The sequence below is a fragment of the Spea bombifrons genome, chromosome 10 (assembly GCF_027358695.1).
Source record: "Spea bombifrons isolate aSpeBom1 chromosome 10, aSpeBom1.2.pri, whole genome shotgun sequence".
NCBI lineage: Eukaryota > Metazoa > Chordata > Amphibia > Anura > Pelobatidae > Spea > Spea bombifrons.
This window is the reverse complement of record NC_071096.1, coordinates 38,098,025-38,242,203: the sequence shown is the minus strand read 5'-3', so window position 1 is coordinate 38,242,203 and position 144,179 is coordinate 38,098,025. Positions and strand designations below refer to the sequence as shown.

At 42.4% G+C, this 144,179-nt stretch overlaps 7 protein-coding genes and 1 long non-coding RNA gene across 10 annotated transcripts in view; 6 read left to right on the top strand and 2 right to left on the bottom strand.

Moving 5' to 3' along the window:
• Positions 1-11,280: 11,280 nt before the first annotated feature.
• Positions 11,281-21,626, top strand: LOC128466990 (uncharacterized). The gene is made up of 3 exons (XR_008345659.1): positions 11,281-11,345; positions 14,696-14,848; positions 21,526-21,626. It is a non-coding gene; the product is annotated as an uncharacterized LOC128466990 (long non-coding RNA).
• Positions 21,627-51,129: 29,503 nt separating this feature from the next.
• On the top strand, positions 51,130-73,911 carry VSTM2B (V-set and transmembrane domain containing 2B). Of its 2 annotated transcripts, XM_053449113.1 has the most exons (6): positions 51,130-51,475; positions 53,165-53,335; positions 54,090-54,274; positions 55,374-55,406; positions 57,987-58,362; positions 73,145-73,911. In XM_053449113.1, the coding sequence occupies exons 2-6, from the start codon at positions 53,254-53,256 to the stop codon at positions 73,231-73,233; spliced, it is 765 nt and encodes a 254-aa protein (XP_053305088.1). In that variant the 5' UTR covers positions 51,130-51,475; positions 53,165-53,253; the 3' UTR covers positions 73,234-73,911. The 2 variants fall into 2 exon arrangements, with proteins under 2 accessions (XP_053305088.1, XP_053305089.1); XM_053449114.1 differs by lacking the exon at positions 51,130-51,475 and having other exon boundaries at positions 52,705-53,335.
• A 13,616-nt stretch (positions 73,912-87,527) lies between these two features.
• Positions 87,528-91,833, top strand: POP4 (POP4 homolog, ribonuclease P/MRP subunit). The gene is made up of 7 exons (XM_053448655.1): positions 87,528-87,602; positions 89,235-89,287; positions 89,372-89,592; positions 89,814-89,891; positions 90,256-90,317; positions 90,417-90,518; positions 90,883-91,833. The coding sequence occupies exons 1-7, from the start codon at positions 87,596-87,598 to the stop codon at positions 91,017-91,019; spliced, it is 660 nt and encodes a 219-aa protein (XP_053304630.1). The 5' UTR covers positions 87,528-87,595; the 3' UTR covers positions 91,020-91,833.
• A 3,128-nt stretch (positions 91,834-94,961) lies between these two features.
• On the top strand, positions 94,962-98,263 carry PLEKHF1 (pleckstrin homology and FYVE domain containing 1). Its single transcript, XM_053448929.1, has 2 exons — positions 94,962-95,154; positions 97,392-98,263. The coding sequence occupies exon 2, from the start codon at positions 97,395-97,397 to the stop codon at positions 98,205-98,207; it is 813 nt and encodes a 270-aa protein (XP_053304904.1). The 5' UTR covers positions 94,962-95,154; positions 97,392-97,394; the 3' UTR covers positions 98,208-98,263.
• A 4,642-nt stretch (positions 98,264-102,905) lies between these two features.
• C10H19orf12 (chromosome 10 C19orf12 homolog) lies at positions 102,906-104,615 on the bottom strand. Its single transcript, XM_053448517.1, has 3 exons — positions 104,540-104,615; positions 103,785-103,952; positions 102,906-103,355 (listed from the first exon to the last, which is right to left on the bottom strand). Exons 2-3 carry the CDS (start codon positions 103,942-103,944, stop codon positions 103,090-103,092), a joined length of 426 nt encoding a protein of 141 aa, XP_053304492.1. The 5' UTR covers positions 103,945-103,952; positions 104,540-104,615; the 3' UTR covers positions 102,906-103,089.
• A 2,456-nt stretch (positions 104,616-107,071) lies between these two features.
• On the bottom strand, positions 107,072-109,328 carry LOC128467450 (uncharacterized protein F13E9.13, mitochondrial-like). Its single transcript, XM_053449097.1, has 6 exons — positions 109,256-109,328; positions 109,099-109,181; positions 108,713-108,893; positions 107,929-108,079; positions 107,676-107,803; positions 107,072-107,516 (listed from the first exon to the last, which is right to left on the bottom strand). The coding sequence occupies exons 1-6, from the start codon at positions 109,326-109,328 to the stop codon at positions 107,326-107,328; spliced, it is 807 nt and encodes a 268-aa protein (XP_053305072.1). The 3' UTR covers positions 107,072-107,325.
• Positions 109,329-111,235: 1,907 nt separating this feature from the next.
• On the top strand, positions 111,236-114,734 carry CCNE1 (cyclin E1). Of its 2 annotated transcripts, none has more exons than XM_053448640.1 (11): positions 111,236-111,285; positions 111,403-111,487; positions 111,565-111,633; positions 111,980-112,128; positions 112,379-112,514; positions 112,696-112,842; positions 112,991-113,086; positions 113,370-113,504; positions 113,585-113,696; positions 113,844-114,001; positions 114,252-114,734. In XM_053448640.1, the coding sequence occupies exons 1-11, from the start codon at positions 111,272-111,274 to the stop codon at positions 114,369-114,371; spliced, it is 1,221 nt and encodes a 406-aa protein (XP_053304615.1). In that variant the 5' UTR covers positions 111,236-111,271; the 3' UTR covers positions 114,372-114,734. The 2 variants fall into 2 exon arrangements, with proteins under 2 accessions (XP_053304615.1, XP_053304616.1); XM_053448641.1 differs by having other exon boundaries at positions 111,272-111,285; positions 111,406-111,487.
• Positions 114,735-134,464: 19,730 nt separating this feature from the next.
• Positions 134,465-144,179, top strand: part of URI1 (URI1 prefoldin like chaperone) — a 20,720-nt gene continuing 11,005 nt past the window's right edge. The window contains exons 1-4 of the mRNA XM_053449246.1: positions 134,465-134,642; positions 141,907-141,941; positions 142,644-142,722; positions 142,931-143,066. Coding sequence (XP_053305221.1) covers positions 134,568-134,642; positions 141,907-141,941; positions 142,644-142,722; positions 142,931-143,066 — 325 coding nt within the window. The 5' untranslated portion in view covers positions 134,465-134,567. The remainder of the gene's footprint in view (positions 134,643-141,906; positions 141,942-142,643; positions 142,723-142,930; positions 143,067-144,179) is intronic.

Here is a 144,179-nt window from a genome sequence, read left to right as displayed (position 1 = left end):
TTGCATCATACCAACTGTGCTTGGTTTAAATGTATCTTTTGTAGACAAAAAAAGTTTCACACTGTCTCAGATATCTGGAGAATCCAGCTGGCCCTGTACGGTGGATTTTACTTGACTGGACAACTGTAAATTAATCCATTTGTATGAAAAAAAGCTAATTTGTTTAAGAGTGACTATTACTCATCCAGGTGCTGATACAATGTTTTCATGTATTTGTAGTTGTTATACAAAACAAAAAAGTAACTGTAAAATCCATACATTTTCTGTTTGAAATAAGCAAATAAAACTTTGCAAATGGAAACAAATCTCCTTTCAAACTAAATGCAGAATTTAGTGTTACTGATTTCTGGTATGATACCTGGGAATTTACTAAAATCCAGTGATTGTCATGGGGTTACACTGACCCACAACAAAAACTCTTATAAATGCAAACATTCCAATAAATCTACGGAGTAATTGTTTTTTTGTAGACATAGTAAGCACTCTGAGGAATCTATACCAAAGTTACGGAGTTTAAACCCTGCACTATGTGTTCCTCTTTGCCAGAAAAGCAGGAGTTTGTCAAACCATTACATCAAGGGACAAACTTTTCAGTATAAGCTTTGGCCAGCATAACCCTCGCAGTATTGGAGCCATGGAAACAAATCTTTTGTAATAATTTTACTCTGCTCCAGCAGAATCCCCCGAGCATCTCTACACCAGATCAAAGGTGTCCTCAAACACAGTCCACTAATATGGACTCAGATTGTTGCAGACAGTATTGTTAAGTCAGTTTAATAGGTTTTATGCCCATAGGGCTTTCTATACTTTTTTTTTGTTAATGAAAATTTCACAAACATGGTGCACCGTCTAAAACAGCTACATTACATCTTCTAAATTTGTCTGCCAGTAATACAAGCAATGTACGACCAAGTAATAATGAGACGTTCATAATTTCCTATTAATGTGTATTGCTGTTGCATAGGAGAGGACACAGCAGGAGATGTGCGCCTACTGTCTTTAATCAGAGGATCTTGAATTTGTGTAAATATATTAATTTCAAAATACATTTGGCTACAATCATTGTTTTTAGTATTTGTAAAAACAGTTCCATATAATTGTGCCGTCAGTTGGCATCACAGACCCAAAAGCTCTGGTTTCAGCTGAAATCTGCCTATTGCAAGCATTTTAAAGTGTGCGCCAACTTGGAAGCTAAAAGCTGGTTATATAGCCAAATCCAGAACTGATTAAATAACAATTTAATCTGTTTAAAGAGAGCGCTGTATAACACATACTGCATTCAAACACAAGTATAAAAAGAGCAAACAGAAATAGAAATAGTACGGCATACAACAAAGCGTGTAAGATTATTTGGACACATGTTTCAGTTGTGATGAGCACAGATGCTCTAATATCACTCAGGAGAAATACGACTCCCCACATTTTTCCCATTTTGAACATGACTGACTGGAAGAGACTGTATAATAAATGAGGTAGCTGGGCATCCTTTTCTTTTATGTAAATATTATCGCTCGTTCTGTTACTGACTTGGCATACTAAACGCATGTAAAATTAAGCATGAAGACTGCAGTTGCAGCCTATATACAACTTATTTTACCAAAGTTTGCACACCTTTAATGAGATTTTATTTTGTTTGCCCGCTTACACACTTCTTTATGTCGACGCGAGTATTGTGGAACTTTGAACAATACACCTTTCGACCAAGGTCAAGACTCTTGGAAGTTACAGGTTTAAGAGAGACGGGGAATCATATTCAGGTTAATGGGCACACCTGATAAAGAATCATTTAAATCATTTGATAAATGTATACAACATGCCTTACAGTGAATGCAGGTTTTAGCCACTCCCGTGCAGAGAATGTAACATAATTGATTTAATAATGAAAGAATATTTATTAAGAATATTTATTAACATTGCTAGATAAATTTTAATTGATCAAATATCGTCTGAGAGTGACAGCTACAGAAATAGGTTTGGGAGTTTTAGGAATGTGGAGTGCGCGGATTTAATCCAGATTTACAGTCAGTACTGAAATCAGTCTGAAATAAGCAATTTGTTTTCAACAGACCGGCCATCAACTTGGTACAGAGACTTGTCAAAGTATCAGGCGTGGATAAAATAGATTCCAAGTTTTCCAGTCACCCCAATCTACTAAAAAGATTGCCAGTCATTTAATTCTATGTGTGTTGAGAGGCAGACTGCTGACTGCTTCATACCCCTCTCTTCGATCTCATTATGTAAGTATGACTTTTACTTTCACCTGTGTCTTACTCACTTTATGTGGTTAATACGGCTTCTGATATTCCTTTTGCAGCCTGAGCGCTTGGCAGACAGATTGGTGGAATGTACTAAGCTGTGATAATGAGACTGTTCAATGCAATACAATCAGACTTCACTGCACAATACTTTACAATAAAGCAACCAACTAAATATTACTATGCAGAATATCACTCATTTGACAGTATATTTTAGAGACAGCAGAGTGGGGACAGAAACATTTATCTGAAGTGCAACTCTTCATAAAAACTTTCTTTATGTAGATTAGCAACTTTTTCTTTCTCTTAAAAATGATGATATAAAATTCAGTATCTCCCTCCCATCTGCAGTACAGCGTGGTCACTGCAGACCTCCAGAATATCCAGGGAGCAATTAATAAGACTTTCACAATCATTATTTTCTTATACATGATAGATGGGAAGATGAGAAGTGATGTGTTGAAAGTTAAATGACAATCTGGCATTTCTCACAATAAAATTGTCTGCATTGTACAGAAATCAATACCCAGTATTGCACAGAGCTGGATGCCAGTCATTCTCAGAGGCTGTAAACAATACATTATTTTTTATTAAACCCAGGCCTCGGGCACTAAAATTAATGTCTGCAAAAAGAGATGATTCCTATATACAGGAAAAAGGTGTTATTTACAATACTGATCTAATCTGACCCCATAGCAAACATCAGCTGATATTTTGGAGGTGGTGTGCATTTGAAAGTTTGTTCAGTCAGGTTAGTACCTTCAAAAACATTGTCCTCCGGTGAATCCTTAACACACTGAAGATGTGGGGAGTATGTTTTAATACCCTTAGATTTTTTTTTTCTTAAAAATTGGCATATGTGAACATTTTAAGCACTGGACTAGTTGTCCTCAGCCACTGCTGCGTTTTTAAGGTCCCTTAAAAAGACTGGGCTAAACACTTATGCTTTGAATAAGGCCTGTAATGCATCAAAAAAGGAAAACATAATTTCCCAACATACCCTTCACAGCAGTAATCCACTAGTTAATATGGGTTTATAGACTCATTGCCTACAAACACAACTTTATGTTATAGGGTATGGACATTAAAAACCAACTGTTCACATGTATGCTTTAGGTACCAATATTTTAAAATATGACTGTGGAGATTGGTTCCTCACATGCACATACCCATCACGAGTGCCACATGCGATTACTATATGATGATGATTATATATATAATTATGTGGACGAGGACGTGGCAAACCATTAAGCAGCATGGTAAAAGGTGGGTTAGCGACGTGACCAGTGTAGTTCTATGCAGGGCTTTGTACAATCTTGCCAGCAGGAAAGAGAAATGCAGATTGCCTTGCATTTATGTGCATGCATGTTATTAGTTCACACATTAACATGAAATGTTTAGAAGTGTAATTTTATTTTACCAGCCCCTCAGCATACGCCAGAAGGGTACAATAAAGCATGGGGCTCTTTCTATTGTTTTTTTTATAACAGATACGGTAATAAAAATATGATGCAGCATGCTGCTGTTCTTTCAAAGATGCATAACCAAGGCACTGATCATGTATTTCGTACCATCTTAGAAGAGCTCGTAGTTCTCACTACATAATCGAATAGTGTTATAACAGTTCACTGGCGTGTAATGGCGAGAAACTGCCGCTCATTTCCCTGGTGGTTATAAATATTGTTGGTCTACCCCCATGTGCCTCACACACAATTAAGCAGGGCATCTAGTTACCCTCCATAACTGCCTGTAATGGATAATAACAAATCATGCTCATAACCAGCTGAAAAGAGGAACCAGAAACACATAGGCAAATTAACTACAACACATCAGACAAAAGATCCAGGGCATAATAAAGCAATTCTATTAACATCTGGCATAATGCACATGAAAAAGAGGCCTTTTTTTATTTATTTTTTATTAAGTGTTGGTCGTGCCTGTCAGAAAGTGTTCGGGAAGATATTACCAACCTCACCATCGTCAGAAAGGTTAAGAAAGAAGAAAGTTATATTTCTATCTCTCAATCCTCAAACCTCAAAAGTCCCTAAGTACAAATAAAATGGTGCAAAGAGTGATTGAAGATCATGAGTGCAGTCAGGATTGAACAAAAATCAATCAGCAGATGTAAGCCTGAGAGTCTTTCTTCTGCCATAATGATTAACCCTTGGGCATTTTGAAATAAGATAAAAGCTCATATCACACCATCACACCTTCTGATGTGGCACTGACCTTTAGACTACACAACTAAAATACAGAGTAGAAATCCTTTATGTTGTACAGGTTATGAGGTATCTATCAAGAACTTACCCTTGAAGACATATTTTTGTTTTTCTTTTCAATGTACTTTATAGTTCAAAATATAGAGTAACAAAACAATAATCCCATGACCCCTAGGGATAGTTTCCGCACAAAGTTAAATAGTTTCCATTTGGGTGAAGCTCTAAAATGGAACAGGCAGAACTAAGTCTATGCATACCTCTAATCTTGTCATCTTCTGTTACATGGGTCAGATCTGTTTGTTACCAACTCCTGAGCTGCTTTGTACTATGATGTCATATTGTTGGTCATCATAGCTTTGCTTTATCTATGTTCAGGAAAAAGAAACATTTGTGTGAACACAAGTGGTCTAGTCATGAATATCTCATTAGCAAGTGTTCCTAAAAGCACAATAAAGTAACACAATGCACATGGTATAGAGCAGGTTATTTATAAAAAGTAATTCTAGTTGAAAGTGGTAAGAGCAGCTATTGGAATGTTCCTGTTGAGTGCTCTAGTTTTACAACCTTGCACAAAAACTGTTCTTTATACAGAATCCAACATTATTTAAGCGTTTCTTGGACTATTCATATGGATACAGCACCATCAAAAGACGGGCTTCACAGTCTAATGGAAATCAAACTACTTACGTCTCTACCCGGAAGGATACTTTTGTGTTACTCAAGTGAAAGCACAACTGACTGAGTTAAACATCATTTTTTCTAGTTTGTTTAAATTACATCCGTGTCGAAAATTATTGCAAGGGTACCCAGAGGCAAACCAACGCAGATATGTCATGTGTTTTTAACTTAACATTTTCTTTGTTTACAAGAAATAATACAGCTGTCAGATTTAGTTATAACATTATTTTGACTTTGGGAATGTCCTTGGCTTAAAAAACAAAAAGCATCTTTTGTTGAGCATGTCAGTGTAATGTATAAATACGTAAGGGCCACGTTAAAACCAGTTAGATGACTGATGTTGATTGGAAGTCATTACTATTATTATTAATGACTAAGAAAAAAGAGCTGCTTTGTGCTAAAGGATGGCAACTAGTCTGAATGGAGTATGGTTTTCTTTAAATATAGAGTTTTTAAACAAATCTTTTTGCTGTGATTTAGGAAATAAAGGTCAAAGCAGCATTACATTCCAGGAAGAAGTGCTCCAATGCACCAGCTACTGTGACCCATGGTAATTTTACCTTTTGGATATATTTAGGTACAACACAAAACCTGCCTTCAAAGTAACATTTGCTATGCATGTAATAACAGGAATTTATATTCAATGTCTCCTTTAGTAAAACACTGCATAGTACTTTATGCTTTGAGTCAGAAGTGTTAGGAAAACATGGTGATTATAAGTAATGTGTTTAAACAATTCATTTCAACACCTTTTCTATTACTGTTTATTGTCTCAGCTTCCACATCACCTCTCTGTAAAATATACAGAGACTGGAAAGGCCGTACCAGCTTCTCCATTTCCTTTTCCTGACAGCAACATAACATGGAAAATTGCAATTATACAATAAAATCATTTACCTTTACTTATTTCTTGGCCTTAATTTTCAAACGAAATTCTTTTTCCTCCACTAAAAGAAGAATGAAGTCATTATACATTTAAAATATTTATGTAACCATAAGATTTCATCACAGTATACTACTCTACATGTTCAATTAAAAAAGGTAGAAAACACTGTATCAAGATCCAGCTTATAAATGATGGGCCTGGGAAAAAAGTTACTGGTCTACCCCAGTAAAGCAGCTGTTGTGGGCCTCGTTCCCTAAGCTTGGTTTAAACCAATAGAAGAATTCTAATTAGATTACTGCCTTGAAACCAGGACAGGTTTTCTATTTACTCGGAAAGACAACAGTAGTATCTTCCTCTCTAGCAGTCTCTAGTAAGAGCCCTGCCTGTGGTGCATCATCTATTATTATATGAAATAAATATCACCTTACCTTCAATATGTATTACGCTGACATCAGGCCTGGCTGTCATTATATTATTTCGCCCTCTTCTGGACTCCATCTCATTGATAGAGTCGTCAGTCTTTCACCTTTCAATACGGCTCCTGTGATAAAAATCAATAGTTTCCATTAAAACACAGTTTTTAGTCAGAAACTCTTAACACTTGGGTCACTGAAGGATATTTTATACTCTTCCAGGTTATAGCTTTTGTAACATAAATGACAGCATATTAGATTCTGCAATTAGGAATTTTTCCGATATCTGGAAATGTTCCCGTAAAAAAAGAAAATCCACAATAATAACTAATCCACATGATCAAAGTTTCTAGCGGAAACTCATCCTCCAAATAACAAACCAAGGATCCGTTGAAGAGCGTTTCATTGTAGCCGTATATATGTACTCAGCTATATAAAATGTCGCTCTGCAAAGTACAGACACGTATCTAGGTGACATATGCACAATGACATCAATTTAACCTATGTCTGTAGATGAGTGTGAAATAATGCTACTACTACCCCCTTAATTTTAAGTGGAAGGGGTTTCCATCACCTTTACCCAGCATAATTTATGTAAACCTATGTACGTACAGCATACTTTTTCATCAAAGTGGCAACATGCGGAACATAAACGTTTAACTCCGTCATCAAAACGGATTCTGGACATCTTTCTTCTGCCGCTGTGTATTATTTTACGTACCCTTAATTGAAATATGGAATAGGTTTCCTCCCAAGACTCTAAAGCAGATACTTATAAAAATTAAAATCAAATTAATTTGTCTACATTAATCTCTGTAATGAGTGTCTAGAAGGCACTGAGCTGAACATTCAGAATGCACTTTACATATTATTAAGGACAGGAAAGAGAACCAAACATTCAGCTCATCCTTCGCTCGTGACAAATGTTTAGAGGGGAAGTAAACTACAGTCTGACAAAACAGATACTCGTTAGCATAAACATGTCAAATAAATCACTGCTTCTATTTTAAGTCTGTGGGTTTGTCAAGTTTAAGAAAAATATTAAGAGCATAAACCCCTTAATGAATCAACATTATCCAGAACAAAAACACAATGGTGGATATACTAAAGCATTCTTCTGCAATTGTATCCGTCATTCTTATTTAGATGGTTCTAAAGAGGATTTATTTATCATTTTTTATTTGCAATGATGAAGGCTGCTGGGAAGTAATAATTCCAGACCTGGAATTTGTGGATTTTTGTTATCCATAAATATTGAGTTTATCCGATTGTAATAACATGTAAACCAACTGAGCAACAACTCAGGTCCAATATAAACTTAATATATAGGCGTCAAGAAGCTTACCTTATGTACTGAGGTTCTGTCAGCACCCGCGGTACCGTGTAGGCCAGGGCTGTCCAACCTGCGGCCCTCCAGCTGCTGCAGGACTACATCTCCCATACTCCTCAGCCAGCTTCTTAGCTGAAAGAGCATTATGGGAGATGTAGTCCTGCAGCAGCTGGAGGGTCGCAGGTTGGACACCCCTGGTGTAGGCGCTTTCCTGATTGCTGCATCAACTATGAAGCAAGTATCCAGAAGAACAGAGGAGCCCTACACACAAGAGTGCCTTAAACACAGCAACACGATATATGATCAGTGCCCCAATAATGCACACAGATTGTCACAGGGCAAGAGTGAACAGGGCATGCCACTGGCCCCTAAACATCCCACTATAGAGCACTCAGTGCTTTCACTGAGCCGTTAGGGGGGTATCAGCAGCCCTGGGGGTATTAAGCACTCACCAGTAACTGGATCATAGCTGGACACTTGCCTGCAACTCTCTGTATCCTCTCCCTCTGGAACAGAACACAGACACACAGGGTCAGTATGCAGCCTATGCTTTATTTTTTTTATGTACACACTGTCACACGCTGACCAACACTCATTGGCTGACACACACTCAGGGAAGGGACACTCACTGTCTGACACACATTCAGGGAAGGGACACTCACTGACACACACCCAGGGGAAAGACACTCACTGACTGACACACACTCAGGGGGACACTCATTGACTGACACACTCAGGGGAGGGACACTCACTGGCTGACTAACACACACTCAGGGAAGGGACACTCACTGGCTGACACACACTCGGGAGGGACACTGACTGGCTGACACACTCAGGGCAGGGACACTCACTGGCAGACACACACACCCAAGGGAGGCCCACTCACACTCGGGGAAGGGTCACCTGCTGACTGACCCACACTGACTTACACATTCAGGAGGTACACTCACTGACTGAAAGAATGACTGACACACACTCAGAGTAGGGACACTGACATACTCAGATTGCGATATTCTGCTCTTCTGAGCGCACTCTCTGTGTAGTTTTACATATATGTGTGTGTTTGGGACCAGAGAAATGTTTGCATTGTTTTGTTTTATAAGGATAGTTATTTATTTATTTTCTTTCTTGTTTCGTTGTTTCACAGGTCTGGTTTATTGTACACTGGACATACTGACTGACACAATCAGTGGGGGGGCACTTACTGACTGAAATACTCAGGGTAAGGACGCTGGTTCAATGACATACTCAGGGGAAAAGGCATTCCTGAACTGAAAAAATTGACTAACACTCAGGGGAGGACACTTACTGACACAGTGAGTGAGAATGACATTCAGTCACTGACTGACACACACTTTGGAAGGTCACTCACTGACGGAAAGAATAATTGACACACTCACGGTAGGGACACTCACGGACTGAAATAATGACTGAAGCACTCAGGAGATTTTTTGACGGAGAAACTGACTAACACAGCGAGCGACGTACTCAGGAGAATGACTTTAACTGACTGAGTGGTACACGCTTAGGGGAGGGACACTCACTGAGTGACTGACACACTCGGGGAAGGAACACTCAAGGACACTGCGACACACTTGAGAGCGTGAGACTCACCGACACAAACAATGGCGGGAATCCAGGAAAGTCTCTTAGAGTGTGCGCACTTCCGGTGCCCTTGGCCCCGCCCTCTGGCCGCTAGTGCCGCCAGATCCGAGTGGGCGCTTCTGGGTGACTGGACGCCGGGTGCTGGAGTGATGGGAAGTTTGCCTTACCGCTGGTCTGGGTCGCTGCACCGTAAGTGGGGTGAAACATGCCCGTAAATGCTGTAGCCTCACATTAAACGACCCCAGAGTGGGCTACGGTCTGTTAATACATTCCCCCAGAGTGGGGTGCAGTCCGACATTAAATGCCCTCAGAGTGGGGTGCAGTCCGACATTAAATGCCCTCAGAGTGGGGTGCAGTCCGACATTAAATGCCCTCAGAGTGGGGTGCAGTCCGACATTAAATGCCCTCAGAGTGGGGTGCAGTCCGACATTAAATGCCCTCAGAGTGGGGTGCAGTCTGACATTAAATGCCCTCAGAGTGGGGTGCAGTCCGACATTAAATGCCCTCAGAGTGGGGTGCAGTCCGACATTAAATGCCCTCAGAGTGGGGTGCAGTCTGACATTAAATGCCCTCAGAGTGGGGTGCAGTCTGACAATAAATGCCCTCAGAGTGGGGTGCAGTCCGACATTGAATGCCCCCAGAGGAGGCTGCTCTGTGGCATTAATAATGGGAGGCAGTCTGGCAAATACCTCCAGAGTGGCAGATAGTATGTGACAATAAAACCAAAACAATCATTAATAATTTACAATAAACATTTGGGTTTTGTGTTGTTATTGTACAAAATGGAAATTGTATCATGCTGCAGTGAATGACCTTATGTGTACACAAATACATTGTATCTATCTATCTATCTATCTATCTATCTATCTATCTATATTATCACCCTGGCAGCCAGCTATAGATATAGGGCAACTCTTCCTACTTTGCACTATCCTCATTTTCATATGCAAAGCCCATTGAGTCAGTATTTTACTTTTTTCACCCCGTCCTAGAGAATGCCATGCAATAAGCCGCGCAGCAAAGAGCTGAATAGATCTGAGGAAACATTACGGTCGGCCATAGGTGCCTCCAAAAAAACCCTCAAGAGCCACTTCTTCCCCATTAATCCCTTCCTCCCATATTCCTTTAGCTCACTTTCCTAGCCCCTCTCCTGCAATACTTATACTAGCGCAGCGGCACTAGTTAACCTATTGTATCATACACCTCAACTCCCTCTAGATTGTAAGCTTCTGTGCACAGGGCCTCCGTCACCTGTTGTCCTGTTTTGTTATATACTACTTATGTCCTGTCTATCCATTGTACAGCGCAAGGGGATATGATGGTGCTATATGAAATGATAATCTAGCATATTAGTTAATTATGTGTATCTTGGACCCATAGAGGAAGACCCTTTTCTAGAGAAACAGGACAGGTTGGGGTGGGACAACCCCTTATTTAAGTGGTTATCCTTGTAAAACAGCCCCCACAGTTATTAGAATGAATCCTTCTCGTGTAATAGCCGCCTGTCAATGAAGAAACTTCACGGCGAGGTATTTAAAAAAAAAAGTACTATGCAGCTAAAAGCTTTGAATTCCCAGTAACATAGTCAGCAGTCAGCGACGTGAAATGAAGTGATAGGAGACAGGCCTGGAATCTGGAAATCAGCTGAGCAGCATGCGCGGCACTAAATAACACCGTTACCCCTGGTCTGATACTCACTGCCAATTGCCCTACCTTACTGGGGCTTTACATCGTCTGCAAAAATAACTATTTTAACCCCTATAGAAGAAAAAAAAAGTCAATAAGCACGCTGTTTTTGAGGAGAGAAATCTTTAATGTATTATTTTCTTTTCTCAGGCGATGATGACTTCCGTATTTCATAGAAATGCACCCAGAAGACACCCTGATGAAGAGAGCGATGTGTCAACTGACGAAGACCCTCTTTTACAGCAAGATCTTGGTGACCAAAGCAGAATAAACGTAAGTGGCCTTTTTTTTTTTTAATCAAACCCTACCATTAGGGGTTTAGTAGTTTTCCGGCTAAAATTGTTGAGACCCCCCCAGTCCTAAAACGACCAGCACCACTTTTTTAATCAGTTATTAGTCATCTGAACCCATTCCAGATGTTCGGAGGATTTGTCTAATTTGGAAAGAACACGCTCTGGCGTCGTCTGAGCAACTCTCGCTAAAGTGATGTCTGAAAATAGCAGACTGTGAATCTACTCAATAAGTAGATGCATCAGTAACTCTGCAAAGTGAATTAGCACAGATCCAAGATAATTCCATTTGACAGAAAAGGTCTATGGATAGCCTTAACCTTGTCGTTTTGCCCATAATGTAATCTACAATAAACGTAATTGTTGTTATATGCCACGAAAGTGGTTTATCAAAGGCCCTTGTATAGGGTTTAAAAGGAATCTCATACACAGAGGACGTTTGTAGTTTTCAAAGTAGATGCTGACCCCTTTTGAATTAAAGTCCCCAGTTTTATAGCTGCACCCAGATTATTATCGCTTGGGTTAAACAATCATTAGACGGGTGAGGTTATTTTATACATTCACATAACACTATACACATTCACCTATCTTTTAAATATGGAATTGCATTTTGTAGTGTGAAAGGGACCCTTATTAGCTGTTTAAACTGCTTCTGTATCACCGCCTATATTAAATATAACCATGCAAAATCATATCCCTACACAAAGCCTATGGCTTGTGTCCTTAACGTATGGCATGTCCACGTGTAAATGTATGAATATTAAGCCTCTTTATTTATTGGTGAAACTTGCTGTTCTTTTGGTCCCCACTTGTCTGTTTAACTTGTATCGGATTAGTGGTCTGGTGATGAGAAGCGTCTGAGAGTAAAGCATCAGATCACCGGCTGTGGAAAGGGACTCTTTATTTTTGCCTCCTTTGTATAATTTATTGGTGTTGTAAGTGTGAAGAAAAGTAATTGCAATTTTCACATTGTGTCACAGATGTCATCAGAATAGGGAGGCGGTGATCTCTAGCACGACACAGTCAAAAGCAATCTATAAAAAAAAAGTTATTTTTACATTTTTATGTGCCTGCAACAAAATTCATAATAATTGAGTGTGGTAACGTATCTGACTCCCTTCCTTTTTTTTTATTGTACTTTTGTACTTTTTGTACTTGATACTAATGGTTACACTATAGTTACAGTGATGCATTTATATTAATATGCAACATTGATGCATTCTCAGCCACCTTCAGAGAATAGAAATATATCTTTCATGGTTTCACAGGTTTTTCTAGCACACTATGTAAATTTGTCATCCCTTCTATGCTTTGTGTGTTTTGACTATAAATTGTGTTTTGTTTTTTTGTTTAGTTTTTTTACTTTATAGTGGAGTATCCTTATTTCATTCACAGACTGTTTCTCTCTATCCAATTCCTTTGATCCAATATAAAAGCTTGACACGGAATCTTTAACCGAGATCTAAAATAGAATTCTACAGTAATTCCTGGCTCCAGACTCCAATAGATGTCCCGCAAAGGCATTTGCTCTTTAATAAACAGCACTGCTAGGCTCAAAAACCTTAGGGGAACAATGCTGTGTCTTTTTTTCAAGGATCAGATGGAAAGAGCGATCAGTGATCGGCTCTCACCCCATATATACCTTATTTTAGGGACAGATTCTGATGTTCAACCGTTTTTGTCCTTGGATCGTGCCAGTATGTTTCAACGCATTATGAGTAATTTATAAAGAAGAATTCTGGTCCAATTTATGGAAATTGTCCTTGTCACTGTTGCAACCAATGAATTTTCCAATCGACAGGAACATTATCTTTGTTGCTATGGCGATAAGACCACATGCCACACTTTACACTAGAGTAGCTCTTAAAAAAATAACTCCCATTGTTTTCTTTTTCATTCTTGTGAAATGACATGGTAAGATGTTTTAGAGGCTCGGATTCATAGGAGTCCATGCTGGGCTCCCGAAACACTCTACATGCAACATTTTATTGTAGTTTTCTAAACAGAAGATGAGGATTAAACTGGGAAAGCTGGACTATAACGAGTGAATTTACCAAGCAATTAAAGTGGATTGATAAAGACGTGCATATCTGTCTCCAAAATTTTTAACTTTCCTAAAAAATGTGTACGTTTCCTCTTTTTTGTGCAGTTTCGGGAAATGCAAAAGTATAGATGAGAAGCCCGGAGAGTTTTTCAGTTACCAGTTTTGGAACAGTAATTGACAACGAGAAACAAAATGCATTATGCAAAGTAATCATAATCACATAACAGTCAGAGGCGTTATTAATACTTATTTTTGGTGCAGGTGCCTTCATATTATGCATAACAAATCCTTTGAAATAATTATTTTGTCACATCTTCAATGATCTTACCTTTTCAAAGTCAATCCCAAAGAAACTTTTGCAGAACCCATTGTAATAAATATACCAAACATTCTTATTGGAATTTGCATGTCCTGGTTAAATGTTGCCAGGGCAAATAAAGTATTTTTTTATGTAAAAGGTTTCCACAGTTTTGTGTAAGTATAAATAATCTAAAACAATTTGAAACAGATGTGTTAATCTTGTGCGTGTGTAAAAGCAGCTTTGATTGCTTTCTGTCCGCGGTGTCAGGAAGTGGTAGGATTTCCTTTCTAACGTTTTTATAAATTTCTAAAAACCAGTAGTGCTTTAATCTTCATGTCCATTATAAGAACCGAAATTACCGTTCCTACTTATTCGTGTGATTTAGGCTTCTTCAAGTACATGACTCAGGTTACCAGCCGAGTCCTTGAAGACCACAATCCAGTTAAATGTCTTCTCTTTTTGACCGTTTTCCATAGGGCAGATTTTATTATAGCCCCTAAAACCAGTGGCGTTGGCAGGGGGGGGCAGAAGGGAGTGAGAATGGGTAGATAATTGCCCCCCCCCTTACTTTGGTCCCTGTTACCCCATGTGGGCCCCTAAATATGATAACTGGAGAAGCCACTGCCTAAAACTCTTTATGTTTCTGGCAGCTGGAGTTAGTGAAGGTATAGGCACTGAAAGGCATGAGTTATCTGTTAAAAAGTAATAATAGTAATAGAGTTTCTATAAGTTGAACTATATAGGGGGATACCAAAGACCAATCTGGCTGGGCGGATTGCACTGTGGTCGCAGGAATTCTTTTTATTTTCAGGAGGCACATGGGCAGTACTGTTGTTTTATGAATGCAAGCCACAATATACCTACAAAATGTTATCCTGCGGCATCCAAGCGAAGGCTTTTAGAAGATAATAACTTGCGGTGTAAATAAAATATTAATGGGAAAAATATGCATCAACCTAATTTTGCTGTCATTTGTTCAACGTTTCAGGTAATAAGGAATATTAATACCTACGCAAGGACCAAGACTTTAGCTCAAGGTTTTCTGGACATGGCTCTCTTCACCGCAAACGCCTCACAAATGAAACATCTTCTGGAGCAGGGAACCGACACGCCGTTTTACTATTTCCTTTTCACTCTGCTGGTATGTACTATTTTCCCTTAAACAGTCTGAGATGTCATTTAATTAAACATTCATGTCATGCTATATAGCTGGTACCCGTTTGAAGCCTGTAATAGATACCACCTACAGGCTCTCTCTTAACATATAAGGTCTTCACACCTTATGTATTTAGTAATATCTAAATAGTGTATTGTTTTTAAATTCCAGAAAAAGCTGTGCGTTCAGCCTCATACCTACATGTAAATTCATTTTTTTCACTGTTTGCACAGTTTATACATGTTTCTCACTGATAATTATGGGATTCGGTGGGAGAGAAAGCGTTCATTTTTCAGAGAGTGATTCCGTGGATAGCATTTATACCGATACATTTTTTTGCACAATTTCCTCTTACCGCGTATCCCGCCCCCTATAAAACGCCAGTTATTTTCTTTCTAAAATACAGCTTTTCATCGATACAGCATTTTAACCTTTATCTGTCATGTTTTGAACTTGCCGTTTTGTAACAGGCTGCTTTGTAAAAAAAAAAAAAAAAAAAAAAAGCCGCATGAATTGGTAGCATACCAATTATATGCACGTGAACGAAAAAGATTGTTTGTATTATAACCAGCATTTTTGGCTTCTGCAATTTTAGCTTTTTGTTATTTTTATTACTCGTTTTTTTTCTGCATAAGCACTGAATTTATGTACCATAATAAAATAGGTAGCTGACCATTAGTAAAAACATAGGTTAAAATGCTATTGGAAATGTTATTATTACTCGTTTTAGCTTGTTGCACCTGTGGCCGCGGATCCAGACTATGTGGCCGCGTGGATTTTCAGAAAACATGTGAAATACACATCTTTTTATTTTTTATTTTAGCTTTTATCCTATAGCTTGGTGGTGTAGCCTGCCATAAGCTTTTTATAATTTATATGATATGAATCACATTGAATTAAGACATATATATACATACATACATATATAGGATACATACAATTAAAAAAATTATACAGTGTAGAAATATAAAAACATAAAACAAATCTTGTACTATGCCAAGCCATAAAATGTAGTACATTTAAACTTATCTCTGCATCATGAAACCGTTTAATTAATCTTTTTCACCATTGGACACACACACGCATATATATATATATATATATATATATATATATATATATATATATATATATATATATATATATATATATATATATATATATATATATATATATATATATATATATATATATATAAATAAATAAAAAATGTACCCGCTATATAAACATACGCACAGATCCACTCTAGAAATTTGCTTGGGCATAAAAATGACACGGGTTACCGTGAAGGGTTTTAAATCACTTACAGTTCACTCTATAATTAGACAATGGTTGATTGCCATTTTTACACATGTATTCATAATGCTGAGCCAATTATGGAGGCTTAGTTGAAAGACATAAGTACATTTGAATAATCTAGTCATTGTTCCCCATGGGCATGAATTAGCAGCTAAATATTTCTGCATTCTTTCAACGCGGCTATCCGTGCAAATACAAAATGCATAATTGTGTGAGCTAAACACCAATGTAAATCAAGATAAAAGAGTCGAATTCCTGAGAGGGCACGCTACGTTTGCCGGTGAAAAATTGTTGTCGCACCATAATCAGTACTCGCGCAACAATTTAAAAACCTGTGGCCGTTGCGTGGGGCATGGAGTCCATCAACTAAATTCTGTAAAATAAAGTGACTTTTATTTTATTCTTTTGACCATATCCTCCTCGACAACAGACAGCGGATGAATGCCATGGAACAACACCATTGCACTGTCCAAGATGAATACTGTAATGGCAAACTAGCTCTTCTCGTAATAACCGTTCATAATATTGTTTATCCAGGGCTGGCTGCTTGGTGTTCTTCATCGCCTTCATTCGGTTTGTCAAGGTGGGGACACCTAACACACTAAACAACACTGGGAGTACTGTAGGGTGTTATAATAGCCTTGCACTATAACTCATTAAAGCTTATTTTGCTCAGAAGAAGTTATCTATCTGTATAAGCAATGCCCCCATCCCACGACATAAGCTAAACCTCTATAGCATAACCCCGTATATTTCTTGCATTTTACTGAATGGGTAAACAGTGTCTGTAAGTTTCCACCACAGAGTAATTATAACGAATCCACACTTATATCTTTATGACAGTAACTCCGCTGTAATTGTTCTGTCTGGTTTCATCTTTCTCACTTTGTAATAAAGATGAGGATGTCGCCCTCCTCTCTCACAGAGAGCACCTAGCAGTTCGGCTAAACATTCTCATTTCATCTGTAAGCCGAAGAAAATGTGCTAATAACCTCCAGACTATTAGCGGATTAATTAACAGCGCATATTTTATGAAAGCACATTTAAACAAAAAAAAAAAACAACAAAATCCGCAGAATTAAAGTTAGTTACCGAAAGTCCATATCAGTGGAGATGCAGTAGATACATTGAAGGATATTTTTGGGGTGTGTGTGTTGCGGCTAAGTGTCGAGCGTGAGTTTGCCACACCGGGAACAATGATAAAAGGATGTGGAAACATTTGTGCGGCTTCGTGGGGTACAGTACTTATGCCCAATGCACGGTATAGTATTACTTAGTGTCTTTTAGGCTGTGAGTAACAATGATATTGAAGGTCCTCTTAATGGTAGGCTTTAGCTTTTAATAGTTTATATCAGGAGCATTTGAATCCAATTAAACTGTTGCTTTCCTTTACTTTTCATACCAGCTGAGAGTATTCAGACCTCGCGCTGGATCCATAGATAGTCTCTCCCGCACCTTGAACCCGTTGAATACAAGTTCACCAAACTGATAACCTCATGATAGATATTAAAAAGGTCTATGATCATTAAGTACAATATTATTCCAAAAATAAAAAATGTTCATGGACATTAAATGGGAAGAGGTTTTTTTTTCCCTTTATGATATAAAAATGTATTTTATTGCGCTAGTTTACTACAAAATCAATTATCCCGGCATACTCTAGAAATCTCAATGAAATTAAAAAGGGCACACTGGCACGGTGCTAATGTAATTAGCAATAAATAGGCCCGCATTAATGACAGTAAATATTATACTTACATACTGTAATGACTCTAGATGGGACATTAAAATCTGTTACTCAGTTTTGTGAAGAATTATAAGACGGGGCCCTTGCATTCATTAACATGCTGCCAAAACCTCCCAGAGATAAATTGCCATTTTATTGCCATAAAAAAGCAAGTTATAATGTTACCAAATTGGAATTTTAAATAATTAAAAATGGAGAACCGTCCGATTCGGCTTAGGAACACGAGAGAACATGTAAGGGTTTGAGGCCGCATGTATCCTGTTTGATTTTGAAGGAACACAGGAATAAATCCCGCTGGTTTTTCGGAGACACCGACTTTGTCCCTAGGACGGCATCCAATGCCGGGTGAGGAATGGAAGATATGTTTAATGCGCAGACTCCCTGTTTCAGGAGCGGCGTTGTAATCGCCTCCTCTGTACAAGTACAATCAGTGTTTCCGGTAGAGTCTTAAAGGTAGACCGGCAGGAGACTGACGTCTCTTCGAGCAAACTTTCCCAATTACACAAGGAAGTAGCAATGACAATTAGCAAAAATGTATCCGTTTGCAATATTACTAGTGATAAAAATCACATTTCTCGTTTTCATAGGATGTAGGCTCCGTTAACACTTTGCTTTTGAGCTTTGCCAGGGGTGTTATAGTCAATTGGATTTTCAAGGGAAGGAGGACATTCTCAAAAACCGCAAGAGCCGCTTTTCCCATCAGTTCAGCATCTTTATATAAGGAAATCTTCCTTAACGGCAGCGTTAGAGACCATGGAATGAATGGTCAGTGCGGCGATGCTCCGCAGCACCCTTGTCCCGGCTACATTTAAATAATTATATGTGACAAATGGCCAGCGATCTCTAAGGAGCTCTTGCAACAAGCGGTGTAGAACAGAGCTCTTCCAACCCCATGTTTCTTTTGGCTGAAGGATACAAATAACTTTGACAGCCCCCCCCGAGGACCCCCCGGCTCCCCATATCTCGTTCCTCCCATTCTATGTTCTGCATTCTCTCTCTCGGAGCGATGAAGATAAAGCTGTATTAGAAATTCATCCAGTATCCTCCACATTCAGTAACTGCCTATGATATTTGATTTCCCTCTGTCAAATTTAATATGTACCATAGCCTCTAATAACAGATGGCAGGCCATCCCTGTCACGCGTTAATGCTTTGTGGTATCATTTGTTTTTCCTCTTGTGCTATTTAGTCTTTAAGCCATATGTATTTGGAGCTGCGCTGCCACATTGATTTAGTGTACGCAACTAATTTTCTTGTCTATACGCATTTCTACTAAGTGCAGCAAAAAGGCATTATGAAGGAGACTGTGTGTATACTTTACATAAAAATGAGTACCCTGTCCTACAGCTGGATTTAGCTGTTATCCGACTGTCCTTTCTTGTCACAACGTTCAGTACAATCCTGGCAGCTAGAAGTGAAAACGTTAACTATCAACATCAATATAAGGATTTAATCAAGTCAAGTATAAAACCGTGTATAGAACTTGTTTTGCCATGATGTACATTCTATATGTCACAGCTATAGGTAAGACCAGCTCTCATCGTAATACTGACTGTTAAAGGAAAGGTTTACATTAAGCCCGTGTCAAAAATTAAAAATATGCAATTTGTAAGTCAAAAAATACAATAAAATAAAAATATATTTCGGTGAATGAAAACATATATTAAACAATTAGGGCACTTAATTGAATATAATTTGTGTAACTTTCATTAAGAATTCTTCAGGCGGATAAGCATTATCTTATTAGCGACTGATCGTTCCCGACGCCGATATGTCCTTTTCCCTTTTAAAACGTTACGACCTTCACTGTCGGTATTTTTGCGAATCGAATGCAATAGAATAACACGTGCCAACAGGGGAACTGATAAATCAATTAGTAATTGTACTAATAAGAACGCTTGAACAAGCCGAAACACTTAGCCCCACACCTGCGACGCCGTTAATAAGCTGGGGATCGTTTGCACCTTTGTAACACTTTTGCACGTGTTTAGTCATGCAAAGCCGGAACCCAATCTGCAACTTTCTTATGCAGCACTTTTTAATTGTTCATAGAAAACTTTTTCATAAAGCTAATCCATGAAATTCTCCCCAAGTCAAAGCCTAGTAAAGAGTGATGCAAACACCTACTGTTCATATAATCGTCTAGTCCATTTCTTCTGATCAGCTGTGTGTAACTGTGCTCGTCTATAGAGGCAATCGCTACTTACAACTGGTTTTGTATACCTTGCTCGTTTTAGTAGAATAAATTAACCCTATATTTCCTATATGTGTCATTTAGGCATTGCCAGTTTCTTCACCATGAAATTATCTTTTATTATCATTTTATTTATTATTTTATTATTATCTTATTTATTTATTATTATCATCTGTTATTATTATCTTATTTATTATTGTTATTTTTATTATGTTTAATAAGATAGAGCCAAAAATGTACGCAGCGCTTTTTCTAAGACTAGAATTGACAGAGTAAGACGAACCAATGCTATTTTATGCAACAAAACCTAGCATTGTGTTCATGGCTTTTTTCTCCCAGCCCCGTAGGACCAGTTGGAAATGTCCAGTATCAGCTGGAATGGTGGTTTCTGCTTATAGGATCAGCTTTGTCTTCACATCATAGAAACACAGGCTATAAATACAGCATGGGTTTATAGAGCAGACTGACTCCATCAGAATCCTCCACCAGTGCTCGTAAATGACCGCTTTACTTCAATGATTTTTAGTAAAATGAAAGGAATTTAATTAATTCAATGTTAACATTACCAGCCATGTGATCGAGATAATCTTTGCGGTAAATGCAGCAAGGACTGGCTCTGTAATTCATTCTGAAACCCCTTTTCTTTTCATTGTTAGGCAGGCAAGTAAACGTTAAAAGGTTAAAGTCATTATTCTGAGACCTCCTGCGCAGAGCGTCAGCTCGCAGGTCCCCCGATCCTGATATGTCTTCTAATCGCCGGTTCAGAATATGTAGGTTTTGGGTCCGTTGTTCTCAAGGCACCCCTAAATATCCGTGCCTTAAAACTTTACCTCCCCAAAGAAAACTAAACCAACAGCGTATATGCGTGACCTGGATGTATAGAGGATAATGTGTCCCCGGAACATGGAATTCATATTGACTCTTTAATATTTCAATACCACTTCATGTCTCCTGTATGTGTCCTTTAACGATTCAATCCAATCATAAAACGCAGCTCTAATAATAAACCGTTGACATGTAATCCCGTTCCCCTGGTTTACCAGAATTCTACAAAAACTCTTTTGGGTGTTTATTCTATCGATAAGCAATATCGCGTGACCTTAATTTTACTTATAGGTGCTTGGAACATAAGGTAGTATTTGGTTAAAACCATTAAAAATGACAGAAGTGAAGAGTTGGCATCAGTCGTAGAGGAGAAATACATATTTAGGAATGGCTGGAAGTAAACTCTTAAGGGTTCTTCTTGAGCACAAGCTGGTTTTCCCTTTCACTTGTGATTGGAAATGGCTGGTTTGACACTCGTTAACCTCACTGTATCAACAAACACAATGCTAGTAATATTTTGGTGTGCATGCCTTAAATAATTGCCGTGTTCCACACAGATCTCTATCACGTCGTGATATCATTTCTGTTCTATTTCAGTGCATTTCAGTGATCCTGCAGCTAATAGTGGCAGCGCTGCTGATCTACAAGGGGTCCAAGAACATAGAGTGTGATGATCCGGAGCGCAAGCTTAGCGACAGGTACACAGAATGGAGGGGGGACTGCAGCGTTTGTGTTTAAAAATGGGTCCAGAAACTGTGCAACTGCGATTGGGACTTGGATGTGGGGAGATAACCTGAAAGTACATTAACATTTATCTTTTAAATTTACATAGTGTCCTAATTATAAATATTTCAGACTTCCCGTAAGTAAATATATGATAAAACATTTACATCATTCAGAAATCCTCATCAGCATCGCTTCCTAGGAATGTTACTGCAAAGTGGTACATTGTTGCCACATGGAAGCAATGAACACACAGAAAGAAACACGTTGCTACAATGTACTTATTACCCTAGAATAACACATTTAACCCGTTTAGTTGGATCTTTTACTGACCGCTTTAAGAGCTCAAAGCTTACTTATCTCTTGGCCTTGTCTCGTGTTCAGGAAATCCTTCTTCCCATTGCATGCTTTTTCAGTAATTTTCTGGCATTGTGTGGCTACTTGATGATGTAATGTTGAAATTTCTCTGGGCTTTGACATTCTAAATCAGTTAATTTATGATTTCCTGCAATGCGGACAGCGAGGTGAGGTAAGCTATCCACCAGGTAAGTCTTTTCTTCTTACACTACTACTTTTTTTTTTTTTTTTTTTTTTTTTTTTTTTACCAAAGACCGATTGAACTTAAAAATGGGCAGACTAGACGGACCAAAATGTTCATATCTAACGTCAAATTCTATGTTTCTATATCCTTTCATATGCCCATGTCAGAAGTAAAAAGTTATTTGCTGCATCGTATTTTTTAGTGCAGGGGTTATGTAAGGCTATTTCTAATCACTCAGAAAAGATCCCAGTTTAATGAGATTACAATCTAACACATTCAATTATTAGATTATTGAAAATACAGACACGGCTGCTGCTCGTGAGGCTCGATAACTATTCACTTCCATCTGAACCGTTTCATGAAGTTTACGGGCTTGTGGATTTTTTTTTTTTTTTTAATATTCTTTATTAAATTTTGTAGACAAGACAATACAATACTAGAAAAATAAAGGACAATAAAACATACAAATATTACATAGAAAATTACTAAAAATTCATCATACATGGGTATTTACAGGGAATAACCCTAAGTAAGTACTATAACATATAGAGTAGATAAAGCTCTTAATCTTACAGTATTTCCAAGTATCTTAACTTTACTACCATACCCATGAATTATAAGAACATATAACAAATTATGTTGATGGAAAAAACAGGAAATAAATAAATAAATGCAGTTTTACTCGTTGGTCGTTAAGAATTAACTTTTTCTCTCTCTGGGGGGAAATTATTTCAGTCAATTTGTCCAGGGGCTAATTATTATAAAAAAAAAAAAAAAAAAAAAAAACTAGATGTTATAAAATCATATTCAAACAGCTTTCCCAGATCTTATGTTTTTTTAATGATGTAGAGTTATTTCTAGACACTCCTAATTCCATTTTTAGTTGAAGTTCTAATTGTCCCTTAAATTTAGTCCATTCAAAATCCGCATTCTGTTTCCATTCTCTAGCAATAATTTTTTTTACTGCCACACAACTGTGGATTGCTAGAGCCATTTTCGATTGGGACATTGTGGGCCAAGCTAAATGTAATAAAACTGATGTAGGAGTGTTAGGAATACTAATGTTAGCTACAGTTTTCAAATATTTTATAACTCTATCCCAGAATGTTATCAATTTTTTACATCCCCACCAAATATGTAAATATGAACCACAGGAATCCTCACAGCGCCAACAGATATTACTTATATTGGGATACATCCGCGCTAGAGTGGTAGGTACATAATACCACCTATTAATAAGTTTATAATGTGCTTCAACAAGAGATAGATCGTGGACCCATTTAGTAAATTTGATAAATGTTGAATGCCAATCTTCTGCTAGTATCAGAGTATTCAAATCTTTCTCCCACTTCAAAATATTGACATTTGATGGTGATGGGGAATCTTTTAAAGTAATACAATTAACACACTTGGCGTATACCTTTTTAGCATCAGGTTTTTGAAAAATTTTAGCAAATTCGTCTTTTAATTCTCCCCCAGAAAAGTCCAGGTGGTTTTTTAGACAATTTTTTATCCTAAAATATTTGAAAATATTTCTATTAGGAAGATTATATTGGAGATTTAAAGTTATAAAAGGCATAATCCTCTCCTCTATTAATAAATCTTCTAAGAAAACAATTCCAGCTTGTTCCCACTCTGTAAGTGTAATATCTTCAATAACGGATTCAAGTATATGTATTTTCAAAGATTTAATTAATTTGTCCTTTAGACCCAACTTTTTCCTTATTACATACCATGCTGGAATTATTTTAGTTAGAATCATATTTTCCGCTTTAGTGATCTTATTTGTTTCAGAGTATTTAATCTGCCATATAATAGAATTCAAATTCTTCCTCCCGCAAACCTCAGATTCAATTTTAAACCATCCTTGATCTAAGTAACTATATGATTGGGTCTTAGCTATATGCAACAGTAGGCTAGCCTCGTAGTATTGTTTGATCAAGGGAAAACCTGTACCTCCCCTCGAAGTTTTAAGGGTTAATATACTTTTACCAATTCTTGGTCTGGTACCTTTCCAAACAAAATTTTGGAAGTTTGTTTGGAGTATTGCTAACCAACTAGGGGGAATAGTGAGTGGTATCATTCGAAAGAGATATATCCATTTAGGTAGAATGTAAGATTTAATGATGTTAATGCGGCCCCACCATGTGAATTCCAAGTGTTTCCACTCTTTTAATAGTTTGTTGGTTTGTTTTAGCAATTGTAAAAAGTTAGTCTCCATAATTGTATTAATTTGTCTAGGAATTTTAATACCTAAATATGTATATTCTTCTCTAGTTTCTATAATTTGGAAATTCTGTTGAATTATCTCTGTTTTTTGTTTATCAATATTGATAAAGTGAGCAACAGTCTTATCCCAGTTTAATTTATAATTGGAGACATAGCTGTATTTATTAACTTCTTGCATAAAAGCTTCCATGGAAACTAGTGGATTTGTCAAGGTAACTATCACATCATCTGCATATAAAGCTATCTTTAGATCACCATTTCTCAAGTGGAGCCCCTTAATGTTTTCGTTTTTCCTAATATTAATGGCAAACGGTTCTAGAGATAATATGTATAAAATTGGGGAAAGAGGACATCCCTGTCTAGTTCCGTTTTTCAACTCAAACCAATTCGAGCATAAGTTAGTTCCTACGACTCTAGCAGTCGGAGAGGAATATAGTGCCATAATTGCACCATGTAGCCAGTCTGTTATTCCGAATGAGATCAGTACTTTACTCATATAGTTCCAACCAACTCTATCGAACGCCTTTTCAGCGTCCAATGAGAGAGTCACCAAAGAGAGATTTTTCTTTTCTGCATAGTCTAGTGTGTCTATTAGGCGTCTGATGTTATTGCTAGAGTCTCTTCCCGGAACGAATCCGATCTGGTCTGCATGGACAATTTCATTAAGCACTTTTTTTAATCTTTCTGCTAAAACAGACGAGTATAATTTAACGTCTACATTAATCAACGATATCGGTCTGTAGTTTATAACTTGCTCTGGGGACTTTCCTTGTTTCAATATAGGTATAATGTTAGCTTGTAGCATTTCGTTGGGGCAAAGACCTGTCTGGGCAATCTCTGCAAAAGTATCTAAAAGATGGTCTGTTATCTCCTCTTTAAAAACTTTATAGAAAAAATTTGTGAACCCGTCAGGTCCCGGAGATTTATATTTTACTAAATTGTCTATAGCTTTAATTAATTCTATTTTCTCTATAGGTCTATTTAAATTAGCCCTATGTTTCTCGGAGAGAGTTGGAATATCGGTTTCACATATATATTTTGTTATATTTTCTTCCGTAGAGTTTTTAGGTAAAGAGTATAATTCCTTATAATAGTTTCGAAAGGCTTCTGCAATATCATCTGGAGATCTATATACATTGTTTCCACTTACTATTTTATCTATTTTATTATTAGCACGATTTCTTTTGAGTTGGTTAGTCATTAATTTATCCGATCTATTATTTTTATGGTAAAAACGAATTCTCATTTTTTCCATATTTTTTAAAGTTCTTTCTAATTCGATTTGATTGATAGATTTACGGATTTCTCCTATTTGTTTGATATATTCATTTGACAGATTTATTTTGTTTAGAGAGGAAAGTTTATACAAAGAAATATATAAATCCGACCTAATTTTGTCCTGTTTAACTTTATTTATTTTTTTAATTTTAATGAAATGTCCTCTAATAACAGCTTTATAAGCATTCCATCTATTTGACAAAGTTGTGTCACCTGGGTTATTTTCTAAGAAAAAAAATTTTGTCATTCTAGAAATAAATTCTATATTATCTTTAGAATACAGTAAGTAGTCATCTAAACGCCAGGAGACTTTACTAGGTCTGGGATATTTGTCTTTCAGTTCTAAAATCAACAGACTGTGGTCAGACCAAATATTATCTTTAATAGAAATATGTTTAGTTAGTGTGATCAAAGAGTGCTCTCCAAAGATCAGATCTATTCTCGAATAGGTTTGATGAACTTTAGAAAAATGGGAATAATCTTTTTCTACAGGATGCATAGTTCTCCAAATATCATAGAGATTTGCTCTCTGAATCATATTAGTAAAGACTTTTGAATTTTTTACTAAATTCCTGTGAGGATTTTTATGAGGCGCAACTTTTTTATCCAATTCTAAATCCTGGATACAATTAAAATCTCCAGCAATCAAAAGAACACCCTGTTTAACCTTCTCAATTTTATCTAATATTTTAGAAAGAGCACCAATTGGCTCTGTGTTGGGGCGATAGATATTTACCAAAGTGTATTTTTCATCGTTTAGTGATCCGACCCAAATCAAAAAACGTCCTTCAGAATCTTGATCAATAAATTTAGTCTCTACTTTTAATCTATACGAAAAAGCTACAGCAACTCCTCTTTTTTTGTTGTTTTCTAAAGATGAATCAAAGACTTTAGGGAAATATTTACCTCCCCATCTAATGTTATCAATTTTTCTCCAGTGGGTTTCTTGGAGTAAAGCTATATCTATTTTCTCCCGTCTCAAAAAATCAAATACACGTTTTCTTTTTATCGGTGAATTGAGACCCTGGACATTGGCTGAAAGACATTTAACCATACTTAAGTAAGATTAAAGAAGAGATCCCCCCAGAGAGACGACCATCGAGCAATCTAAGATTTCCATCATCATGACAACAAAGAAAGGAAAAAACAACATAAGAGAGAGAAGAACATTCTCTCTCTAAAAACATAGAATATAACACATAGTAGAAAGGAACATTGTGGAAATACACAATCTGAACTTTCTCTGAAGCTCCCATAGAGCAACTTAGGCGGGGTGAACTGCCGTCCCCCAAAACAATAGTCCCATATTTGTCTTATTTATAATTTTGATGGGAATTAAAGGGGAGAAAAAGGAAATCAGAGAGAGAGTGAAGATGGAGAAAAAAAAAAATATATATATATATATATAAGTCAAAGTATAATATTCTATTCCAATTCAAAATGATAATTTATCTATAAAAGTTTGAGATACGTGTCATAAAGGAATATATATATATATATTCATTTTGGGGGTTTATCCCGATCTAATCAAAGATAGTTTATCTAAAAAAGTTAAGGTGCCTTATGAAAATTAATTAATTCGAAAGATTAAGAAAATTAAAGTGCTTATCATAATACTTCGTATAAGTGTAGTTTCCCCCCCTTTTTTTTTTTTTTCTTTTTCTTTTTTCTCTCTTTCCTCTTCTCTTTTTTCCAAACAATACTTTATAGTGGTCTATAAACCCGTCTAGGTATGATTAAAGTGCATATAATAACTTATAAACCATCCAAATTGTATCTGCATCCTATGAATAAGATGCGAAATCAAAAAAAAAACAAAAAAAAAAAAACAAATCAATAAGACATAATTTATATATATACTGTATCACCCATTAATGTGTAATATTGTATCACGATCCAAATTATATCTGCATCCTATTAATTATTTTGGAGTGCATTTTGTTGTGCAAATATTATAGTATCCTATATCCATATCAGTCTAAACCATTTTTATAGTTGATAACCCCACACAAGGGAAGAAAAAAAAAAAAAAAAAAAAAAAAAAAAAAATATATATATAATTCATTATGGGGATGAATCACGATCTAAACAAAAATATTTTATCTATAAAGATTTAGATGCAATAAGAAGATTAATTAAGAAGATTAAACAGATTAAAGTGCATATCTTAGTACTTCATATATGTATTTCCTTCCCCCTTTTTCTTTATTTCTTTTTTTTTGGTTTTCTTTTTTCAAAACAATACTTTATAGTAGTATATTAGCCCATCTGAGCATGATTAAAGTACATATAATTAATTATAAACCATCCAAATTATATCTGCATCCTATAAATTGTTCTAAAGTGCGTTAAAAAAAAAAAAAAAAAAAAAAAAAAAAAAAACATTTCGTTATGGGGATATATCCCGATCGAAACAAGAATATTTTGTCTAAGAAGATTAAAGTGCATTAAGAAAATTAATTAAAAAGGTTTAGGAAGGTTAAAGTGCATATCGTAATACTTCATATATATGTTTCTTTCCCCTTTTCCTTTTTTTTTTTTTTTTTTTTTTTTTTTTTTTTTTCTCTTCTCTTTTGGTTTTCCTTTTTCAAACAATACTTTATAATAGTATATAAGCCCATCTGAGCATGATTAAAGTACATATGAAATTATAAACCATCCAAATTATATCTGCATCCTATTAATTATTTTAAGATGTAAAAAAAAAAATTTCATTATGGGGGTATATCTCGATCTAATCAAAAATAGTTTGTCTAAAAAAAATTAAAGTGCATTAAGAGAGTTAGTTAGAAAAATTAACAAAATTAAAGTGCATATCATAATACTTCATATATGTGTTATTAGTATAATAAGCCCATCTGGGCGTAATTAAAATACATATAATTAATTATAAGCCATCCAAATTATATCTGCATCCTATAAATTATTTTAAAGTGCATTATAAGAGAGAAAAAAAAAAAAAAAAAAAAAAATTCGTTATGGAGGTATATCTCGATCTAATCAAAAATAGTTTGTCTAAGAAAATTAAAGTGCATTAAGAAGGTTAGTTAGAAAAATTAACAAGATTAAAGTGCATATCATAATACTTCATATATGTGTTTCCTTCCCCCTTTTTTCTCTTTTCCTAACTATACTTTATAATAGTCTATAAGCCCATCTGGGCGTAATTAAAGTACATATAATTAATTATAAGCCATCCAAATTGTATCTGCATCCTATAAATTATTTTAAAGTGCATTATAAGAGGGAAAAAAAAAAAAAAAAAAAAAAAAAAAAAAAAATTCATTATGGGGGTATATCTCGATCTAATCAAAAATAGTTTGTCTAAGAAAATTAAAGTGCATTAAGAAGGTTAGTTAGAAAAATTAACAAAATTAAAGTGCATATCATAATACTTCATATTTGTGTTTCTTTCCCTTTTTTTTTTTTTTTTTTCTCCTTTCCAAACAATACCTTACAATAGTCTATAAGCCCATCTGGGCGTAATTAAAGTACATATAATTAATTATAAACCATCCAAATTATATCTGCATCCTATAAATTATTTTAAAGTGCATGATAAAAAAAAAAAAAAAAAAAAAAAAAAAAAAAAAAAAAACAATTCATTATGGGGGTATATCTCAATCTAATCGGAAATAGTTTGTCTAAGAAAGTTAAAGTGCATTTAAGAAGATTAATTAAAATACGTTTTGTTATGCAAATATGTCTGATATATTTTATCCAAAAAAAAAAAAAAAAAAAAAAAAAAAAAAAAAAAATTAATGTCCTAAAGTGTTTTTAATCCATTCTTTTAAGGGTTCCACTGTATAAAAGTTAATTGTAGTGCCCTTCCAGAAAATTCGTAAAGACCTTGGGAATCCCCATAGGTATTTCAAATTTTGGTCTCTCAAGGTCTTCAATTCTGTATAGAAGGACTTTCTCCAAAGGCGAGTTGATAACGAGAGATCCGGGAACGCCAAGATCTCTGAAAATCTGGTATCTTTAGAAACTCTTTCTCGCATTGCACGGGTTAATTGTTCCTTAAATTGTAAAGAGGTAAAATTCACAATTAAATCTCTAGGCGTAGATTCTTTAATAGCCTTGGGCTTGGGGACACGATAGTATCCTTCGACTTGTGTAGATAAGGAATCAGAGCTTAGTTGAAGATCTTTAAAGAATTCAAGGAGAAAATCTTTGATTCTATCTTGAGTATATATCTCAGAAATATTTCTGAAGCGTATGTTTAATTTTCTTGAACGGTCCTCCATAGCTGCTATTTTAGCATCTGTTTCCTCTAATCTTCTTTCTGCAGTATTTATTTTGTTTTTTAAAACAATCTGTTGTTCGTCCAGTTGTGCAATCTGTTTCTCCAAAATCTGCATGCTATTTGTCAATGCTGCTATATCCGCTTTTATATCTTTGGAACTAATGTGAATTTCTGATTTAATGTTTTTCATCAGATCTTCCATCGCTTTTTTAAAGAAATTTTGCGTCACAGTTTCATCTTCTTCTTGGAGATCTGTATCAAGTGTTACATCTCCTAAGCATAATGAATCCATTTGCGATTTATCCATTGAGTCTCTAATAGATCTAGGAGAAAAGAAACTTGTAGATCCTTTATCCTTTTTAGGCTCCTTCTTTTCTTTGTTTTTATCTTTAGGTCGATTAGAAGGAGGGGGTTTGGGAGACATTTTGACTTTCCTCTTATTTTACCCCTTATCTACTTCCAAGATCAAACAAGATCAGGCAATGCAAGCGTGCAGTTTTTTTTTTTTTTTTTTTTTTTTTTCTTTTTTCCTTCCCTTCTTTCTTTCCTTTTTTCTTTCTTTCTTCCTTCTCCCTTCTCTCTCTTTTTTTTTTTTTTTTTTTATCTTTTTTTATTATCTTTTTTCTATTTTCTTTTCTACCCTTCCCTTTTATCTTCTTATCCTTTTTTTCTTTTTTCTTTATCCTCGTTCCCCTTTCTTTTCTTGCTTTAAGTACTCTCCACCTCCATGTTGTTTTCCTTTTGAACAGGAACCCTTTATTTATTTTCTTCCTTTACTCCTTCTTCTCCTCTCTCTGTCTGATTTGATTTAGTGTATTATGCTATATATTTGTTCCTCTTTCTCTTCCCTCCTTATTTTCTTTTCCTGTCCTCTCACTCTTTCTTTTGCAGCCTCCTCCTCAGCCCTCTTAACATCTTCCTACTGTGTTTATGTCTTCATTATCTTTTTCTTTATAGCTCTTTCCTTCATATATATATATATGTATAAATATATATTTTTTTTTTTTTTTTTTTTTTTTCCCCCTTTCTCTTCTTTTTTCTCTTCCCCTTTTTTGTTCCTTTCCTTATCCTCCACCTGTTCCCTTTTCTTATTATATATATTTATTTGATCATCCAAAAGTTCGTGGTAGAGGACTCACCCACGTCTCAGAGACGCCTGAAGAAACAGGTAGCGCAGTAGCAGGAACCTCAGGGAGAGACCAAGGGGGAAGACACAGCAACAGCAGCAACGAGCCCCTCAGTCAGCGTTGGCGGGAAGGAGCGAGGACACGCTGGAGTGCCGGGTCTAACCAGGACCGGCTCAGCAAAGAGGCAGAGGCAGAGTGAGAGGAGGATAATTGGCAGGACAGACGCATCTACGATGTCTGCAGCAATTACGGGTATAGTAACCCGTTTTCACGGCGTCTTAATCGGCGTCCTGCCAGGGGCCATCCATCGGAGGGGGAAGCAGTCACCCACGCCTCCTGGAACGTAGCGCGTCACGCGTGCGTTACGTCATCTCGTTCCGCCAGCCGGAAGGTTACACTACTACTTTAATGAGCAATCTTCACTGGTGGGGCAGTATGGGGTATTCGAGTGCCCATTTAAAAACATTTTGGACCCATTTCCGTTATACAAACACTGCCCTTTGTAACAGTTATGTACCAACACAGGACAAGCTTTTTTTTCTTTCTTTCTTTTCTTATTATCATCGGCTTATTTTCTGCTAATAAGGATGTTGCTGTTAGTTGGTTTTCCACATCTCTTCGCAGCAGGGAGCTAATAAGACTGTAGACTGACATTTCCAGCATTCCCCCCTCGCCCCCCGTTGTTACGAGCCGAGAAGGAAAAGTATTAAACAATGTAATTATAAAACTATTTTTTATCTCGTGATTCACACTGAAATTAATGATTTCTATCAATACTGTAACCGTATGCTTTCCCAGGGTTCTGTGTCTAGTTGTTTGATAAATAATAGCGGGGTGTGCCTCCATACAATCTGGGTTCAACCTGAGAGCACTGCCAGAAATATGAATCAATATTATACAGACATTAATGTAATTGAACAAATGCAGCTTGGCATGAAACTGTCCGTTATCTGTCACCGGCATCCTTGCTTTAGGACAGACAAGCTGACGGGGGCCAGCTGGTTACCATGATGCTCTGCTTTGAGTAGATGGGCCAGAATGCCGTCCGCCATACTCGCCCGTTCTCATTGGCTACTGCTGACATTGGATAATATCCTTGGCTAGGAGAAATCACTTAGTACAGCGCTGTGGTAGCCCTATTGTAGAGCTGAGTGGGGCCATACCCAGTATATCCTATACATCCTAATGTCTTAATTCGATGTGCCATATGTTTTACTAAAAATGGCAAATCGAGCATTTTTTCACCCACTTGCATAACTCCTGTTAAGGACTCGTAGAGAATAAAGCAATGGCATCCATTTTTTCTTAGCTTATACTAAAATATTTAGAGCTTTTGAGTTCCGGAGTAGAGGGAAGGCATTGGAACTCCTGGTAATAATTATTTTTAATATTGTTAATCTTTAGATTATTGTATACATCCACTAAGTAATATCAGTCTGCGGAGTAAAATAGTGGAATGGAATCTAAGCAATCTCACAAAGATTGCAACAGACAAGTATATGTTCAGTTGGAAGTAGAAATTTAAGGGGAAAAGGCAAAAAAAAAAAAAGTAATCATTTGTAATTCATTATTTTCATTGCTGTTTCATCTCATTTATTGGGTGCGAACAACGTTATGAGATTAGAACACAGTGGGAAACATATTGACCTTCCTTCCAAGAACGTGAATGCAGGATATTTATATGTGAAGCAACCTTTATAAATATTGCCTTATCTAAACACTGCCTCATTTTACTTTATGGTGTTAACGTGGCCTTTTTCTTTCCTGTTTCCTCCCATTCGTCATGTTAAATAGTCAGACTATTGCGCAATATAAAAAATAAAAAATCAGACCCTAATTCCTTGTAAACAACTAGCTGACTTGGTGTATTTTCCCCCTTTTCTGCGTATTGGCATCTTAATAAGTGGTTTTATTTCCTGGTCATCAGGATGCAGCAACACTACAATTACCTATATATAGAAAATCTAATTACAACCTAGTACCAACCTCATTAACCAATTACCAGCGCCAGCAGCCAATTAAACTATCAATCAGAAAGTCATCTGTGACAAGACTAATGAGCTGACTGACAACAATATCCAGTAATCTGAATCTTCCGAGACCATATTGCCAGACACCTGCTTATTTTAGGAAAGACCAGATGACTAATTTCTGCTATCACGGCGGATCTCCAAATCATTTCGGCCCGCGTGATGATTATTATTTGGCCGCTGGTCTTCTGACATATAAGAGATATACATACGTGCAACTCATTTAAGTTGAATATTCAGCAGCTTTGATACTTCTGCAGGAAAGTACATTTTAGGAACGTTCGAGTAAGTTTCCGGAACATTTATTTTTGGTCCCCGCTGAAACCTGTCTAACAATGTATTCCCTGAAACAAATGGAGCTTCACTACAGTTCTGGGGCAAACCCAGTGTGGAAAAAAGTCCCATGTGTCTCTATGAGGTCCCATTCCGTTGTACAGCGCTACAGAATATGATGTCGCTATATAAATCAATAAATAATAAAATATCTCTAAGGGATTAGGGACGAAACCCTCTATCTATTTGGAATTTTTTAAATATCGGTCTGAATAATGATCACTTCGTAGGACGGCATGACCCAGTTGCTACTCGCCATGAAGAAATGATACTCATGTTTGAATACCTACCTCGTCAAAAAAAGAGAGCGAGAATCAGACAGAAATGTGCCAGAGAAACTCAACTGGAAATTCTTTTGTTTGGTTTCGTACTAGAGGGGCTTCAACGGACGTGCCCAGAGAATTTGCTAATAATGGCTTATTTATTCATTAACGTATGCTGTGGTGTTTCGGCAAACTAAGGGAAAGAAGAAAAGCCCATCACGGCATCAGAAACCTAACGTTAGGACAGATGGTATCCTACATCTGCTAAGAGCTTCAGATAATTAAAGGAAGATTCATTATGTCAGCATATTCATGTACATTGTGGCAAGTGATCCTATATATTCTGCATTATCGCATCCAGACTGCGTGCTCTACAGAAATTATAGCTTAAATGGAATAACCACTGTGACCTCTGGATACAATCTAATCACATCTATTTAAGAATTTGTACAGCGAATCCATAGATCCTATTAAATGGGGCCGGAGGTTTAACCCCTCGTGCGCATTTTACATGTGCACTGAAAGGACGGAGAAATCCCCAAAAGTGATAGCTATTTCTGGCACTTTGGACTGGATTTGCTTTAGAAGCCTATTAGTTTTATGGACTTCTAATCTTTCCATTTCAGCTAGTTTTTCATGGAAAAAAATCCCAGCTTCTTTAAAAATATGGCATTATTGCAAATCAGTCACCTGTACGTCATGTTACGATGTCCTGTTGCGTAGACAGATCTTATAGAAAATATAAGAATGCCGAACATCTTTGGTTCCCGGTCTTCATGAAAAACAAAAACACTTGTTTCCCCGTAAGGCTGTGTTATGTTACTAATAAGTTCTGGCGACTGTCCTTGGATCGCTATAAGCAATTACCAGTCAACATCTTTTATGTGTAGACCTTGAGGTTTTTATGTAAAAATGTCGACCGGGTAAATAAAAGCATGTTCCTGACTATATACAAACGACATGGGCCTTGCAACGCATTGTATTCTGTTTAGGACTTGGACCCCTGAGTAAGACGTGGTTGAAAACCTAGGAAAACGAATTGGCAAATATATACTTTAGGTCTACGATCAAAACAATATTGTCTGACGCAGCTCGTCGGATGTGTCGTGGTCACATTGGGCCAGTATGACCGCGTGCCGGATGGTACAAGAACTGATCATGGGCAACACACTGTGACCGGGTCCTCGTCTATTTGTGTTTTATTGAAAATATGACATAATTTTTTTGTGTTAATCAGCGTGTGACATCACACCTCTCTATGGCCAGAATGCTTTGTCACTATTATAAACAGAAAGCTTCTGCGTTTCATTTCCTAAATCAATAAACACTAGCGGCCAAACCCCTTAGAAAAGGGGATACTCAAATCCAATCTGTTTAGCTTCGGTTTGATCGGCTTTTTAGTAAACCAGGGTAGCCCTAATTCTGGACGCTTTATGGAATCCTTAAAATCTGGATTATCGAGTTCCGTCAGTTTTAATAAGAACGTTGCAGGTGAGGAACCAACTTAAAAAGCTTTAATCAATCATTATTTAAATGCGTTGTTTTGTTGAACGAGCGGATATGGTCACTTTGTTAACACAGAATTAAGCTAAAATCTCAAAAGCAAATCGGCCCCCCAATGCTCCCAGCTGGAGGCAGCGTATTGCCAGACATTAAGAGCCACCAGATTTAGAGATACTTAGAAATATTTGGTCTATTCCTCTTCGCAAAGCCTGCCAAAGAAAAAAAAGAAAAAGATTAGTCTGTCGGAAGATTTGCAACGTGAGAGCAAGGCTTTCCCAGCATTATTTATAGGCAGGCTGGAAAGAGATGTAATCCGGAGTGATACAATATTTGTGTATAAAGGTCTTATCAGGATGCGCCCGGCAATTATACCTTAAATAAAGCATCTGTGCGGGAATGATTGCCAATGTTTAATATAGTATACTGCACCCAATAACACAGCGAGGCAATTATAAAGAGCAACGGAGGGCGAGAGCCACTGCTTCCTTCGTACATAATTTACTTTTCAGCATCTGATGTATATCTCTACGTCCGCCTTAGTCATTGACCCATCAAGGCTTAACTGGGTTTGTAAGGTGAACGCGAGCAGCTGGTAACCACGCGTTAGAAAGTTATGGAGTAGTAAGAAAGGTAGTTGGGCGTCATTCGGCTGGAAGACCCTGATGGCATGCACTCCTTAACTCCCACTCTGGGACCTCTAAGGAGCTTATTGATTGTATGCACAGATCGTGTTTTACTCTTATCTTGTGTTGTATATAACCTTGTCGTTCGATCCTCCTCTCTTGCTTACTTAGTCTTTGACTGAGCTTACAAAAGTTAAAGGGGACTTTGTTCTTAAGTATATGAGTCCCACTTGACTTAGTTTCATCCCTATATATATTACACTCAACCCATCAGATGTGGAGATGTCTCGGTAGTTCACTCGTAGAAAAGGTAGGCACCTAAACCATGTTGCCATCAGTACTGCTGACAGCTGTTTTAGCTGCCACAGTTTAGGGTTAGTAAAATAACAAAAAGGCATTAAAAACATAAAACTGTGAGCAGTAGACCCAGGGGCTTATTAAAGGTTTTTTTCTCAGCCCATGTTTAATAGCTACGAACGGCTTTGTTAACTTTGCACGTTTAATATTTGAGGTCCTCGGATAGAAACCCGTCTCTGGCCTACCTTACAGACTTTGTGAAGCCAACTTAATGGAGACTTTTTCGTTGGACATTTACCTTCCATACGTAGAATTTCTGCACGTCGATTTCTGAGTGTCAGCTTCAGCATTACAAAACAAAGCCATTTGTCTTGCAGACGATACTTTACTAACTTAAACACAATTAGACCATTATTCAAAGCGTGAGAAACACTCTGTCCCGGGGTTGATAGAGCTGCAATTAAGAGTACGTATCCAGTTCTTCCTTTGATCATTTCTCTGCCTTCATTACTCCTTGTAGAGTGCACCTGCTGAATAACATAGTGACTGGGCTAATCCTGCTTATCACTGCTGTCAATGTGTTCATCACCGCCTTTTGGTTCTCCCCTCTTCACTCAACCCCCGAGGACCCAAACTTTCTAACCGCCGAAACTACCGCCGGGTGTTAACAGGATCCATGCTGTGCGAAACCTTTCCGTGAAGACAGAATAGTCCCAGACAACACGAAATGCAATTACGTGGCTAAAGCCAACGAGAGTTCAGGTCAGAGTCGAGAAAGAAGATTACCTTTTTTGTCCCCTCTGGATGTCAAAGGAACGAGCTGTCGAAAAGGAAGCGAGACGTGGAATCTACTAAACTGTAATTTCATTAAATCACCGCAATAAAACGTCTCATTTTCCTAGATAGTTATGTCATGGTTTTTTTTTTTTTTACCTGCTAACAATTAAACGCCGTAAATTGACGGAGCGGAATTCAAAGTAGAAGTTAATATATATTTACGGTGTGTTTAAGCAATTATCATTTAAGTATAGGCTGCAAATATTCAGCTGCACTCTATAAATAAATGGTATGTCTAATTGATTTCTTTTTTATATTAAACTAAAAGTTTTATGTACACAAACGAGGAGGAACGCAGCGTGGCACTTAACTCCGGCGTCTTCAAAGAGCTCCAGGATGATCAAATAACAAGGCCTACAAATTGCAAGCGCGCGGTGTTAGCTGTACATGCGCCAAGCTCATTTTCTCAAAATGATTGTTTCAGGTTGGGCCAAATACTCATTTAATGAGTAAAAATCAAAACTAAATATTGACCATCTGTTCCACAGGTTTAAATATTGTTTTCCTAAGATCTCTTCCTGCATTTGCCAAGACAGTACATGCTTCCGACGGTGCGTCTGCCTTGGCAACATTAGCGCGCCGTAGCCCTGAACGTCCGTAAGTTTACTCCTTTTTTATCCCGGGAGAGTATAAGGATGTGCCAGTTACAGTGTTCAGATGTAGTGTCTGCTAAATATTACAGCCGTTTAACTATTAGTGCGTGGGCTCCCCATCTTCTCTACTAGAGCGTGGGCTCCCCATCTTCTCTACTAGAGCGTGGGCTCCCCATCTTCTCTACTAGAGCGTGGGCTCCCCATCTTCTCTACTAGAGCGTGGGCTCCCCATCTTCTCTACTAGAGCGTGGGCTCCCCATCTTCTCTACTAGAGCGTGGGCTCCCCATCTTCTCTACTAGAGCGTGGGCTCCCCATCTTCTCTACTAGAGCGTGGGCTCCCCATCTTCTCTACTAGAGCGTGGGCTCCCCATCTTCTCTACTAGAGCGTGGGCTCCCCATCTTCTCTACTAGAGCGTGGGCTCCCCATCTTCTCTACTAGGGCAAGGGCTCCCCATCTTCTCTACTAGGGCAAGGGCTCCCCATCTTCTCTACTAGGGCAAGGGCTCCCCATCTTCTCTACTAGGGCAAGGGCTCCCCATCTTCTCTACTAGGGCAAGGGCTCCCCATCTTCTCTACTAAAGCGTGGGCTCCCCATCTTCTCTACTAAAGCGTGGGCTCCCCATCTTCTCTACTAAAGCGTGGGCTCCCCATCTTCTCTACTAGGGCGTGGGCTCCCCATCTTCTCTACTAGGGCGTGGGCTCCCCATCTTCTCTACTAGGGCGTGGGCTCCCCATCTTCTCTACTAGAGCGTGGGCTCCCCATCTTTTCTACTATGGCGTGGGGTCCCCATCTTCTCTACTAGAGTGTGGGCTCCCCATCTTCTCTACTAGTGCGTGGGCTCCCCATCTTCTCTACTAGAGCGTGGGCTCCCCATCTTCTCTACTAGAGCGTGGGCTCCCCATCTTCTCTACTAGAGCGTGGGCTCCCCATCTTCTCTACTAGAGCGTGGGCTCCCCATCTTCTCTACTAGGGCGTGGGCTCCCCATCTTCTCTACTAGGGCGTGGGCTCCCCATCTTCTCTACTAGGGCGTGGGCTCCCCATCTTCTCTACTAGGGCGTGGGCTCCCCATCTTCTCTACTAGGGCGTGGGCTCCCCATCTTCTCTACTAGGGCGTGGGCTCCCCATCTTCTCTACTAGGGCGTGGGCTCCCCATCTTCTCTACTAGGGCGTGGGCTCCCCATCTTCTCTACTAGGGCGTGGGCTCCCCATCTTCTCTACTAGGGCGTGGGCTCCCCATCTTCTCTACTAGGGCGTGGGCTCCCCATCTTCTCTACTAGGGCGTGGGCTCCCCATCTTCTCTACTAGGGCGTGGGCTCCCCATCTTCTCTACTAGGGCGTGGGCTCCCCATCTTCTCTACTAGGGCGTGGGCTCCCCATCTTCTCTACTAGGGCGTGGGCTCCCCATCTTCTCTACTAGGGCGTGGGCTCCCCATCTTCTCTACTAGGGCGCGGGCTCCCCATCTTTTCTACTAGGGCGCGGGCTCCCCATCTTCTCTACTAGGGCGCGGGCTCCCCATCTTCTCTACTAGGGCGCGGGCTCCCCATCTTTTCTACTAGAGCGCGGGCTCCCCATCTTTTCTACCAGAGCGTGGGCTCCCCATCTTTTCTACTAGAGCGCGGGCTCCCCATCTTCTCTACTAGAGCGCGAGCTCCCCTTCTTCTCTACTAGAGCGCGGGCTCCCCTTCTTCTCTACTAGAGCGTGGGCTCCCAGTCTTCTCTACATATGTTAGTTTGCGCAGAGCGGTCTCCAGGCACACCTGTTTGCATCAATACATCCCTCCATCCCCTGGTCAAGTCACGGCCGTCAAGACATGGAGAAGAGTAGAATATACAGGGTACGGTGACATTAATGTCAATATAATGTATTTTTTCCCCCATCATAGATTGCCTTCAAGACTAAAACACACACACATATATAATATTTTGATAATAAATCTTTTGTATGAATACAGAATGTTAAATATTGTATGTTTGGTGGTGTTTGTTCCTCCTCAAACTGTTATATGTGTCGTATGGCTGCTATAAACAGGTAATGTATATGCATAATGCCCGCTGTATGTAACTCCTTCCGCAGTCTAATTAAAATAGACTTATTGTAAGGCGAGCATCCCTGCTAACACAATAAGCGTATCTTTGCCGATAACTCATAGCAGGCTTTAAAACTCAAAGAATTGCGCGAAAAGCTTATTGTGTTGATAATGTCTCTGTGATCGGATTATATATGTCACCAAATACTCTGACCTCTAGCTAAGCAGTATCTCAGCACAACATAGGCTTGAGAAATGATATCTCCGCAAGAGAGAAAAATGAATCGGTCGTCCGCCGAGCCTTCCTGTGAGTTAAATTATACACTAGTGCCGAGCAGCACAGACAGCCAGACGGTGCACACGCGTGCAGCGTTTCCCAGCGGTGATACCAGAGCGGAGATACCAGAGATAATCTCAAATGTATCACAGCTTGGTGGGATCTGGCCTTTAAACCCAAAGACGTTGACGCTTTAAAGACAAGACCCAAAACACCTTGAGTTTCGCATCTGGAGACTGAGTGCATAGATTTTGTTCAGTAATAAAACAGGACTGCAGGAAATCTGTGTGTAGAGATATCTTTAGAAGTCCTAGAGGGGAAAAGTTACTGGCCTGGCTGGTAATGGAAGTCAACCCCAGAACCTTGATAACCCCATCGTTATGGGGTTGCTGATTGAACTTCTTACTGAAAACTGACAGTCAATTATTTGTAAAGCAGGATTATTCATTATTGGTAGTAGCGTTATTCATTAACCCATATTGAGGAGAAACTGCATTTTAACATTGGATTATGTCACATACGTTCCCCTTTATCTGAAAGCCTGGAACGTCCCCGTAGGGGTTATTATCGTAGACTCTGGCCTTTGCCATGTCCGCATCTTGCCCCAGCCAGCATGAATGTAAATGTATCGTTCAGTGGCTACTAGAATAGTAAAACGCAGAGCAAGAATAGCTGCGATGGAAGGCAGTCGCGGCACGCAGATTGTGGAGTCACTGAGCTCACGACTCTGATTACCCGAACCTTTCAAGATCCCAGAACCGATGAGAAATCAAACTCCAGACGGAAAACTTAAGTAGCTTAAAACTTATTTAATTAACATAGACACAATCAATTTGGTCTTAGCAATGTACACAACAAAATGAGTTGATTAAGTGCATGTTAATTAGATCATAAATCGCTGTCAGGCACAGGCGCTCTCCGAGGAGATGTTGGACGGAGAAATGTTACAAGGCTGGGGATTCTAGCAGGTTGTGCCGAGGCTTTATCTTATAGTCAAATATATAAACACGAAGTTACAGGCTCCTCAGCCAATCAGAATCCACGTAGCAGCTCCCTGCGACGCTCTCCATGGTCCTGAAGCTGGGCCTGCATTAAATGCTTTGGTCCTTCGCACTCATAATACCGATTCCTTTATAAGACTAAACAAGACACTCCCAGCTCTTTAAACCAACAATACAATTTATTTTATAGAAAATATACATTTTCCTTTTTTTAACAGAAGAGCTATTACTATCTGGTTACAGAACACACAAGGAGTAAGGAAAAGGGCCATAAAGTCATATGAGGCGGCAGCAAGAACGATAATTTCATATAAAGTGACACCCGCCGTTATTTATTCATGACAGGCTAATAATCCATTTATTGGGTTACATATTTGTCTAATTAGATGCAGATGCAGCTTGGTACATACCGAGTGCAGCGAGGCTTAGAGATTCCTTGCACCGGCATGAACAAGTCAGTATTATCACTACAGATAATAGGTAATTAAGTCTTTATTTCTGGTATGCATAATCATGTTCGCCATGTCCTACACCTACGTTCACACGCTATGGCATTAATATCACTCGGTTACTTTTACATTAGGGCACGTCTACTATACCATCAGCCTTACTCTATAGACAGTTCTCAGTGCGACGGCTCCATCAGGTGCATTTGCCTCCCTTAAACTCAATCAATAATACGTTTTACAGTCTCTTAAATGACATTGCCGTGGCCAGCCCTCTCCCTGACCGTTCATGGTTTATTTTAATGTAATTCTATCCCTTTTCTCGAACTTGTCTAAATATCTTTAACTCCTATTGTCTATGATATTTATTTGTTCTTATTTTTTTTGTCAGTCATATCTTTTCGTATCTTGCGGGAAGTTCCAAAATTGGTACACAGGTTTTTTTAATTCGATTTTTGCTCCGTAAAGTCTAAATCTTACTAACTTTATCACGCTGCTATTAATATCTAAATGAAAAATCATAAACCCGGCGAAACCCGTATGTGCCCTTAACCTGAATCGCATTAAAAACTGGTTTACATAGCGGAGTATGAGAATGTTATTAGGTGGGATTCACTCTGCGGCAGCTGATCCAGGGTCTCTACGCTCACGATACAGATATAATCTCTCTCTCGCTGAGTTGCCTGTCACTCCAGAGATGGCTGTTTTTCTCTCCATCTCAGGCGACGCTTAAAAATCAGTATATCTCCATGGACCACCTATCATATATCTAATCAATCCTGATGCGACAACACGCATCGATAACGCGCAGCTCCGGTTGGATTCGCTAATGGTCTGGCATTGTTACTCAGAGTGGCATTGTGTTGATTTCATCTGAAATGCGGTTGTCTCCCGCATAATGCTCAGCAGCGCTGATATATCTGTTGATAAAGCACTTTGATGATAGAATGACTGGTTATACCTTTCACTGAATTGTGTTTTAGATCTTTCAAGTGATCACGCTGCATTCTTCTGTCTTTTTGCAGCTGAATACAGCTAACAAGCGTTTCTCTGTATCAGGGTTTCCAAGGGCCGCTCTCTTAGTACCCACAAGGGCCCGAGTTCCTATCACAGACGGATCGAGCCTTGTTTCGTTCTGCCGGTCCAGTACCTTGTCTATTTTTTTGTTATTCTAATCGGCATTAATCTGCTCAGAGCTTAATTTGCTGCGTACCCTCCAGGGAGAGAAAGGGGGTTAAACTGCGCTCATCAGCTTGAGCAGAACATCAAAATGAAAACTCCCTTGTGACGCTTTGCTGATTTTTGTTTTAAAACCTATGCTGCTCAGCTGAATCACATTCCAAACTATGTCCCCTGCTGGAATACTTTACATAGAGCTTCGACGTCTTGCAAAAAGACAGCGGAGTGCAAAAACCCACTGAAAATGTAGACGTGATTTCCTTCCCACTGTTAAGTGTATCTAGCTACCGTACAAAATTACAGACCCCCGTGACTAATCTGATGTAAGTTGGATGCCCGCGCAATTTGTTTATGATCCCATCTGGCAGTTGACGTGACGTGTGCCGTTACTGGAAAGCTATTTGCAACCACTTTCAGTGACTACACTTACGTGCGAACTGCTCCGTCCGACACCATCAAGCATCATTTATGTGATTATTTCCTCTCCCGGTCCCCGAGACGTAATACAACAGCCGCTGTTCCCAAGCATCCTCGTGTGTTTCTTCTAAGTGACCTTAGTGGTAGTTTTCTCCGCTTAGTGCAGCAGTGATGGCCGTCAGTAACAGACACGTAGGCTGAATAAGAATACACTCGGACTCCCATGTCATAAAGCGTGAGAGATTCCACTAAGGATTTAGGACTCCAGTGAGTTTCACTCTCTTTCATTCAGGCGTCCCGAGTTTTTTCGCTTGGTTCTACGCAGTTCTCTGTGTGTAGTCTTTTATATTCCGAGGTTTCACCACCTTGGTGAAATCCTTGTCCAGAAACTCCTGGAGTGCAATGATTTTTTTCTTATGCTGAATTAACAAAACTGGCTTCTGGACAGACTTGCTTTACTCGGGATCAAAACCTCTGTTTACCCAATTTTAAGCTAGAAGGCTCATCTTCTTTACTCCATCCTCCACCCTGCGCAGAAACCTCGATTGCATTAAACTTCCTTCAAGAATCAACTTCAAATACTGAGTAGAGCCACAGGCACTTATCACGAAGTATTACAATACACAGTGCTGTACTTTCCCTATAACTTCCCGCCAACTCTCTCCTTGGGCGATGCTCAATAAAATCTTCTTTCAAACCTTCTTGTATGCAACTATGAAAGCTACCTCGCTTATGTGTTGTTTGGGTTTTTTTTTTCTAGTAACGTGTTCTAAACATTAGCAATACATCACAAAAAAATCTAGTTCTACAAAAACCAGTTTGTCACATTTACTTTGCGTATCAAACGTCTCCCAAATAATTGATGCCGAATTGCATTCGGCGTCTAGATTTAATATAAGCAGGTGTAACGTGATGGTTACTCTGATAAAAGAATAATAAAATTACATGTTTTGAAAGGGCATAATTTTTTTTTATTTTCAGGTGAAAGTTTGACTTCCAGGTTGTCTCACGGACCCTTTGTCTATGCGGTACTATGTTACGTGTTCACTGTGAGGGTGTGAGGTGTAAGGCTAATAAGTCATTGTTCATGTTCCACCGCGTATGAAGTGACAGTCCTAGAAAAATAAATGAAAAAGTAACTAAATTACAAAAATCATTTATCACACAAAGGCAGAGCATGCGTGCCCCGCACAGTTCCATTCCTCACCGTAATTATCATTTATACTAACAGGTCTAAACGGCTACAGTCTTTCTGATTACAATGAGCTGACACAGACGGCTATTATTTCAGCTACATCAGTAACTTAATTAGAAATGGCTCCCGTAATCTTCACTTTAGCGCTTCGTTCTGACCTTTAATGGTAGAACTTTAGACAGGTATTAAAATTCATAAAATAGAAAAAAATATTGGAGATGTTACTGTTTAAGAAGGTAGAGTCCTTCCAGAGTGCTTAAAGCCACAAACGCACCAGACCCGTATCTGATTGCACTTAGTAGGTGACGTTGCAATTGATCTTTTAGATGTTCCTGTTGGGAGGAATGTAACAATATCCGAGGTAAATCCAATTGACCTTTAGACTTCTTATTATTGTACATTCTGTCATCTTGAATCCACAGACCCAGTCGTTGCATTACTTCTCTTTTGGCCAACAAACCATTCCTTTACGAACGCAATAGCGATGGCTGAGCCTGCCGCACTTTGGACCTCTGTCATACCTAATCGCTCTCAACGATGTTTTCCGTTTAGTGATGGATAATCGTTGGATCTCCTGACGCTCGCTACATTTTTTATTTTGCTGTGATTGTGGCTGAAGAGGAGAGGTCACAAGCGGAAATTGTATTCATATCGCCGCCGTTGTAATAACCGTATGAATAAACCCAGCAAGCCGTGATGACTCCATTCACCAGCACTGCTATTAAGTCCATACTGCGTTAATATTTTCAAGTTCACTGCATTCCATGCAAAATATTTCAGGCTCGATGTCTTCTCCGGTGAAACTGAAATCTAAACGTCCTATTGTTGTTACTCTCCATGGACCTTTGATCTGCATGCTGTTTAAGGTCTCTATCCCTGCAGATTATAGACACAAGCAGTTTATAGAGCATGCTAAATGAACAATAGACCCATTTCAACACCTTAAATGAAGCGCGTATAGTAAATGGATGTTATTCTCCGGGTGTATGTATGTATCTGTGTGTGTATATGATATGATATATAGATAGATAGATATGGTGTACACATACAAATAACTGTATTATGCCTTTCTTGTTTTCAAGGAGCTAGAGTTATGTTTATTTTTCTTATTTCTGTTTTATAGACCAAAGTGACTGGGGGTTCTTGGAGACAAAGGGGTGGCTTTTGTATGCGTATAACTAAGAAGGTAAATGAAATGAATGAAGCTCTGGTGAGCCCATGTGTGTGCTTTTTTTTTTTTTAGTGTAAGACGGCTTTTTCTCGAAGTCGCAGTACCCATTGAGATGATTTTCAATCTCATTATGCCAAAAACATCACCAATCAACAGCTCCAGGCGGTGTTTACTCCTCTCCTGCCTGAAATTGCTTTGAGACGTCCTCTCGAAAACAGGAAATAGGAAAGTAATTCTGTATATTGAAAGCAGTGCTGGCCCTTTGAACTCATTGCATTCACGACCTCTGCTTCTTCTGAGAAACAAATATTCTACGGCGCTGCCGCCCTGTTTGTTTGATCGGAGAAGGGCTCTCATCACAAGAATAGAGAAATAAGATAAAGCCAGCCGAAGCGATGTTAAATCACTGACATTTTGAATGAAACCAAGCTCTCTGCCGCCTGGCTGATGTTATTTGCTGTATTACGGGGTGATATTTGCTGTATTGAAGATAGGCGGTGATACCCTGCGGGAGCCTCTCCTTCCAGTGACTGGCTGGATGTGACCTCTCTGGACTCCGCGGCGGGGGCATCTATTAGCTCCATAATTACCTGCAAGGAGCTGTTAGCGAGAGTAATGCCTATCAGAGGCTGTAAACGAGCAATTTAACTTTCATTTACTTCATTTGCAGTCTGACAAAAGCAAACTAGCTATGAATGGGTTTGCACAAACTTTTGCCATATTCATCCCAAGCCGATGCACGCTAAGTGGCAGGTGGCAAAATGGATTAATAAAACGTGAAAAGGCTGCCAGCTTGCACCTGTGACCATTAAATAGAAGAGGGCTTGGGGACTGTCGAAAAGGAAACATGTCACTAAATCAGTGTATGTGAAGCCTATTTTTGGGAGGAATGATATTTGCCGCCATTGTTGTCAATAACGTAGGGCCTGGATGCTTTGGTGCGCTGGCTGTACCTAGCGTGTCTGGATTCCCAAGACCTTCCCAGGCTAGGGGATCAGTTTTGCAGACGTTCCATTAAAAGGGTTGTGAAGATCAAGAAACGGTATTCACCCCATTGCTGTTTTCCGCCACAGAAGATAGACACATCCCAAGACATAGTCATGTCCTTTATTTGGATGAAGATGTTATTTCAGGATTAGAAAACATAGCATTCCATAAAGCCATGGCATTTAAAACGCATTGTCTTCTTTAAAACAAGATGCATCGATTTACAAGACGCATGGAAATAAAAACTCAGGCTGACATTTGGATTCCCTGCCTCACATTTTAAAGTATTTTTCCCTAATCAATCAGCCTCTAGACCCGAGACATAGAAACGCACACAGAAATATAGGTTTCACATCGTGACAATCACAGACACTGCTCAGTTCTCTGTCAGAGAGGCCTAGCGCACCGGAGACATGACAAAAGAAACAAAATCAGTAATATTAATGCAAAAAGGCAAAAGCAGTGAGGCTGTTCTGAATCAAAACACTGGAAAAGCACCTTTTTTCTCCTTTTAAAGAAATATTAGGCTTTCTGAAGACGGCGTCACGTCAAGTCCAAAAGTAGGCAAGTCCATGACCTCAAACTTGTACTAGATCATTATTATATGTGTTAGGAGGTATGGCTATGCGTTCCAACATGCCAAGTACCCGAAATAAGCAGAATATTAGCTTTGTTGGGTGAACTAACAATACACACATACATGTGAAGACGAAAAGACACCCAGTCCCCCCAAGAGCCATGTTATTCAGCCTTTATTATATTGTTCCAGGCAAGTCAGTGTCAGAAAACAGGGTGAGCAGATTCTTAGGAGATATAATATTTCCGACGGAGTTGTCCACGCGTTTCCGCACTGTAATTTAAAGAGTCCATCTCCACGCTTCACATGAAGATTGATATTGGAATTATTATGCATCAAATATTCAATGAAATCCAGAAATAGCCGCTGTCGTTTCCCATAGACTGCAACTTACCCATCAGTATACCTCCTTCTCCACCAAACGGGGAGAAACGGAGGCAATAAGGAGCAGGGGTAACTCTAGGCATCTGCTTCATAACATCTCTTGCTGTTTGTGTTATATTAATTTGTATTTTCATTTGTGGATTCATTAATATGTGTAACTGCTCTGGACCTCTCTGGGGCAGCTATCCGGTTGTCTGCTGTCGATTATTTCATTTTTATTTTGTACCCCAGGACAGCTTTGTGACTCTCTGGACATCCAATTTGTCTTGCCCCACCTGGAGTCTCTGTTCATTTTGAAGCCCCGAGGCTTCCTCTTTGGCAGGCGGCTTTCCTTTCCGGAATCACTCGCAGGTAATGCGTTTACCAGATAATCACGGCTCCTAGGACATGGGGGCTTTGCGTTTGCTCCAGAATATGTGTGATGCAGAATCCGCCTGCCTTCTGATACACATCGGAACGTCTATTCCTTATGTGCCTTTATTGCATTAATGTTCACCTCAAGGGTTATTAACGTATCACGAATAAAGTAAGGCCATAGTCTTCGGTGGTCTTATGATTTGCTTTGCAAAGAACCTGACTGTTATGACTACCTTGTGGCGGTTCCCTGTGCCACCCCCTCTAAACAGCTCTACAGTTATACTTGAGTTTGCAGTAAAGGTGAAATGTTGACGGTGCCCCAACTGAATTTATAACGGAAACATTATCAGGTGTGCAAACAGAAGCGGAGTCAGTATGGAACCTGCCGTGCGTGTGTATTCAGCTCGTGAGTTAAATCCATCTTTCTCATTAGACTGACCAGAATCTCCATTAGTATCTCTGCATCATGCACTCTCGGTGTTTAAGGAATTAGAGTATAACTCTGCTGGAAGTCGTTCTGTGCTGTCTTTCCTCTCTCTAATGTGATTAATTCAATTACACCCTTACCAGTTTTATGAATGTAAGTGCACTTACCTATTGCATTAACCTGCCACCCTCTGGCTCACACTCATCCATCTTAATGTCAGCACCGTTCGGGAAACAGTTTTCTTTTGGAATTAATAACAAAATTATTTATCTTCTTGGTAACGTTATTGTGAACATACCTTCTTGCATAGGGAGAATGTTTCCCTCGTTAGCCGGTTTATTTCATGCACTCTCCTCAAGACGATTCTTCACCGTGGATGACATCACTTGGTGACCTCACCGTTCTTACTGACAGCCCTTCATTGCTTTCACGGATCTAATATGCCTGCCCCTTTTATGGTTGAGCCTTGGTTAGTACTGGTGATTTAAGTCTTGCTTTATATTTGCCCAACGAAGGATGCATTAACTCATACCAGTTGCATTCGATGTCGTTAATACATAATAGGAAATGAAATCTAGAATGCTTAAGAATCTTTGGATTTACCCTTTCGGAAAAAATGTTAATCACAAATTAACTTTTTGAATGCATTGAATGGAGATCTGGACGTTTTTGTTTTAATGTGTTACTGGCTAATGACAATATCTGATTGGTTATTGATTCCATAAGAACGGTGAGCAGATACCATGACTTTCTTATGTTTTATGCATGTGGCATATAAATCACGGTAACTCCCTATGGAAAATTTTGAAAAGGGCAACAATTATATATAAAGACATCTTCAAGGTTTGGGAACCAAGCCGTGGTCCAGGATGCTGCCGTTAACATGATCTTCTGAAAGAAACAGTTTACGGTAATTGTCCAAAAAACAAATGTATAAGTCTTACTCAATTTAGGTGCATAACTGTTCTATTCAGAATGGAGCTCGCATTCTTCTCTCATTTCATACAGAACTGAGGACAAACTAAAACAAATAATTAAACCGGAAGCTGGAAAATCTTTTATTCCGTGCCAGCAGAAGCCAGGGCCATCGTCCCATTTCTGAAGCCATAACTGCAGAGATTATCAGGAAACAAACGGTTATCCTGGAATGCAGCGCAGATCTGTGCTCATGTACAGGTTTGCTATTTGTTCTGTGAGTACTGCTTTGATAAACATGGCTTGAAGTAAAATATATTAGGAATAATTTAACATGATGTCTCCTTAATGGAGACTGGTTCTCTTAAGCTGCTGAGCGTCTGAGAGCTGGCTATTGAATTGCAAATCTGTGTTCTCCACCCATCTGTAGCTCAGTGCTTCAAACCTGTATATCATTTCATTTGACCCGCAGTTATTGTCTCGTATTGCAGCAATTATGTTAAGAGGGCCAAGTGCAGGCTGCGTTGGGTAAACTATACATTTTGTGTAAGGTCGGCTGCTGTGTTGTTGGCCGGCCCCCCGCTGTAAGGTGCTCACTATGGTCAGGGACTTGTGATTCCCTGGAGCAGGTATGGAAGCAGGGTTCATCTTCTGTTTTGCGGTGAGAAATGTCACCAGCACATGCCATCCCTGTACCGGGATGAGTCTTGTTTGCTTGAAACATGGCACGTGACTATAAATGTTTATTTTTGGAGTCTGTCCAAGTTCTTAATGTCAGTTGTGCAGGTTTCATGCGGCCATTGCCTCTGTTTTCAGGAAACAGATTATGACATAGTACCGTTTCCACAATAATTTTTTTCCCCACAATAATTGCATTACTCACAACGCTGTTAAAAATCTCATGCGGTGGAAGGAGATGAAACTATTTCTTCTCATTACAATATTTCATCTCCAGCCATCTTTGAGACAAGAAGCAATCTTCCCTAAAACTTCTTGGGAGTACTGCCTCTCCACCGGTCTGCAAAACAGGAAACAGTCTAGCCAACACCTCTCTGGGGGTACTTCCTCTCCAGCTGTCTGCAAACAGGAGACAACCTACCCAACACGTCTCTGGGGGTACTTCCTCTCCAGCTGTCTGCAAACAGGAGACAACCTACCCAACACCTCTCTGGGGGTACTTCCTCTCCAGCTGTCTGCAAACAGGAGACAACCTACCCAACACCTCTCTGGGTGTACTTAATTTCCAGATATATTCAAGAGACGAAACAGTCTACCCAACATGTTCCACAAGTTCTTCTACTAGAGCAGTCTTTGAAACAGGAAACAATCTAGCCAACACTTCTCTGTGTGTACTTTCCTTTCGGCTGTCTCGGAAACAGGAAACAATCTAGCCAACACCCTGCCAAACAGGAAACGATCTACCCAACACCTCTCTCTGGGTATTTATTTCCGCCGGTCTACAAAACTGTCTACGCAACCCCTCTCTGTGGGTACTTTATTTCCAGCTGTATCTGAGAGAGGAAACAGTCTACCCAACACTTCTCCGTTGGTACTTCCTCTCTGTCTGTGCCAGATACAGGAAGCAGCCTAATCCATCACTTCTGCTATGGATCCTTCCTCTCCAGCTGTCTTTGGTACTAGAAAAAAAAAACTCTCTCCAAGTACTTCCCAGTGAATACTTCCTCTCCAGCTGTGTGCAGGATTGGCCGTTGTGTCCCTCTCATCACCCTGTTATGTCCCTGCCAGTACCTCTCATCATGTCTCATCAGCGTGTCTCCTAACACGGTTTCTTTCAGAAGGGGAAGGCAGCGAGGGTGCTGCAAACTTGGAGGCAGCACGCCCTCTCCCTGCGAGAGGCAGACTGAATTCTCTTGCTCGCAGGTCGCTGCGTGGACGGCAGAGCCCCCATCCCTGACTGCTCTGCGCTGTACTCTTGGCCCCTATGCAGAAAAAACTGAATGTCAGGGGGGGGATCATATGTGACCAAAACTAACTGCCCTGTGTAGTAAAATCCCACATCACTGAGAGAGGGCAACTACGCGAACCAGTTAATATGTGGCACTCACACTGGTAGCTATAGCAAGCCTGTTCCATCTCACTGGATAGACGGGGGGGGAATCACTGTGTATAGCCCTGCATATTAACTCTGCAGTAAGGAAAACATCAATGTGTTAGTAATGTGTTATTCTTAGAAGAGAGGATACGTTTGCGGTGTTTGTATCTGCCTGCATCGGGGATGATGTTGTTTCCTGCCCCTGCCTTCCCCTGCATCTCTTGGATCCTCTCGCTTTCAGACACCAATGCTCTCCTGCCTTGTTCTCAGTCTGCGCGGCAGGACTGCGAGGTGAGCTCTGTGCTCTGTCTGCTGCATTCCTAGGTACCTCGGCTGCTTGCTAGCCAGCAGTTTGGGAAGCCCTAATCGACTCTACGTCTCTAAATCCAAGCCCAAGAGATTCCGCTCCCCGACAGCTCCGAGCAGGATGTCAGCCCGGCTCATCCTCGCTTCACATTTAGCTGCTGAGGGACATGGACCCGAGAACAGTCTGTATTAATCTTACAGGTAGGTTCACCTCTGCTTTATCCCAGAAAAATACCTAGAGAGAAACACGAGATGCAGCATAGGGCAGAGGTTTATCGGGTCTCTTACATACGAGTATTTACTGTTTGCAGGAGATGAAACACTGGAAAGAGAAATGATTTGTTTGTTTTTGGAGAGACCAGTCTATTAAATGTCTTTGCAGTAGTGACATGTCGTGGAAAGACCTGGCTTCCTAAACCGAAAGACCCTCGTCCCTCAAAAAACTGCGGTGTTTATTTCCAACATGCCTAATATATGATACAGCTAAGGAGTCCTCCGTCACCGACATTTCATTTTCTCTAACATCTAAGACGCAAAATCCCAAAAGTGCCGGAAATGTTTCTATAAAGCAATGCTTTTGCTCACGTCTCCAGTGCTGAAAGTGTTAAAGCCAGGGTTTCTAAAGGTTGTCGTAAGGAATTTTAATAGTTAAATGCACGGTCTTCGGTGGGGAAAGCTGCAAATTTTAATTGCGTCTTATTTCTTAAGGTACAATAACCTGTTTGAAAGATGCCGTTGATTTGAGCTGATTAGCAGACGGGATCTTGTAATGCTCTTTGTTTTCCCCATACAAACCCATTAGCAGGGTTCACTCAGCTTCAATAAGGCATTTTAATGCCCCTTTTGTTGAGACAAGTGCATTCCCCCCTTACATTGATTTATTACCCCCTGAAGCCTTCCTCTTCCTGCAAACTACATTCTTTCCACTTCCCCCCCCCCCAAAAAAGGGGAGACGAGGGCTGTTCACCTAGCCCCTAACCCCTGCAGCCCGGGGGTGGGAGATAATAGAGCGCTGCTGAGCTGTGCGTGCCAGCAGAACTATGCCTCTCCCAGCATCATAGGGGTTAAGCCAACGTGTCCTGTTACCAGCCCCCTCTGCTTTTAGTGGAGAGAGCAGGGGACATGAATGCTGCATTGATGAGATTTTTGGCTAAAGTGGTTGCTGCTTTGAACTTCCTCTGTGTTTGGTGATGGTGCGCCGTCCGAGCGGTTCCAGGTTTTGGATTTTCTGTTGTTGTTGAGGGGGCTACCTTTAGCACATCGTTCTAACGTGGTTTTTTTTTTTTAATCGAATCATTGAGCAGGGGCAGCAGATGGGGGCATTTTCTCTTCTAGGCTGGTCACTGTTGTGGATTTAGGATCGGGAAAAAAATCCTTGGTTGATTTCCAGATCTGATCTGAGATTCCTGACAGGAGAAGGGAGAAAAGGGGTGATTTGGATAAGATTAAAAAAAAATCCACTCCTAGACTAGACACGAAGGAAAAAAACAGGTCACAAACTGCAAGCAATCGATTGCTTCAGTGATCTGGAGTGACAGGAAGACTCCTCTTGACTCAGTAGATCTTCTGTATCATCAGGCTTAATATTGGGATGGGTCTTGGAAGGAACACCTCAGCCTCCTTGCTTCTGGACACCAACAAATCCTACCCTGCCAGAGGAAGTTGAATACCGCTGTTATCTTATCTGGAGACAGATTTGGGTCAAATAAGATCAGATTCAGTATCGGGTCACATCCGATCCAAGAGGAAACCCGATCAGCCTCCATGTGGATGTTATAACTGGTCTGAAAGTGGGTTCAATTGTGTGGTGTGATTTTAACATTTGAGGGAGGGTGATAATACCTTTTAACTTTGGACCTTTTATTGAAGAAACTTCTATCTGTTCTACAGATCTGCCATGGGATTGGAAATCTCTTAGTTCCGTGCTGGAGATCTAGAGATTTTGTTTTATTGTGTTTGATCTTTTCCCAAAATCTGACATGCATGAGATGGAAAAACAAGGATTATTTAGCGCTCTCTGTTACCTGATGTTGAATTCTCCTCTGTTGTTTACCGTAAATGGTGAGTAAAGACGGTTCTTTGTGTCCTAACCCTGCATGCACAATAACGCAGCCCCTCGGTATATTGAGATATCTAAATTATGTCCCTCAGCCGGTGGGTTTTCTGACGCACATCTGCACCGTTTGTGGGTCACTAACGCTGTGCAGGTGCAGAACTAAGCGTATCTTGGATTGAAGGGCAGGCATTTGCATTACAAACTACGCTTTGGAATAATAAGCATCCCCATTAAAGAGACAAAACATCAGCCCAGCCCTTTTTATACAAGACCTAATTGATGTTTTTGTTTGGGCATGAAACTGCTATAGCCCGTAAATGAAGACTCCAGGAAAGCTATGAGCGAGAGGAAGTATATTGTGTGCTTACCCGTTCCCTTTCTTAACTATATCTATTTAAATATGTCTATACTCAGCATGGCACACACATCATTAGTGGTGTGTGTGTGCCTATACTGGTGCGGTGCACGAATGTTCTTTCATCTCGCTGATCGCCTGCCCCAGTCTTTGCGAAGGGTACAGGGCTTGTAGGGGATGCTGTCATCATCTGTTAACATAGGCAGCAATTGCTTTCTGTGGCGAGATGGAGACAGGGATGCTGAGATATAGTTTATTGCTTCACTTTCTGAACCACTGGAGTCTAATTTAACAAACTGCTGTAAACCCACGAGTAAAAAGAAGATCAGATTACACCCGTCTGATCCTGTCTATTAATCTCTCCTCCTAACCATCCCCTGTAATTCTGTCTTTTTTGCTCCCAGCCACTTTCACTGAAGTCCCCAAGGATGTGACAATAAGGGAGGGAGATGACATAGAAATGCCTTGTGCTTTTCGGGCCAGCGGATTCACCTCTTTCTCATTGGAGATCCAGTGGTGGTACCTAAAAGAGGCAACTAGGGAGATGGCACATGAATTAGCTATCAGTGCCCCTGGGGGCAGGAGCAAGGTAATGACTACACTACGTTTACCCAACCTATGTTGTGTGCAGTAAAAGATTATTGAAACGGCCTCCACATTCTCAAAAGCGCGCGCGTTAATAATACACAAAGACTTATCATTAGGACAATAGGGGTAATTCTTTCTGAAAGAGGGGGGGGGGCTCGTTCTGCAGACTCTAAAATTACCCCGGCAAGCTATCAAGAGTTATGTGCTCATCCCTCTGTCCTAGGAACAATATGTACGAATGATATATATGTTTAGACTGCCTCCCAACTCTGCAAATAGTTATGTAAGTAAGTGAAAGCACATATTGACAGGAAGAATTAGCAAGATGAATGCACGCATCGGAGAGGCACGGCCAAGAAACGCTGCACCGAATGCAAAGCTCAGCTCATCTCCTCGGCTGCAAATGGATTATTTGCTATTTTGCAAATAGAAGTCCGTTGACCCCTTGTTAATGCGTAGGCTTTACTTCCAGCAATTTTAGTCCATATAATTTGATCCGTGATCTGATTAGCATCATCCCTCCAAATAAATTTGGAAATCAGGTTACAGATTCCTGCATCTCTGTATTTTAAGGGATAGCAACCTCAGATTAGGAACGCAGTCCTCGGCATCCGCCAGCTCCCGATAAACACAGACAAATAAAACATTCAACACACAACACTTTCCCTTCTTAATGTAACAGATACAATGTATCAATCAAAATGACAGAAACCACACCTCGTCATTGTTATTACCATTATATACTTTGGGTTAAGTGTCATCCAATACGAGAATGCGAGAATATTCGCAAATATTATATTTAATTATGTGCAACGTGGTACTGGCGATTGAAATCTGATATTGTTTTGGTCTTTTTGCACACATACACCCCAGCCTATACTGGTTGGTATGCTGGAGCGACGCAATGTGCCGTATGTTCCAAATTCATGCTTATATCACAGACTACCACCGTTCCAGCACGCAATGTACAGATTCCACCACGCAGCGATGAGGGTTTATACACACGGCCGAGGCTTTTCCGGAATGTTTGCGTTAAAAGCTGACTTTTAAGTAATTACTAGTAATTAGTACGGTGATAACTGTCTTGTGTTGCTTTTCAGGTCACATCGAATAAGGATGGAACCAAAATCAGTGTAAGTTTACTGCAAAAATAGTGCTTTGTACCAAATAGCAAGATTTCACGGAATTATTAAAGCCTTCAGCGGCTTGGAAACAGAATGTGGTTATTGTCACCTCCTGGCTGTATCTGTGGAATCTGACAGCGGGGATATTGTGTTTAATTATGCAATCATCTGCAGATTTCTTATCTCCCTTAACTATTTACAGGCTGAAAATCAATCACTACATTTAATCAAAGCGTACCACTGTGCTTAACCTCTTCACTGCCACAGTCCGGCCACTCAATGACTCCGGCCCCTATTGGTACCGCACAAAAAAGAGGGTTATTTGTTTTATAACAGAATTGCTTATTATTTTGTATTCGCCAAAGAAAATATTTGAGGAGTTATATCCTTTTTTGGATAATTTACAATTTGGCAATCCGAATTGATGCTAGTCCTGGGCTGCAGAAACAAGGAGTAATTATTTTTATAAAAGACCATTTTTCCATAAGTTTTTTTTTTCTCATTCGTGAAATAAGAATACCCTGTATGTGTGTTGGAGTTTAACTCATCGTCTCCCTGGCAGATCAGTATGTAGCCTCCCTACACATACAGAAGGCTAATGGCACTCGCTGTATGGCGATCACAAAGCTTTAGGAAGCAGATTTAAAGTTTGACAGTAATGAAGCGATGGAAGCAGGTTAACAAAAAGTAATAAGGACACGCAGAGATCCTGCCCGGTGTCCTTTGAGATTTGCATCTGGGGGTATTTGTAGAGAAGGGGTTTCTGTGAATAAGACTTAACAAAACCCAGTAATGAGTCCATTAGCCTGTGAGAATTTTGGGGAAGCTGACCCTGAAAGAGCCATGGCTGGCACACCAGTCCTTTGCATGCCCCTCCATCATGTTGTGGTTGAAGTCATTGATATTCAGCATGCATAGTCTGTGTTTTTCTCGGTATCTCTCTGGAATTCTCCCCATTCCGTCCTTTCCGTCATAACGAGACAGGCTGTGGGATCAGATCTAGGAAGCCTTCCAAACAGTCACTGAGAGCAGGAAAGCTACAGCAATAATAGATATATATGTTATATATACCAGGGCTCCGCCACGCTGGTCTACAGGGGCTGCAAACAGGCCAGGAATTGAGTAGCCCTGTCTGGTAACAAGGAGTTTAATGAATTTTTAATTGACATGCCCATGCTCAAGCTGGGATATCCAAGAATTGTGACCTGTTTGTGACCCTCACGGACTGGATTTGCGACACCCAGTGATATGCCAACCATTTGACCATTTAAAAAAAATTTAAGCAGCCCTATAAGAAGTAATGTACCGAACGCCATGCTGAAGGAGGAGGAAATAAACAAAGCAATTTAGCATTCATTTCACTACAAGGCCCACAGCAAGTCCATCCATCCATATAATCAACATACCAATCATCCCAGTAGTATATAAATTATAAAAGCCCCTTGCATTTATTAACCAAGAGAGCATGAAAGACAGACAGCAATTCAACAGAAGGTCATGATTAGAATACAGCGCAGACTGAAACTGCACGTCAAAAGCGTCTCGGAGAAAGGAGAGACCCTCGCTGCCTGTAACCCCCCCATTCCTGCGTTAGCCAACATGCGATCACTATCATTAGCGCATTGTCCGAGGGCTGCTAATAAGCCCGCCGAGAGGCCAGATCTTATCACAGGCCGTGTTCCTGTCGCTAAAATGACGTATTGATGCAATCCATCTGGAATTAGGATCTTTATACTAGCCCCCTGAGACAGATAACTGGGGTTATTATCTGACATCAGGGGGCTGTTGACAAAGGGAATGGTTTGTAGGAGTGCCCTGTGACGGCAATACCCCATCCTGCCGTGACGTGCAGGTATCCTTATTGACATATAGGTTGGTTAATGTCTAAGTACTAACAAATATGTATCAGGCTTTCCTTAGACCAACGCCAAGCCTTATGTGTTTAAGAAGCTTGGACAGGGTTTGGTCGAAACGCTAATCATTTGTGTAAGGGAACTATAACCCGATGGGGTATTAGCTAAAAATGTTTTATATAGAGCTAGATTGAGATTTCATATACAATGTGTTGTTGTCAGTGTGTGTTGTTGTCAGTGTGTGTGTGTGTGTTTGTTTATATCAAGCCCTTGGGTGCCAATGGTAATCCCACCTTTACCAAGTGGGGGATCTTAACTTCTTAGTAAATATGACACATGATGTGCTGCCAATAAATTGTACGATAGCAGTTCATACAATACGTCTGACAAAGGGATGGTGGTCTTTTTATTAGACTTATTTCTTTTCAAAGTGCCAGTTTTGACATAAACTATCATATTATTATACAAAAAACAAAAACTATCTGCGCTTCTTACCCTAATAAAGTTGGCAACAAATATATAAACATAATATAAATGAGAGGTTTTGGTTATCATATTATTATATTTATTTTACTTGATATTATTTTCATACTTATCATTATCATTATTTTGTCTTTTGTTTAAAAAAAAAAGTTAGTAACTAAAAGTTTGAAACTCAAACTTAAGGTCGAAAAAGGCATTAAAACTCTAAGGGTTTTTGTATTTGGCTTCTTACATAGCTGTGTTGCCGTTTCAGACTGTTCGAGTCCAAGGTAATGACATTTCCCACCGGCTGAGGCTCTCCAACGTCAGAAAGCAGGATGAGGGCATATATGAGTGCCGGGTGTCAGATTATGGAGACGACGAGACTCAGGAACACAAAGCCCAAGCCATGCTCCGGGTCACTTCTCGCTTCAATCCACCTGACATGCAGGCGGCGGAGGCTGTGTCCCATATCCAGAGCAGCGGGCCCCGTAGGAACAGCCCCAGCAACAGGGCCACCCCAGAACCTGGGAACAAGCGCCCCGTCCCCGCAGGAGACAGCCTGGCTCCATCACCAGCCACTGCAGCATCCTCCTCCGCTTCCCCCGCTCCTGGAAAAGCAGCCATTCTGCGGCAGCAGCATGGATCGGGTCAGTAACATGTTGTTTCACAGTGCCATCTGGTGCATCCACAACGGTATTGTATAATGCAAGAAAAAGCACACAAAACATGGGCTTAGAATTACCGGTATAAAAGAAAATAAGAATAAAACAATAGGAATTTTAGAATATTTAAAAAAGAAAATGTTCCAAAATGATGCACTTTATGTGCCGTTAGAAATGTGGACAGGGCTGATATTGTCATTATTATTTTTTATATGTTGAATGTTTATTGTAATTCATCACTGTTGATATGCAAAGGATTTTTCTGCACGAAACACAAGAATATCTCAAGAAACAGCTGCTTCTGGAACAGTACAGCTGAAAAGTCTTGAGACGAGAGGCAATGGCAGTATAGCAGGGATGACCACGAACAAGCCTCCTGGATGGAGTAAAGTTTTTCCCCCCCAAGTCGGTCCCAGCTGTGGTCCCTTTTTGTCTGATTTCGGTACGTTTGCAGCTGGAATGGGTCAGCTCCCAAATGCAGTATATACGGACATCAGATAAACAGGACCCGTTAAAAACAGCAGCTCGCCAATGCCATAAACTAGAGGTGGGACAGACACACTCCTAGCTGCCATCCTCATGGAAGGAATCCTTCCCGCTTGCAGTAAGATTAAGTAAGAATAGATTATTTCGTTGGGATCTGCTGCTTCAGCACGAATGATTTCTGAAAGCATATGAAATGGAATAAGTAGAGTAACTGCATATTGCCTTTATTTGCATATTCTTAGTAGGAGGGTTCACGGGGGACACGTAACACTTCTCCGCATTCATAGTAAGAACGGTGTATAAACACGCATGAAGGAAGAGCTTCAGCTCAGAGTTTTAATGCAGTAATATTAGGAAGTATTTCCGTGTAAGAAGCACAGGGAGCTCGATGAATGCAAAGTTACGGTTCTGACAGGAGTCACGTGCGGAAAGCCACTGCTTTGTTGGTTATTATTGAAATCCTGAGCCCCCTGGGCCATCCTCTTAGTACAAAGTGCGACCAGATGCTACTTAAAATGAAAAATTAATGACACAGAGCAGTCTGCCTCTCATCTCTCAGTGGGAGTCACAGCAGCTAGATCCTCTGCCGTGTGTCACGTATCATCCACGCCAGCATCCAATGCTACCCCTTTGGAGTGGAGGGAGCAAAATCTCCACTGCCTGGGAAGAACGATACAGTGTCAGATATGCCTAGGTGTAAGAACTTACACTATGTGGTTAATAGCCAAAGTATATGTCCCCACATGGCAGACAGTACGCTGCTAGCATCCCTACCCGTCAGACTCATTTACAACTTTATACAGACAGCATAGATTCCTGGACACCGGGATGGGTCTTTCATCTTACAGAACCACAACTAATCTGTGTCTGCATAAATAAGCCAGAAATGAAATGAATTTAGAGCATTAGTTACGTTGGAGAGACGGAGAGATGCTTGTGGTCGATTCCAGGTCTGTGTAAAGAGTCCTAATGCATTGTGTAGTGGTGGCCAAGAAGGTCGTGCCTTTCTCTTAGTCTTAACAGCAGTTCTAAAAGAGTCAATGAAAAGTTTTTCAGTGATTTCTGTCTGTCTTTACATTTTTTTTTCTCGATGCTGCATAATTTGAGCCGGACAATCATATAATTCATTTATACCATCTCCAACAAAGAATGATTGAGGTTCTTTGGTATCCTAATAGACCCGTGTCCATACCAAGGGAGCTGGAGACCTCTCTCTCCCTGGGGGTCTTGGTTTTAAAAAAAAATATATATATTTTTACTAAATGTAACTTTTTATCGCTGACCAAGAGCTACACATTTGTCGGAAAAATCCATGAAACCTATTAATATGTTTAGCATTTTCTTTAACAAGCCATGGGTTAAAGATTGAGTTTTACTGCATTTTTAACATTGATTAATGTAATGGATATATTCTCATCTCCTTCTTTCTAAAAAGACCTGATAATGGAATATTCCAAATATGGAATCTTCTGCCTTTCTATATGTCGTATTTTGTTGCAGAAATATTATTGTTGATGTGTTTTGAAAGATGATCCACTATAGAAAAGTTTTTGTTTTTTAATATAATCAACCCAAAACTTAAACCGTTTACACCCCACATAATGTCCGCGTCATTATCTATATTTAGCTATGGTTGTATTTATATATTCATAATATAGTGGACATAATATGTGCGGCACCTTAGCTTGATGACTTTTAATGTTTGTTTTAGTAAAATACTATCGCAAGGCAAATAGTAGATGTGAAGTGGCCACCTCTGCCTTGTGTTAAAGTTCCCTCTTCTCTGTACATTAAAGAGAAGTCTTTTGGAAGCTTTTACCGCCAAAATGAAAATTTCTTAATAAGAGAAAACATTCCATTATTTTTATAGCGCCAAAACATATTTAATACCAACTGGCATAGAAGGAGAAGGGGCCCCATCCTTTACCAGCTTACAACAAGCTAATAATTTCATTTAAAATATTCAGTATTGGTCGCCATCTTGTATGGATAGCCGCACAAACCTGGCCGATTTTTTTATAACTTGAATTTGTAATAATATAAAATTATCTGTGTCTCAGTCATGTCAGAATATCTCATGGTTGATCTACCAACATGTAGCAGATAAGCCTGCTTTCTTACATTTAAACCTTGTGTTACATGAAGAGGGCTTGTTCCATCATATGTGTTACTATGTTCTTCGGGGCTCTTCAGAATGGGAAATGTTAGGGAATTACTCATTTCTGGTATTTCATTCACTTTTCTTGGGTTGGATGTAGGATTTCATGCCTTTAGATGTATATTGTGCCTGTGTGGACATTATAAGACTTTATTTTAGAGCAGGGATTGGAAACCTGGGCAGGTATGATGTATCATTTGGGAAAAGGGGTGACCGAAACAGTGGATGCAGGATGGATGGACCATGTATAATACAGAGACCACCTTCGATATATTGTGTCTCGCAAGGCTGGCCTTCAGTCTCTCCTTGCAAGAAGAAGATCTTTCTATAAGCGATCCAAACCAGCGATTCAGCATTTGGTTGAGCCGACCTGGCAAGCATTGTAACCATACCCCTCCTTGAAACCGCGTAGTAATAGGGCTTTATGACGGCAACCAGCCCTGCTCGCTTGGCCACTAATGACCGGTAAGAGAGCGGGTTTCAAGTAGTGGTTTATAAACATGTGGCTCTAATATATCACAGGAGCCTTATGAAAAACCAATAAGCAGACGTGGCGTTCGGGATACTTTGTGCCCCGTAGCGATATTAATGCGCTAACCATTAGTTCAAATGGTATTAATAAACACCGGGAAGAGTGTGGGATTTCTGCGACTCGGGATGATGGATTTGGTGCCATTTCAGCCTTTCCAGGAGCTAAAAACAATGTGATGACGCATTTAATATATTATATGGCGCCTATACATATAATATAACCAAGACAGCTCACAGCGCCAGAGACTATCAAGAGGATTCCGTATAACTAATGCCCGGTGTACAGAGTTCATGGACATTCTAATTGATCATTGTGCCCAAAGTCCCGGCATTAGAGGCCGATAGGTTGCAGAATTCCCCCTGGCTTTTTTTTGGGGGGGGGGGGTTATAAAAAAACATATTTTCTAAATTTCTTCTTTGTCATAAATGTGGATCATCAAAGAAATGTTCAATACACAATTTAATGAACTACTCTACTTGATTAATAGTGACTGGCAAGTCAGCACTATGAGACTCTAGACAAATGTAATATCTGGACATTAAAAGCAGAGTAAGAAGAGATGCCAAGATGACTGACCCCTGAGACTACACACTGGCTGAAACCACAGCTCCCCTGATACGCGTGTACCTGATAGAGCCGGATCCCAAAAGATCTACAGTGGATAGGCGATCGGCGATGAATAAATACATCTAGAAAGCTACTTAATAAAATAAGAAAGCCGGTATATGTCCAAAACAACTTACGGAGCCTCCATTGCAAAGCAGAAGCGATGGCTCTGGGTCAGCGCTGAATGATCTGGCGATGGTGATTGTACGTAGAGTTTTCTTCTCATAAATAATTTATAATAAGAAGTAATATTTGCGCAGCCTTCTGAATTGAGGTGTAAGGTCTGGTTTAAAGACACGGCACTTGGATAATTCCCTGCATATATATTTGCCGTTATTACCGGTATTTCAAGAGGTATTTGTTGACTGTGGAACGTTCACACGAGTCCATCTATATTCCCGAGTAGCAGGAGCTCTGTGGGCGTCAGAAACCTGTTTGTGCATATGAAATAGAGCTGCGGGGCTGTATTATCTGCTTCACATACATATATATAATTTGGATAACATGTCTCAACGTGTTCACCGAACCAGGTGGAAAACCATGTATTCGAGGGAAACGACCGCAGACGACGAAACAAAAAGACAGCGTTTACAGAGAGCGATTCCGAGAATCTGCCAGAGATCTCTCAACTCGCATTCTGCTTCTCCTTGTTTTATTTGCAAACACACGGTAGATTTATGTACATATAGAAGTGATGGATATTCTCGACGGCCTCTCTCCTCTATTGCCATGGAGATGATAATGGAAAGTTGTACCCATTCCTTTCTTTCTTTTCCTTTATTCCGGACAAATCCCCGTGTTATCTGACCCTGCCGCGGTCTCAGACTGCGTGTCACTTTTTATGATCGCTCTCTCTTTCGTATGTGCCGTTACCGGTGAAGCATCTGCTTTTCCTTTTTTTTGTATTTCTACTTCATTCGCTGGAACTGCTCATTTTTTTTTTAACCCTTGTCAATAAGACGTCGGCATTGGTTAATAAAAGAATCTTATTGATGGCACGGGGTTCTAGAAGCATTGTAACAGCAGCGATTGTCTTTAATGTTCGTCTTATTGCTGTGAGATTTTGTAGCAGAAAAGGAAAGCCTAATATTTTGGATTCCAGAACATTGATATTGTGCACTTTGAAGCTCAGGCGTTCTTCTTTCAGAATACAGATCAGCCTTTAATAGATTCGCAGGCGACAATAACGTATCGACTGCTCTTGTTATAAACACTTCAGGTGCTATGGGAGAAATGAATCAAGGCACTGGTGTCAAAGGCATTTAAAACTTTAACCAAACATACTGGGCATCATAATGGGGGTTTTCCCCCCGCTCTCGCTTTTTTGTGTCACTGAACCTGAAACATCTTGCAGTAGCCCTTAGGATGATACAAGGAGCCAACCAGGGAGGCTGAATGCCACAAGGTAATTACAATGTCCTTGGTGTTGAGTGCCTTTTATAAACTTTGGAGGTCTGTTCATCATGGCCCCTGTTGTGTAGCAACTCTTCATCCTCGGGGGATGATAACTTGTCATGCTGGGTGCTTTTAGCTTCTGACTTCTGTCCCCTGAGATTATTATGAAGAAATAAAGCAGTGAACATGTCTGAGAAAAGCCCATGCTTTTGTACTTTTCATCTGAAATTTTCACGATACAGAGGTAAAGCATCTTGTGGGGTTTATTGCTGGTAGTAAAACTAAACACTTTCTATGTTCTGGCTCTGTAGTAAGCGGAAAGGTAGCCATCGCCGCGTGGCGCATGTGGCCCTGCAGGAGGGTCTAATTCGCTCATGGTTAGACACCTCGCATCATGACAGATGGGGATAAAAACAGGCGGCCAAGAGATCATGCACTGATTGTTTATCAAAGCTGTTTGTTCAGGCAGGATTCCCTGTTCGCACCATGATCTAGTACCGTCCAGAACACAATTGCCCACAATTTGTATATATTTATAATCCTCGGAGATCTGGAGCCATGGCTTCTAATTGTGTTTCTTTAATGAGGATGTTAAGCTGTGTATTTGCTGTTACAATTGATATGTGTGCCTTCTAAAACCCTCCATGGCTTCCCAGCAGGGAACCTAGTCTTATGCATTTGGAAATAGGTGCCGAGCTCCGTATGTTGGTCCATTTGGCTGGTTCATTTCAAACCATGGTCCGACATGACAGCTGAGGGGTTCAGTAAAGTCGGTGCTCAGTAATTACTAATACAGCTCCGCCGATCACACCAACTGAGAATGTCTATCACCTCCGCCCCGGAGCTGTCCTCCTATACTAATGGGTCTTTGACAGCCGCCAAGCAGAAATAAAAGACAGGTAAAGTATAGCGTATTATGTGTACGTACAAACCTGTCACCTGCGTTACTGTGTCTGTGGAGGTGCTGATCTATATGGGAGAGGAGGCAGCACATTATATGTCTATAAATCAGCGTGCGCGGTGTTTACTCTGTATCCACAAATAATTGTATAATTAGAATAACGCTGAACATAATGTTAAGACTGGATATTTACCTCGTCTCATTTACCTTATAAATGTCACTGGGTTCTTCTGAGCTGAACAGTAATAAAAACGTAATGGCGTGCGTGGAATCAGGTGGAAGGGAGTATCGCTGCGCGATGATTTGGGAGCACGAAGCGTCCCGGATTCCGTCTGATGTTTGGAAAGTCCTGGTTATTAGGGGAACTGAAGGAAAGAGAGGTTCAGAAATCACATCGCTTGGATTTAAAAGGATAAACAGGGGAAATTAAACAATGGAAAGTAGAGAAATGGTCGTGGATGAAATGATAGAGAGGGTGTAATAACTTACGTTTTTATTATCGTTTTTTACCACAAAATGCCTCTTGCCAAAAGGAGCAGCAGAAGTCTAGGGGCATGGACCGTCTGTCGTCAGTCTTCAAACCCAATGACTATGAAAATCGAGAGGTTTTCCTGTAGAACACAAGAAAGAATGACGGAGAGCTACGAGGGAATGCCTTCACAGTCACTTGTTTTAGTAGTTTGCACCCTATCTGACGGAAAGGGCCCTTCGGCTATGTTGGTATCACCACTAGTGGAACTAGGCAAACGCAATAAGTAGACCCATGTGGTAAACAGTGGAATGCCTTTGTCTTAATCAACAGGGAGATGCATGGACTCATGAAAATCTATAGATCTTTTTGTATAAGCCGGACTTCATTGGCATCGCCATAAAGAGTCAGCTCAGCGGGGGGCTTGAGATTGGAACGTAACCCAAATAATTCTCCTGCCTACAACGATGAGGACTTCAGATGAATTAGAACCCATTTCTCTCCATTACTCCATATAACAATGTATTTAAACCCCACAGGAAAAAGAGACTACCCTTTTATCAAAATTCTGCAAGAGCAAAAATAAATATTATTGGAGGGCACTTTCACATGTTATAAGCATCCTGGGGGCTTGCATAGATACATCGCATGACATGTATGACGAAGAAAGTCATGGGTTTGCCGGCCGGCGCATAGAAAATGCCGATCTGTAGCTGTGATATCATTTTCCAGCTGCGCGGTGAATATTCATGCGGCCCGCTCGCTGCCCATTCTGGAAACAAGCGGCTGATTAAAGCCGAGCCGTATAGGAGCATGTTTCCAGATCCTCTCAATCAGCATTCCTCATTAAATTAGTCATTAGTCTGGGGGAAGAATGACAAAATTACGTGTTGCATGTTTCTGAAGCAGCTGCATTGTTTCACGTCGGATTTAACCTTGAAATCCCGCTCTGACTCACCATTGGACGCCTGAATGTATTTTTAAAGCACTTAAAATGAGAAGAATGAAACAAATGCAAACGACGATTTTCTGCAAGATTTGTTAACGCAGCGCAATGTCGCCTATCACATTCTGATTGATTTACAATATCCCAAAGCATATTCTTCTTTGATGGCTCCGAGCCCAAACCAAGATGAATAATGTTCCGGGGACTAAACCATCAATATACATTCAGCATTTGTAATTACTGCTCTTTATCGACCCTGAAATATTGCATTTTTTTTTTCTCTTCTCTTTAAGGAAGACTTTTTATACATGTATTAAGATCGTCTTTGCAGTGAAGACATCTTTGATTCATACTAAATATACAATAGGGGTTTTACATAAGAAGCCCTACATATTTAGAGATGGGTGCTGTCCAGGTGAGGCCCTCAAGGCGCCATTAAAATTGGAACCCAGTTCATTGATAACCCAAAGTTAAGAGCTTTTGGTCACGTAGGGGGTAATACCCAGCTATTGCTGTTTAGTGGCAATAGTTACTAACTGTTAGGTGTTGAGTTGATGTTAGGTGCCTAATATTTCCTTTAATTTCATATTTAGGAAGAGGAATAGAGACCCGAGCAAATCACCTCACCTGGGTCAACGGACAAGTTCTTTGTCATATATACATTGTTAGAAAACCTCTCTCTCCATGTAGAGGGTGGTAGATAAATGGAACAGCGAGCAGTAGTAGGCACTAATACAGCCTAAAGGGATAAAGCTATCCTGAATCTAATACAAGATGAAGGGCTGATTAAGACCCGAGTCTCTCATGGGCAGACTGGACCAAAGGGCCAAATGGGTCTGATCTGCCGTCACATTCTGTGTCATGTGAATGAATCGGGTCCCTTATATCTGCTATAGGAACATGTTTGAGCTCCCATGGCTTGCAGCGATAAACCATTCATTGATGGCGTCTGTAACCTTTAGCAATGATTTTACCCCCTTCATGACGGCTGGGGGATTTCTTCTCTTCCCACCAATAGAAAAACATTAGATTGTTCTTTAACCGTGAAATTAATTTGTAATGAGCACACGTTTAATGAAAGCATCAATAACATGTAAAATAGACCGGTTACCATAGGCTTGGCTGCTCCCAGTTACCGTTGGAATTATCGGCACATACAGGTGGCACAAGAGGGTTTTTTTGTTCTCCGTGCCAGCGCTTCGGAGGGTGCATGCTTTGTGATTTATTAATTTTGCCCGCGGAGTACACAAAAAGCAGAGATTATGCTGATTTCCAAGGACAAACATTTTCCGTGCTGTCAGAGTTATTTAGGCTTTACTGAGGGCATCTAGAGACATCCAGCCACAAGCTCCGGGCTCATTTAAACAATTCCTCTTGTCTTTCCGCTTTAGCATTAGGAAACAAATGCAAAACCTTGTTTTACTGATTGGCCATTTAAGAGCAAGTGCGGTGAATCATGTTTATTAGGACGCAGCAAATCGCGTGGCCTTAAAGCACAAAAGCAACATGTTGTTTATAGTCAAGAGCTTGGCTGTCCAGATTAAGCAAATTTCACATTGGGAACCCATTTCCCGCCCCATTACAAGGTTTATGCGGTCGGAACAACTGAAGATCAGATTAAGTGCGGTCAGAAGAGGTTTGTTCCATTTTTTTTCTCTGTTCTCTGGCTTTTTATGGAATTTTTTTTTTCTTTTTTTATGCAAGAAATGTCAGCAAAATGTTTTTTTATTACTATTATTTTTAACTGGATGATTCACATCTAATCCTAAAAGCACTTCAGCCAGGAGGACCGATACAGGACGGGAAAGAAAATCGGTATTTTCACATCTCCATTATATCAGACATTAAAGAATGTTGGTAATCAAAGTCCAAATTCAGAGGAGACTTCGGTATTGATTTCAAAGACTGCTAACGGTCTCTGTGGGAAGACGGAATTGATTTGTTGGAGGTATTTATAGAAAACCATGGATATCTATGACCCCCCTATAAGAAGATGGGCGCGGTGTGCATATATATATATATATTTTCTTAAGGAAATATACCGAGTTATAAGTGTTTGCGTGCAATTTGCATCAATACACGACTGTCGTAGTTGCAAACGATCAGAGGTAGCGATATAAAGCAAGTCACCATTTGCTATTTGAACATACCACCCTGGTGCAGGTGGAGAGGGGCATTGGTGGTTATTTCATAGCGCCAAGTTGAGTTGTGCCTCATGCCAGGGCAGAGTGACTGATTTTACAGGGTTTATCCAAAAACATATACGTGACGGAATAATAATCCCTAAAACAAGCAAGTGCGTCAAACCATAATAGCCCCCTTTGCGTCGGGCAAACAGCTCAGATCGTTCTTTTGGTGGGACAAAGTTCAGTGTTCACATCTGCCGCCGGCAGAAATATCAGATGAGTAGGAGTCTGCCTGTGTCATAAGAAGCTACTCGCTGCCTGAATGAGTTTGTTTGTCAGCAAAACTGGGCTATTTGTCACAAGAACAGTCCGCAAGCAAGCGTTTTGTAATGCCAGGTTATCAGCTGGAAGTGGGGGAGCCAGTGAATCGGCTGGTAATTACATCAACTTGGCACAAAACAGACACTAAACAGAGCAGAGGCTGGCACGTCTTCCGCACACACAACAATTGTTCCATTCTTGCGAAAAAAATGATCTTATCTGAAAAAAACAACTAAAAATACAAATGAGAAACACAATAGAAAGGAGCTTCGCCCGGAGCGGATTGGTACAGGTTTACGCGCAACAAAATAGATACATCGTAGCATGTAATATCCTTTAAATATGTGCCATCTGTGACATCAGACTTTGTAGATTCAACTCTTCCCGTAACCCTTGAATGACTCTCATTACCAACCTGTAATGGAAAACGTTATCTTTCAGGGGCCGAGGGAAGGACTTTCCACGATGCGCGGCCTGGTGCACATTAGCGTTAGCTCTGGCATGGAGCGGCGCTCCGTCATTTCCACCCGTCGGACTTTCCGCGTATGACGCCCTTTGATTAGATCTTGCTTTCCTCGGCTGTAATTACCGGCGTCGTTGCAGCTGGCCGGTTTGTATAAATGATTTGGTTTGATTGTGCTGAGGCTACCCAACACGGTAATTTGCATCTAGCATGCATTCACACAGCAAGTCCTGATTTTATAAAAATATACATCGTGCGCGCCGCGAATGTAACAGACTAAGGCCAATCAACCTTCTTTTCGGATAAAGCAGACCTTTGGTGTTTATACGTCTCATAAAAAAGGAAGAAGTTAGGGGGTTTGGGCGATTTTAAGGCGTCATTGTCTCTCCTGAATACTGATCTGGGAGAAGCTCGAATTCCATCGTCAGAAAGATCTCGGAATTTGGAACACTTCTTCTTTGACAGTCGCTTCCTGCGAGCATAGTGCTAAAAAAGTGTTTGTGCCAGCGGGTGAAGGAAAAAAAAAACAACACAGGAGCCCCGAAATTAGCAATGTATTCATCATTGTCAAGATTGCCCTTATGCCGCGGAGTCTTGGCTGCTCCTGACGCATTAACGTTTTGGGTTTTGAAGGATTGATGGTATTTATAGTCAAACAATGGATGGTGCGCTCGTGACAGTCACATTCAATCCTGCCACAGCCGATAAGCAATATTTTAGCCGCTCTAATGCAATAAAAGTTACTTTTTTTTTCTTCTCCAGACAGTCATTGTGTCTGCAAATAATAATGGTATAAACGTCTTTTCTGAATGTCATACATTTTAATAACCTCGCGGTGTTCCATAAAATGGAATGGAAATCTTACTTTTGGATTAGTAAGAAAGTGAAGAATTTAATTAGTTAAAAAAAATAAAAATAACTGCCCGGCTTTAAACAGCAGAGGATCATTGACTCAGCTTGCAAGCCCACCGGCATCTTCCACCGGCAGTTTGCTGCATTAGATCTCAGCCGTTATTCCTGATGGCTGTGCATAGGGTATCCCTACAGAAACATATAGGCGTTTCTGATAAGTAATGCTAATAACACATGGCCGAGTGGCCCCAGTCCCGGGGGAATGAGATGAGGTACTGATTCCATGTGCAGAGCATGCACGTATACACGCAGCATTGCAGAAATAGAGCCGCAGCATATGTGTGATGGGTCTACTACATAGTATGATGAGCGATGTCGCTATGTGACAGTATATCATCCCAACATCTCTCAGGGCCGCTCCGAAGAGCCCCCCTCTATAAAGCCATGGAATGTACCAAACCATAACATTTAGGGCTGCAACTAACGATTATTTTAATAATCGATTAGTTGGCCGATTATTTTTTCGATTAATCGATTAATCGGATAAAAAAAACAATATGCAAATTTTTCGTTTATTTAAAATAATTTTAAGAACTAGATGTTAAAAACAACTTGCATTGTGCCCCCACCCCTTTGCACTGTGCCCCCACCCCCACTCTGCCCTGCATCCCCACCCCCACTCTGCCCTGCACCCAGTCTCACACCCTAACCTGCCCCCCCACCCCCACTCTGCTCTGCGTCACCTCCGTCGTCACGTAGCATGAAGAAGGCGGAGACTGCAGAGCGTGGAGCAGAACCGGGGAACGCAGGCGGAGGTAAGTAAAAGGAGCCTAGTGCTCCAACGACGAATCGATCACTCGATTAATCGATAACGGAAATCGTCGACAACGATTTCCGTTATCGATTCGTTGTTTCAGCTCTAATAACATTCTTTAATACTATTTACTGCGTATTCCCAGCGTAGCACTAAAGTTCTAACAAAACCGTGACGTTATTTTGTTCTCAGTCTACGTTTACAAGCGGTTGACAAAATATTCTTCTCATACCTGTATGCAGGGCGGTCACGATAGTGATCCTTCTTAAAATATTGATCGACAACACTCAATGTTATTTGATTGATTCTGTTTATCAGCAACTGGGATATAATTCCCAATCAGCCAGTCTTAGAAACGTAGAGTTCTGGAAGGACGTCCTCGTTATTTAACGCCACTTTCTTTAATGGTTACATTGGGAAACTTAGTATCCTTTTTTATCGCAGTCATTTATTTTATGGGAAACAGGGATGTTTCCCGCTTCTGTATCGGTGGTCTCTACTTCACATCCAGTACGTACAGCGTATAAAGTGGACATTTGGCCAACGTCTTACTCCTCTCCCCCCCCCAAAAAAAGGGTATACGGTATAAAGTAACCTCTTGACATTGATTAGTACATCCTGATCACCACAAAGCTGGTTAATATTAATGAAATCCTTCTGGTGCCTCGGTTTCTAATATGATGAGATATTACTGCACTAAAATGGGTCGTTCTGCAGCTCGTGGACAAAAGGCTAATTATTATATTATCCCATTAGAAGCTTTACGGCTCCTTACAAATCATGTTCTATTAAAGAGCTAGAAACTCCAAATGGATTGAACTTTTATCAAGGCAGGAGTTGGCATTACCATCTACATCATAAAATGGATTTCCTTCCATCGTTTATCTCTATAGGCATCCTATACATCTAGTCCTATGTATGTGTGTGTATATGGGTATGGTTGTGTATGTATTATATATATATATATATATATATATATATATATATATATATAATGAGAGATGTCTGTCCTTTTACATACTTTGACCCAATGCCATGTTCGTGCTTTTGTAGCTGACTACGGCCGACGTCTCTTGAATGCTAATATAGCCAGTTAGAGATGAAAGAGGAATTATTTTTCTTGGTTGCATGACCAGGCATCTGTTTATAGTAATAAGTCACGGAACGAATGCTAATAAGCACATATCTTACCATCCTCAAGCAGGTGATAAATCTCTGCTAATGATCGCCTGGAGGTGTTCACCGCTTCGCACCAGAGGCCGGTACACACCAGCTGCCGCTATAACGCGCCGGCCTCGCCTGCGCACATTTATCACGGATCCCGGGTGAAAGTAATTATTACACATATGTGTTTGTATGTGTACTATACGCACTATTATTGCTGACGTTCTTAGTTCTCTGTTGAATGTGCGTCTTGTACGTTGTGTTGTTAAGATATATTTTGACCTACAGGAAAGCTGAGATTTTTCTTTGACTTTTAAATGCAGTCCTCAGCAATATAGGGGATGTTTTGTATTTAGAAGCCATTCTGCATGCTGTTGTTTATACCAGTAGCAAGATGAGCGAGAGGATAGCCGCTTAGGGTCCTCGGGTCCCGTAGAGGTAAGTAAAATGTGAAGCAAAACAGACTTGGGATCCTCCAGACACGTTAGGTCCAGCCAAGCACCTTCATGTTATTGGGTTAGATGTTACCAGCATCATGTTTACCAGGACCAGGGTCTGACCGTTAAACCATAGACAGGAGTTTGTCACTTCTTGGACACCCCGGCTATGGCGGCGATGGTAACCCTTCCTGTTACAGTCACATGACATTATGTTACCGCCGACCAGTACAGACAGACACGTCGGGGACACGGCGCGTGGGCAGAATAGGGATTGTTTCTATTTTGTTTTATTGCAGATGGGAATCTCCGGTGCTTGAATGTCACGACTGACAGGAATGTAAAAGGCATCCTATTCTGAGTACAGGCCAGATGGTTCAATTAATAGGCTTGTTACCTTGACTGATCTCTTTGTACTCAATTCAGGAGATCCATGAAGCCCAGCGTGTAAATTTAAGTGAAGCTCCTCTGCAACGCAGAAGGGCGCCGCTGGGTCTTCCATTCATTAATAATGCAAACTCCTACTTTCTAATTATCTCACAAATATTGTCAGACGTTTTCAGGTTAGCCCCACCGTGTAAAGGAAATAAAACACAATCCGCCCTCTTCATTATATATTAGACTTCACAAGTATTTTTGAACGTTGGATAAATAAATGCATTGGATGTTTTTTGTTTTTTTAAATCGTTGACAGAGCGTGGTTGAGATGGACCAGAGCTGCACATTCTGGACCAACACATCACTAAGATATAAGGAGTGCGCTTTACTACATCCAGGTTTCAGGGTTAATTTTCATACGACAGCTAGGAGCTACTAGACAAGTTCTTTTTCTTTCGTCTGGATCATGAAGGTTATAATGTCGTTGGATAAATCATTAAGCCCCAGAGTAGAAAAGTGTGAGAGCTTCGTATTTTGTCTTTAAATGCTGGACTATTATATATTTTTGTACAAACTGGCGCTGGATGAAGGCTGTGTTTACTAAGTCTGTCCCAACGGCAGGGTGCTTAAGCGACTCTGTGAAATGATGGCGTCTGGTCCTTACAGCAAATCTCTCGCATCATAACAACAGCTTATTGTTCCTTTGTTTCATTTTGCAGGCACCGGACCCAGTCTCGCCAGCGATCCCGTGCTATACATGTTCCTGTTGATATTTCATCAGCTCGTATATTTACTACTGAAACACTGATGGACCATTTTCTCAATCATTCCTGAATTCAACCAAACAATCGTAGGATCCTATCCGACACCCCAGCTGCAAAATGTAAAGAAGGACAGGAAAAGACTGAACGTAGCATGGCAAAACACTACAAAGGAGGGAAAAAAATACAAAAAAGAATATTTTTTGGAGAACTTACACAACAATTAAATCACCCCAAATAATGCATCTAGTTTCCAAAAAGTGTCTGGTTGGAGCCTTGCCAATGCGCGCAATGCGTCTGTAATTCCCAATAAGTATAGGTACCGTATCAGGCATTTCTTTCCAAAAGCCCCCTATTATTCTTTTTGCACGAACTGTTGAACAGTTATTTTTATGAGAAAATGTAAATTTATTAAGTTTAAAGACCTTCCCTGGACGGGGAATATTTTTAAGTAGGATGTGTCTGTGTTTTTTGGATTTATTTTGTTTTTCCTTTGCACCTTTTTTTTTTTTTTTTTTGCCCTCCCGTTATTTTTCTATTAAATTATTTCTTTTAAATGCCATTTTCTTTTCCTTGAGTCGAAGGCACATGTTACCATGGTTATTACTCACCGTCAATAATATTTATTTTTAAATAAAGATTGGAAACAAGGTAAGACAATTTGTTTATAAAACTGTATTGTATAATGCTAATTAAACAGTTGAAATAAAAGAGTTTTGAAATAAGCACTCGAAGCTTTTATATTTTTGTTTTGCGCAGGTTTCCCAGAGAGGAGAACTAGGCAAGCTGTAGTCCCTTATTGTGAACCATTGCACCAGGTGTGTTCTTTTGTGTTTTAGTAATTGTTAAGAAGATTACACTATTATTATTATTTATTCTTTTATACAGTGCCACCATATTCCACAGTGCAGTACAATGGGACCACATCATCATCTGTTATAATATTCTGGAAATGGTTTTCTAGTTGATACTGAAAGCAAATTGCAAGACAGGTGTACCGTCTACCTAGATATAAATGTGTTTCCAGTTTCCACTACATATTTCTAAATAACATAAACTTTTTTAGGGGTGAAAAACAAACTATTATGTTGATTGTAAGCCTTTCTAATCTGTAGAATGTAATATTTGATAATTGTGATCATATATACATGTATGTGCAGCGATGGGGAAGATGCCTCTTATATTCAGCGCATATCAACATGGCTTCCCTTACATTTGCAGATTCTAGGTTTGGAGAGCAGGGCTATTGGTATCCGTTGCATAGTTTTGCTTCCGATAGACACAGTGCTCTTAAACTCCTAATACAATGAACAGACTCACTTATTGATACGTACGGCTTGGAAGCTTCCCACGAGCGGCTCCAATGCGCTGTTGGGTCTAAAGCTTCAGCCTTTGCTCTGGGCAGATCTTCTGGTCTCACCTCTGTCCTCTCTTTCTGATACCTTTGTGTTATAACACATACTGTGCATTCGCAGGAACGCTATGTGGGGTAATTTTACAATCATTTATATAATATATAACCGATCCCCCATGACAACAGGGGATTGACATTTCACCTGTTTATTCAGAAGTTTACAACAACATTTTCTTCTATGCCGACAGAGATAGATGTTCGGCTCATCTCACCTGTCTTTATACCTGAATTCAAGGCTCGCAGCATAGGTAGCATTGCACGTTAGGGTAAGTCACCAGCCTAGACTTATGTGCTGCATCTATTATGGTCACTAAGTGTGTTATAGCATATTCCGCAGCCTTGTATGATGGGTCAACAAGTACTGCATCGCGTAACACCATGAACTAAAGTAACAGCTCTGTGCCATTGTTTAGAGGTTATGTCTGCAGAAATGCAAACTGGAAAGCCGTGTCTCTGTATGAATCCAGAGAACCGAATCCTCTTATTAAAAAGGAACGGACATTTTTGGCTCCTTGGACGTCCTTCGTGAAATCTAAAACCCATAGGCGTATCCTTCATACAGTAATCCAGCAGGAACTCGCGCTCTAAAGGTCCCACTGACTTCGGGGACGAGGTTGGCATCTCTTTTTTCCCCCTTCTTTTAAATGGCAATCATTATAGATATTTATCTGGTGTGCTCGATATTCCCTGATCAGTTATTACGTTAATGCACACAGACGGTGGCTGTTCTCTCGTTCAGGGTCAGGGCTTGACCCAAAAGATCCAGAAACCACAGCAGCTCCAGGAGAAAAGGTAATCATGCCAGCCCATAGCCTGTACCCCCTACACTATACCACTCATACCCCGCACACGTCATGGCAAACATGCCTCCCTAGCTTAATGGATTATCTTTTATTTCTGGCCTCGTTGAGCGAAGGCTTTTCTCTTCGAGCCCCCTTAACCTCCGCGTATCCGTCTTTTGTAAATGAGCGGTTGAATCCACCGCCATGTCCTGTTTTGCATCGCCTCTAATTGCAAGGAGCTTTTTTCCGCGCTCCACAGACTAACCATGGATCTCCATCGCTCGTTGCTAAGGTGGCATCTGGCATTTTAACCAAAGAGACGGCGCACGTTGGGAGATAAAATTACAAATGCAATTCTTACTTTACAGAGCATTTAAAATGTGTCTGCTTTCCAAGGCAGATCGCTGAAGCAGTCGCAGCTGTCTCAGACACACAACAGCCCCGCTGCCATCAAAACGCAAGGCTTTTCAAGCATTTGTTCTTCTTTTTAATTATGAAAATACTCGGAGATGGGATTTACCCCCCACCCTGCTGGTCGGGCAATCTCCTTAACTATCGGGGTATGTGAACATTTGCAGATGTAGACAGGTAACTATTTCATTTTAATTTAATGGTTTGGTTTCACTTTGCGTAGCGTCCTTTCTGTAACACGGGTGCCCCTAGGCCCAGGCGCCCACTTTCTAGGGGTTCCCCACCAATGCTAAGAGTTCTTTTTTGGAGAATTTGGGTGATAAAACTCAAATATGAAGTTATAATATTTATTTGTTGTGAAGCTTTATTGTTCTTTGATTCCCAGGGAGGAGAGAGCTTCGTGCTTTCAGATTGTTTTCCTTCCCTCTTTATAGCTCTTTGGCCTCGTTGTACAATCTGACGACGCTCGACTTCCTCAAATTCCAGGCTTTTTTATGATAGAGCCGGTTACATTAATGGCTCTTTTATTGGTTAATCTTGCAGTTGTGGCATGATTCTCAAATGTTGCGTTCCATTTAAATTGGTAGAGAACATTCCGCATGCGATACCTCCAGGCCCTTCTCTCCTCATCGAAGAGGAATTTCTGTGCGTCGTGATGTACGGCCTTTCTCTTCGCTGCTACGAAACCAGTTATTCTATCAAGAACGCCATAATGGCTTGCTGCCTGCGCATTAATCTCTACCGCAGGTTCAGCCCGGGGAGCGTTTACCCGGGTAGCAACAAAAAGAGGGACCCAACTGTTACAGAAAAACCAAACAACAGTATTTAATTTATACAAATGTAAACCCGCCGCCGCATACCGTGATGCCAGACACAGAAAGAAGGACTTTCGCTCTTAATCTCAAAGACTGGAGCGATACCAAATGGAGGGATGCGAAGGAAACCTTCTTCATCCTCGTGATACATACGGAGCAGCAACAAAGATCGCTCCATGAGCGTCGGAACAATCGGCCAAACTGTACGATGAGAGCATATACCCCAAAAATGATCTTAGGGGGTGAAATATAGCATCAGGGGTGCCCCCCGGTACCAGCCAGGTACCCCTGGGTTAAAGTCGGAATGTTTTGGAATGAAACAGAATGGACACCTTGCAGCACAGTGAGCGTGTGTTCTTGGTGTGACACGATAACACGCTAAAAACATCCTAAACTCCATCTGCGTGGCAGCAGAGCAGCGAAATCGAAAGGCTTACCGATTAAAGCCAAACACGCAATATTTTTTTTTTTTTTATTGTGAGCCGCGAGGCCAAGAAGCAGGTGAGCGAAAGTTCAGATAAAGTTGCCAAAACAGCCTGTGATTTGTCGCGAGCAGCGGTAACCCGCTGAGACGGCGCCGGGCGAGAGCTGTGCGGCGTCAGGCTAGGTGTCGAGGGACCCTGCGGAGCAGATCACAGCGGGTAAAACCGGCAGGTATTTTTAGACGAGTTTACCTGTTAACCTCTAAACAAAGAAGGTTCTTTCGATATAAGTGAATTTCAATGAGCTTGCGGAGAAACACAGCAGGAAATGAAATTAGAGGAAGCAGAGACGGTAAAAATATGCAGATGCAAATTGCGAGACATTTAAAGGTATTATCAGCGAAGTAATTGGCAGGAGAGACTGTTTCCTTTGATGAGAAGAACAGGAAGGTGCAGAGGTCACAAATCTTACTTTATTTTTTTTTGTAGACTTGAAAAATCATAATCGTCAAAAACACGGCCGGTAGCAAAGAGACGCCCAAAATCAACGCTCAAACCGTCGAGAGGGAGCGGAGAAGAGGCAGGAAGGTGGGAGAAGTAGCCACAGAAGAGCAGGTTATTACCCGGTAGGAGCAAGGACTCGCGGCTAACGCCAACTGGATATTTTTAGACGTAGCTTATCCTCTTTGATTCAATGCATATTTATGTCTTCGTTTTTCATTCAAACCAGCAATCCCTTTCATCAGGCACCAGGGGAAACGCTGGGAGGAAGGCAACCTTTCCTGACAAGCAGGGTTTATTTGCTTGAGTCGGGGGTAACAGCAAGAGCAGAGGATTTAAATAATCATTTATTCTTTACATGTTCAGCGGGCATTCAAAAATGCACATGCCAAAAGCGAGGCTGCACGGCATGTGAAAGAAATGTGCTAAGAAGGTACGCAGTGTATTCCGCAGCTTCACTGCCCTCGCTGTAAACACGTTCCTTGTGTCTGTTGAGCTTAGACGTGTTTAGACTTCACAGTCACAGAAATTAGAGTTTTAAACTCAAGCGTTAATGTCCTTAAAGTCCTGAAACAGACCAACTTCAATGTTCACGTTCGGTGTCATTTGACAAAGTAAAGTCGATTCCATCTTAAACGCTCTATCAAATTAAGTTTTTACTAAATGCCGGGGTTAAGTGGAAAACTCCTGACACCCCCTATTAAAGTTAAAGAGGAATGGGCGACACGAGCACAAGAAGAAGCGTTATTTAATTGCTCGTAATAAAGATCAAGGACACATTTGTATTCCGTCTGAAGGCAAAACAAAAACGGAGAGAACAGATTGCGAAAACAAATTGCTAAACAACCAGCCACCTACGGTTCAAACGCCATTGCTTTTCAGAACCGAGTCTGGTCTTTGGCTCTGGTAGAACTGCGTATTATCTGTTAAATGGGCCGTTAGCTAAAACATTTGCTTTTATTGCATGGCATCAAGTGACGTTCATTTATTTCCTTGGCCTTGAGCTACGCAACCTCCCATTGTGCGGCCAATCCCCCCGCTGTAGGACACAGGAATCCGTCCGAAAGGCACGCAGGTTGATGAGATAAATTATGTATAATCGGGAAAAAGGGATGCGTATCTTTTTAGTAGCAGTCACATCTTGCCACGGGGGTTTGTAGAAAACTTTCACACAATGGTGCAATGCAGCAGAATCTCTAACAAATCTGTGGATAGGTCCAGCCGGTGACCTTCAGATGGTCCACCTGATCGAAGACCCCGGATCTAGAAGGAGGCTTCTACTGATCAGATTCTACAGAATCTTTTACAGATTCTACTAAGATAAACCTGGAATGAAATACCGTTGAGAGGAGTCCTGTGTGTTCTACTCTGAGAATTATCTCCAAGGTCACTTTTAATGCATATTTCAGTTGTCAACAATGCCAATTACTCTCCGCAAAGTTATGCCAATGACTGTACATGAAATTGGTCCTTCGTCGCTCGCCGTAGGATAAACAGCATAGGATACTTCCGTACGACGTCGCGCTCTATTTAGACAGCGTTCGAACGTCATGCGGCTCGCTGGAGACTCGATAGTTTACAGGAACGGGAGGGACTTGTTTGTAGGGATTACTCTTTTTAGAGTATTTCGGAAGGACTCGGAGAACCGAGTACATTCATTCATGTCATGGAAATGTATTGTAACATATTCTCTCACAATATTCCTTAGATATTATATGGATTAAATAACAGCTCAACAGCGAATTTTCCATCCAAATTACCGTATAAGTTATAAATAATGGGCTTTTTCTCCAGCCTTATCTTTTATGCCGCCGTACCCTCGGTGCACCATGAATAAAATGTATTCACATATATCTGCCTTTATACGGCGTGGATGCATAGAAGTAACTCTCCTAACTTAAACCGAACAGGGTCTATCGCTTTAAATCAGTCTGAATAACAAAAAAATAAAAGCGGCTTTTCCCGGGACACAGGTGGATGGTAATGATTTCAATGAAAATGGAACAAGCAGAGTCACTGGCTGTGCCTAAAACGTAGGATTTCGTACGCCTTTCGGAGAAGCTCACTGACTCAATCTATTGTGAAAAATTGCTCATTCTTGACAACATAATTATATTACGTTCAAAGAAGTGGATAATAAGATCTCACAGGGCAACAGTGCTTATAAGGAACAATTAAAATCCCTCGCTGCTTTACGGCCGCATAGAAGACGCGACGTGGAGCGCAATAACAACGTATGAGGGCAGCTTTTCTTACCCTGTACAATAGCTTTAAGTTTCTTTACGGCCACAAGCAGTGTATTTGGGACGTTGTACGTACTTTATATGGGGAGAATGATACATATTGTGCAAACAGTCTCTCATATGTTCCGTTACCAACAGAGATTCCAGGTAAACGACTGAAGTTGGATCTTTTTGAGCGTTTTGGGTGAATATGTGCTGATATTTGCAGGTGCATCAGATGGGGGCTGCCAGGGCTCCAAATATTATGTGAGTAAAAAACATGAGATTTACAAACGCCCTCCCGGCACCCAGCGAGGTTATTTCTCATAAGCATAGAGGAATATTAGCTTCACGCCATGTGGCCCGCCCCATTAAATCCCTTTCTTTGCCAAGCAGCCGGTGATGGCTCTGGTGGGGAAGAGACATGTAGGGAGCGGTAGTAAGTGAAGTGGCAGTGGAATTTAAGTCGTGTAAAGTAGATTTTTGGAAATAAACATGGCACGATTGCTGGAAGTACAGGAACGTCTTACTGTAATGATTGTGCTTCAGCACTAATTGAGAATACCGAGCGTGTGTTTTCATTGGCAAACGATCGTTATGCCCCTTCGAACGTGATTTTATTTATTTTTTTAAAGGCAATTAACTGTACTTATCTTTTATAAGCTCGGGGAGCCTATTCCATTGTGGAACTGTCAAATATTTTGGAGAAACGAATATTTGTGGCTGTAATTAAAGATGATTAGCCTAATGAATATATTTCACTCCCGGCAGGAAGAAAGCGTTGCAGGTTGTAATGACGGTGATTAGAAAGTAACGTCTCGGTAACACGGACGAGATTGGAGCGCTTGGACTATCCGCCACCCGACGCTCTGTACGGCTGACCCGGGCTTATTTGATCTGTTTTCCATCTGTTTGGATAAACTATAAACACAGGAGGTAGAACAAATAATTGCAAGATTTTTTTTATATATAAAACCGAATATAATTGTTCCAGTTTCTACCGGGACGTACAGGGATTTTCTAGGCTTGTCTTGAACAAAATAAGCCAATTAAAACTGAGGCAGCTTTGTAAAAAGTGTCATTGAATCCCGCAATCCCAGTATAAGCCGTGTTCTCTCCTAGCATTAGATATGGGTATTTATAGCGGATTGCGGGGAGTGCTCTTCAGTGTCACTCGCATTACAATATCAGCGTTCACTGAATAACACCGTTAAATTAGCCCGTCACCAGCAACCGTGCAAAGGACCCGGGGATTCGTATTCATCAAGGGGGGGGCCCTTCGCTCTTGTTTTTTCTATAGGATTTCAAATATTTATTTAAAGTTTCACGACAATGCCGAGATGCTCATTAATAATGGCAGGGAACCCCGTTACCAATCGCTTGCATCGCCGTCTCCTACGCACAGTGATTGCCAGGATTGCTCCGTGTACGGGGTGCTAGTGATCCCCAGCGTGTCTGGAGTCTCACGCTCACGGACCACGGGACAGTAAAGCCATCAAACTCCCCGTTATCAGACTAGTGGTTAGTTTTCCAATAAATAATAAATGTTTAGCATCGGTTCTTAATCCGAAGCATTAAAGTGCATCGATGTTGATCCTGTTGGGGTTGAATTGGGGTCCCCGATGTGGCATGTCTGTAGGATTGTCATGAAGGGCACAGTAATGGAAGACCCGTGGAGACTCCTGTCAGCGGAGGGTCAAGTATTTGGTCACTTGGGGTCTATTTACTAAAGGAAGAGTCTGCAGAAGCGCTTTCACCTCATCCACCTCAATATATATGATGAAGGAACAGCCCCAGTGAGCTTCTGCTGCATGGCCGGCCCCGTATCATGCATAGATACATCGGTGAAAGTGTCACAGTATCTTCACCCATTGCATTATCCATCAGCCCTTAATGTTGGGGACACTTGCTAGTGTTGGCCCTGCATAATGAATAGCGAGTTAAAAGCACAACAGTCCCGCATGTTCCCCCAAATAAATCCCCTCCCCATCCACTTTGAGCAGTGGGTCCCCACATCCTCCTACACCATGCCAGCCGCCAGTCACTGACGGTCTGCTAACAGTAATTCCGTCCCAGCGCTGTGGTTACCATATTCATCGTTACCTCTGGAAACCCGAGGGCCTGATTCCGGCACCGGTCGGACTCGCTCTCCGATATGTTTGCATGGTTTGTAACGGATGACTATGCGCCGCCTTTGCTTCCAGAATACCCTTGAAAATTCTCTCTCCCCTGCCTCTGTCTCTGAATATTCAACCAAATGAAAACAAATTCATCAAATTGTCTCCACGCGGGTCCCTGCCTTATTTATTATGGCCTCCTGGTACCATGCGTGAGCTGTAAATAATTCTCTCTCCGCTAGATGCTGCCGGGATGTGAGTCACAGAATACCTATGTACCAAATGTATAAATCAGGGGGAAATTGTTCTGCGTGGGAGTGATACGGCGCCGTGGCTTGGGGTTTCTTTGGTTGCTTGTCTTAAACGTTGCAGCATTAAACAATGTGTAAGCGCTCTAAATGAACCCTACAGGACGAGGCTTTCTTTAATCAATAGTTAATGAATGGATATGTTTGAGGTGTTAATAAAGATTAATATCGATGTCCCAAAGTTACCAGGAGGTTCTGAAGAACAATGGACCTTATCAATTCACTCCAGGTGGTGTATAATGGGTTAATCTCCAGTATCTTTACCGAAAGGAGAATTCTCTTTGATGATGGATGGGTGGAGAGATCATTGTATTGTTGCAAAGGAAATATTGGCAGAGCTTCCTCGTGGCTCAATATTTACCTCTCGAGACAATAAATCTTGCTGTCCTCTTTTACTGTAACCAATAAGTGAAACCAAGCTATATACAGATCCCTGTTACCCGTTCCGGAAATCGATCCAAAGCAAATAAAGAATAATTGTTAACAAATGTAGCAGTCATTGCAGAGCTGCAGGCAGAGAGGCCGCGACTCCCAAATCCATTCCATCATAACGCCGAGTCCTCCGCTCTCATTTCTTTTTCATGTCCAGATACTTTCTTACAGTAATAGGTAACTTTCCGAGAAGCAAGCAGAGTCGCGGTGCGTCGATCCTGGAAGCGCAGACAGTGGCTTTATGGAATCACTAGAGTTCAAGCAGGGATCTTACTTAGCAAGGGGTCGTTGGAGAGATTTCAGAGAATAGGGCTCAGTGCTCTGTGCAAGGAGATCTCTGTTGCCCCTAGGGTTAAACCCCTCGGGTTAGTGGCCGTGTGAACTCCTTCCTAGAGTTAAAGTTAGGAACAAAAGAGTCCGGACAGAAATTCAAGGACCGTCCAAACCGGCAACGTGAAGTCAAACAAAAGAGAACAATGCGCAGGTCAGGGCTGGCAGGGGACAGTCTTCACTGAGGTCAGGGATGTAGGAAGAATTGGTCTTCACTAATTTTTTTAAATGGTCCAATTTAAAATAAGCTTTTTAAATATCTACATATCTTCCAAAATATGAATGGGTATTGAGAATTAAAGAAACCGCCAACTGTACAGTCAGCCTTGTAGAAGTGTAGAGTTTTTACAACGAAGCGTTTTCTGCGTCTGAAAACATTTTTCTTTTGTTTTCACTATTCTGTAGCTTCATGTCCTCCAATGCCAGGGAGACAAGACCTCCGACGGCAGGAGGATTTTCATCCATGTTTGTTTGTATCAAGGCAGATCCGAGATAACAGACAGAAGGATATAATTACTGCACGACGTGCGTTTATGGCAGGGGATGCCAAGCCGGTTCTGTATGTACTAAACAACGGGGCCATTAGGAAGAGGCTGCGTCGTGGTTGGCGTCCCTCATCCTCTGGAGGTGTTCTTAATGAGTCATGAGAATTCCGGATTGTGTCATTACAGAATGCGATTCTTGCATGTAGATCCGCTAGAACAAGACGTGTTGCTCCTTTTATTACAATGCTGATGTTATTTCAGCCACAAGCTTTCATACTGCGATCGGAAAACCCGGCTTTTCACACCGAATCTGTCGCTGTACGTCGTTCCAGCAGGAAATGAAATAAACATATAGATGAAGAATATAGATGAGCTTCTCAAAGGCTTCTCAAACCCTGCAGGCGGTTGTTAGCGCTAGGCTATGTATCCACTACTCTGAGTGTCAGCCATTGAGTTATGTACTTAAAGCTCACTCAAACCCTATCGAGCCTGGTGGAAGCAAGGGGAAGAAATGCAGTATTAATGTATCCCTTCTCCCTTTTGTTGTGGCAAGTATATATGATTTATCTGCTCTACCAGCAGATAACTGTACATGTGTAAGCTACATGCGCCAGAGTTACCCAGCATTATCCAAACCCACGCTAGATGTGATGTTCGAGAACCTAAAACACAGATAATCATTTAGATCGGGGGGAAGCGGAGTCTTCCTAACCTCACGTATTCAGCTTGTGTATGTCTGATGTTAAACACGCTGTCAAATGCGCCATGCCACTGATCTGTCATTATCTTCAGCAGACAGACAAGTAATAACCTTTTGAAGACACTGTAAGAACACGTTGGGTCTTTCTTGTGATACATTCTGATTGCACATAAGCAAAATATGTCAAGCTGGACTCTCGGGAGACAGAGCTGAGAAGATGTAAAGGATGTTGCAGGTCATCATAGCAGGAAAAGCACGGCGAGGAACCTTCTTCGGAAACGCATTTACAGCAAGTGCCCGAGGGAAGCCGAGAGATCGTCTGAGAACCTGTGAATGGTAATGGGGTCAGCAGTAAAAAATAAAAACACGCTCTTAGCATTACGTGCCGGGTGTTGGAGTTAATTTGCTGTTCAGACTAACGTCAACGGATTTTTCCCTTTAGTACACAGTAAACAGGGAAAGTCATTTTATCAGAGTCCTAAAGAGTCCTAAAACTACCTGGTCCTTACTGGTGCGAGGGTGCCCTCTAGTGGAACGATGGCTGTATGACACTTTGGTTTTTGTGTGTTTTCTTTTACAGGTTGGGAGCAAAACTATTTGCTTTTGGATTTATTTTCTTAGGCGTTTCCTTAACTGAACTCATGGCAAGACTATGTCTGCAGAGACTTAGCTGAGCGTCATGGGAGTCGTAGTTGTGCCGCAGGTGGAAGGCTACAGGTTAGTTCAGTCCTCGTCTCAGGCTAGGGCCGAAGTTGCCAGACTGGCGCGTTTTCACATAATGTTATCCCTTATTGAAAAAGAAAATCTTAAGTCTCTCGTTTGACCTCTTCTCGCCATCCACAAATTAGGTTTCCCTTGAAACGCTCTCACGCGGCTGGCTTGATAAACGACGCTTCCTTTTAATTGTTCTCCGAAAAATCCAAAGATAATAAAATTAATTCCGCAGCAATTCAATCACGACGTTATTTCCTGCGAAAAAAAAAGCAAAAAGATGACAGATTTATCACACTTATTTTCCCGCGTCACTTGCTTTCAAGACTTAATGAAATTCAGCGCAGGTTAACGAAATGATCCCTCCAGTATCGGTGCTAGAGAGGGAGCGTACTAATTCCGGCATATTTCATGTCATTGCCCAATATAAATACATATTACTCATCCTTTTTTCCTCCCCTATTACAATAACGTGACTGTGCGCATCTTAAATCACTTCCAAGTAATTAGCTCCACGGCGCTGGATCAGATCTATCTTTTTTGCCATCTTTAATTGGATTTCGTGTTTGTGAAAACAAGGCTCCTTATTCCCACTCAGCCACTGATTAAGTTAAGTAATATATAAATGCGCTGGTGTATACCGGGGGAGCAGCCACCTTAATTTCATGTGCTCGAGATCCGCAAGGTTATTCCTCTCCTTTTTGATGGAAGCTGATTCACATAAATGATATCCGTTCTAAACTTAGATTCCCGACCGCTGGTTAAATCCACCGACGACCCGTCCGTCACACGCGGAGATCAAGTAACACTGAATGTAGCAATAATAACGTGTGGCGTAGAGAAAAACGTCCATCGATATACGGATATAACAGTTATCTATGAATTTATTATATGCCGAGGGAAAAGATTGCTTGTTTTACTTTGTCTGCAACCAAAACCATTTGGAAACATTGTCATTAAATGTATCGCAGTAGAGGAGACGGGTCTGGGGATGGGAGATGCGGACTTCTTTATTTGTCTCCAATCTGGGATTTATTTTAATCTGAAAAGTCAGAATCCCTTTCCCGACAGATTTAGAGCAATGGCTCGCAGATACAGTTTTCCTGAGATATATATATACAGGAATATGTATATATAGGAATATGTATATATAGGAATATGTATATATAGGAATATGTATATATAGGAATATGTATATAAAGGAATATGTATATATTGGAATATGTATATATAGGAATATGTATATATAGGAATATGTATATATAGGAATATGTATATATTGGAATATGTATATATAGGAATATGTATATATAGGAATATATATACGCCACTAGGCTCTAAACAATGAGTTTCCAATTAAGAAATAAAATATTAATTGTCTTTATCCCTTCTCCGTTTTAATTATTGAAGGGATATAGGATTTATGATTTAATATTTATAACCTACGTCCTTATGTATCGAAGCTTCTTCGAGGCTTGGAGGGAATGAATTGAGTTGGCGAGGGCTCGGAAAATATTTACATGTAGGAACATGTAACAATCGCGTGACCTTCACCAATGGATCCAAAGCTAATAATAACATCTATTATTCAGCTGCCGATTCGGTTAATGCCGTGCGCCATTTAAAATCGCTTTGAGTCCCGCGGGAGAAAGGCGCGATATAAATACTAGTTATTATTGTTATAAACAACCGGGCGGTGTGGTTATCCTGCGCGGCGAGCGTTAGCGTGATTGTTGGTATAACGCTATTGTCTTCTGAATTCCCAGTCGGAATTCTCAGTACCCCGGAAAGGCCGTCAGTAAAAACCTGCTGCCTTTTGATAGAACTATAAGACCTTCATTCAGTTACGTGTTAGGGGCCCGAGTGGTCCGACGCCCGCATTGCTAGGTCCCTCACCCCGAGGGCCGCAGCAGTGAACAGGGACTTTTTAAAGAAAAAGAAATACAGGCTATATCTTTAATACACGACCTCCATACCCATAAAACATGTAGTCTAGAAACATTACAGACTATTATTGGATTCCTTTTTAATGAACTATAAACAATCTCTTCCCGTACTGTATGTAAAATAAAAGCGCAGGTTGTATTCTCTACCAGCGTAACGTGATATATCTTCTTATTTTCATTATTTTATATAGCGCCATCATATTCCGCGGCGCTGTACAATATCGTGCCATATTTCCCCCTTTTTATTATTTTCTATTTAGTGATTTGACGCCCCGTTGCGTCACAAGCAATCTGTGTAAGTAAATATCGTTCAGGTTTAATACCATTAAAATCACGCGTGGCATTATTGGTGTTAATAGAGACTCCCAACCCTCATGCTGTCTGCCCCTAACAGTTCAGGGAAATTAGGGGTTAATGGCATTATTTACCCACAGTACATCGCTGCAGAATATGATGGCGCTATATGGATCAATAATTAATACATCATTGGCTATGCTGGCACAGGGTAGTTATGTTTAATTAGTAATAATTTAGTTACCCCCCCCCGTCAATGTATGTGTGGCATTTAATAGACCCGCATTGACTACACGCTTTGGACTACGACGCCCGTGATGCCCTGCGAAGCTGCTGGGCTCTCTGAGCATCATGGGAGTCGTAGTCCGCAGCCTGCCAATCCTCGTGGAGAAGCGTTAAACGTCCTCAACTAATTCTGGTCTCCATGGACACGGCGGGTGATGCCTTTAAAAAGGCGACACCGCGGTGACGTCATCCGCCTGAGCCGTAGCATAGGATTTGCCTCCATTCGTAGCAGACATGGCCCGTGAGTTTGAGTTGAATTTGTGAGCTTTTGGGGTAGTTGAAATGAATATTTTTCGTCGGATTCAGGCCCAGAAGGGGCCCCGTCTTTTCGGGCAGTTGAAGAGGTTTTCATTGCATTTTACCCTCTCCAAGGTTTATGTACTGATTCTACCCCAAGTATCTAATTATTGCCCCGTCTGGGGTACTTAAAGATATCATTTGTCCCTGATTTGCTGTTGATGGTCATTGGCCGCAGCTTCTGCGGAACCTCTTGTGGCATAAAGCCTGATTAATCTCGTGCAGGTGCAGTCATTCTGCAGCACAATGAAGAACAGGCATTTGTCACAAGAGGTGCTGCAGCAGCTGCAGTTTGCATGAGCCATGGTTTTCCATTCCTTTCACTATCTGCAAAAACTGAGCTTTATTTGCTGTTTAATCTTTATTTGTGAGGTCATACTAAGGATCAAGGAACAGTATGGACTCCCCTCTAGGACTTCACAGTTTATAGGGGGCTTCTTGTTTATAGGAGTCTATAGAATGTTTCCGTTTGGTTTCTGCGTGTTTTAGTTCTGCAGATGCAGCTTGCGGGTGATTGGCGCGTATCTGTCATAAAATGCAAGTTTAATGTACTATTTATGTTGGGTGATTGGAACAGTCCCCTAGTGTGTGTGTGTGTGTGTGTATGTATATATATATAATGTGTGTGCGTGTATATATATATATATTATGTCGTAGGCATTCCATTGGTCTTAACTGACTTATCAGTAACCGGAGACAAGTGGAGTTTGATACCTTTTTAAATACAGATTGCAAGCTTTGAAGACCTCTCAGGTCCCTTCCTCAGGCATGTTAATAACGGAAACTGTATCTCCTCGTGCCGTGTGTTTCTATGCATGCCGATGTAGCCACGACACCCTGCACTTCTCTGCCGGTAGCCATCCTTTCTGTTAGCAGGTTTTATATTGATCTTCATGGGTTAGTAACTACCTACAGGCTCTCAAACTGCATATATTTGAGAAACAAAACCCCCAAAACTATTCTTCAAGCGGGAAAAAAAACCCAGATGAGTAAAAGAAAATAAAATGCGGCTGTGTTTATTGCTACTTACGTCGTAAACAATTGTACCGATTGCCCAGGGAACTGGATGGGAAAATCAAATAAATGCAAATTCAGAACAGCAGAAAATACAGAAGAAAACGTTCAGCGTCACGGGCTGCACAATAAAAAAAATCTGCGAGTTTTATTGGTGATCGCGAGTAATGAAAAAGCCTAATGCCTTCTATAAATTCGGAAAGTCACCGTAAAAAAATAAACTGCCATAAACAGCTATTTGCCGCCATAAATACTCGCCGTACGTTACTGAAACGCACCGTAAATGCAGATTGATACATTGTAGCCGCAACTTCATCGGATCTGATTTATAAAGTGCAGGAAAAGTGAATTTCTTCTTTACTCCGAACCAAAAAAATAAAGAAATAATAATTAATATTGTTATTGTAAAGAAATCATAAGAGCCTTGGGAAGCTACGGCATTAGTTTGCAATAGACTACGATCCCCATTATCCTGCGTCGGTGCTGTGCAGCGCTTTAAGTGTCGGTTTATAGAGAGGATAAGCCTCAGCGGTTTTCATTGTTTTGGGTCATTTCTCCCCAGATCTTGTGTACCAGACGTTACCCCCAGAAATGGCGAGGCCGCTTGGACTGGAGGTGAGTGTGAAGTGCAAAGACATGCGCAGCGCCTCTCGATAAGTGAGGAGGGTTATTTATTTGTATGGTTATTTTCTCTTGCAGGTTTCAAGCTCCAAGAAGGCAGAGGCTTTTGTAAATGCGTTTCTCAAGCACAGCATGCCGAAACTGAACAAGAAGTCTCTGCAGGAGAACTTGGAGCGGAAGGCTGTGGTTCTGGAGCATTTCCAAAAAAAGAAAACAAGGAAGAGGTGCAAATCCAAAGGCTTCACCGCCAAAGAGAGACGGGAGAAGAGACTTTTTGAGATCAAGCCAGAGCAGCAGAGGTGAGCCGGTCCTCGTGCCGTGTGTGTGCGCCGAGCCCCGGCGTGCCGTGTGTGTGTGTGTGTGCGCGCCGAGCCCCGGCGTGCCGTGTGTGCGCCGAGCCCCGGCGCGCCGTGTGTGTGTGTGTGCGCGTGTGCGCGCGCGCGGAGCCCCGGCGTGCCGTGTGTGTGTGTGTGTGTGCGCAGAGCCCCGTGTTGACGGTGACCGTGTTTGTGACCCGCAGGTACGAGCTGTTCCTGCCTCTGCACGAGCTGTGGAAGCAGTACATGCGCTCGCTGTGTAACGGGCTGAAGCCGGACGCGTGAGTTACTCGCTGCTTGTTTTTGGGTGGTGGGGACGTTCCGGGTACTCACTGTACCTATTTACTTAGAACCATCCTGCTGCTGAGCTAAAAAGCAGTCGCCTTGGCAGATCGATGCACCGGTTCATTGCTCGGCTCAGGGAAGGAACCGGTGCGCTCGTTTTAACGTCCATAACCAAGAAACGTTCGCTCGTCTATCAGATTATTATTTATTTTATTTAATGGAATCGAAGCTTTGTGGCCGCATCAGGAACGTCGGCGTCTCCCTGAAACACCCTTTGGCTTTTGCTCTGACCTTGGTATAGTTTTTTAGGTCTCTTTCTGAGAGCAAATATTTATGTTTTCCAATCTATTTGAACCGCAGACAACCCCAGATGATCCAGAATAAACTGCTGAAGGCGGATCTGCATGGGGCGCTGGTAATGGGTGAGTACGGACACATGATACACGTATCTGCATGCATCGCTAGCCTTACACGCTTACTTTATTTCTGCCATTTGATCTATACGCTGTCTGTACTCGCAGTGGCCAAGTCCAGGTGCCCGTCGTATGTCGGCATAACCGGAATAATCTTACAAGAAACAAAATACGTGTTCAAAATCATCACCAAGCAAGACGAATTAAAAGGTACTTCATTGCTTTTTGTCATTTATGTTACGTCTACGGGGTCTAAACTTAAGGGACCTCAGAGCTTCCAGTCTTCTGGGTGTTCTATTAGCTCAGCCCCTGTAATGCGTGTTTAACCCTTTAAATAAAGGGTTTGGGCTCTTTTGTATTTCTCGATTGCCCGAGCTGATCGTAATTAAACCCATTAATAACAATGCATTGCGAGCCTGTGTATGTGCGGATTTAGTCGTGAAGGGGTTAAACGCTACACATTATCTTGAATGGTTTCTGCTTTATCTCTTCTACGACACTCATTGCAGTTTTGTCCGAGGAACATATTTTCCATCTAATTAAAACGGCACTTTTATTTTTTTTCCCTCCCCAGTCGTTCCCAAATTGAACTGCGTGTTTAGCTTGGAAATTGGCGGATTTATCTCTTACATCTACGGAAGCAAGCTGCAGATGAGAGCGAGCGAGCGCTCCGCAAAGAAGTTTAAAAGCAAAGGGAGCATAGACCTGTAGCCGCGTTATAAAGCGGAGCGGCGGCTCGGTCGCGATGCCGGGTCTCTTTATGGAGATAGGTGGGGAGCTCGGAGAAAAAGCAGTAAGTCGCGGGAGGGTAATATCGTATATTCCGCCGCTTGGAGGAGTTTCAAGGGCTGCTGGAATTGAGTGATGATAAAGCTCTCTCTCAACGAATAACTCGCGCGGAAGTAAAGCATTTTTATTCCCTTTCAGATGACACATAATATCCTGTACCATTAAAGCGGCTGCCATGCTTTACGACGTCCTAAAACGTTTGGAATGTAAGAATTTTCAGGGTTGTAATAAGATTGCAGAGAGCTTAGAATTTAAAGGGCTGAAGCAGAGAAGACCTTTGCTTACACAAATGTGGCAATTAATGGCCGCTCTCCGGCTCGCTGACGCGTTTCTGACGCTGCGATCGTCCTTTGGGGGAAGTCAATGTGCGACGGAGCTGAATCTTCCATTTTAACCTCTTAACGGCCAGTGGTTTCTACTCGTCTTGTAGCTCGGCTCTCCGGCTGTCTGTGCCCCGGGCGTCCCGTCGCTGCTTTATACATTTCTTTGGGTGAATTTGGGGGTCTTGTGACATCATTGACATGTGAACAGCAATATCCTTCTGGCCGCCTGTACAATGGGGTCGGGTAAATGCGAGGCTTTTGGTATCTGTGATCTCAAATGTTTGTCGAGTCTGACTGAGAAGTGTCCCCCCCCCCCATGGAGTTATCATTTTATGCAAAATGCCTTAAACTTTGTTTATTACGATTTATTTTTTTGTCTCAATCAACCAATAAATGTTAGTTTGGATTCCTGCTGTGATTTTTTTCTCTCCATATAGTGCAGGAATGGCTAATCTTGAAGAATAATATTTTAGCAATTGTGTCGGCAGTATTGTCCTCAATCATCGTAAGGTAAGCGTCATTTATGATACACAGATTTAGTAAAGCATGGAGTTTAGCAGGGGGTAGGAACACCTCTCTCGTCTGTCCGTCCGTCCGTCCGTCCTGTGCTTGGCCCCTGGTGGGCCGACCGCTGCTCGGTTTGCTGCTGGAATGGACAGCGCAGTGTTTCAACAATTGTTTCAAACCTGGAGAAGAACGCACAACGCGTTATGCGCTAACCAAACACACTTTATTATTTTATTGTTATAGTCACACAATACACTGGAGATCCAGTAACGCATGTCCCGTGTTATATGTTACGTGTTTCGCGCTGGTCATGTAAGCATACCCGCTGGTAACGGTAATAAAGGTGAGTATTCCTTTCACGCGGTGCTTTAGTAGGTTACATGGAAGCTGAGCACAGTTCTATGTTTCGGTTATAATAACTCCTGTGTAATTGCTGTTCACTTGGCGTCTGGTGTGTAAAACGAGCGTGAGTCCTCGCACATCCATCCCGCGGCGAATCCCTTCCAGTGCGGATAATTTAGACATCTGTTTACGGTCCGTAACGTTTCTTTAATGACCAAACTCTAATCAGGCTTCTTCGGAACGTTCCAGACCTTTTAATGGACGCCGATCACAGACACGTTTAACTGGAGCTTCGTTTGGTTTAAGCCCACAGCTTGTTTGTGCTGCCGCCGCTTTAAATTACCCGAGGGGTGGCATTAGTGGCATTATGGGTTGGGTTCCCTCCTGGAGCGCACCGTGTATTGCCGGATCAGATTTTCTGCAGGTTGCTTCCTTTTTTTTTTTTTGTGCCGGCTGTATTTCCTTTAAATGACATCTTGTCATCGGTTTAGAGGAAGTAGATTGGAGTACCTGGGTAATATGCCAAGGATATTTACAGATATAATCAATTTATACTACCCAGGGCATCTCTGCTGCCTTCTTCCCTCCGCCTATACCTCTCGGTGCCGCTGGAGGAAAGGATCCTGACAGCCGAGCTTATATCTTGTTATGTGCGATGAATACAGATTCCTCCCCAACTGCAGGGCTGCTCGTGTCTGCGGCAGGTAACAAAATCTCACTCAGGAGGATATCAACTAAGTCATCGGCCTGAGAAAGGAAAGGAATCCGGGCGTTCTGTAAGACGGGGGGAGCGGTCCCTTGTGGGCGTTGGTTTGGCCTTTAATCCTCTGAGATGGTGGGACAGAGGGACAGAACCCCATCCTGATAGAACGTACGCGCTTTATGCAGCGGCGAGGCAAAGCGAGTGAACTCTCTGGACTGAGCTGGTTTTCTGCGTCCGTGATCATAGAATGTGATGTCAAAAGCATAGACAAACACAACATGTGTAAGCTGATAACACGCAAGCCATCATAATCCATCATGTCTTTATTGAACCCATTAAACGTTGGATTTAATAACCTTCGGCAGCGATGACCTCACTGTTCTTTCTTATAGAACTGATTAACTTCAGCCATGTTCCTGGGCCGGCCGGCGTGAACGGCTCTTGAGGTCGTCCCGCGGCATCTCTTGTGCGTTAAGGTCAGGGCTCGCACCGGGCCGCTCCAAAAGGCCCATTTTCTCCTCTCTGTTAAGCCGTTCTGTAGATTGACTGGTGTTTTGGGTCATTGTCCTGCTACATGACTCAATTACCGAGCTTCAGCCCACGGACAGCCCCCCTGACCTTACTCTGTATGATCATAAACGGGAATTCATTATCCCCCCGATGATGTGAAGCTGTCCAGACCCCAAGGCAGCAGAGTGGCCCTAAATCGCGCTGCTTGCTCCACCGTACGTAACCGTTGGCACGATGTTTCATGTAGGCATGCTGCCCTTTTTACGCCATGTATTTAGTGCTGCGAGTTCTTCACAATAATAAGCTTTAGTCTCGTTAGCCCCCCAAAACTTCCCCCCAGAAGCGGAGTGTCGTTGGCCAACTTCAGGTGAACAGTGATTATTAGGAGCGGCTCCCTCCGTGGTGTCCGGCCAAAGGGTTCGCTGTAATTATAGTGAGTGACCAATGGTTTAAAGTCCGTTAGGGATGATGTCATTTAGTGTAATATATCATACTACATTTCACTTCAGTAACATCCTTATTGTCCCGTATTCATTAACTACGTTATAGATAAGCTTATGTGAAGGTGACGTTGAGCGTTCGTAGTCCACCGGAATGAAAGCCGATGTTTATTGATCTTCCGTAGCGTTGGGTTCTGAATCCTGCCGGTTGCACGGGTCACGCGGTCACGCTAACGTTTGGCTGTCTTGAGAAAACAGAGGCAGAGTGGTTTATTCTCTAACAGAAGAGTTGGCTGCCCCAGTTAATTATATAACTCAATGTGTGACGGGAGTTTGAAGAAACATCTCCGATTAGAACCGTTCGGCCCCCGTCTAGTCTCCCGTTTCCTCCGCTGTAAAGACTCCAACCTTAATCAGTCATTGGTCTCATCTTAGATTCAGGAGCCTTATGCTTATCCCATGCATGTTTAATACCCTCACTGCACTGTACTACAATTTTCTTATAAGGAATTATAGCATGAAACACTAAAGCAAATGTTCCGGGAAACGGACAAACCGATCTAACCAAACTTCCAACTCCAAATAGTTTAGTATTGAGCAGCGGACGTGGCGGTGGGGGTGCAGTTAGCGTTTTTGGCCACCGGAGGGCAGTGGCGTCCCAACACAGTGATTAGTTCATAAGTGATCTGCAATAGTGAAAAAAGAGTGCCACGAACTAGATTATACCAAAAACCCCATGAACTGTCCCAAATTACTAATTAGCATAAAGACAGATGTGTTCTAATGAATCAGCGGAAGTCTTTGTGTGTTTTCGTGTAGTGCTGGCACATAAGCTTTATTTCATGCTGTTCTCTCGTGTTTCAGGGAACTCGGCTGTATGTTCGAACTGGGAGAACTGTTAAAGTTCAGTCTGTCACTGGGGTGTAACCAGTAACTAGTGTCCCTCTGCCAGATCATGCGCTATCCTCCCCAGTACAGAGGAGGAGTCTATACTGGGCAAGAACTTTGCTTTGCAGAGTTTGTATCATTGTCCCGACACAGAGGAGTCAGTCGGTGACTTTGTATCCACGCATTCCTGCCATTCCTATACACAGCTGGGCCAGCCTCACCGGACTGGGAGTGGAGGCTCACACTCCTTCTCACGCCAAACCTGTCTTTCGGTTCTGAAGATCCAGCTGTGACCCGAACAAAAACTAGGAGGAGATTGGAATCTACAGAGGAGCAACTGCTAGGTGAGCCCCCTAACTGCTTATATGTATGTATCATATACTGTATAATATACGTTATATACGCAGTATATATATTGGATTTGTCAGACCTGCCTCTACTTCTTGCCACGTTGTCCTTGCCTGGCATTTGTTATGATTACAAAACCCAAATCTGCTTCCCAGCATAGGAAGGTTTTGTATTTTAAGGACATTTACATTGTTCCCAACACACAGGGCTCTTCCCTTACATAGTTAGAAGAATATGGCTGAATTACTAACTGCTTCTGGTTTCCCCCTTCATGGCATTCAGTCTGCAGCAATGTATGTAGCTTCTGAAAAAGCCTCCAGTTTATGGTGTGATTAGGATCACTGTGTGCAGAGATCACAGATGCTTTTCCAGGTGAAGTTGTTGCTGAGATTTAGGATTAAGTAGTTTGAACTGGATCCCCCCATTACATTTTACTTCGTCACTTTGTTCTGCAGGCTATGTCATTCATTATCAAAATCTTAAATGTTTAACAGTGATCAGAAAACTCTGCTCTGGAGCCCCACCGTTTAGAGACCACCAACCTCCCATTTTTGTACTTTTTACACGGTCCTGCAGGAACATGTCATTTTTTGACTGACAGCTTGTTTTAGGCATTTTGGTGGTTGGGGGCTGCACATCCCAACAAGCCCGAGGTAAAGAGAGCAAGTCTGGATGTGCTGCGCCATGTGATCTTTGTAGAGAGAATTATTTGTGCGTCTCACGATACAGATAAGAGCAGTTATTATAAACGCTGATTCCTGTTCACCGTTACTTTTCACGGGGGTCAGGCAGCTCTCCCCTCCGTAAACTCAGCTCTTCTTCCATCATAATATTGTTAATCAGACAGATATTTCGGGGTCATTTCTTTTTATTTATCTGGATAAACCCCAAATATTTACATTATAGGTTTATATAGACGCCTTTCTCTTATACACAATAATGTTTGGGAACAATGTATCGAATTACCAGGGGGCTCTCGAAGCCCCCAGAGACCGCCTGCAGTCCTCAGGGTATACGACCTGTCTATCATGACGGAGGGGCAGCCGCTAAATATTATATTTTTAATTAATATATATTACAAATCTGTAATGTGTGTTTCCCTCTCCACACGGCCCCAGGACCCTACGGCATGGGCAGAAGCACGCAGAGATATACTTTGCATGGGTCGTATCGTTGGTTATTTTGGGATTATCGCTGCTATTGCTTCTAGTGTTAATATAAAGATAGCCTCAAACTACCGGAAGGTTCCAGGCTAACAGCTTTCAGCTGGGCTGCCGCTAGGCCTCATCATTCATCACATACGCATCATTCCAATAGTCCCGATACGGTGGCATTTAAATGGCATGAGGCGGGGTTACTCAGAAATGGGAGGAGTTATCATTAGATTCCAGATAATAACTCGTTCCAGCATTCCCTCGCCAAATCCACCGGCAGACTATGTGTTTATAAACATGGGATAGGCGTACGGCTCCTGAATGTAAGACGAGACCTGCAACTTATTGAGGTTTGAGTCTATAGAGGAGGAAGAATGGGCAGACGGGGGCCGGATGGGGCCGATTCCCCAAACAATGATACGCTGACCCCTAAGCTGTGCCTGAGAATTCCCATTGTGATGAATAAGCAGAGCCACGCGTGAAAGTTTCCGTTACAGTATCAAACGTGCTTATACGGTTAAGTAACAATTATTAACCCATTGCTCGCTCTTCTGCCACCGAAAGGTTAATAAAAACCTTCCGTCAGACAGAAATAACAGCACAAAAGAGTTCCCAGCCCTCCTAACCAACCCAGACCCCGTCAGATGGCCAGTAATTTTCCCAAGCACCGCGGTGTATCGGAGCCAAGCACAATATTTATTTAAGATCCTTCTCTCCCCCGAGACGCCGCAGGAGACCTCTGTCCACATATTATAAACCGCAGAAGGCTTGAGACTTTGGGAATGTGCACCAAGTCTCTTTATGGACTTCAATCTTCACATCCAAGATGGATTTTAACCAGAATACGTCCAATTATCTCCATAAATGTATCTTCTCCTTTCAGTTGTGCTCATATATTCATAAAATCATGGTGATGGGGTCCATTTAACCAAAAATATGTCCTAAACTTACTCTAAATTCCCATTATTTTTATCACTTTGATTTGTTTTGTTTATAATTGCTACTTAGTAATATCTACGGATCATTAAAACTTTGCTCTGCAATTTAAATAACGATATTTTATTTGTGTGTTTTTACAGAAAATGATGGACAACCTGATTAACACGGAGATCAACGCTCAGAGGATCGCCACAGTTGAGAGTTGCTTCGGGACGTCGGGTCAGCCGCTCGCTATGCCGGGGCGAGTTCTTGTGGGAGAAGGAGTATTGACCAAAGAATGTCGGAAGAAGCCAAAGCCAAGAATTTTCTTCCTCTTCAGTGACATCCTCGTGTACGGGAATATCGTGATCAGCAAGATCCGCTACAACTCCCAACACATCATCCCTCTTGAAGACGTCACCATAGAGGTCCTCCCTGACGCCGAGAACATGAGGAACCGATGGATGATTAAGACCTCCAAGAAGTCGTTTGTGGTGTCTGCGGCCTCCCACACCGAACGGAACGAATGGATCGGTCACATCAATGAGTGCATCGGTCAGATTCTGGAGAAGACTGGGCGAAAGCCTCCAAACGCTCACGCCCCGGCCTGGATACCGGACACCGCCACAGATATATGCATGCGCTGTACGCAGACTAAATTTACAGCGTTAACCCGTAGGCATCATTGCCGTCAATGTGGCTTTGTGGTGTGCCAGGAGTGCTCTAAGTACAAGTTCTTGTTACCCGACATAGCCTCCAAGCCGCAGAGAGTCTGTCTCCTGTGCTACAAAAAACTCACATCTAAGAATTTATCCCACGGAGACGAAGACAGAAAATCCTTTTCTCACCAGTTTCACTCTCAGGTGCCTCAGTATGACCCATCCAGCGAAGATGAGAGCGAAGAGGAAGAAAAGACTCAGGGGTGGCCTTCGAGTAAAGACTTCTGTGGGGAATCGTGGTATGATTTTCACGCCTGATGGGTGCCCTTTTATTTTCTCCGTCAAAGCACCGGCATCACCTTCTGTTTGCTTCTCGCCACCTTCAATTAGTTCATTACGTCATTCATTCGCCCGTGAGGAAGCATGCGGTGCCGCCACAGTCTCTTTTTGACTTCAGAATGAAAGACGGTGCATTGGGAGTTATCCGATGGACGATCAGAAGGGTCTCTGCTGTGGTGGTCCGCGCCACCTTTCCTTATGCAATGTTTAAGTGATAAGGAGCGTAAGCCATCTGCCATCTCTCATGAAGACATGAACGCAGAATGGTTTCTAAAGAGCCGCCGGATTACTTGGGTCTGGTGTGTTCTTGGCATGAAAGCAGAGAGAGGTAAATGTATGGATGTGCCTTCAGAGACCCGTTCTGCTTCATTCGCTGTCACAGCCTTCCTCAGGGGTCCAAGCCCACCCGGACATCGCCGAATCTCAGGCACCTATTCGCCTACGGACAGCCTATTCCATGACGTGGCTCCTGAGAACGCGTCTCGTGTCCTTCAAACACTTTTTGTATTTTCCTGAACTGAGTATATTGAGCAATAAAAGAACAATATTCTACCCGCGCTTTGGGTTTGGTTTACTTTGTGGCTTCTCTATCTATTTATTATAAATGTTACTAAACGCTGCTGGAATGTCCCCTAAAGAATCGGCGCCCCCAGCAGATACACATTGCAAATAGAAAGCCGCTGTCGTGTAGCATCTGCACCGTGTCAGCCGCAAACCTGCGGTGATCATAGAAGAAATGTCAGTTATTGTTGATAAAACGCATTTTTTAAGACAAAAGAGCCAAACAAACTCGAAATACAAGTCTTGCCCGTTCCGCATTTTTTCCTGGTAGAGATAAATATATATTTTTTAAACATCGGTCAGTAAAAAAATAAATAACAACCTTTTACCTCTTAAGGGAACTTTCCGAACAGGACGGTTTTCTCTATTGCATTTGTGGACTCGTCTTGTTATTAGAGGTCATTTCATGCGGCTCTCTCCATCTCACTTTTCGTCAGCATTCACAACAGTTTTTTCGTGTTTTGATGTCTAAATGAACTGCTTTGCTAGCCAGACGTTTAAGGGTTGTTAATTCTGGAAATGTCCCTATAATTCTGTGTCTGGGTCGTTCCCATGGCTGTGTTACTAATTCTGAGTTCTGTGTGTTCTTCCGTCTCATGCCGAGGGGAGAATGTTACGTTTTTAGAATGCGGCCGTTACGAGGTTTGTCACAAAACATATTTATTGCAGTTTGGCTTCTCTCCAGAGCACAGAGGCTGCGCGTGCTCAGAACCGCCAGCCATTCCACATCCCTCCAGCTGTGGCCCCCATTCAGATCATCTGCGTGTTGTTTGCCATTCCCATAAACCGTACAGGGCACCCGTGGGTGAGTTTCTGCAGGGTACCTGGCGCCCTTTGTTTATTCTCTGGACTCTTTGCCGGGTAATAGATATCTCGTGCCGTTCTCACACATTGACAGACTGTTAGATTACTTTGGAGCATCATGTAACCTCGGTTCTCAGATTATAATCACTTTATAGCATATACAGATCTTTGATAAAACAAAGCAGTTTAACTGACTCACAGCTACCCCGGGAGAGGTTATTAAATTGTGTGTGTATATGTATGCGTGTGTGTGTATATGTATGCGTCTGTGTGTGCGTGTATGAGTGTGTGGATATGTATTTGTGTGTGTGTGTGTGTATGTGTGTGCGTGTATGAGAGTGTGTGTGTGTATGCGTATGTATGCGTCTGTGTGTGTGTATATGTATTTGTGTATGAGTGTGTGTGTGCGTGTATGAGAGTGTGTGTGCGTGTATGAGAGTGTGTGTGTATATGCGTATGTATGTGTATATGTATGCGTCTGTGTGTGCGTGTATGAGTGTGTATATGTATGCGTCTGTGTGTGCGTGTATGAGTGTGTGTATGTATTTGTGTGTGTGTGTGTGTATGTGTGTGCGTGTATGAGAGTGTGTGTGTGTATGCGTATGTATGCGTCTGTGTGTGTGTATATGTATTTGTCTGTGTATGAGTGTGTGTGTGCGTGTATGAGAGTGTGTGTGTGTATATGCGTATGTATGCGTGTATGAGTGTGTATATGTATGCGTCTGTGTGTGCGTGTATGAGTGTGTGTATATGAATGCGTCTGTGTGTGTATATATGTGTGTGTGTATGTATACGTGTGTGTATGTATACGTGGTTTTGTTTCCAGAGCATTCCAGGCAAAATCTGAAAACAGGAAAACATCTGTCTCTATTTAAATGCGGTTAAACGGGGTGCGCGGATGATAGACGACACAGAAGACGCTGAGCTGTTGTTTCTTGTAACTGGAATGATCTGCAGGGTTTGGAAATGTTTAAGTTAATGGAATCCACATATGGTCTTGTGATGCCGGAAAAACTTTTATTAACTACTTTATTGCCAGTGTGTGGTCAAAACAGGATTGTTTCCTGTGTTCTGCATCTGTTGGAAATCCCGAGGCTACACCGTACAAAAAACTATTAGATCTACCTTCTTAGGAAGTACATATTAATAAACATACAACACAAAGGTCACAGATCACCACGACCCGTCCTGCCCACAGGGGCCACGACTTCTGCGTGGGGTTAACGTCCGATACTCCAGTAAGCATCCGTGCCGAAGTCTCAGCCCCTGCTCGTTGCGTAATAACTGCACGGGAACAAAACAAGTGATTCTGGGGAAATAAGTGAAAGGTGGTTCTATCACCATAGCAACCAGTGAAACGGAAACAGGAGCATTCCCTTGGTTGCTACGGTCACAGCACCACTTTTCAAACTCTGCAGCTGTTACTGTAGGGACTTTACGTTCAGAGGCTGGAACTAGATCGATGTTTACTTCGCTCTGATTTATGTATAAGGAACATCATTTTCGGCATCTGTTATGTCAGTTGCGCGGTTATTTTCGGAGCCTGCAGCGAGATTCAACGTGTTAGTTTATCGACGTGTAATTCACGGCGGGCGAGATTTATAAATAATGGGGCTGTTTGTGTCGTCGCGTGTTCCTGTGTGGAAAGTATAAATCTGTCTCACGGAGTTTTAGACTTGAGAGACACAAATGGGCAGAGCTGACTGGGGACACGTAACAAGGACAGAGGGGCATAAAACAGACTGTGATTTATACATATATATTCTATCTTCATATATTATATATTTATATTATATCATATATATATTACATATTTCTTATATCATATATATATATATTATATAATATAAATCTATATAATATATGTTTTATTTTCAAGTGTATTAAGTATACTTAAATATACTTCTTTACATGCAGTGGCTACTGCTACCAGGGGAGGGTGTACTGAGCTGCGCTGTATTATTCCAAGTCTTGTATTTACATTTTATGACTTTTTTTTTTCCACATCCTGTAGCAAAAAGGGTTAAATAAAAAAATTTCTAATTTCAGATAAAAATATCCTCATCTGCTTCGCAAAGCGCTCTTGGTCTTAGTAAAGAAGAGGAGCTCGTAAACGACAAAGAGACAGATGGCTGCTTTCTGTAAACAGCGAGCACGCTTTCCTCGGGGCGGAAATTCTGCTGCGCTCGCCGATTTCTGACGGTTTCAAAGGCAGTGACTGCACCCGCCAATCCGTTCCAGCGCTAAACGGGTGGAATGGCGGGTTAGGAGGCGTCCGTTCCCCGCACAGAACTTCACAGCCAGCAAAGAACGAGTCTTAAGGCAGGTGGGAGTTGGGCAGCCGGCGCGGCAGATGATAAATCATTACATACAGCATATTGATCTCCTTACCTGCATTCTCACTACTCACCACAAGAGGGCACCCTTAGCCAGCGCAGACTAAATGTAAAGGGTAGGAGGGGCTTTAACACAAAATGGTAACAGTCCGTGACCACCGCAAATATTTTATTTCTAAACACAACATTTGTTTCCGTTCTGTTTACATTTCTATTACAGTAAATAAATAACACGTTGTGCCTCGCTACCTGTATGTACGAGATGAGCGTCACAGCATTAGTAGAAGAAATGGAGGATGCAAAGTGCGGCGTTACTGACCACGGTGACGATCTGCTCGCTCGGCAGCGAATCTCGGCAGCTAAAGGCACGTAAGCCTCCAAGCCTGGCTCGCCGCACTCCTGTGAGGATCATAGGAAACGCAGTCCGTCCCTCTGCTGGCGTTTGCTTGTTTTTCTACTAGGTCTGTGGGAAGCTTCAAAGGCCACCAGAACAAAGTTTGGGGGGAAAAAACAAGCATTCAAAGCAGAATCAGACTTAAAACCGACGGTCAGCGAATGATCTCACACGCCTGCATCCATTGGCAGAAACCGTAGCATCTACAGCCGTATCCAGCCATTCCAATAGGAATCCGCAACAACCGGGATACAGTGTATCCACGCAGGAGGCCGCTGTGGCAATGAATGAAATGATTTAAGGCTCAGGACAGTCATATTTACCCTTTTTTGTACCATTAGTGATTCCGAGAGTCTCGGCAGAGGGAAGAAACGTTTTCCATGTGCTTTTAAAGCAGTACTTTACAAAGTATTAATATCTAATCGTCATCCTTACAGTACCTCCGGAGAGAGCGCGAGGTGTATGAGACGGGTGATAGCGGACTCATCGCTGCACGGATAAGGAAATCTCTACGGAAAGCGCAGCCGACTTACGCCGTGTATAATGGAGTTCCATCCGTTTATAACTGGTATACCGCCTCCGCAGCGTCCAGGACCGAGCGGCTTTCACACATCGTGTACACGATTAAGGCCACAAAGTATTCACGGTAAGCAATTCTATATGATTTGGGCTAAAGTTAAATACCACCTCTGCCGGTAACCTCCTGAGATACTCCTGAGACTCCCCCACAGTCCCCGTCAGAGGCTGCCGAGTCCCGGGAACGGGTCTAATCTCCGTACTGGATCTCCGCTTGCAGCTCCTGGGTCACGAAGCTGATGAGCGCCGCGGCCACCTTCTGCTGCAGAGCGGCGTTGCCGCCGACCAGCATGATGAGGTGAGTGGCGTCCGTCCAGTCCAGATTCCGGATGATGGCGTAGACGCTGTCGCAGAGCGTCTTCTGCTGCACCGGAGGAAGCTCCATTATGATCTGGGGAATGGGCTTGAACTGCCCGCTGGTCATCCAGGCCCCGACTAGTCCTCCGACCGCACCGCCTGCGACACACAAGTCAGCGTTACTGTATAACGTGTCGGTTAAATACAACTTTACATCAATGTAACAATGTAGCGTGACTCGTATAGCCGGCAGCTATATACTATACTATACTATATATATATATAATGTACTCCTTTATATGTGATAAAGTACGGAAAGCGCCGTCATATGGTGTAGCACAGTACAGTTCCTCTGGAATCCTTATTTATTGCGGCTGAATGCAGACTCCGTACCGAAAACTAACAAGAAGCCTCCCAGCTGCTGCGGAACCGAAAGTCGTGATTCTCAAGCAGCTGAGGATACTGGGAGTCGTCACGTTACCCATCGGCTTCCGGCTGAGGAAGTAAGCAGGGTATTTAAAACGACTATAACTCTCATCATCCCTCACAAAAGGAGTTGTAGATAGAAAAGGCTGCTGTAATTATTACCTACGGCAAGTCCAGGAGGGCCGCCCATCAATCCACCCAGGAAGGCGCCAGCGCCGGCGACCAGAGCTCCTCTGGCCGAATGCTTCACAGCAGCTCTCATCTTTTGCTGGTCGGACACATGGCACAGCAGGCGCAATATATCCTCCACGTTAAACGGCATTTTGCCAGCTGGGGAGGAAAAAAGAACACAACCAAATAATTTCAGCAAGTGAAAGCGCGAGGGTTTCGTCTACGCCAGGCTGATAAGATCACAGACAGACCTTTGAACACGGATCAGATAACCGGCTGCAAAATAATCTTTCCTGTGATTGGCAAACAGTCCCAGGAATAAATAGTTAGCGGCCAATAAACTCTCTTCGTGGTCAGATCGCTAAATCCGCAGCGGAGCTGCTGAAGATAAGATTTAGCGGCATTTGTGGTAATTAGGGGGCTGCTGGCTGGAGGTCCCGGGGTAATTCACTGCTTTGGGGCCATTAGTCACACGGCTTGTCCGGTGCCTCACAGGCGTGCAGTTGGTCACGTAAAGTAGGTCACACGGGGTTAATGTGATCTGTACCTCTGTATTCATCTCTATGAAAGATTTTATCTTGAATAAGAGAAACTTTTTGGCTGAATGATCATCTATAACCAGAGTGCTGCTGACCCCAGGAGGAGGTGTAAAGGACCTGCCTGCACACAGGTGGGACAGAAGAACACCTGCTTAGCCAGAACTTCAGTAAACTCCCCCCCCCGGTGCGCAGACTCCCAGTACTCACAGCGTGACACCGGCTCCCAGCTGTCACCTCCACGAGACTGACAGTGACTTCATCCGGGCGTCTTCCTACTGGCTGCCGAGACAAGGAGGTGTGGCCGGCTGCTATTGGTACAGATATTATGACGCCATTTCCTCCAGAAGAAGCCCAAGTTACCATTTAACTTTACCCGGTGATGGAGGGGAGTCTCCGGGTGACAGTGAGTGAGTGAGTTCGTTACAACCCCCCCATCAGACAGCGAAGTGTCTCCCGTTAGCTTACATGTATCCACCAATCAGCTGCAACCCTTACTTCACGTGACCGGCTCACGCCGATCGTTTAGAAACACAGCCGGTCACTCCAGTGATACTCGGTACTCACACTCAACACCCCCCCCTGTATAATAAATACACAAACGAGCAGCGATACCCCATACCCATTATCACCCCCACCCTGTATAATAAATAAACGAGCAGTGATATCCCATACCCATTATCACCCCCACCCTGTATAATAAATAAACGAGCAGTGATACCCCATACCCATTATCCCCCCCCACCCTGTATAACAAATACACAAACGAGCAGTGATACCCCATACCCATTATCACCCCCACCCTGTATAATAAATAAACGAGCAGTGATATCCCATACCCATTATCACCCCCACCCTGTATAATAAATAAACGAGCAGTGATACCCCATACCCATTATCCCCCCCCACCCTGTATAACAAATACACAAACGAGCAGTGATACCCCATACCCATTATCACCCCTCCTGTATAATAAATAAACGAGCAGTGATACCCCATACCCATTATCACCCCTCCTGTATAATAAATAAACGAGCAGTGATACCCCATACCCATTATCACCCCTCCTGTATAATAAATAAACGAGCAGTGATACCCCATACCCATTATCCCCCCTCCTGTATAATAAATAAACGAGCAGTGATACCCCATACCCATTATCCCCCCCCTCCTGTATAATAAATAAACGAGCAGTGATACCCCATACCCATTATCCCCCCTCCTGTATAATAAATAAACGAGCAGTGATACCCCATACCCATTATCCCCCCTCCTGTATAATAAATAAACGAGCAGTGATACCCCATACCCATTATCACCCCCCCCTGTATAATAAAGAGGGGCACAGTGATACACCATACCCATTATCACCCCCCCTGTATAATAAATAAACGAGCAGTGATACACCATACCCATAATCACCCCCCCTGTATAATAAATAAACGAGCAGTGATACCCCATACCCATTATCCCCCCCCTGTATAATAAATAAACGAGCAGTGATACACCATACCCATAATCACCCCCCCTGTATAATAAATAAACGAGCAGTGATACACCATACCCATAATCACCCCCCCTGTATAATAAAGAGGGGGACAGTGATACACCATACCCATTATCACCCCCCCCTGTATAATAAATAAACGAGCAGTGATACTCCATACCCATAATCACCCCCCTGTATAATAAACAAACGAGCAGTGATACCCCATACCCATTATCACCCCCCTGTATCATAAAGAGGGGAGCAGTGATACCCCATACCCATTATCACCCCCCATGTATAATAAATAAAGATGTTAATTCCTGAGACATCACTGGGAAGCAGACCCCTGCCCTGAAGACGTGGCACTCTTTGTTAAACTCCCGTGCAGCCACAGTCATGTCAATCATCCGATACCCTTGCCAGGCGGTCCCCAAGAGGTTAGACATGCGCACACCATCTTAAGCATAGTTTAAAGGGCCTGCAGTTTGATGCGTGATAAGGAGAACCTGCTGAGCTATTGTGCAGTGAAACAAAACCTTTGGAAGTGAAAATCCGCTTTCCGTTTGCTTTTGCTGCTGAGTGAAAACCAGCTAGACAGACCTCGGGTCCCATGTGCCAAACCCAGGTATGTTCCAGTGACGCTGTGTCAGCATGTGTTACCTGTGGCCCTCACACCCTGGATCTGGACAGCCATTTTTCCCCCAATAGCAAACAACTGAATCTAAACCCGCCCGATATGTAACGAAATTCTAGCAGAAAGCTACCCCCCCCCCCACTGCGGGGATACAGGACCCCATCCATATGTATCTATACGTTACCTTTTAAGAGTAAAAACGCACCTCCGTCACAGGCAGCAGGTGAAGCGGATTTTGGGTTGAATTTAGGGATTTAGGTCTCACCAACTCCTCTTAAAATCTTCAAAACCCACCGGAGACACAAGAGCTGCACAGCAGAGAGTTTGCTGATTAAATACAGTAACCGGTGGGCTAGCGGCCGGCTCGACAAGCGGCCTGAATATTCCCGACGTCCCGGCTGCAAAATCCGGCAATTTTCAACTCAAATAAACTCAACAGAAGCTGCTCTGCCACCTAGTGACAGAGAACGGCATTACAACCGCCGCTTCGTTATATCCAGCCACCATTATTATTATTAATATTATTTATTTATATAGCACCAACAATCTACGCAACGTTTAATACAATCCATATATTCAAGGGGTCTGGCAAGAACACACAGACTGAGACAAACCGATACATTAGGTGGAGAGAGCCCGGCTCGCAAACTTTTAATCATTCTTCAAATTGCAAAAAAGCTGGAACGGTTTACACTCCAACTTAGCTGCGCCTCGCACATAAGGCCCATGATGATTTGTGTGTCATATAATCCGGTGTGTCAGTAACTCGCCAAAATCAAAATTCATTGTCTGTTATGAGTGAGAGGCAGGTACCTGGGGTGTCACTGGAGAACGGGGTGGCATGTCCCCCTGTGATTAGTCAGGTTGCACTCATTACATCCGCAGCTTACGGACTTTATCCATAAAGGATAGGATTTTGTCGGAAATGACATCATTCTTCCAATAACCGTCTTTTTTGAAATGGGAACCAATTATTAAGGCGTTGGCGTCAATGTACTGCTCCACGTTGTCCGGCGTCACTCCAGATCCGACAAGGACGGGTATCTTCACAGAACGTCGAACCTCTAGGACAGGACAGAAAAATGAATGTGATGAAGCGATTGCTCCACATACACTTTTTACATTATCCCTGACAATAACATGGCAGAGGTTTAGTGCAATTAGATCAGCCTAGGTTTGCTTTGGTTTCCACGCACTGATAATGTCGGACCTAAAGAGTTTACCTTTGAGATCTGCTGGATCTGCCTCCTGTCCGGTAGCAACGCCGGTTAATATCACACCATCGGCAAGGAAGAATTCGGCAGCCTTTGCGGTCTCAGACACCGAGACATCTGCTGTTAGAGAATGGGAACTGACGGAGGAAGCAAAATAATGAAAGTCACCGCTGGGCGACGTAACAGACAGCTACAGGAAGATGTCTATGGGAAATAACATGGCTTCGGTACTGGGGGGCAGACCCCCGGAATCACCACCTGCCTGTGCTTCTTCTTAATATCCGCAAAGATCTGAACGCGCTCAGCGCCGATGAACTTGCGGTACCGCAGCAGGTCTCCGGCACAGGCGTTTACAATGCCTTCATCAGCAACATGCGAGAACACGAAACCTTCCGCCCGGATGAAATCCAGCCCTGCAGAGCCAACCCAGAGCATCAAATATCAAACCCACTCCAAACAGAATGAACACAAACAGCGTTCACATAAACGCGTCGGTCAAATGGAAAGACGAATGTCTCCGAGGAGCGGTTCTCTCCTGACAGATCTTGAGATGATTGTAGACGTCCAGACGGTGAAGCTGATGCTCTTTGTCATTCTTAGGTCTGGGGCAGAAAATCGACAAAACAATGTCCTTGGAGAAGCACTCTGGAGGAGCACGCAGAACTACTTTGCCTTCAAAGAACTTCGAAGATACGGCTGTAATGTAGCGAGTGTCTGGATCTCTGTACGAGCCACGAACAGAGCCATCTTCAAGGTAAGCATCAAATCATCCTCCTCAGGCTCAAAAGGAGATTCAGTTAGGCGGGATAGGACTAAGGTCAGGTTCCAAGAAAAGACGAAGGGTTTAATCCAGGTTACTGCCTGTATGAAACGCATGATAGAGGGGTGAAGAGCAATTTGTTCGTTCTGGACGGCGCTTAGCAATCCAACATGGACTTTCAAGGTACCAGGAGAGAGACCCTTACTAATCATAGGGGGGCTACTGGGAATGACTTGGATCAATTCAGTAACAATGAGTTTCCAAAACAGAAGCATAGATAACATACCTGCTGCTTGGGCAACTGCAAGAGCTTCTTTGTTGGCGCACGAAAGGATCTGTACCCCGAGTGGCAGACGAGGACACTCCTGTCTTACCGCACTACAAATGGTGGCCATTGTTGCGGTGATCTCTGGTCCGACGTGCAAGGTATACGGGATGTCATGCATGTTCTCCACTATGAGACCATCCTGGGAGCATCAATAAAACAGTTATCATGATGACCTTAAGGGCTATTTTTTTATCACTTTATGAACTCTAGTACTGCCCAACATGGAAAATGGTCCCTTCTCGTCTCATAATACCTATATACATTATATACATATATATATATATATACACATATATATATGATACGCTAAACAGGATAGAGGAAGAAAGCGACTTAAACCTTACAATCCCAGCTTTCTTATAAATCTCAGCTTCTCTGCAAGCTTCTTCCAGGATCTGCGCCAGCGGCAACCTGCAGCCCGGAGTGCCTACGTAAGCAAAAAGCGAGGTTACGTGAGGAACGGCCTTGCTTCGTAATCCGATCTAAATGAGAAACCCCTACCTGGTAACGCTTTCACGTGCACCATCCCGATAACAACAGACCGCAGCCTCCCGAAGAGCTGCAGAAAACTCATGGTCTAAAAAAACACAAAAAAACAAACAAAAGCAAATATTTTTTCATTATAAACTTATTACACGACTTGCAGGCGTGTAATAATGTAATCGACCCACCCGGTGAACTTCACCCTAAAACTATCATCAGCATCTAATCCAGAAGGCTTTGCTTAAGAGAAGCATTTGCTGCTTTGCGGGCGCCCGAGAGCTCTAGGGGTACTATAAAGAGTCTATGAACAGAATATAAGGGTGTCTCCTCCTTACTGCACCGCGCAGGCACGGGCGCCACTGCTGCGTGCCAACACAGAAAGGCCCCAGGGGACAGGTCACTCAGGGCTGGCAGACGTTAGGCTGATGGCTGAGTTCAGCAATGAGCCAAATGCAATATTGGTGCTGCGGGCGTGTGATGCAGGATGAGCCAGTGAATCGGGGGCATCGGTGTCACTGCCTCCTCTATATCACACCAGAGCACCGCGTATACTCATCCATTCATATATAAATATATATATATCGCTGATGGGGCGGCTGAGCAGTACTGGGGCGGCACTGATGTGTTACGGGTGCCGAGCTCACATACTGTGCGAAGAAACTGTTTTCCAGCCCCAGTGAGCAAATGAATGAATGAATGAATGAATAAGTGTTTAGGGGCAGAAACAGAACAGGCAAGTGGTTGGAAGGGCAAGGTTGGCACAGGCTGTTTGAGGGCACAGACAAAATTTGGGGACAAAGGTGGCACAGACAAGCTGCTCGGGGGCAAAGTGTGACATGTTGCTTTGTGAAGCTGGATGCCCTTTATAGTAGCCCTCATAGTGTGCTGACATGGCGTGCCCTGTGTGGTATATTACATCAGAGGGGGTAATAGTGCCCAACCATGCACACAGCCCCCCAACTCACCCCTCACCGGTTTGTTGACTTCCATACAGTGAGCAACATGGAGATCTACACGCTTCCGGCTGAATAAGCCCCGCCCCTGTGCGCTCATGGCCCCGCCCCGTGGCCCGGCGGGCAGAGTTTATAGCCGGGCAGGCGGGCGCCGGGTCGGCCGCAGTCTCAGTCTGGAGTTGTGCTGTTAGTTTGGGGGTCTCGCCTAATCTGGAGTAGAGGCGCTTTCCCACCCGGGCCCCCAGCAGCCGGGACCGGCCTGCCAGCAACCCCCTGCCCGGCAGAGCCCCAGCCTGCACACCTGCTTCTCGCGTTTTTATTGCCCCCTGTGTACCGTTTACCCCCTTTTCTTAATACCGGACACCTCCTTCCTGTACCCCAAAACACTGCACCGGTAACCCCAGCGGATTATCAGAGGACCCCCTGTCTGCACCCCGGCACTGCAGGTAAGGACCCCCCTTTACTGGGCTGTGGGTACCTGGAGCAGGGTTACCCGGGTGGGGGATCCCCCCCCTCCCCGCACTTCTGGAGCAGGGTTACCCCGGTTAGTGGAGTCCCCTGCAGTCTTTGGGGAGGGTAACCCCTGTAAGTGAAGCCACCTGCCCCCATCTGGGGTGCTAGTTGGAGTAGGGAGCTTAACCCTTTCTCTACTCAACTTTCCTTTATATGGCCTGGCCACACTGCGTTGCAGGCATCCAGGGGTTAAAAGGCTCCCTCTCTGAGGGGCAGCGAGCTGGGGCATTACCGTGGGGGTATTTTCCTTTTGTATAGAGCCTGTTCCTTTTCGCATGGGGGATGGAAAGCACTCCCTGCCCTCCCCCCTGCATGAAGCTGCAGCCATTTCGCAGCCTTGCTTAGTGGGGGAGCAGCTGCAGCTCTGCACAGGGGGTCCTTCTCCCACTGCTTAAGGGCCAGCAGTGTATTGTGGGAGCTCCCAGCACCCCTATTCCTCCCCGGCCCCACCGAAGCCCTTATGGGGTCATGTACCCCCGTATTGCGTATCTAAGTGTTCTCAACTCACTGGCTGTATTGTGAATTTCAGCCCCAGAGCCCAGCGTTTGCCCCCTGGGAGGTCTCCACGATGCCTGTAAGGAGGTAGGTGCTGGGGCCGTGGGGGCCGCCAGGCCGTGCGGCAAACTATGGCAAAAAAAACCCAAGCTTTCTCTTTCCTTTTTAACTCTGAATTCTCGCCTGTTTCCCCCGTGATTCCAGCAGCAGCTCCGACGGCGGCACAAAGGGCCAGGCTGCAGCGCGCCCCGCGCTCCGCTCCAGAAAGAGAAAGGCAGATGTGGCCATTGTAAGTGGATACAAAGGGGCCGTGTGCGGAGCCGAGCCCCGCCGCAGCCTCGCACTCACACCGTCTTCTCTCTCTAGTTTCTGCCGGATCCCGACGAGATGCCCGAGTGGCCGGAAATGACCCGGAAAAAGCAGTGCGACCACCGGGTAACTATCCCGCCGGCGCCCCCCAGCTTGGTACCGGTAATCGCTGCGTTCAGCGCGTCTCGGCACATTCCGTAACTTTAATCCAAGCATTTAAAGATCTGTCTTGTTCGTAGCGTGTTAGACGTGTTACTTTGCTGCATTCATCGGTGTGCTGCTTGCGTGTTTTTGCCCTCGTTGTGAATAAGTCTGATCCGGGGTGCTCCGCATGTAACGGAATATCGGCCGTTCCGATGGAATTCCTTAAATGTCGGGGAGACGGTGCGCAGGCGTGTAGCTGCGTGGCGTGTAGCACATGCGCGTACGTGGTATTCTGCATTGGATAATCTATCGCTGTTATGTTTTGTAGAGTCCGAGTAACTCCGGGGTCTGCAGGAACCCGTACCTCGTGCCTCCCACCCCCGAGAAAGACGACTATGTGCCGGATCCATCGGTGCTGCCGCATTATCGCTCCCTCCGCTTCAGCCCGGTCCGGGCGTCTCCGCTGCCACAGCTGGGGTACTTGCCTTTGTTACTTTGGAACAGCTCTGAGGGGTCTCTGCGGAGAGACTGCTCCGTATTGGCTCCTAGCACCCCCTTCCCGTGAGGCTTAGGAGACACGTGGCGTAGGGTTTCTTTTATTTCGTGGGGTGGAAATGTCTCTGTAAAGCTGGCCTTTTCCTGGCGCTCTGTGAAATACTCCAGCGGTAGGCTGTCTCCTGTAAAGAGCAGAACCAAATGCCATGTGTTTTTCCTCCCCTTTCTGTAGCTGGGCCAACCACGACGATGTGTGGAGGAACATGCTGAACAAGGACCGCACCTATACACGGGACAAGAACTTGTTTGAGAAACACCCTCAGTTACAGCCAAGCATGAGGGCCGTCCTCCTGGACTGGCTCACGGAGGTGAGTTGGCTGCAGCTTCCACCCTTAAAACGGGGAGTTGATCGGCGAGTTGGGAACGTGTTCCTGATGGCTTCGTTGGTAGCATATAGTGCTGCAGCCTGTCCTGTGTCTGCACGCGTGTCTGTCTCGCGGTATCTACGCCGGTCTCCACGTGGCTGTCACTGCGTCTCTCTCCTTCCAGGTCTGTGAAGTCTACAAACTCCACCGAGAGACCTTCTACTTGGCCCAGGATTTCTTTGACCGTTTCATGGCATCGCAGGAGAACATCGTAAAAAGCAGACTGCAGCTTATCGGCATCACCTGCCTCTTCGTGGCCGCCAAACTCGAGGTGCGTGTGGAGTCCGCCAGTGCTTATTTCCACGTTTTAGCCGTTCATTTGGCGGAGGAACCGTGGAAGGGCCGATGCTGGGAGACGGGATGCCGGCTGCGACGCCTGCTGACCGCGCTCCTTCATAACTTCTCTGTGGCTTTCACAGGAAATCTATCCTCCGAAGCTGCACCAGTTCGCTTTCATCACGGACGGCGCCTGTACTGAAGACGAGATCCTGAGCGTGGAGCTGCTGATAATGAAGGTAATGTTCCTCGAGGAGACGTTGTGAAGGCCCTGGTCATGGTGATATTAATGCCCCGTACTGTCTCGCTTCAGGTGGTTTTAAGAACCTCCATAAAATACTGAGTTCCCTTTATTTAGAGACAAAGCCGGGGCTTCTCGGTCAGCCTTGTCTGACTTGTTCTCAATGTGAAGGTGGCGAGCGTGAGGACCGCAGCCTTTGCCATGCGCTGCCGAGCTCCACTGAACTCCTACTCCCAGCACACCCTGAGCTTTCTTAACTCTTCCACTCTGATCTCTTCCAGGGCCTTGACTGGTGTTTGAGTCCAATGACTATCGTGTCCTGGCTTAACGTGTACATGCAGGTTGCGTACCAGAGTGAGCTCCAGCAGTTCCTTCTCCCGCAGTATCCGCAGGAAATGTATATCCAGATAGCCGAGGTGGGTTTATCGAGCGCCTTCCCCAACGTGATGGCGACCTGTACTTCTTGGAGATCTGACTCCCCTCCCTCTCTCCTCAGCTGTTGGACGTCTGCGTGTTGGACGTCGGCTGCTTGGAATACCCTTACAGAGTGCTTGCAGCGGGGGCTTTATATCACTTCTCCTGCGTGGAGCTCGTGGAGAAGGTTTCAGGTCTGTGACTCTTTAATTCTAGTATAAAGTCACTTCTGAGGATCCTGGGCATTGTAGTCCTAGAGCTGCACTCATGGTAGCTTCCCATTGGGTGTCTGATGCATGTTGCCACCTGTGCATGCGTGACGTGGCGGCTTTATATTCCAGGCTACACGTGGAGCGATCTGGAGGGCTGCGTTAACTGGGTGGTACCTTTTGCAAAGGCTGTGAAGGAGACCGGGAAATCAAAGCTGAAGTTCTTCAAGGGAGTTGACATTGAAGACACGCACAATATACAGACGCACACGGACTCCCTGCAGCGGCTGGTGAGAATATGACGCGCATGCGCACTCTTCTGCTGCACGTGCCAAAGGAAGGCCTGTTTGGTGTTGGTGGCGCCACCAGTGGTTCTGGTCCAAATTTTCTTGCCCTATAACATGGCTGCAGGTTGTCCTCCAAAGGGCAGGGTGGGTGCAGAAGTTTAATCGGGGGTCCCTGTCCACCCGGCATCTGACTAATCGGCATCTTTTTGGTTCCTGAATATGCGCGGGTTAGTAAAAGGCGTTTTTCTTTCAGGAAAAGGCTCAGGTGAACAAGGCGCTGCTGGAGGAGCAGAACAGGACGTCGCCAGTACCCAGCGGTCTTCTCACTCCTCCGCAGAGTGACAAGAAACAGAAACTGAGTGTCCCGGACTGACGTGGAGTGTCTGCTCAGACTCCCCAAGTGCCTGGAATCCTGAAAGCTGCCAAATGTAAAAAAAAAAAAAAAAACCTGCTGTCCTCGACAACCTTTTAATTGCACGTGGGTGACGCTTTTATTAAACAGAACGGGGTCCCTAAACATGTAGGGGTCGAGTTGTCTGAACGCTGCTACGGAGAATATGCTGCTGTGAACGAATGACTGGCCCCGCAGGGGCCGCTGTGTGTGTGCAATCTCCTTTTTAATGTAAGTGGTTTACATGATGCCATTTTTTTATATTTTAAATGTTGTACAATGCTGCTATACGTGTATTCTTTTAAATAAAGATGCTGTCTCGGAGACGGCGATGTGTTTTTTAAACCTGTGTCCCGTCTGGCTTATGACTTCGTGTATCCCGAGCCTCTTGGATTTAAAGATCCTCCAGTACTTGGAGTAATTTTGGGGCTCGCTGTCTGGTATTGGGGGTTCATCTCATTAACTCTCTATTACCCAGTACCGTACGGTAACCAACCCCCCTGCAGTTTGTTTCTACAGGTCACAAGATCTCTTCAATCCATAGGCAGACGAGTCTCCGAATCACAAGCTCCAACTGTGCCTTTAAAAAGGGGAGCGAGTCCTTCTATAGAATGATAGCACATCTGAGAATAGTGAATAACATCGTATAAAACTGTCAATGGATGTCTTCTGGTTCTTTGAGCGGGTAATCGGACGGCATGTGGAATTAACCCCGTATGTATTTGTATGATGTCATACCCTCTCGCACTCGCTGCGTCTTGCATATTAAACCAATACAGAAGGGGAATGATATCATATTTGTGCATGCTAACAAGAAAAAAAAAATAGGATCAAAAGACCCGCCATGCGCATGGTATTCTGTACTTTTGGGTTGAGATCTCACTTGTATGTGCTTTTTAGGTGTCGGAGCTCTGAGTTCGCGGCTCACCAGTAACTGCAGGGTCCCACCAAATATTTTTAATCGCAAGGGTTAAGACGTGAAGAGCTGTCTTGCACATGGAATGTTTCTCAGCCTTTCCAACAGCTACGTTTTCACCGCGATCACGTAAGCAGTCTGGGGTCTGTATTGTGGGGGGGGGGGGTGTCCCAATTATTACCGTGTGCCGATAAATAGTTATCCTGTAATCCCTTTATTATACCATGTATGGGGGGGGGATTCCATGTCATGCTCAGCCATCGAATAGTCTTCATTCTGTTACTGATTCACCAAGTTATTGTCCCAGAGAGATGAGAAATATAATGGGCTGCGTTTATCTGTATTATATCTGCAGACCACCGTGTACAGCCTAACGGGAGGAAGAGGAGAGCCGGACCTGTGTGTTCAGACAGGCGGAGCGGCCGAACGTCGGGGACTTCAGCGGCTGCCCGTCTCCGTGTTGGTTGGTCTACCATTACGTTAAGTTCCAGCCTCAATATCACGGGGGCCAAACTGTAAGGAAGAGCTGGATACCCGTCGTGTGCCGCAGGGTAAGTCTATTAGCCAACAGCGCGACAATCCGTGACCGATACACGCAGAGCACATGGCGATAGCGACAGGCTTACCCTGCTAACTTCTGCCGAGGTCATCCATATCGTGCAGGTTTGTCGCTGCTGGTTGGGACACTTCAATGAATGTTCGTTGATGAACTCATTACACATCTTTGCCTCGTCCTAATAGACCCTTTTATCTTCCAGGAGGGTAATTAACACAGAGATAGCGGAGAGAGGGGATTTTTCATGGCTGCTGATTGGTCGTGTAGGTGAACACCTCCATTAACCTTGTGACTCCGAAGTGATGAGTTACACATCCGTTCCTCTACCTGGGTAATGACAAACGCTTTCATTAGCGAGATAGATACTGTTTCACCGGAACGCTTTTATTTACGTCCCTCGCGCGCGACAGGAAAAAAAAAAATACTAAGTAATAATAATTCTGCAAAAAACAACAAATGATTGCGTTGTGAAATATTTTTCATTACGATTTAATCAAACGCTGGGGGTGATCTTTCTATCTCACTGTGAAAAAAAAAAAAAACACCCCAGAAAAGATTTATCAACGTCTTCAATGAAAAGGAAAAACGCACGTCGTGTAATAAGATTCTCTAGCCCGATAACTAATAAGGAACACGCGATAGGACCCGGTAACCGGTAACGTAATTACCGCTGCACACAATGCCGCCAGGGATACGTGTTTTATGAATTTAATCCTACTTAAGCGTTTCGAGGGAAACTCCCATGGAAAAAGTTTGCTGTCGGCGTTAGCGTGTACAGGGTACGGTCTGCTTCAGAGCGTGCGGTTACGTCTCTTTCTTTAGTCTTTTACAACTGAATTAGGTGAATTGCTGCGGTATGATAAACAATAGAAAGGTTTAGTTTAAATCCTAACAGGCGCAGATTAAACCGTCATAAAGTCTAATATTATAAAAGAAAATATAATAAATGTAATATAATTAATATAAAGAGAAAAAAATATTTTTGAAAAGGAAAAATATAAAATAGAATAAATATACTCAAATTTAGGGGGAGATTTTAATACCTGGAGTTAAATACCCCCCATTACAGAAGAAAGCATTTTAAAGTACTCCGCGAGTAACTATAATCCTCTGTGAGTACTTTCCAAAACCAAAAAAAATAAAGCACTTAACCCACCAAGAAGCTGCAGCCTGGTTGCCTGCACAGGATTTGGCCGGGGGTGGGGAACGGGGCAAATACATAAGGGGGGGATTCTGCAGAACCTCCAGAGCATCTGCAGAGGGAACACGCAGCTGCCCTACGCATTGAAGTGCACTGAACGGCTGGAGTGTCTCTTTACGGTTCCTGAATGGCAGCTGCAGCGCTGGAGCAGCTGGATTCTCATTCTGCAGAGTCACTCGCCAGCATTTACCGCGGACACCCTAGTAACCCAGTATAGCCATTTAGTCTGACAGTATACACACTGCTGTACGAAGACACTGTTGGTCCAGGCTTGTGAGGACGGGTTTTCCGTACGAGTCAGAACTTTTCCGTACCTTGAGATCGTAATCCGGCGCTGCCGTCAAACTTTACAATCAGCGACAATATGAAGTGTGGGGTCCTGCTCCCTGAAAGGGTTAATGTTTATATCCCGATAGAGAGCCGGGTACCCTATAATCAAGCAGGAAACGCTGTGACGGAGAGCCTTTTGTGCCGTTATGCAGGATAGCAGCTACTAATTATTATAGTACGGGGGGGGGTTGGGGGTTGTAGCGCATATATCGCCAACGTAACCGAATTTTGCCTTTAATTTCTTAATTGCATAGTGGAGTGAGATCACAAATCCGCCTCTGTATAGACTTTGTTGCCGCGGCAACAGTTCCTATTATGGGACTAAAATGAAAAGTAGGGCAGCTGCTGCTTCGGGGAGAGTCTTAGGCCTGCTTACAATAACTATTCAGTGACTTGTGTGCGGCAGGTGTGCCGGGGACTCACAATGACCCCGCTAAGTGCCTATTCACGGACCCCCTTAGCACATGCCTTCCGTAATATATAAATATCTATGCAGTGTGTGTATATATAGATATATATATGTAATATTGATAAATACAGCTACGCTCAGTCTTAAGTCTAGAATGGGTATTCTACAGAATGACCAGAGGTTCCCGTCAGTGTGCAGATAATACAGGGAATGATCCTGATTTATATGCGGACCAACAAAAGAACTTTAATCTTACCAGAAACTTCCGAATATGAAGCGTAGGGGCACTCGGAGCACCCTAAAACGCCACACAAAGGGTGACTTCAGTGCAGGGACTTCCATTAGTGACATATATATATATAATATATATCCAATACCCGGCATTATATCTCAATACACGCAGTATATATATATATATTAATGGTTATGGGCGCTGCATTGAAGAGAGCATTTCTATTTGGGGGGGATCATGGATTTAGAACCCGAGCCCCCCGTGGCATGAAGCGTGTGAAGACTGGACCCTCTCCGTTATACCAACTACTAGCCTTCCAGCAGTTTACAGACAGCCCGTTATGTGAAATCACAGAGATGCAGCCAACATATGCCGGGGGGTTGATAATAAACGTAATCTCCAGACCCTCAGGGCTGTTTAAAAGTTAAAGAGTGGGGATTGGCGCAGAGAGACCCCACTTTCTCAGCTGCTGTGTATGTGAGGGGCTTCTCTCCTCTCTCATTCCCTTTCCTGCCATAAACGTCTCATCGGAGCCTGTAATGGAGAATGACCCGCACTCCGGTGAACCGGGCTGTTTATTACATGAGATAATTATTTATTATTATTATTATGTTACGTAGAATGAGAAGTATTCACACTTTGTCGCACGCAAGGCTTGCGATCTAACAGAATAAAGGTATCCTCTTTACTGGTTGTTTATGTTTCATGCAGCTGGAGCTTCTATTGGGGACTTATTCATAGATAATAATACTCGGGAAGTGACGTCACTCACTCCCCGTAACCGGCTTGTGTTTAGGGGAAGGGTCCCTTAACGGAATTTAAGGCAGAGACAGTAAAATGCGCTTTTACTCCCGGTTACGGCATCCTGTCTGAAACGTAGCGGCACGTCATCTGTCAGAACGTACTGCACCCTGATTGGTCGCTGCGTCTTCATCATGTGATACTCTCTGTGCTTGCCCGTCATGTGCTTTTGTTTACACACGTGACCAGCCACGCCCCCTTATGGTGACAGCTGCTCCCGGCAGCGTGGCCTGGAGACCCCGCCCACTCCAGCTGCTTCCTGGCGGGGCGGGGATACGGGGCATTGTCTGCTGCAGGAGGTGTTATTCCCGCCAACACCGGCAGGCGGCCTTCTGAGGAGGAAGTGTGTTACCTCACAGCGTGTATAGTAATACTGAGTATGTTTCCTGTTACCCTCCCTTCATGTTCAATGTGACCCTCGGCCCCTGCTCAGTGTTCTAGTGACAGGATACATAGTTACTGGTATGGCGCCCTGTGTAGCTGGCAGACATTCCTTGTGACTGACGCCTCAGCTGCAACGGACTGCTCTCACATCACCCTCAGCCAGTGCCAGGCATGGTCAGTTACTGCGTCACCCTGTGTTAAACCTGGCACCCTGCCCAGGCCCTGTGGTGAGCCCGGTACCCTGACCCCTTTCCAGCTCCTGGGGTGTGCATGGTGCCATGATACATGCACAGCTTATGTGGTGAGCCCGGTACCCTGACCCATGCCAAGGAGCCTGGTACCCTGACCCCTGCACAGGCCCTTTGGTGAGCCCGGTACCCTGACCCATGCTAAGGCCCTGTGGTGAGCCTGGTACCCTGACCGCTGCCCAGCTCCTGTGGTGAGCCCAGTACCCTGACCCCTGCCCAGCTCCTGTGGTGAGCCCAGTACCCTGACCCCTGCCCAGCTCCTGTGGTGAGCCCAGTACCCTGACCCCTGCCCAGCTCCTGTGGTGAACCCGGTACCCTGACCCCTGCCCAGCTCCTGTGGTGAACCCGGTACCCTGACCCCTGCCCAGCTCCTGTGGTGAGCCCAGTACCCTGACCGCTGCACAGCTCCTGTGGTGAGCCCAGTACCCTGACCCCTGCCCAGCTCCTGTGGTGAGCCCGGTACCCTGCCCAGCTCCTGTAGTGAGCCCGGTACCCTGACCCCTGCCCAGCTCCTGTGGTGAGCCTGGTACCCTGACCCCTGCCCAGCTCCTGTGGTGAACCCGGTACCCTGACCCCTGCCCAGCTCCTGTGGTGAGCCCAGTACCCTGACCGCTGCCCAGCTCCTGTGGTGAGCCCAGTACCCTGACCCCTGCCCAGCTCCTGTGGTGAGCCCGGTACCCTGCCCAGCTCCTGTGGTGAGCCTGGTACCCAGACCCCTGCCCAGCTTCTGTGGTGAGCCCGGTACCCGGACCCCTGCCCACCTCCTGTGGTGAGGCTGGCACCCTGAGTGCTGTTGGGATTTCGGGGATTCTGTGTTTACTCCCTGGGGGGAGAGAGCAGTCCCTGTCTCACATTGTAATAAAATCCAACCCGAATACAAAGCTGTTTCTGCAGAAATTAATTATTCTGGTACAAAGTTTGACAAGTGATGCTATCTCCATAGAAACCTTATGAAATGCTTGTGGTGATTGGACCACCCCATTGGTTGCTATGGTGATCAGAGAACTTTTCAAACTTTGCGCCACAATTACTGTTTGAATCCAACGCTCCAATTACTCTTAATTATGAGACGCTTAACATCTCAATGATTCATAACAGTCTTCGATTTGTAGTGTGGGATTGCAATGCCCTATGGAGAAAAAATATAATAATACAGTTGCATTGTGGTAATAATAATGGGTATAGACTACATAGCCATATTCTATATGTGTATATATACTTGTACTGTATATATATATATATATATATATATATATATATATATATGTATAGTCTAATATGTCAGATAAATACTTACCATGTATTCCAAGCAGTAGCGATCAGGTACCTACTACAGTGAATTTTAGAGACCCCGGACCCTCAAACCAGCATCAGCCATACTCTCCATGCTACAAAATGCCCCTGCACGGGGTATGATAGCGCCATTATTTCTTCCTGTAACATCTGTGCTCTCTGTCTTAATTTGTATGTTGCAGCAGTGATTTATTTCCCTAATAGCGCCGCGGTTTATTTCAGCCAAGTAATTAGGCAGTGTGTTTGGTGAGAACGGCCGGTAATTAATGTTCGGCGCTTTATGGTATATTACAATTGATCTGAAATGTGGAAATATAAACTTCTCCGTTACCTTCACGGACACTCCCAAAACATGCATACTCCATATATATATATATATTTTATATATATATATATATATATATATATATATATATATATATACATATATATATATATATATATATATATACTAGGGATACATATTAATGCTGTCAAATACTTTTTTCTTATTCTGCGTAAATCCGTAAATATACTTTTATACATTATACACCTATTTGTTTATTTTTGTCTTCATTGAGTGCCGGTGTTTTTTTCTCCGATTTATTAAATGAAGGTGATTGGTTGTCGGGGGTCCGCCATTGCTGGTACTTCGCAGTCGGTACATTGCTCACGTGGAACTAGACACAAGGAATGGGGCATGGAACGCTGGTATAAAGCATTTTATTTCCCTTTAAATTGTATCAGACGAGCGTCACGTAGGGTTTCTCTTGTTATTTCCTTAGCATATTGTGATAATGCACACCTCGTGCCTTTTCTCATCAACATTCTAAAACCTCTTTTATAATAGAATGTTCCTTGTTTCCGGGTGTTCTGCATGATGTATATTTCTAGCTATGATGGGCCAATGTTAAATAAAGGCCAGGCATCTGCGCGAGTAAACGGCGGTTTCAGGGGATGGGATCGCTCATGTTCCCTGTAACGTTAAAGATAAGTGTTTATTTTTCCAGTGCTGTAAATCCTGCTTTATTGGGCAATTTAAATATGTTTTTGCGGCTTTCAATGTGCCCGCTTGCAGAAAACACAATACGCGTTTGCTGGGAATTGGCGCTTTCGGTGTAAAAGGAAAGTCATTATGACAATGATGACTGCGTTAGAGCGAACATCTTAGCAGGGTGGTAAGAGACAGATTGTTGCAAAAAAAAAGAAAATATCCAAAATAATTTCTTTCACATCAAAGGGCATAAATTGGATTTATACCACAAAAGCGTTCCTTGGTTTAACTCGATTTGTCTTCTTCTTATTAGTTGATTCAGAGTTTAGGGACCGGCTTCATATATATATTGACATAACATTTATTGAGATAAAACCTTAACTAACCGAATGCCGATGCCATGAGCCGTTTAAAGCCTTTGTGCAATTGAAAGGGCCGCGGAATGTTTAAAGGGACAAGTATATTTAACCTGGTGTGATAGGGGGCCATTTCCACCCCGAAGGGTTTATTAAGTAAGGCTGGTGAGGGCCGGTCTTGGCCAAGGCATGCTTCGTGGTGCCATGCTAAGGCAAGATCTGCATGCAAAGAAGGACCTGCCCTTGGCTTGAGCAGATAAGACACAGTATTTGTTAAGACCACCCCACGTCAGTGAATTCCACCGCTGATACATTAAATGAATTATGAGAGGCAGAAGGGGTAGGAGGGGATGGGGAAGGAAAGGTTCCCCTTTCAAATTTAGTAAAACAGCCCATTGTGTTTTGTTTTCTCCAAAGAATTCTGTCTGGGGAGGTGTAAATTGCAGCTCATTAGGTCGGGAAAGCAGGCTAGACTGATAACTGTGCAGTGAGCAGTCAATTAACATCTCATTTAAGAAGTGAGATTGCAATTGTGCAGTTCCGTTTTTGTAGCTTTTAACCCTGCTGAGACATGGATAATGATATCAACTACTTGCAAATGCGATGGTGGGTTCTCTTAGGACCAACGATCTTTAATCTGATATCTCCTCGAGGTCTGGTCACAAGGGGCTTCCGTCGTGTCCTGGCACTTTAGAAAGCATCCTCAATTATTTCAAATGAAGTGAACGGGGGGTTATAGATGCATTTTTCTGAATGTTATGGCGAAATCAGCTAAAACTAATTCAGTTTTCTTTTCCAGAACCGAAAAAAGCCCAAGTTCCACCTCCACTGACCCGGAACACATCTCAACTTCTGGATTCCGATACCAAAGGTAAGACATGTTATTTGTCGTGAACATGAAATCTTGGCTGTCACGTTGGGGGATAACATGGAATAAGACCCCTTTCAGTTACAAAGCACCAATACATGATCTCCTTGTCATTAGGGGTCAAGATCCATGTGAGTGTTTTTTTTTCTTGTTGATTTTGTAGACAGGAAGTGGCTGTAAGCCATGACAGGAAGTGAAGTGTGCAGATGCATAATGGTTCCCCCATCTCATTGAAAAACATCAATGAATCTTAAACACTTTAAACTATTTTTACGATGTAGAGACGCTAAACAGATACATGAGTTCTCACTTACACAGAGAAAGCCATATCATAATACCTTCCCATGAATGAATTTCTATTAGCCGATGATATATTATTTTTGGGTGTTGCATTCTATCGTGTCTCCTAAGTGGGCTCACCAATGCCAGTTGAGAGATACTTGCAAATCATTACGGACATTTCATTTCACTCCCTCAACCAAAATGACAATTTTTCACGTCAGGTTTTTCACCCCGCCGAGTAATTTATTTCTTCGTTTTTTATATTCTTTTCTTTATATACCACAAGCCACGGGCTGTGAACTTCAAATATACATCTCCTGTCAGACGAACACCACTTTAATTTTCTCTGCGAATCTCACAAGGTTAATTAGTCCTCTTAAAATATACATGGCACAGATTGCTCCATTAGGAGTGAAGGCTGACATATGAGTAGCCGGATTGCCTTCCAAAAAATTATATCTATTAGAAAGCTTTATTTGAGATCTGAAGGATGATTTGGGGGTTTTGTGGATCTCAAAGTAGGTAGATGACTTAACTTTACGTTACTTTTACGGACGAGCATTATCTCACGATGAGATCCCGTGTCTGACAACGGTGGCAAAACGTGGACAGCACGTGGCATTTAAATGGATGAAAGTGCTGATCGTGCGTTAAACGGACACCCCCCGGAACCGCTATGGGTGCTTGATACATACCCCAGCCTTACAGATCCTCGCAGCTCCTTCTTTCTCCAACACCAGGGGACTCACGGACGACAATAAAAGTGATTTTTAACAGTTTTTTTTGTCTTTGCATTTCGATTGAGAGAGAGAGGAGATGTGATGGAAACATTTAAATGCATAAAGGGATAAACGGGGAGGCATTTTAGCGCCAGAGATCATAATCATAAAATTAGAGGGTCAGAGAATTAGTTGTAAGTAACATAAGTAAGTAAGGAGGTTTTATTTTACTGAAAGGGTGGTAGATAAATGGAACAGCCTCCCAGCAGAAGTACTAGAAGTGAATACAGTGAGGGGGTTAAGCACGCATAGGATAGACATATGGCTGCTGAATCTAAGACGAGACCAACGACTGATTAAGGTCTGAGCACGAAAAACGGGTCTGATCTTTGTGTCATTGTCAGTGTTGAGCTGAAGGCGGTGGTTTGATCTTCCTGGGGCATAAATGTGTAAGCATTTCTTAATATATCGTGTGGGCAGGAGGTGGTGCTGACGAGCTCCGTAATACAGACACCTGCCTCTCTTCACACAATAATTCTGGTTCACAGACCATACAAAATACCAATTGTTTTAGTTTATGCATTAAACCATTTAGTGTTATAGGGGAGGCTCCCTAGTGCTGAACAGAAATGGCACGTAATAAATATATATAAAGTTTAAAAACAGCAAGCACAAAGAAAGCTGATTAGCCATCTTTCACATTATGTATATGTAACACATGAACAGCCCTCGTCCCCAATAATCGACTATATCTCTCTATGGGGCTTCTGGATAGAGAAAGGTAGATCTGCAGGGGTGGTATTATGGCTGCTACCCCCAGCTGCTCGCTCCGGCATCCACTGCCAAAGACACAGACATTAACATTTCAGCTAATAGAGATGTCAGAGCCGTTTAGATATCGAGAGCTCTGCATCAGTCGCTAATTAACGAGACCGAGAAAGGTCCCAAACTGAGAAATCTGACCGAGGAGGAAGAATTATCCTCCAGACCGACCCTTTTATCATGGTCTCCGTGACTCAGAAGGATGCTTCTCACTGCAAAAATAGTCAGGGGAGGGCTTCACCCTATGTGTCCCAGCGGTGGACGCAACACGTCGGGCTCTTACTGTGCTTTTCAGAGATGCCTGAGCAAACACAGTCACCAATAAAAGCGGTGACATACTGTTATATATTATATTTCAGAGGTGACGGTGGGTAACGCTCCGTACACGCTCTAGATACAAGAGCTAGCAATCTAGCAATGTCTGTGTAGTTGTGTGTAGTATATATATATATATATATATATATATTAGAAGCCCATCATATATGCATAACATGCGAGCAGCCATCTTTACTTGTATCTGCATGCTTTGTCTATGACAAGCACACAATATTATTGTTTTATATATCACCATCATATTCCATAGCGTTGTACAATGGTTGACGGTGATAATCAGAACTCAAGTTTATTGAAACAAAATATCCAGCAAATAATAATAACAAATCAAACAACAATAAAGTGTTTTTTATCCCCTTTGCTGACTTAATGCGGACGTCTCTGAGAAGTACTTTCTTATTGGTTTTTAGTTACTTATGGCCCGTTTGGTGAACGTTACACATTCTGCTGCCATCTTGTGGAAAGCAATGTGATTATTATGTAAATATTGTCTCCCGTCATCCAGAAAGATGAGCGGATTTATTGCAGACGCACAGTTACTTTGTTACGTAGAGGATCGATACTCATTCCAGATGGCCTGCTGGATGAAAAGTGTCTTCACGAGACACGGGTCCTATTCAATGATGCAATTTATTAGCTTGGAATATGAACGAAAAGGAGATTAAACAGGCAACTTTGTTACTTGTATGATTTGCAATTACGCACCAAGCTTTTTTTTATGTCAGAATTGCGAGTTATTCACTAATGATGTCATCGCCAGGTTTGGGAGAAAGTGTTGCTTTGGAGATAAGAATTTTTATTTTTAAAACTCCGCTCTGAAACCCATAGAAATGCACAGAAAAGGGCACTTTTAAATGCAAAATGTTTCTTAAAAGAGCAGAGACATAAAACAAATGTTTTAAATGGCTAAAACTAAAATAACAGGCACCCCAGCACTTCACATGGTGCAATTTATGGTTGGCTGGGGATGCTGGGAGTTACAGTTCCATATTTGCCTTGTCGTTTCTTGCCGTGGCCCGCTCGCCTGCCGTGTTGTAGTAAAATACTATTTCTATATTATGTCCTTGCAGCGTCAGCTCTCCGGAGTTGGAGGGCCCTTTTTGACTGTGCAACAAGGGGCCCTTGACTCGCTCTGTTTTAGGTAACCACGAAGAGCTGCCGGTTGATCCCTTGTTACATTTCCAGTGATGATGGGCAGCTTTTGAACTGCAGCAAATGAGGCCAATCAAGATTACTTTTCATTTCATTACTTCAAGAGCGCACTTATATTTTCACCAGTGAGCCTAATTCCCCTCTGGGCTCGAATTGCTTTGTACAGATTATACTTTCGCGTATTTTCTAACAGCGTCTGGGAACGCCTCCACTTCACCGTACAGGCTCTGCTTAACTTCAGAAGTGCCGGCGACGTGTCTGTAGACGTTCATTGCGGACTAGACGGGCTGAGAGGTTCTTATCTGCCGCCAAATACTATGTTGCGCTTGCGTTCTGAGATACGGTGGCAGTGGGATACGGTGGCATTGCTGCGTCGTTTGGCCATGTTTTTGTGCGTAATTCTGTTACTGGTACGTGTGTAGGGGTTTATTCACTAAGCTGTGAGTCTGTGCATGAAGAGCCAATCCCTGTGAGATTCTCATAGAAAAAAGTTATGAAGCCTCCCTGACGCTCTGTGACGACTTCCCCTAAACTTTGTGCCCCTCTCTCTTCCCCTGATATCCCTCTTTTCTAGGAGCTCAGAATGTTTGCTGGATATGAGGCTATCACAGTGTTCTACAGCCCTACAATAATGTGTACCCCGAAAGAAATGCCCCTGTTCGATTGTCCCTTATGTTCTTTAAGGGTCCGGGGTCTTTTACCTCTTACAAAAGAAACAGTTCTACTGCTAGATGACACTGAGCTTCGTCCCCTCTCCCACGCAGATAATGTGGCATCGCGGCCCCTCAATGTTTATAATATAACGGCTGTAATGTTATTTTGCCCGAAATTTTAATTGGGAGAAATGCAAAATATGGTCCGTGAGGCTGCGAATGGCCCCCCTGTTATGTTCTGCGGCCCCCTGAGGCGTGTGCGGGGTCAGATACAGAAATAGCTGCTTCGGGACGCTTCATCATGACATAAGTGCGTTAATTTGCCTCATCTGTCATTTTTAGTGCAAGAGCTCCCAGTTTCAAATGTGTAAATGGTACATTAAATGTGAACTAAAAAGCCACTCTGTTTAAAAATAAAACAGCTCTTTTTGCAGCTGGTCCGATCGTTTTTAGTTTTAACGTTCCTTTTCCTGGCATTATTCGTAAGTGCAATATATAATTTCAGCTGCATTTTGCCCATTTAATTCATACATGTGTCTCATTTCAGCTTGTATTACGGAAAACATTTGCGCTAAATGTATAGGAAGCGGTTCTGATGCTTAAAAGAAACTTTTCATACTATGTATCCCATTCTATTGGGGTATAATTCAGCACAGTATACATCGCAACGGAATCTGCTGGCGCTATATAAATTTACGTAATATACGGTTCAATATAATACCATAGAATGGAGGAAAATGGGCAGAATGCTAAAGTTTATTGGTTACAGACAAAGCATCTGAAAAGGAATCCAATTTGATGTTTTATTTCCGCATTTAAATGCATTAACATTACTTTTATTTATATAGCGCCAGCACATTCCGTAGGGCTGTTATAATAACGGGGCAGTAGTAATATGTAACAAAGTAACACGAAAGAGAATAACATTAACCCCCCTTTAGAACAGACTGAGATAGAAGGAGAAGCGGGCCCTGCTCTTGTGAGCTTACAATCTAAATTTGTTTTTATCCCTGGTTCTTGTTACCCCATCCCAGCGCCGTGGATCTCTCCTATTAAAAAGACATGGCTGTCAGTCCCGTGATGCTTCCTTCCTGTAGATAACCGCTTGGTAATCTGAATTTATTGACCTGTAACAAGGTAACAGTATGTATTCCTAAAACTCACGATGGGGGGTATTGGTGAGAGCATCCCGTGCGTGACATGCGGAAGAGTGAAACACGCATCCCTGCGGACATCGATCGGGATAATAATAGATCGCGTGTGCGTGTGAGGGTACCGTTAGCTGTCCTAAAAAGACCAGCTCTTGCCTCGATAATCTGAACTGAGCTTTGAGTATTCATGAGAAAGAGATCCTACCATTACAAGATAAGCTGCATTATCGTGTGTGAATTAACATATATTTGCAAAATGTGAGGTTAAAGGGGGAATCTTTAAACCACAGCAACTGCATTCGAGTTAATCACGCCTGGGCATCAAATAAAAGGTGACTGAAAGGCCATTATCTCATAATAGGATTATTATTTACATAAATGGATGAGTGGAATATATTCTCCGCAGCGGTGAGACACGGACAAGATAGGGATACCCTGCTTTCGAAAAACAGAAAGGGTTAATTTATTTATTTAGGCCACTTAGTGGCTCATTTTATGGTCATATATATTATATTTTATTTATAGAGCAGCAGCATATTCCATAGAGAGAATGGAGATTAACAATAACATTAAGAAAAAAGGAGGGCCTTTGTCATGTGAGCTTACAATCTAATATATATATATATATATATATATATATATATATATATATGTCTTGAAAAGTTCCACCCACATACAAAAAAATACCATGGGATTGATGTCATATGGCTGCTTGTGACATCATGACGCATCTCACGGGTGTCACATGGGGGGGATTGGGTGCTTTCCGTTGTAATTGTAAAGGAACACATTTCCAGGTTTTGAATCCCTTGATCGGTTAATAAATCCCAAAATGTTACCATTTGTTTGAACATTCTCTTTCCAGCAAATGTTCAAAGCTCTTACTTATATGTAAGTGTATTTGTCAGCTTATTTTACTTTTTTATTTGTTGAAAAACACACATAAATTCACTTGATTGTTACGCTTAAACAATAAAGTGTTTCTTATACAGATAAATAATAGACAGAAGCATCACAATAGTTTGTGAATACAGCTTTGTGTAGCTATTACTAACTGTCGCTGTCTGATATGGCAGCCAATATGTGAAAAAAATGTATTTGCCCACAGAATTAATAGAAAAAAAGAAGAAAAAAAAGAAGAATATATGTACGGGGATTTTTTTTTAATAAAACACTAAATATTTTCTGATAAAAATGAACTAATCTCTTTTTTAGCCCCATAAATCAAATCACTGGGAAATATAAATTCCGGTCTGGCGGATTCCGAATATAAAGTAAAGAACGGAATTAAGCGAAAAATAATTAGCATTTATGATTTACACATATAATACCTCCACTGCATTTCTCAACAAAAAAAGAAACATCATTTTTAATTAACTGATAAACTATTAATCACATTTTTGCAATGTTAGGTGACACATTATTCATTTAGATAGGATGACTGTGAACTTAAACTAATCACATCTGATTTGCCAACATAGGCTTGATTGAAATACGTTTAGCTTCGCACATACAGAAAGCGAGTGCGGAATTTCTGCCCTAATCTTTGGAATATGCCGCTGAGTTAATAAGGGCAATTTTTTTTTCCTTTTTTTCTTTCTCTCTTTCTTTAAATGAGACCCCCGTTTCTTAATCTGCATATCAAAATCAAGAGGGACTTAATTGCAAAACACATATCCCTGAAATCTAATCACTATACAACTTTAGGGTATTTTATTGAAGCCTGTTAAATTATGGGCAGAATATTAATGACGGAGCTAATCAAACCCAATTAGACATTTCTAACAATAGTCACATAAATATACAAGTCAGGTGCCCCAACGCTTTAGGAAGCAGAGATTAAAAAAAATAACCCCTCAAGTGCCATGTAAGATTTTAACGTCTGGGGATTAAGAGATAGTGTAGAGATCCGGACCAAGCGGTTTTTGTGCCCCCTGAGGCCAACCTATTCATTAAAAGACTTTGTATTCGACGTGGTGGCATTTAAAAAGGACCCCCTTATGGCTTGAGCTGCAAATGGGGGCACTTTAAATTTACAAAGCTGGACCCCCCTTTAAAGGCCAGTTTGCGGCTACTTAAAACGCCATTTACGATTGGTGCTTTCGGCGGCGGGTGGGTGTGGCTAAATTGAGCCAACGGACGGTAGACCCAGCTCTTGGCTCAGATACAGCAAAAAAGATGGTTTCTAACCCTTTATATAATGGATGCACGTTTGCTAAGACCCCAGAACACAGTTTTAAATTGGTGGGGGTTAGGGGGGGTTGTAAAGCTCCTAATATCATTGCTGCCCATGCATAGGGCATTAATGGGGCACTGCATATCAGTCGGTTAAAGCAGACCGTGTGAAATGACGTTTTTGATACATTGGAAAAATATCATTTTTTCATTTGTTATTTATATAAATAAAGATGATAACATAGTTGCAAACTGTAAGCCAACACCTGTCTGGGTGTTATCCTAAAATGGTATGTGCCACAGTATCGCTATGCTTTTTAGAGATTAAATATACAGCGTTATCACAATTAGGTTATGAATATTTCAAATGCAGCCCGTTAGAATACAGATAACGGTCGCTCACTCGTATATTAAATGAAAATCGAAATATAAAAGGCTATTCTCCCCACTGATCTTTAATTTCTAAATATTTATTTGACACGAGCCGAAGCCGGCTTTCTCTCCTGGAATACTCTGTTCCATTTGCTTTGGACAGAATTTCTGAGTTTCTAGAACAAGTTAATGTGCGTGTCGCACCCCTTGGTTCTGGGGTGACCTGTCTAGATCCCTAATTTGTCTTTTGAGGGTCTCAGAAGGAAATGATAGACACGAGGGGATTTAAAAGCACAGAAAAAACACCCTGGGCAGCTATTTACTGTGTATTCAATAAAAGACCTCAAACCTGTTTATTGGGGTCTGCCATAGGCCGAAAGTGGGTCACTGGAGCGTGTTATGCATTAATAAATGTCATTTAAGAGAAACATTTTACCTCTGTAATTTATTAAGAGAATGTGTGTTTTATCATTAAACAAAACACAGAGAAGCTGTAAAAACCTTGATAAAACACTGTGTAATTTCAGCAGCGAGTCTGTGCTGATCCATTCAGGGTGTCTCAGCTGGTGACAAATCCCGTCTTTCAGAGACTGCATTGTTAAATATTGATTTATCGAGAGAAAGTTGAATGCAATCAGAAGCCGAGAGGTGACCTGAACACATACAGCTATGTATTTGTCTCAAACATTACCAAACACGTTTATTTTAATCTTTCCATAATTATATGATTATTATCTTGTTTCCATGGTGCTGTTTTATTATTCTCTACCTCTCCTGTCTTCTCACCTAATGGCCCTGCATCCCCATGCTTGTTATCTGCAGACAATAGGGTCTTGGTGGCAGGAGGGGGGTGCGCTGGCACTTGATTTCTTAAGATTGACCCGTGGCTGCTTTTATATCATACATAGTTGTATTTTGTCTTTTCGGTGCTTGAAAATAAGTCATTCAGGCTTACATATTAACTCCTGAAATGCAGCTCCCTTTAAACCTGTTTGAAACCAAACCTATTTAAATGACCACAGAGTTAATATCTCCACAGTGGCTTCCATGCCACACTTCAATGCGTTCTACGGAATTCACAGCATTTTGCTGAAGGATATGACAATCACACCTTTCCCAGTGTTTTATTTTAAATTATGGTAGTCAGAGATTCAATTAGGTCAAGTAGGTAATGTAGAATGCAGTGGGCAATGTAGAATGCAGTATGTAATGTAGAATGCAATAGGTTGTGTAGAACGCGGTAGGTAATGTAGAATGCGGTAGGTAATGTAAAATGCAATAGGTTTTGTAGAACGTGGAAGGTAATGTAGAATGTGCTAGGTAATGTAGAATGTGCTGGGTAATGTAGAATGCGGAAGGTAATGGAGAACGCGGAAGGTAATGTAGAATGCGTACGGTAGTGTAGAATGCGGTAGGTAGTGTAGAATGCGGAAGGTAATGTAAAATGCGATAGGTAATGTAGAATGTGCTGGGTAATGTAGAATGCGGAAGGTAATGGAGAACGCGGAAGGTAATGTAGAATGCGGTAGGTAGTGTAGAATGCGGTAGGTAGTGTAGAATGCGGAAGGTAATGTAAAATGCGATAGGTAATGTAGAATGTGCTGGGTAATGTAGAATGCGGAAGGTAATGGAGAACGCGGAAGGTAATGTAGAATGCGTACGGTAGTGTAGAATGCGGTAGGTAGTGTAGAATGCGGATGGTAGTGGAGAATGCTGAAGGTAATATAAAATGCGATAGGTAATGTAGAATGTGCTGGGTAATGTAGAATGCGGAAGGTAATGGAGAACGCGGAAGGTAATGTAGAATGCGTACGGTAGTGTAGAATGCGGTAGGTAGTGTAGAATGCGGATGGTAGTGGAGAATGCTGAAGGTAATATAAAATGCGATAGGTAATGTAGAATGTGCTGGGTAATGTAGAATGCGGTAGGTAGTGTAGAAAGTCCAAGACTGGCCGCTTGTCTCTATACCGGAGTCCTAGTCCTAGTGTGGCAGCTTGTCTCTAGACCGGGGTCTGGAGTGACAGCTCGTCTCTAGACCGGGGTCCAGAGTGACAGCTCGTCTCTAGACCGGGGTCCGGAGTGACAGCTCGTCTCTAGACCGGGGTCTGGAGTGACAGCTTGTCTCTAGACCGGGGTCCAGAGTGACAGCTCGTCTCTAGACCGGGGTCCGGAGTGACAGCTCGTCTCTAGACCGGGGTCTGGAGTGACAGCTCGTCTCTAGACCGGGGTCCGGAGTGACAGCTCGTCTCTACACCGGGGTCCGGAGTGACAGCTCGTCTCTAGACCGGGGTCCGGAGTGACAGCTCGTCTCTACACCGGGGTCCGGAGTGACAGCTCGTCTCTACACCGGGGTCCGGAGTGACAGCTCGTCTCTACACCGGGGTCCGGAGTGACAGCTCGTCTCTAGACCGGGGTCCGGAGTGACAGCTCGTCTCTAGACTGGGGTCCGGAGTGACAGCTCGTCTCTAGACCGGGGTCCGGAGTGACAGCTCGTCTCTAGACCGGGGTCCGGAGTGACAGCTCGTCTCTAGACTGGGGTCCGGAGTGACAGCTCGTCTCTAGACTGGGGTCCGGAGTGACAGCTCGTCTCTAGACCGGGGTCCCGAGTGACAGCTCGTCTCTAGACCGGGGTCCCGAGTGACAGCTCGTTTTTCCCTGGCATATACGACACAAAAAGTCTCTTCTGTAGTTCAAAAGAAAGCGTTTTGTGATCTCTCCTTAAGGAAATAAATGTAAATGGCATTCATGGCCGCTATCTGTAATACAATCTGACTTTTCCTTTAGTACTTTCTTATCTTGACTTCATGGATTTCAGGATAAGTAACCCGGGCGAATCCAACATTATCCGTTTTGCATTTTATTCATTATTATTAGCGCTGATTAATATTCTGTCGTGGCTGTGCACGCTTGCGATACGCCATAAGAATAGCAATTTATATGACATTCCGTGACGACAGTTTATTGTGAACCTGAAATGTATTCCCTCCGTACCCCTCAGTAACAGCGCTCTCCTCATACCCCGGGGCACGGGATTTAGGGTCAGGACGTTAAAGATTGATGGGGCAGTTGGGTATTGTGATTACCCCATTAATAGGGGCTTGTGTTCTCTAAATTGTCATATATGATAATGTATACGTAAACAGAGGGGGCCGTACCATTACGGGCGGGGGGGGGTATCCCAGGTGACCGAGACAGCTGGACCGTATTTCTTTACAAGTGCTTTATGAGATCTTCATCAGAAACCCACCCAGCAGCTGTGCGTTCAAATGGCAAAAAACTTTATTTAGATCTTACATTCTTGACATAAAGAGGCCAGTTAATTTAGTACTCAGGTGATGCAATATTTTGGTGTTTTCAAAACAAAATAAGAGATAATCATAATAATACACAAATAAATTGTAATAACTTTTTTGCTTAAAAAAAAATAAACAGAAATTTCACACTAGTCATTAAAAATAATGTAAGGTTACAGGCAATCTAATAAAAACATATCGTTCCGGGCAACCAATGGAAAAATATTATTGGTTTCCATGGCGACTGCCCCACAATTAAGAGTTTGCTGCACTATAGAGAGAAATTTAGCTCATGACTGGGATTTAAATAAACCCCACCCCGGTGCAAGTGCCCAGGGACCCCTGGCTGTGGTATCATGGCTGTGCTGCACTACGCCGTGATGCCCCTGCAGCTGGATGCTGTGGTTGCTAGGCAGCTGGATGAGGAGGTCGCTGGGCAGAGAGGGGTGTGACGGTTGCTATGCAGCGGTTGCTATGTTTAGGATCCCCGCCCCTTCTTACAGTAGGCACGTGCTGTTCTTCCACGTGAGACTCTCACAGTTCAGATCGCGAGAATGTGACGTCACTCCCCGTCTGTGCGTAACTGGCAAATGTGGAGACCGAAGTGAGGGGTCCAAGGAGCTGGGACAGCGGGCACACGGCTCGGGACAGCCGGCAGCATGGAGGACAAGACGGGGAACAAGAAGCAGCTGAGCCACAAGGAAGTGTCCAGACTGCAGGAAGAGCAAGGAAGGGTAAGGAGAAGGGCAGAACAGGGGTAATAAGAGCATGCATGGAGGTGCTGGCACCCTGACATGCAGAACAGGGGTAATAAGAGCATGCATGGAGTTGCTGGCACCCTGACATGCAGAACAGGGGTAACAAGAGCATGCATGGGGGTACTGGCACCCTGACATGCAGAACAGGGGTAATAAAACTACATGTGTGTGTATATATATATATATATATATATATATATATATATATATATATATATATATATATATATATATGTATGTATGTGTGTGTACTGACACCCTGACATGCAGAACAGGGGGTAATAAAACTACATGTGTGTATATATATATATATATATATATATATATATATATATATATGTATATATATATATGTATGTGTGTGTACTGACACCCTGACATGCAGAACAGGGGTAATAACACTATATATATATATATATAGATGCTGGCACCCTGACACGCAAAACAGGGGTAATAACACTATATATGTGGGTACTGGCACCCTGACATGCAGAGCAGGGGTAATAGCACTACATGTGTGTGTATATATATATATATATATATATAATGTATATGTATGTATATATATATATATATATGTATATGTACTGACACCCTGACATGCAGAACAGGGGTAATAACACTATATATATATAGATAGATAGATGCTGGCACCCTGACACGCAAAACAGGAGTAATAACACTATATACATGACATGCAGAACAGGGGTAACAACATGTCACGTTGGCTACCAACTCTCATTTCACATTCACTACTTGTTGCCCCAGCGGTGGTAACACTCAACAGACTGACTGATCTACCCGACCAGCGGTCCGACTTCACACAACGTCACGGGAAACTCAGAATTTGGAACTCATTTGCAGCTCAATTGATTTTTAGCAAATGTGTGATTGGTTGTTTGAGTTTTTGGTCTGGAGAATGCCGTCGGGGTAAAAGTTATCTTAACAGCTGGACGTGAATACACAAGTAAGAGGTTAAATTACATGTGAGAATTCATGTCTCGAGTCATGAGACCTCATTACAGGCGTATACCTTCCGCCCGGCGTCTAACCAACCTACCGATACAAAGTCAGAATTGATGTTTCTCGCCACATAGTGTCTGTTTTCTGTATCTGTACTTCCATGTGATGTTTTATAAATGTTCCTAATCACAGCAGCGGCAAAGCCGTTGAGTTCGTCTGCTGCAGATGATCCTTAAGCCTCCTTAGGCCAGCGAACGTCTCAGCAGATAAACCTCCAAACACAGAGAGGGGGAACTAGTCCTGAATCCACGGAGACTTCCTTTTTTAACCGTTTGCACAATAGCTCCGTTATTTTCAAACACAAAAGAAATACGTTGTATCCGCAGCCCTCGTGGGTCACTAATATCCTCCCTTTGCTTTGATTCCAGCCAAGCTAAAAAGTTAATTCATTTAAAGGGACATCAGTAGATTGTATGACTCCAGGTATCTTCAGGCATCGCAGCTGCCTCTTTGGGGTTAAGGGTTTCAGTTGCTTGTTGATATAATGAACATATTGACTTCGTAAGAAAATATTCATTGACGATACTGCTGGAAGGAGAGTGAAAAGTAGTAGTTGTTTCGGTTCTTTCTTTCTAACATAGATCTTACACCCATTATTGGAGATAGAGAAGTGTTCAGGTAAGGATAACCTTTGAACGATACAGGCGTAAACAGTTTGCCTCTTGCAATGTACCGGGGGGGGGGGGTTAAATCTGACCTTGTTATCTGCCGTTTGTGAATTACTGGTCTGCACCGACTCATTTAGTAGAAATGGGAGCGGGGCTGCATAGTTCTGGCCTACTATTTCTGCTACACCAGCTGCACAAAGTTCCATGACGCCATTTTGCATTCTTGAATTCCTGGACAGTTGGGAGAGCTGTCTTCACCCAACACAGGGGGTGAGTGTCACATGTCGCAGCGGAGCTCAGGGACGGAGCGTGAGGAGAATGGCAAAAACACGTGTGCTAGGCCCACAGGTCCAACTGCTTTACAAGGACAAAAGATATACCAGACACAGCAAAATTACTCAGATCACAAGAGACCCTCAAGGACTCGCTACTAAGGAGGATAAAAGGTTCAAAATTGTCAGGGTGTTCTTGTACCATGCGTTGTGACATGCTAGGACGCCTCCTGTCTGTGAACCGGCTGGGTTGGTGACTGGTACACATGTGCAAATGGACCACATTTTTCGGTTCATTTTTGGCTCATTTGTTTAGAGACAATGGATTTTGTTCCCTTTATTTCAGAACAGAATTCCTTGCCCATATTCACTCTTACTTACTCTGTCACACTCTCGCAATCACGTTCGCACTCTCTCTCTCTTATGCATCTTCCTACTCTTCTCCACGGACATAACTGGAAGGAACTTCTGCCAAAGTGTCAGCGCTTGTGGCGACGTCCTCTCCCCGAGCCTCCACTCTCTGACCTGAGGGCAGTAAGGCTGCGCTTGCGGCACCGTCCTGTCCCCGATCCTCAGGGCTTCGTACGAACCCTCGAATTTACTAACGTTTGGTAACTTCGCAATTCATGCGAATCTCTATGCACAGGTCTATGGACTGGAAGCCCCTCGGGGTGGGAGTCAGTGGGAATTACATGTGGGTTCTGGAGTGATTAAACTGTGTGCATGTCCGTGTGTCCATACTGCAAGCGCTTCAGACGGCATCCTTCCTCTCCCATCAGTTTTATTATAATTAGAATATTGTGCATTAATAATCACTCTATCCCCCAACCCGTCTCCTCGCTCCTGACCAGAATAATTTGTCAATATCTGTTTCTCTCCCGGGGAATAATATGTATGTATTTATTTTTTTTCTTAGGTGAAAACAAAGAGTGCTTAATTTTATTTCCAGAGGCACAAGTTGAAGAGACATTTTAATTATTCTATTCCAGCTCTTTCACCATCAGCGTATCATACAGGAGATAAAATTAATTTACAGATTAGATTTAGACATTGCTTGAGAAACGCTAATGCATCATTACGAGGACACTTTTTATTTCCAATGCAAATGAAAACACGGAATCAGAAAAATCTGCCAAATACACATATTGTAAAGTAAATGGGAGCCAGGAAGGTGCTTGTAACTGGTCAAGAGTAAAAATGTGTATTAATATGTGGAGTTCCCTACGTTAGGCTTTGATTTATCCTCTTGGTAGGAAGCGTGCGGGTCTATCCTGATACACCGCAACATTGTTACCCCCTGTATCTCCTGTTGGTTTATTGCATTCGGCCGTACTGCGTCTTGGCTACAAGGTAGCAAGTTCTAATGAAAGGTCTTATTATTATATTTTATTTATATAGCGCCAACAATTTACAAAACATATATTCAAGGGGTCTGACAAGACTAGAATTGACAGACTAAGACAAACCGGTACATTAGGTGGACGGAGCCCAGCTCGCAAGCTTACAACCTTAATCGTATATATAGCGGTGAGCATTAAACCTGCTTTACGCGGATAACCGGAGGCCGCCATTGCAGGTAGCCAAGACGCTCGTCTGCTGCTCTACACTCTTAAAATAGGACAGAAGGAGCTGGCCGCTTTATAGCCGGACGTACGAGCAGTTGCCTATTTACTAAACACTCGTGAGTCACTTGCTGACTGTTTCCACCTGGTGGCCATTTGTTAGAATGCACGCGGCTGTGATCTGCTGGGGTGACGCAGGTACAGGAGCTGAACGGGCTCGGGGGTAATACCTTTTCACAGTTACAGGACCGAAATCCCATACCAGATGATCTTTCACCCTTCCACCCTTGTTTAGAACAAGTTCTGGTTAAAGGCTGGTGTTTATACTGCTACGAAACAGCAATAGGTATCCAGACATGGAATAAATCTAGCGCTCTCTCTCTCTCTCTGGCTATCGTAATCGGTACGAAACACTACAGTTTTGGGTAATAAAAATCCTATTGTAACATCATCGACTGCCCTATGTTATGAGTTGAAGGCTCCGTGTTTTATTTGCACGCGAATGGCTTATAGAAAGAACGTATGAACCGTTGGCATTGGCCCTATCTGTCAAAAAAATATGCCTCATTTGCATATTAGCTAATTAAAGTAGCTTCTTGGAAACATTAAGTAAAATATCTTCTGTAACCTTTATCACTGTAGTTAATGGATATAGTCTAGCAAATCTCATAGACGGCCCTTTAAATAATGTAAGTGATTATGAATATGTAACTAGTTAATATGCAGCCATGAAAGGATTATCGTGTTGAGGTTAATGAATGTGCCGCTTCTGTATCTTCCAAGACTTCTGTATTGCTTCGCGCATGGGCAGGCACAGGACATTTAAACAGTCATATTTATATATATATTTTATAAAAATATATATTATATTATAATTATATATTTATTATTATATTTTTTTATTGTTCATAACACCCCGCGCCTGTCCCGCTCACATGTGTTTCTTTAGTTTTCCAATTTACAAGCCTTACGCTGTGCGGATTTGCGTTCTCACGTCCCGCACGCGTCATATATAAAAAAAAAAATATCTTAAAATCAATCTCCTGTAATGTTTTCAGATATTTCCGTGTGCCAGCTTTCATAAATATTTATTACAGCTCATTTTCCTCAACTTTTCTGTAGACATCAGTTATGGATAGAGACTGTTACTTATATTAACTACGTGAGAAAAATGCAGAAGCTAATTTCTACGGGGAGGTTAAAAAAAAAAGTATATATATTCTGGGGAAAAAACCTTGTAAAATTATTTGTTATCGCTGTAAGACAATGCTGAGCATGCACCGTACCCCTATAGAGAGCTTGTCCTTTAAGATTTTAAAGCAATGAATGTATTAGAATCAACGGCTCTGTTATCAATAAGTGACAGAATGCATTGATCTCCAGAGGGCCGGTAATGTGATGGATGAACCAAGTATCGGTCGCGCAGGTGCGCCTCTCAGCCTTTTTATTCTAAGGTATGATTGCAATATGTCCTCGCGGCGTGGAGTGCGTGTATTCCGGGGCGGGACATGTCTTCTAAGAGAGGCTTACACGCTGTAGACTTCTTGCGGTCTTTAGAATCATCCTTCATGTCCGTAGGATCCGAGGGGCTGTTTGTTTAGCGGTGGAAGCTTTGTGTACCTTTTTGGATGCAAAAATCAAATGTGCTGGCAGATGTTACACCAGCCTGGCATAAATCTATTGTCGGTGACGTGAAATGGGCACCAGAGCATCATTTTCCGCTGGAGCAAAATGGCACCGTCAAAGAGCAACCCTGATTGATGATTTTTTTGTCTCACCACATGGTATGCTTACATACGGATCTTTTTTTGTTGTTGTAAAACCCAGCCAATGGACGTGTTTTTAACGAGAGAACCGGCATTGGGATTATTCAGTATTTTTCTGTAAAGTATATATCTCTGTGAGAATATAGATTGTTGTAAAATCACTATGCAGACCCATCACTATGCAGACCCATATGCAAATTATCAGAAGATGTAGCTTTCTTGCTATCTATCGATCCCCTTTCTCGCTGTCGCTCTCTCCCCCCTTTCTCGCTGTCGCTCTCTCTCCCCTTTCTCGCTCTCGCTCTCTCCCCTTTCTCCCTGTCGCTCTCTCTCCCTGTCGCTCTCTCTCCCCGCTCTCGCTCTCTCTCCCCGCTCTCGCTCTCTCTCCCCGCTCTCGCTCTCTCTCCCCGCTCTCGCTCTCTCTCCCCGCTCTCGCTCTCTCTCCCCGCTCTCGCTCTCTCTCCCCGCTCTCGCTCTCTCTCCCCGCTCTCGCTCTCTCTCCCCGCTCTCGCTCTCTCTCCCCGCTCTCGCTCTCTCTCCCCGCTCTCGCTCTCTCTCCCCGCTCTCGCTCTCTCTCCCCGCTCTCGCTCTCTCTCCCCGCTCTCGCTCTCTCTCCCCGCTCTCGCTCTCTCTCCCCGCTCTCGCTCTCTCTCCCCGCTCTCGCTCTCTCTCCCCGCTCTCGCTCTCGCTCTCTCTCCCCGCTCTCGCTCTCGCTCTCTCTCCCCGCTCTCGCTCTCTCTCCCCTTTCTCGCTGTCGCTCTCTCTCCCCTTTCTCGCTGTCGCTCTCTCTCCCCATTCTCGCTGTCGCTCTCTCTCCCCTTTCTCGCTGTCGCTCTCTCTCCCCTTTCTCGCTATCGCTCTCTCTCCCCTTTCTCGCTATCGCTCTCTCTCCCCTTTCTCGCTATCGCTCTCTCTCCCCTTTCTCGCTATCGCTCTATCTATGCTGAGCGATGGGAAATGACGTTATATTATTCGAGTAACTTAATGCCAACAAAAGAGAGAGAGCCTAATTTACAATCTATTTAGAGCGATTCCAGCAATAGAAAAACCACAGTCCATGTTTGGAAATATAATGTATAAAATATAGTAAAATAATAACAATAACCTTCAAACAAAGGATATCCGTGTCTTCTATTACACACAGCACCTCCAGGGTTAATGGCTATTGTATAGGTGTCTACATGCTCCACCCACATTTACCCTCCATTTACCTATATAGTTCCTGAAACATTTGAAACAAAAGTACTTTCTGTGCCCCGGAGATGTGCAAAGAGAGAACCCCGCTGCTTGAAACGAGTTACAATTCACCAAACAGACGGGAAATCTGGCGTATTGCGACCGTTTCATTGGACAGCGAACGGTATCTGTGCTCTCATTGGAGGAGGTTTATAGGCAACTCCCTTTATAAAGACGTAATTGCGCCGTAAATCATGATAATAGTTGTGATATTGTTAATAAACGCCCCATTTCCCTTTTTTTGCTTTTAATAACGGAATTAACCTTTTTATTATGTCACTTTTGTTGCTGTTATTTACCTCCCGAATGCAAAAGCCATCGGCTGCGTTCGCTGCACATTGTAATAAACCAGCGACGTGTCTTCTTCTTCCTCTCGTAGCTTTAAGATGATCCTTTCTTATCAAAATTGATGTTTTTTATGTTTTTTTTTTTTAATTCAGTTTATGGGGAAAAAAAAAAGGGAAATTCAGAGCAAATGTCTTCCCGTGTCATATCGCCAATATCAGCCGAAGCAAGATAGTGCGCGGGAATGGCAAACGGGGAGAAATTACATTGTTTTCCGCCGTTATCTGCTTGCATTAGAAGGATGTGATAAAGCGTTTTGCTTCAGAACTAACGCTCGCCGCTCTCTGCTCTGACAAATAAAAATGTTGAAGCCGGCGCCGTTGAATCTGTAAGCTTTGGGTTTCTTGATGCATTGATATTCGCGGTGTGTATATATATATGTATTTTTTTCTTTTCTTTTCACACTCGGTTATCTGTTTTAATGACAGGTGGTCAGCGGCTGCCAAGAAAAGATCCAGCACTGGTAAGTGTAAAATCCAGATAAAGTCACCTTTTTGTGTGTGCGCACTCCCCCCCATCCAGTTTATTTCCGCATGGTTTATAGCTCAGTATTTTATTCTCCTGGATAATGAAGCACGGCGGTGTCTTACGTTTAGAGATCATCCTTCCATCAGCCCACTGACGATTGGTTTATATACCGGGGTTTTAGATGCAGTCACTGGAGTAATACAGCGGATATAGATACAGTTATTTAAAATACCACGTGATAAGCGCAATGCAGGACATTGTTACTTTGTGGCAGCGTCTTCATTTTCTCCCGGTCACCGATTAAATCACAGGCAATGGCCTTTAGGCTTTTGGCCAACGTGGATACATAAGACCCGTTAAAGCGGACCACTAGTCGGGTTTTGTTGCTGATTGAACGTCTCGGCAAACCCGTAGCGACTACCTTTCCGCTATCCAAGCCTTTTTAAATATTAAACGTCAGCTATGTTGTGCCAACTGACATTCAGAAATGAAAACAGAATTATACCGGCTGCTCTTTAAATCCGACGTTGTGAAAGATGCCGTCGATGTGGGTTCCAGGAGGAGGGAAGCAGCGTGGAGGACCCTGAGCTTCCTGGTCCGGCTGCTGAAGGCGGCTTCTGGAAGTTGGTCGCTGTAGACTTTTGCTTTGGTTCTTGTGTCAGAAACCTCTGTGACCCGAGGTACTTTCTCTTTTCAGGAAGAAGGTGGAAAGCGACTATGACGCGCTTCAAAAGCGACTCCACACGCTGCCGGACAAATTGTCTTACGAGGTCATGGTGGGTAAAATCGGATTTCTTTGTTAAGCAGATCTGCCCTTTCATCTTTCTGTTAAGATTTGTATCAATGGATTTTGTTCCCACAACTCCCAATCGCTATGTTTTTCTAACCTTTAGGATCCTTATGATTGAATTTCATACCAAGTTTAATGATTTTGTTGTTGGCACAGAAACAATGATGATGATATTTAATTATTTTTTACGATAGGTACCATTTGGGCCACTTGCCTTCATGCCTGGGAGACTAGTCCAGACAAACGAGATTACAGTTTTACTCGGCGACAACTGGTTTGCCAAATGCTCAGCGAAAGAAGCCTCGGCTCTGGTCGACCACAGGAAAAAACGTATGTATTTCACCGAATATACGTTTCAGATATCTGCCTAAAGATCACTCTTTGGCTTGATTCACATTTATGTCACTGTCCCAGACCCCTGACGTTCTGAAAACACGCAAGTCCCTCTCTCTCTCCTGGTATCACATGGCTCGGTCTGGCAGTCGTTGGAAAGGAAAGGGAGGAACTGGGGGCTACGGGAGATGGAATGAAATCTAGCATGGCGTCATATCCCTATAGCACTCAGTTCCACTGGCCTTTAGCTTGTCGGTATTCATATTCGCTCCTTTGGCAACAAAAGACAAGCAGTCTTCAGAAGGGGCTGGTACTTACTGCCCTGAAGGTAGCTGTACCCCCTGCATAGATTAACTGGGTCTTTTTAAACATGTAATCACCTGCAATGCGGTTGCAGTGCGAAACAATATTACTCCACTTTACACCTTTCATCAGCGATCCAGGGATGACCCCAGAGACCAACAATCTTATTTCTGCCCACTGCCAGCTACTGATCATGATCTACCGAACACAACCTCCCCGTAAGTAGAATTGCATGTAAATCCCTACATGCGCAAAACTACACGTAAAGCAACCCCGTTCAAATATAATCCCGGTTGCCGGACCCAGTGTTGCCACCTGGATTTGCTCCTAGGGAAGTTAAGCCCGAGGATCGCAGGGCTACGAGTAAAAGCGTTTTCTTTTTATAACTGCTGCCGTATTCCCCGGCCCTCCACATTCCCCTCTTGATTAAGGAGGATGTTAATCAGGCTCCAGAATGTTGCCTGTGCCTTGATACGATTCCCAGAGGGGAATACACAATTTGTCTCTCATTGGCATCCAACAGTTCCTTTAAATAGGATGTTATTTAAAGAGTCTTGTGTGCGTCCTTTACAGGGAACACGTGATACTCATTCTGATGTAATGCGTGACCTAGAACGTGCGTGCACAGGATCTATATATATATACATACATACATACGTACAGATGCATAAATATATATATATATGTACATACACACACCTCTGTGCACGAGGTGAAGTCTCCAGCATGTGTTGGAGGTAAAGCCGTAGAAATGGCTACATCTGTGTCCATAACCTGTAATACGTGTTTATTGGGATCTCATCACAG

What these genes read in the sequence shown, in the direction of transcription:
- POP4 (XM_053448655.1), top strand. An exon ending in CGAGGCCGCTTGGACTGGAG is followed by an intron (nt 89,288 to 89,371) that starts GTGAGTGTGAAG and finishes TTTCTCTTGCAG; the next exon opens with GTTTCAAGCTCCAAGAAGGC. An exon ending in AACGGGCTGAAGCCGGACGC is followed by an intron (nt 89,892 to 90,255) that starts GTGAGTTACTCG and finishes TTTGAACCGCAG; the next exon opens with ACAACCCCAGATGATCCAGA.
- LOC128467450 (XM_053449097.1), bottom strand. Translation starts at nt 109,328, where the DNA reads ATGAGTTTTCTGCAGCTCTTCGGGAGGCTGCGGTCTGTTGTTATCGGG. An exon ending in GCACGTGAAAGCGTTACCAG is followed by an intron (nt 109,182 to 109,255) that starts GTAGGGGTTTCT and finishes TTGCTTACGTAG; the next exon opens with GCACTCCGGGCTGCAGGTTG. An exon ending in GATATTAAGAAGAAGCACAG is followed by an intron (nt 107,804 to 107,928) that starts GCAGGTGGTGAT and finishes TTCCTCCGTCAG; the next exon opens with TTCCCATTCTCTAACAGCAG.
- PLEKHF1 (XM_053448929.1), top strand. Translation starts at nt 97,395, where the DNA reads ATGATGGACAACCTGATTAACACGGAGATCAACGCTCAGAGGATCGCC.
- CCNE1 (XM_053448640.1), top strand. An exon ending in TCGTGGCCGCCAAACTCGAG is followed by an intron (nt 112,843 to 112,990) that starts GTGCGTGTGGAG and finishes TGGCTTTCACAG; the next exon opens with GAAATCTATCCTCCGAAGCT. An exon ending in GCTCGTGGAGAAGGTTTCAG is followed by an intron (nt 113,697 to 113,843) that starts GTCTGTGACTCT and finishes TTTATATTCCAG; the next exon opens with GCTACACGTGGAGCGATCTG.
- C10H19orf12 (XM_053448517.1), bottom strand. Translation starts at nt 103,944, where the DNA reads ATGCCGTTTAACGTGGAGGATATATTGCGCCTGCTGTGCCATGTGTCC. An exon ending in CCCTCCTGGACTTGCCGTAG is followed by an intron (nt 103,356 to 103,784) that starts GTAATAATTACA and finishes TGTGTGTCGCAG; the next exon opens with GCGGTGCGGTCGGAGGACTA.
- VSTM2B (XM_053449113.1), top strand. Translation starts at nt 53,254, where the DNA reads ATGCATGAGATGGAAAAACAAGGATTATTTAGCGCTCTCTGTTACCTG. An exon ending in CCCCTGGGGGCAGGAGCAAG is followed by an intron (nt 54,275 to 55,373) that starts GTAATGACTACA and finishes GTTGCTTTTCAG; the next exon opens with GTCACATCGAATAAGGATGG. An exon ending in AGGATGGAACCAAAATCAGT is followed by an intron (nt 55,407 to 57,986) that starts GTAAGTTTACTG and finishes TTGCCGTTTCAG; the next exon opens with ACTGTTCGAGTCCAAGGTAA.